The 143869-nt window shown below is 42.6% G+C and overlaps 5 protein-coding genes across 9 annotated transcripts in view; 3 read left to right on the forward strand and 2 right to left on the reverse strand.

Annotated features, from left to right (window-relative positions):
- Nucleotides 1-33935: 33935 nt before the first annotated feature.
- CRYGS (crystallin gamma S) lies at nucleotides 33936-41443 on the reverse strand. Its single transcript, XM_003256607.3, has 3 exons — nucleotides 39796-41443; nucleotides 34848-35090; nucleotides 33936-34461 (listed from the first exon to the last, which is right to left on the reverse strand). The coding sequence occupies exons 1-3, from the start codon at nucleotides 39814-39816 to the stop codon at nucleotides 34189-34191; spliced, it is 537 nt and encodes a 178-aa protein (XP_003256655.1). The 5' UTR covers nucleotides 39817-41443; the 3' UTR covers nucleotides 33936-34188.
- An 89-nt stretch (nucleotides 41444-41532) lies between these two features.
- On the reverse strand, nucleotides 41533-64018 carry TBCCD1 (TBCC domain containing 1). Its single transcript, XM_003256605.3, has 8 exons — nucleotides 63938-64018; nucleotides 60687-61065; nucleotides 55164-55319; nucleotides 53150-53516; nucleotides 51658-51844; nucleotides 51012-51509; nucleotides 46560-46710; nucleotides 41533-42410 (listed from the first exon to the last, which is right to left on the reverse strand). Exons 2-7 carry the CDS (start codon nucleotides 61020-61022, stop codon nucleotides 46581-46583), a joined length of 1674 nt encoding a protein of 557 aa, XP_003256653.2. The 5' UTR covers nucleotides 61023-61065; nucleotides 63938-64018; the 3' UTR covers nucleotides 41533-42410; nucleotides 46560-46580.
- A 3323-nt stretch (nucleotides 64019-67341) lies between these two features.
- On the forward strand, nucleotides 67342-83007 carry DNAJB11 (DnaJ heat shock protein family (Hsp40) member B11). The gene is made up of 10 exons (XM_003256610.3): nucleotides 67342-67636; nucleotides 68766-68922; nucleotides 72725-72822; nucleotides 74567-74699; nucleotides 78589-78731; nucleotides 79214-79296; nucleotides 79934-79991; nucleotides 81083-81194; nucleotides 81648-81807; nucleotides 82550-83007. The coding sequence occupies exons 1-10, from the start codon at nucleotides 67569-67571 to the stop codon at nucleotides 82612-82614; spliced, it is 1077 nt and encodes a 358-aa protein (XP_003256658.1). The 5' UTR covers nucleotides 67342-67568; the 3' UTR covers nucleotides 82615-83007.
- Nucleotides 83008-108955: 25948 nt separating this feature from the next.
- AHSG (alpha 2-HS glycoprotein) lies at nucleotides 108956-117369 on the forward strand. 3 transcript variants are annotated; one of them, XM_012510705.2, is made up of 7 exons: nucleotides 108956-109391; nucleotides 111751-111861; nucleotides 112506-112590; nucleotides 113247-113413; nucleotides 114598-114699; nucleotides 115913-115996; nucleotides 116643-117369. In XM_012510705.2, exons 1-7 carry the CDS (start codon nucleotides 109179-109181, stop codon nucleotides 116985-116987), a joined length of 1107 nt encoding a protein of 368 aa, XP_012366159.1. In that variant the 5' UTR covers nucleotides 108956-109178; the 3' UTR covers nucleotides 116988-117369. The 3 variants fall into 3 exon arrangements, with proteins under 3 accessions (XP_012366159.1, XP_030678811.1, XP_012366161.1); XM_030822951.1 differs by having other exon boundaries at nucleotides 113250-113413; XM_012510707.2 differs by lacking the exon at nucleotides 115913-115996 and having other exon boundaries at nucleotides 113250-113413.
- Nucleotides 117370-138332: 20963 nt separating this feature from the next.
- The window catches only part of FETUB (fetuin B), an 18837-nt gene continuing 13300 nt past the window's right edge, over nucleotides 138333-143869 (forward strand). The window contains exons 1-4 of one of the 3 annotated variants that reach the window (XM_003256612.3): nucleotides 138333-138637; nucleotides 138984-139094; nucleotides 140421-140508; nucleotides 142687-142856. In XM_003256612.3, the coding sequence (XP_003256660.2) occupies nucleotides 138413-138637; nucleotides 138984-139094; nucleotides 140421-140508; nucleotides 142687-142856 (594 nt within the window). In that variant the 5' untranslated portion in view covers nucleotides 138333-138412. Of the gene's footprint in view, nucleotides 138642-138983; nucleotides 139095-140420; nucleotides 140509-142686; nucleotides 142857-143869 lie in introns of all 3 variants that reach the window. The other 2 variants (XM_004089707.3, XM_012510704.2) reach the window with 2 other exon arrangements.

Genomic DNA, 143869 nt, shown 5'->3' on the forward strand with positions numbered 1-143869 from the left:
TCCCACCCCCATGAACAGCGCCAACTCTGGGTTTTCAGAGCTTGCTGAAATGGCCATAGCTCTCAGCTTATAGGCATCTCTGGTCAATGCCTGATAATCTGATGCACTGCCTGGACCCTCCCTAGGCCTGGGAACATGCTACTGGATCACAAGAAGTGCAATCATGACCCAGTCAATGGGGACACAGGCTGACTCGACCAGAAGGAAGGGATGGTGGGTACTAGCACCATGGCAGATCTTCCTTTTTTTTTTTTTTAGACGGAGTCTCACTCTGTCACCAGGCTGGAGTGCGGTGGCGCAATCTCGGCTCACTGCAACTTCCACCTCCCAGGTTCAAGCGATTCTTCTGCCTCAGCCTCCCGAGTAGCTGGGACTACAGGCGCCCGCCACCACGCCTGGCTAATTTTTGTATTTTTAGGAGCTGTGGGGTTTCACCATATTGGCCAGGCTGGTCTCGAACTCCTGACCTCGTGATCCACCCGCCTCAGCCTCCCAAAGTGCTGGGATTACAGGTGTGAGCCACTGCGCCCGGCCACCTTCCTTTTTTGAGTCAGGCCCTAGTTCAGTGGGCCCAGCTGCTTGTCCAACCCACCCTCATCCTGTCTGGATTTATACTGTTTATTGTCTCCTGTTGGAAAGCCTAATAATCTACAAATAGAAGGGAGTCCCACAAAGCAACCAGTCTAAATGGCTGCTACTGCGCACTTCCTCATCATTGCTTTCTCTTGGCTCTTGGCTGGGGCTTGCTCTCATCCTTCAGAAAATTAGCCCTGAACTCAACCCCCAGAACTGTTGTATCTTTCCATAATCCCAAATGAAAACGTATCCTATCAGGTTGGATTTTAGACCAGATATAGGGAGAAAGATGCTGTTTCTACATCAGAAACAACAACTAATAGGAAGAACTAACGATTTATCATACTCAGAGGTCTACATCCTCATCTCATTCATCCCTCACAACAATGCTTTTATGGGAAACATTCCTCTGGCCCTTTGTAGCAGGATATGAAACTTCCATTTGCTTTGTAAGACACCTCAATTTGTTTGCACCTTTTCTTTGCTCCATTGAACGTTATCATCTGGCTTTCCCCAAGATGAGATCAAACATTTTCTGACCCCTCCAGAGAGGAGAGATAAGATAGCTATCCTCTGTGAATACTAACTGTTTGTGCCTTCAAAGATGAAAGATTCTGATGTTTTTCTTTTATTAAATAATTACAAATTATTTGAGCTCCAGTTTTTATGGACGGGGTTTTGTGTGTGTGTGTGTGTGTGTGTATTTTCACTTTGGCTATCCAGCATTCTTTTTTTAATTGAAAATATCCTAGGGCCGGACGTGGTGGCTCACACCTGTAATCCCAGCACTCTGGGAGGCCAAGGTGGGCGGATCACCTGAGGTCAGGAGTTCGAGACCAGCCTGGCCAACATGGTGAAACCCTGTCTCTACTAAAAATACAAAAAAATTAGCTGGGCATGGTGGCACATCCCTGTAATTCCAGCTACAGGGGGAGGCTGAGGCAGGAGAATCACTTGAACCTGGGAGGCAGAGGTTGCAATGAGCTGAAATTACACCACTGTACTCCAGCCTGGGTGACAAAGCAAGACTCCATCTCAAAAAAATAAAAATAAAAATAAGTAAATAACATCCTAGTTTCCTTTTAGGAAATCCTCTCCCCCGTTGTTTGCAGACTGGCGTATGACAGATTGGTGTGTCTTGCCCCCAAATAACAGAAGCAGAAGGGTTACTGTGGGCTCCTTTCACCAGATTCTTTCTCTCTCATTCCAGTACAGCCATGTGGGCATGTGACCTAAGCCCAACTAATAATATTCTCCCCTGGGACTTTGAATGTTGAGCAGAGTAACACAAAGATGCCAAGAGGGGAGAAGCAACACCCTGTCAAGTACATCCTGTCCTGATTTCTTCCTGTTTCCAAGCTGTCTTCCAGACTTCCCAGCACTTCCATGAACTCTCTGATAACTTTCTAATAAATTTCCTTTTCTGCATAGATTATGGTTTAGGACTTGGCCAAAACCAAGGACGACTTCCTTCCCTGGCATTCTTTGAATTGTTTAGAAATAAGCAACAAGATAGAAGAGTCAAGTCACCAAGAGATCAAAAAGTCAAAGGACTTTTCTGCTGTCTCCTTTATTCTCCCTCAAGACATTGCTGCTTAATGATGGGCTAAGAGAAGAACTTCCTCTATGTATTCAAGTAAGTGCTGAGGAATCAGATCAGACAGCTTGCAATCCATCCTCATTATTCCCATGAGTGGTACCTTCATATTGCTTGCAATAGCCCTAAGTATGTTTCCTATGCAGCCTTGAGGTGAGACAAAGTTTCACTCCACATGCCCATGATCCACAACCCTAGGTCATGCTGTGAATCAGTGCTCTGCTCTGCCCTCACTTGGCCTCATCTATGAGGATACCCTTATGGGGCTCTCAGAACAACAGGAAGACCAAAAAGGGCATGTACCCCAAGGGGTGGTGTAGAAGCTCTTGTGCTGAGGCTCAGTTGCTGAACTGAACCCTCTGGAGAGGCAAGAGCTGAGCCAGTGGGACCGTGGAGCCCCCTGACTCATAGCTAAATGCATAAGCACAGGTTGAGGGTCACATGACTCACCATGTTCAACAGAAAATGAGGTTTTAGACAACTCAAGACCCATGGGGTGATGTAACTCCCAATAAGCTCAGTCAATCTGGAGGGTCATTTTGATGATGTTTGGAATATTGGGGCCAGCTCTGTGTCCCCACCAAGGCATTTCAACACCAGGAGATAGAGGGAAATCAGAAACGGAGAAAGAGAAGATTCAGATAGAGAGGAAGAGTCAAGTGGGCAGCTAGCTGAAGCACTAACACATCTAAGAGGGACTAGAATCTTTCTGCATCATAGGGCAAAACTGAAACCGATGGGTAGAAGTTCTAGGGCAGCAGATTAGGATCAGAGTAAGGAAAATCTTTTTTTTTTTTTTTTTTTTGAGATGGAGTCTTGCTGTTTTGCCCAGGCCAGACTTCAGTGGCACTATCTTGGCTCACTGCAAGCTCTGCCTCCCGCATTCATGCCATTCTCCTGCCTCAGCCTCCCAAGTAGCTGGTACTACAGGTGCCTGCCACCGTGCCTGGCTAAATTTTTTTGTATTTTTAGTAGAGACAAGGTTTCACCGTGTTAGCCAGGATGATCTCTATCTCCTGACCTCGTGATCCGCCTGCCTCGGCCTCCCAAAGTGCTGGGATTACAGGCGTGAGCCACTGCACCTGGCCAGGAAAATCTTTTAAGCCAAACAGCATAGCAGCAACGTGGGATACTTCTCAGGGGCTGACAGAATAGTGGACAAGAGTCTGGCGTTAGGAGGCAGCAACCATGGTCAAGTCCCAGCCCTATTGTTTAACAGTCACATGACCTTTGAAAGTTACTGAGTCTTTCTGTTCTCATTTGTAAAGGGAAGGAAATAATAGTACCCCCCTCTGAGGGTATTTGTGAGGGTTAATATTGCTGTACTATGGCACTGACCAATTGCCATAGAAGTGTGGAGAAAAAACATTTTCCAACTGGAAGGCGTCCTAGAAAAGCTCAATATAGCTTCATTGAATAGTGCCTGATATATACATATACTGATTATCAAAGTGCTAGATATTAAGGAGGATTATGCTTGTGAAGTGATCAGCACCTCACTGCTGGAAAAGGTTAAACCATGGCTGCAAGACAAATGTCAGAGATGTTAGAGGCCATTCCCACACTGAGTGGGAGATGGGACCACACCATGGCTCAGAGAACAAAGCAAGAGCTTTGGTGGTAGACAGCTCTGGTCACATCATGCAGCTACCACTGGCACACTGGGCAAACCACAAGATCTCTAGGTCTCAGTTTTCATATCCATAAATGAGGCTGATATGTCTCACTCCACAGCACAGCCACAAGGATGAAATAATTATGTATTCAGATGTGTTGTATTATTTGCACTTGTTTTGTATTTTTAAAACCTCCAAATACAATAATAAAAGGCACTTACAGAGTGATCACCTATGTTTGGTCCCTGGCACCTAAAGGGGAAGCATGTGTATGATGATCATTCTCTGCCCTTCGCCCTGAATGCCCTGCAGGTCCCCGGACACTGGAGCTGGTCCTGGGCTGCCTTCTGGTGGGTCTTTTTGTCCTTTCACAGTGGCTGCCCTCTCCTTCCAGGCGGCTTTGTGTGACTCACCGTTCTTTGCAATGAACTGTGATGTTCTGCTGGAGGCTTCCATTAGAAATGACGAGAACAGCTACTTTGGCCTAAACAGAGTGTGGTGGGCTTGATTGTTTCACCTCACAATTTATTGCTAAAGAGACAGAAGATGGGCCCCTGGGCAGGTCATGGCTGGCCTGGGTCCTTCCCTCTGCACAATTTTGTCCTGTGATCTGGGTCCCCACGGCATATTCAGTCCCGAGGGCTAGGCCTGCACACTCACACAGGCTCAGTGGCACCCGGCTAGACAGCAGGAGCCAGGAAGCAAGGCTGGTTCAAGGAGGTTGGCAAGGAGAGAAATACAGTTTCTTTTCTGGGAGCTTGAATCCCATTTAATTCAGGAAGCTTTAATTGAACACCTACTCTGTGCCAGGCGCACTGGGGGATCAGATGTGAATTAAAGCAATCCTCACTCCCTAGAAACTTAGAATTTAACAGAGATGAAGGCAAATCTATGACCAGTCCTGAGCCTCTAGTATGGCACTGAGCAATTATCGTAGAAATATAGGAAGGATGAGACTTTGCAACCAGAGGGGGCCCTAGAGAGGCTTCATACAGCTGCCATTTGTTGAGTACCTCCTATGTGCAGGATACTCCCCTTGTTTAATCTACACAACTCTGTGAGGAATGGGATTATTGTCACCCCTATGTTGCAAATGAAGAAACTGAGGTTCTGAAAGGTTAAATAACTTGTTCGGAAGTCACATAGCCAGTAAGAGGTACAACCAGGACAAGATTCTGAGTCTGAAACTTGTGCTTTTTCGAGAAGGCCAGGCTATCTACTTCTTAGAGGAGGCTGAATTTGTCCTGGGCCTGAAATAAGGCTGATATTTTGTCACACAGCTCTGGGTGGGGAGGGCCTTCCTTCTGCTTCTGCTTCTAGGCAGGTACAAACGACCTGTTCTGAGACACAGCTAATGTCCTTTCATCTTCTTCCCACAGGGGACCAATAAAGCCTGACAGTAGCCTTGGGAGGGGCCACATTCCTCCCAGGAGGGGCTAGTTCCTCTCTCCAGCCTCCATCTGTGATTCAGCCCTAAATACATAACCTAAATATTGTAACTGTCAATTCAAATAGTACCTGCCCACTGGAACCAACAACCTGGATTCATTTCACACCTGCTGAGAGCCGTTACTGGTACAAACACATTCTTTACATCACCCAAGGCAAGTTTGTTCAGTCATAGCAGTTTAGACTACAGCGCTGGAAGGCAATGGAGTGCTTAGAGACAACCAGGTTCAAGTACCTCTTCTCACAGATCCACACTGAGTTTGAGCGAAGGGAAGGGGCTGGCCGGAGGGCTTCAAGGAGAGACATGAGAAAGGACACCATCTTCTCTGTGCTCCATACCTGTTGGGAGGAGCAGGATGAAGATTCACTGAGCACTATTTCTGAGTCTGCAGGTATTTGTCCTTAGTGTTGTGCTATCTCATTCATCCTCATCATAGCTCTGATTTGAGGTCCCTGCACCCCCTTTCCAGATGGGAAGCCTGATAATCTGAGGGGTCCTGGGAGGTGTCCCAGGTCACATGAGAAGAAGCACAGCCAAGGTGGGAGCACACACCTGCTGGCTCCAAAATCCCACCATGGAATGAAAGGAGGCAGTTGTTCCCCTCTCTTTTTGAGCTTGCAAAACGGGGTTGGGTTTGGTTTGGACCCGGGGAGTCTATGACACAGTTTCTCCAGCTCCGAGGGGCCCAGCCCTGGACTTTCCCATGGTGTGTCTTCTGAGCTGTGTGAAATAATGCCCAGCCCTGGGCAGGCATGAAATGACATGCAGAGGCTGTGGAAAGTGTACCTACATTTCTTGCTTTGTTCCTAGATGACTCATGCAGCCCACAGAACAAAATTAATGTCTTGTCCAGCACCAGCAAATTGCATTTCTTTCTTTGAAAAATCAGTCAGGCTGCGAAGGGCCCTGGTTTATTCTGGGGACATGGAGCCATCCTGTGGCTGCTTCCACTGGACAGGCTGGAAACAGCCATCAGGCCCCTCGGAAGGGGAGGCCTCCCTGGGGCGGTCCAAGCCTTGCGATCTGCTCTGGCCAGACCCTCTGCTCCTGCCAGTGACATGTTGTTACACCCTTGTCTCCTCTGAACTGATGTTCCACATATGATCAAGTGCTCTCCAAGCCCCCGTACCACTCCCCTCACACGGCCCCTCTCCCCTGCAGGTGGCAGACTTACTCATTCTCATGCTTCAGCTCCAGGGGTTCCCCTGTATGAGTCTTCTCTGCCCGCTCCCACACCCCAGGTAGCATTGTCCCTGCTTGCTTTGTGCCCTCACTGTCTCCACATATATACACATCTCTTACAATAATATTAAATACCAGCCAACATTTATATAGTACTTCTTATGTACCAAGTACTGTTTCTATCTATCTATCTATGTATCTATCTATCTATCTATGTACACACACACTCATTTTATCTTCACAATGCTATGAAATAGGTATTATTACTGTCCATTTTACAAATGGGGAAACCAATCTATAATTGGTTTAGTGAGATTTACTGAGCATATCTACAGGTATTTGCCCTTGGTTATAGGAAACCAATCTGTCACTGGATTCCCCTTCTGTAAAAGAAGTTAAATAATTTGCTTAAGCTCACTCAGCTAGTGTGTGGTCAAGCCAGAATCTGAGCTTCTCTCTGGCCCAAATTGCTTATTGTAACCACCACATTATATGGCCACTTCACCAACAGTCATGCCTCATTTTACTTGTTGATGTCTCAGCTTTCCCCCCTATTCTGCAGGCTACTTGAGGAGAAGGCTTCTGTCTTATTCCTCTAGGTATCTCTGTGCTTGACTCAGTATCGAGACCATAGGTATGTGGGTGGGGTTAATCCACACTTGCTGAACACATGTGTCCATGCCCAATGTCCCTGTGCATAGTGGCCACTTCCCGTGGTTCACATGCATCTTCACGGCTCTTGTTTCTTCCATTCACCCATGCCATGTCCCTGGCCCTGTTCTCAGTGCTGAGGATGGAACCCCATTGCTGCAGCTTCCAGCCCTGGCCCTGGCCCTGTTTGGGGCTCAGTGCTTCATCCCATGGAGCTCAGGGGGTGCTGTGGGTACTGACAAACTTGTATCCCATTCCTAGTTCAAATTTTTCTTTGCCTTTCAAAGGCGCTGGGTGTGTGTTCATACATTCAACTAATAATGTTTGGACATCCACCACACATCAGGCACTGTTCTAGGTGCTGAAAACACAGTGCGGGAACAAGAACAAGGTCCCGCCATCGTGGTGTCACATTCTGCTTGGGGAGACAGACAGTAAACCATCAGCAGCTGAGTAATAATACAGTGCCACGTGGTGGTCCGCACCGTGAAGAAGAAAGCCAGGTAATGGCCGAGAGTAAGGGGGTGGTCAGGGAGGGTTGTCTCTGAGGATGCGATATTTCAGCAGAGACCTGATGAAGAAAGGGGGAGAGAGAGGCTGATATCTGGGGAAAAGTGTTCCCTGGCAGAGGGAACAGCAAGAGCCAAGGCTCTGCAGTGGCTCATGTGTGGAGAGATTGAGAAAGAGTGAAGCCCACTAATGCAGGCGCAGAGTGAGACAGGACAATATGGTAGCAGAGCCTGGAAGTCCTCAGGGGGCATGGAGAGCCTGTGCAATTTTATTCCCAATGTATTCGAAACATCTCAGAGGGGCTTGTGCAAGGGGCCGGCACAATCTGCACCATGTTTTAAAAACTCGAAAGCATGAGTTTATGTGCTGTCCCCCTCAGTTACGATATCAATAGTGGTGTTTTTAGTGACGTTTTCTTAGGAGTTCTTTCTGTTGCCGCTGCTATTTCTCAACACCCCCCTCTCTCCAAAGCCCACTTTGTTTCTCTCATGGACTCAACTGGCTTCAACTAGAACTTAAGTTTAATAAGAGACACAGCCAAGTAAACATTGGAGTGCTGGCGATACGAACTGTGATGGGGGCGGCTTTGGGGCCTGTGGAAGCACAGAAAAGGAGCTGCTCAGACACAGAAAGCCAGGGATGGCTTCTGGAGGCCAGAACATCTGACACGAGACCTGAAGGGTGAGGTCAGCCAGATGAGAATGTTCTAGGCAGGGGAAACCACGCATGTGAACGGAGAAACCGTGACGCTGCTGTCGCGGTGGCTTTGCCTGGGTCCTTAGTTCCCTCACCCCCATGTCCTTCAGTCCCCACCTAGGCAACTCCAGTGCTAGCCAGGCTGGGTAAATCCTCTTCCACTGCTGAACATTGCTGTAGAAATTTGCCAACCCTGGTTCCAACACAAACTCACACTCTAATCCCAGCTGGATCTTTGGCCATTTGGTACTCCTTCTTTCCTTGATAATTAACTGCCTGCCACAGTCCCAGCAGCACATATTCCAGGCTTCTGTTTTCTTCCTGCCTACCCCACTCACTGAGGGTGACCTGACCTCCTATTATGATGTACCTCCCACTCCTCCTCCCACTGTGATCTCCACCTCAAAGAATGTTTGTCTTCAACTCCATCTCCTTCAAACGAGCTCAGAAAGAGATACAATTATTCTTTTTGAGATTAACCCCTTGGAAAAAAAATTAAGCATTTATTTTGCCTTGCCTGGGTTGTATTGCAAGGTAAGCAAATAGCCCAGGTTGAGAAGGGGAAGTTCTTTTTCATAAAAGCTTAAAAATTTGAATAGAGTGCAGAAGTAGAAAGTCATCTTTTTGCAATCCCATTTGGTTTAGGCAAAAATCCTAAGCAGATGAAACAATCAGATGGTTTATTAAAGGGGAACTTTCCATGGAGAGATAAAGCTGCCACAGGCTGATCCTGCTGCTCAGTTTTATCACGATCGCTAACAATGGCATCAACAATGCTATGGGTTTGCCGATGACATGAAATATACAATGGGTGGCACTTTGCCTGCACATTGGAATTGCCTGGGGAGCTTTAACTACTGATGTCTGGGATCCATTTCCACTGATTATGATTTTAAATGCCTGGGATGTAGCCTGGGCATAGAGATGGTTAAAAACTGCCTCCAGCTGATTCCAATGAGAGGCCAAGGTTGAGACCACTGCCAAATGAAGCACAAGCCTTCAGTGTGAACTGTGCTAGCTCCCTCAAGAGTTGATTCTCATCAAGCCTTTCAAGTTCATCTGTAGCTGAAAATATTTTGGGGCATAGGGAAACAAGTTAAGGGACAATGTGAGGAAGACAAATCCAGAGTATAGCTCGTTCTGTCTAGCAATGGACTCACTGTATTTTTTCAATAATCCAATACCTTTAAAAAGGGGAGCAGGGGCTGTTACAAATTAAGAGATTCAAAGATATAAGAACCAAATGCAGGATTTTGGATCTTGAATGGAACCAATCATTTTTATACAACTGGGGAACCTTGATTATGAACTGGATATTAGATGCTACCAAAGAGTTAATGCTAATTTATTACGTATGTAATGACATCGTGGTTATGTAAGAAGTGTTTTTTAAATCCATGGTTTTTTAGGTGTAAAGGGGCAAAATAATAGGAGGGCTAGGATTTGCTTTAAAACATTTCAACAGCAACAAAATGAAGCAAGTGTGACAAAATTTTAGGAATTACTAAATCTGAATGATGAGCATATGTGTGTTCATTATTTGAGTTTTTCATTTTTATAATAAAATAAAACAAGTTAACCCCTCTGCATTTCTAGTATGAGATATCATTAGTACTAGTATTATTACATCTGTTCCCTCGCTTCATGATTGCCGCCGTAATCAGCAGCAGCAATAGCACCAGTCAGGTGAGATTGGAACTGTGCTGGCGCTGTAATTCCCCTGCAATCCAGTAGGGTGGATGTTGTTATCCTCGCTGTACAGATGACAAAACTGAAGTTCAGAGGGATTAGGTCACTTGCTCAACATTGCCTGGCTAGCAAGGGGCAATCAGGATTAGAAGGCAGATGTAAGAACCTCTGATCTTCATCATTATGCTCTGCTATTGTCTTCCCTCTTTCTCCCTGGCTCATTTCCTGTCTCTCCCTCTCCACCATCTCCTTCCTCCAGGCTCTTTCCTCCTGCAAGGACACTCCCATTCACCCACCCCTTCTGTGGCACAGTCATTTCTTTCTTCTCTTCCCTCCCCCACACTGCTGGGAACAGTCATCTACATTTACCTGCCTTCTCATCCTCACACCCATTCATTTCTTAGTCTCTCGTAGTCTGACTTCTACTACCCCAAGATCATAAAGACCTCAAGAACACAACCTGGAGAACGCCCTCAGCCTCATCTCACCTCCCTGCAGCACATGGCTCACTTGCCTGCTCCTTCCTTCTTAGTGTCCTCTCTCTGGATGACCTGTCAAAGACGGGATTCTCCTGTTAACGACCCTGACTCCTTGTCACCTTCTACAAAGATAATGCACTGACTTTCCAAATGTACTAACTAGTATGATCATCACTGTCTACTGTTGCATCGAACCACAACTAACCTCAATAAGGAAGGCACCAGGTTCAAGAGGCCAAAGAAGAGACCCAGAGCCAGCAAATGAGACATGGGGCTTTATGAGGGGCTCACACAGAGGGGAGAGAGTCCAGTGGCAGTGGGCTGGGCATGAGAACCATCTTACACATGGTCCAGTGGCAGGAGGCTGGACAAGAGATCTGCCTTGCCTACAGTTCAGTGGTGGAGGGCTGAGCAGGAAAACCACAACGGCCTGCAAACATCCTGCAGTTTACATAACATTGTCACTTAGCAGCCTCCCCTAACGACCTCCACCTGGCAATCTTCATTTAACCCAAAACTCAGGGCCTCAATCCCCTGTACGGACCATGTTTCATGGGACAGGCCAGGGGCTCAGCAGTTTATCATAGATAAGGAATGAATCTCTGGGTTGGCCACTCCTGGATTCCCTAGCTTGGAACACACATTCAAGTGTATCTGCCATTCTGAGGGTATTCTTCAATTATTGCTGTCAGGCGTGTTGACCCTCTATCTGCATAAGTATTTCTCAAACCAGGGCCCTATGATCAGCATCATCATCACCTGGGGTATATGTGAAACATGCAGCTCCTGGACCCACTCCTAACCTTTTGAATCAGACTCTCAACGTTAGGTATGCATTTTTAATAAATTCTCCAGGAGATTCTTCTGTCCCTAGAGTAACAGTGCTTTCCCAGTAGCCCAGCCTTTCCAAGGCCTCCACCTGCCACTGGCAGGCTGATGACTCTGAATGCTGCAGATTCATTACAGCCTTCAGGCTTCTCTCTTGAAACCCTGTCTCCTGTTCTACTCCATCCTCCTCATTCCCACACATGATCCATTGCTCCACCCTGTTAACTTTGTTTCTGAGCCATTTCTTGCTTCCACCATCTCTCATTGTCCCACTGGGCCCACTGCCCTGCCCTTGGTGAAATTCTCACTCTCCCTCCCCAGGTCTGTTGTCTTAGTTTTCTGAGAGGTCCCTTTGTCCCCAGACTCCACCATCTACCAACTGTCCTCCATATCCCTGCAAGCATGCCCTACAGCACTTGTCTAATTATATGGATTTCCCAACCCTGCAACATGCAGTGGTCCCCTACAGCCTGTTGAGGAAAATCCACATTCCTCCATGGCCCCACCCCCCCACCTACCTGCACAATCTTATCTTCACTTTAGATTTAAAATGGTCAAGACTAATACTGCTTTTTATTCTCCACACACACCAGCGCTTTGCTCATGAGGTCTCTTTTTTTTTTTTTTTTTTTTTTTTTTTTTTTTTTTTTTGAGGTAGAGTCTTGCTCTGTTGCCCAAGCTGGAGTGCAGTGGCGTGATCTTGGCTCACTGCAACCTCCGCCTCCCGGGTTCAAGCGATTCTCCTGCCTCAGCCTCCTGAGTAGCTGGGATTACAGGCACCTGCCACCATGCCTGGCTAATTTTTTTTTTTATTTTTAGTAGAGACAGGGTTTTGTGATTTTGGCCAGGCTGGTATCAAACTCCTGACCTCAAAAGATCCACCCTCCTTGCCCTTCCAAAGTGCTGGGATTACAGGCGTGAGCCACTGTGTCCAGCCAAGGTCTCTTCTGCTAAGTATGTTTTTCTCCTCCTATCTTGGATGTGAAAATATTTTCCATCAGTGGCAGCTAGGCTCCAACGAGCCTCCCCAGAGAACCCTGTTTCCTGGTCATGATGCCATCATGGAATCCCCTCCCATTTGAATCTGGCTCCACCAATAGCATGCAGTGGAAGTGATATTGCGTAACATCCCAGGGTGGATCATAAAAAGACTCACAGCTTCTCCCTTGGCCTCTCAGAGTGCATGCTCTGAGGGAAGTTAACTACTATGCAAGAAGCTTGACTACCCTGAATTTGTCATGCTGTGAGGAAGCCCAGTTAGCCAAGTGGAGGGGGGCTATGTAGAGAGAGATACTCTGCCAGTCAACACTGGTCCAGCCATCCCAGAGGAAGTGCCAGACATGGCAGTGGCAAAGCCATTTTGGATGCCCAGCCCAGCTGAGCCTTTGGATGACTCCAGCCCCAGCTGTAACCTGACTGCAACTCCATGGGAGACCTCAAATGAGAATCACCAGTTATCCCACAGAACTATGAGAGAGTATAATCACTGTTTTAAGCCACCATGTTTGGGAGTGGTTTGTGACACAAGAATAGATTTCTGGAACAGCTTCTTTCTAAGTACAGGTCAAATACTCCCTCCACAGTGAAGGGATCCCTGAGCCCTTGGGTGGAATGAATTGCTGTCTTCCCTGTGCCTTCCCAGTTCTTGATGCCTGGCAGAGACTCACTGGGCTGACTCACAACAGTTGGGAAGGGCAAGGATTTTTGTCTTGCTCATCTATGTAGCTCTGGTGCCAATCACGGTTCGTGGCACGGAGTAGATGCTCAGACAATGTGTACTAAATTTAATTGATTTTCTTTCCCTTCTCTAGTCTCTCAAGGCAGATAGGCAGCCACAAGACCCAACAGAGATAATCAAGGAAACCTCAGAGTGCCTAGAATTGACTAGTGAGGCTCAATGTGCCAAATCAGTGCTGGCAAAGCTTTCCATAAGAGAGGAAAGAAAAACCTTTGAGCCAATGTTTAAAAAGCTGAACCAAAGAGGGATGGAGGAGGTTGGAAGTGACCATCACTCTTTGCTCATCAATAGCAGTTCAGTGTTTGTGGACCTGGTGCCTCCTGGCCAGGAGCATACTTCCCAACTCCCTGCACAGCTCCCATAGTTTCTGGGCTGGAGGATTCTAGTCCATCAGGGTGGCCCAGAGACATCTGCCACAGGCTGGCTTAGATGGATGCTGCAAACACTTAGTTTACCAGACAGTGCCAACCCAAGTCTTTTAATTATTGTTGAGCCTCAGCATCAGAAAGCCACCACAAGTGCCTCTTGTGGACCAGAAATAAATCTTCCATGTCATTATCCCCTCTTTTAAAACACTCCAGGTCTCGCTCTAATCACCTCCCTTCCCTGCTCATTAAACAACCCTCCCATCATTCTCAGTCATATTCTGCCAAATAATTTTAAGTGCGTTTTATGCAATTGCAGCTGTCACACTATACAGAGGACAAAAGTCTCTACTTTGTTATAGGAGAAGAGTCTAATTAATGTGCCTTTATCCTAAGTGTGACTGTGGTGAGGCTCTTTCTAAGGAGTTGGCCTGTGAGACAAGTCATTCTCCATCCTGGATGCATAATAGGATCCTGCAAAGCTTTGGAAATAAAACCTATGTCTGTTCTTAGCCCACATGATTAAATCAGAATCCCTGGGCACAGAGTGTAGACATCAATATTTTTTCAAAAGCTCCCCAGGTGATTCCAGTGTGCACCAGAGATGAGAACCATTGTTCTGCAGAACATGAACGCTAGTGATGTCTGCGGTTCCAGGCAAACCCAAACAGTTTTCTGCCCTGTCCTGTTTCTTATCTGGGCTACAAATTAGCTTTTTGTAAAACATGCCTGGCCTTCTAGGACGGGAGGGACACGAGACAGACATGAAGCTGTTGCCAGCCAAGTCTTAACTAAATTCAGGTTCAGTCATATTACACGGGTTCAATTCTGTTTCTTCGAACATTGATTTGCAGTCCAACAATGGGATATAGTGTTTTGTGACAACTCTGAAAACTGTAGCATGAAAAAATATCAAACTATTAAATGAAATAGCAGAATTTTCTCTCCTCTGTGATTGCAGCTACATAAAAATGTACATTTAAAAAGCCTGAAAATAAAAGCACAAAATGATCCTAATTAAGGTATTGGATGATTTTTTTCTTCTCTCAAAACGTCTTTTGTGTTGATCATTATACTTTTAAAACAAAAAAAAAGCAAAATAATGTCTGAATACTTGAATTTATACAGAGAATGACTTTCTCATAGACCAAGAGGAAGACAGGTTACTGTGCAACTTATACAATCCCTTTCCCTTCTCTGGGCCTCAGTTTCCTGGCCTGCAGGTTGCACCAAAAGAGCTGCAAGGCCTCTTGCAGCCCCACACTCTGATTCCTGGCTCACATGACACTGCTTTTATGAGACAAGTTATGCAAATGTTATCCAATATGTTTCTCTTGGTGAGGAGTCAGGGCCAAGCAAGCTCTGAGACAAGCTGTCTCACCTCCTCACCTCCCGAGCACAACTCACCCACAGCTCTGCCCTCGCCTCCACCTACATCATGCCTTCCTGCACGCCAACTTCCCTCTGAGGTTCCCCTCGCCCACTTACAACCACAGCCTCCTTCCGGACCTCCCCTACACGATGAACAGTCTGCCAGCTAATATACATCAAGCTGCCACCATTGAACAGCTTGGAAAGCCCCATCTGTTCTCTGTAGCATTCCAGCTAGAAAGACCATCCACCACCCATGGCCAATGAAGAAGGTCCTCCCCTGAGTGCCAGGCAGGGGGGCTCCTAACTCTGGGCCCCAAGTAGCTCAGCTTGGGGGGAGCAAAGGACAGGAGCACTGTTTACCCAGTTGGACTAAGGGCTCCACACTGTGCCTAATAGGAACCTCCTTCTCACAGGTGGCACCTTTGTGAATCAGGGTCTGTCCTGAGCCACCCTCCCCTGGAGAGATCTGAGCACTGAGAACCACACAGCCTGGGACACCAGCACAGGGTTTGAAAAACTCCACTCCCAGCCAGCTACGGTGGCTCATGCCTGTAATCCCTGCACTTTGGGAGGCTGAGGTGGGTGGATCACAAGGTCAGAAGTTCGAGACAGCCTGGCCAGCATGGTGAAACCCCGTCTCTACTAAAAGTACAAAAATTAGCCGGGCATGGCGTTGGGCACCTATAATCCCAGCTACTCAGGAGGCTGAGGCAGGGGAATTGTTTGAACCTGGGAGCCGGAGGTTGCAGTGAGCCGAGATTGCACCACTGCACTCCAGCCTGGGTGGCCGAGTGAGATTCTGTCTCAAAAAAATAGGAAAAACGTCATTCCCATGTGTGTCCTGGTTACTTGTCCCTTTCAAAGCACTGCATACTAACCGCTACCACCCATTGCTGTTTGTGTGCTGGGAGCTGCTTCAGACTTACTATCCCATTGAATGTTTTCAATAACCGAAATGGTAGGTACTATTATTTATAACCATGTTTTCAGATAAGGAAATTGAAGCTTAGACAAGTTAAATAATTTCCCTCAAACACACAGCTAAGTGGTAGGACAATGTGAAGTATTGGTTCTGAATTCAACCTGCTTGGATTTGAAGTCTGGCTCTGTCACTTACAAAGTGTGTGATTTTGAGTGAATTATTAATCTCTCTGAACATTAGCTTGCTCTTCTATTAAGTGAAGGTATTTATTTCTATTTGTCAAGATGGAAGTGTAAGGATTAAATGACATAATCTATGTGAAATGCTTGGTACGATGTTTGGTACAGAATGTGAGTTCAATAAATGCAAACTATGGTTTTAGCCAGATGCATATCCCTCTTCCAGGCACTCAAAAATGACTTTCTGTAAGTGTTGACTTCATCTGGATGTGCCCCTTCACATGGGCTTCTGGCGTGCTGGGCTCCAGATATCACCATTTGTCTTCAAAAGTCCAGGCTTGAAGAAAGGGAATGACCAAACACATGCACTAAATGCATCTCATTTTAGAGACCACCAGCCCCGTGGACTACCACTTCCAGATATATTACTTCCTTTTGTATTATTAGAAACTTGGTTGCCCCACACCAGCAGGGTGAGGTGGAATGAGGGAAGAGATAGAATATTTGTAAGAGATGAAATGAGATCACCTACCTAGAGACACAGTAGGTGTCGGAGAGTAGGTGTAGGAGAGTAGGATAGTTCTAGAGCTTTGTGGATCAAATAGGCACTCTTTAATCCCTTCTGACACCTCCTTCTCCCCATGCTATCCAGTCCCTTGCTCCAGTCAAACAGAGAAGGGAAACATTTTTTACACAGCCAAAACAAAGCCACTCAGGATGTAAATAAAATAGTCTGAACACCCAGTTGATCCCTCTGCCTTTGAGACTGGAATCATCTGGAGGGTGGATAAACACTTTCCCTGCTCCAGCACTCAGGGAGAAATAAGGGAGCAATAGATTGCAGCAATGGCTGCTGGGAGTGTTCCAAACTCTGTGAACAACATGGAGACTGCTCAGTAGATTATGGAGGGGTAAGGGCTGAAGTGTGTGTGTGTGTGTGTGAGAGAGAGTGTGTGTGTTTGTGTGTGTGATGTTAGTGATGTTAATGGTTTCAGAATCCAGGCCACTGATAAACCAGTTGAGGTGTGGGTGACAAGCAGAAGCGCCCCAGAGGTGTACTGCCCATCACATCCTTCTCCAGGGCACTGCTTGCTGAGTTCATGTCTTTGTCACTCAGCACTGCTGTGCCCACGGTCTGTGGCTTCTTGGAGATTGACTTTGTCTGTGTGGTCCTTGCCTGTGTGGGCAGCCCTGGGGGACTGCTGAGGTAACTCTTACCAGTAACTTTGACTCCAGAGTCCCCGGGGCCTGGGCTTCTGGGAAAACAAGGCTGTGTGAGTGTGAAACTCAAACTGAAAGGACTTTCTTCTTTTTTGGTTGCATAGCACTCTGAACAAAACTCACTGGCTTGTGACGAGCAGGTGCTGTGCAAAGGGAGGCATACCTCCTGCTCCTATTCCTTCTTCTGGTGAAAGGCCACGCCCCCTCACTTGGCTCTCTGGGACGTTTCTTCTGTCAGGAGGCCTCTGCAGCCGGAATGTTCCCCGCTCTTTGAGGTCAGGCATCTTTTCCCTTCCTTTTCCTTTGGAAACCTGTGGTCCTCCCTTTGCTGTGACAAATTGCACTGTGTGGCCAGTCAACTCCATTCTGCCTCCTGGGAAGGCTCACGTGGCCCGTCCTCCATGAGGGCCCAGGGCGAGCGCAGGAGTCCTCGACTTGCAATTCTGCCCTTTTCCATCCAGTCTTTGTCCAGCTCTCCGTTCTGTTCTCCCATCTGGTGTCCCCTCCAGCCCCTTAGCCCCTTTCCAGCACACCATGCTCCTGCTTGAGGACTGAAGAGGAAAGAAAGCCCATCTGGGGAGGCAATTAGGGAAAGAGAGAAACAGAGGCAGAGAGAAGTAGAGACAAAAGATGAAGAGAAGGCTGCTGCCTGGGTACTTTTGCTCCTCAAGGGCCTGATTCTGGAATTTCCCAAATCCAGCTGTAATCCCATTAGTTGAAGTTAACTTTTTTTTTTTTTTTTTTGACTGAGCCTTGCTGTGTCTCCAGGCTGGAGTGCAGTGGTGTGATCTTGGCTCACTGCAAGCTTCGCCTCATCATGGAGAATTCACCTCCTAGGTTCAAGCGATTCTCCTGCCTCAGCCTCCCGAGTAGCTGGGACTACAGTCGTGCACCACCATGCACAGCTAATTTTTTGTATTTTTAGTAGAGACGGGGTTTCACCATGTTGGCCAGGATGGTCTCAATCTCTTGATCTCGTGATCTGCCATCCTCGGCCTCCCAAAGTGTTGGGATTACAGGCATGAGCCACCACGACCGGCGAGTTAACTAATTAAATTTGCTTTCTATTTGTCATCCTCCAAAGAGTCCTAATAAATATCTCAGGCCCCTTCACCCACCTTGCTAAGATTCTGTTGTGTGCACCTCCCCATTCTGAATGAAGTCTTCTCCAGGCAGAGTGAGCTGCTGCTGCCTCTCTTCCCACTGTGCTTTCTGCACAGTTCTGCTGTACATTATCCCATGTGTGGCTATGATCTAAGGAGCCATTTGCCCATTGATTTTCCCCATGCTTTTGTGGCAAGGACTGAGTTTCTTTCCTGACTAGGAGCCAGGTATCTTCAGCAGCCTAGCACAGTGCTCGGCATATCATAGGTGCTTTATTAGTGTTGGATGAATCCATGAGCCAATGAACCAACAAAGCAATAACATGTCAGTGCAGCAAAATGCAAACAAGTTGTATAAACCTGTCAAAAGTGCTTCTGGAAATTTTAATTGTAATTTAAGTTTTAAGCATGCTATTTTGTGCAAGATACATTAGACCAATAGGAATACAGCCCAGAAACACATTAAACAGGGCTTTAATCATTGTTGCTGTCTATTGAGAGGACTTTCCCATCTTCTTTCTCCTAGTAACAGACTCCATCCCACTGGACAAAAAGGTGAGCACGTGACCCTGTCCTGGCCAATAGGAGTGGTTGCCTGATGTGAAGGGCCAATTCCACACAAAATGAAAAGATCAGCTTGCTGGAGGACAGAGCAGCACCCTGCCCACTGAAGCAGAGACAAGCAGAGATGCGAGACAGATGGAGACTTGGGGGGAACCTTGTGCCCTCAAGCCGGTTCCTTTGGCTCCTCTGTCTACCCTGGGGCTGCCCTTGTGTCCACATTGGCTTGGAGAGCCCATGTAGTCTCTTTCTTGCTTAAGCCAGTTTAAGCTGGGTTTCATAAAGAATCCTAACTAATTCAGCATTAAATCTCCTGCTGGAAACTGGACCTGATTACCAAAGCTGTCCCAAAAAGAGATGGCTTTGTAATGCCAGCCCTTTGTTCCCACCTCTGTCTGATCAAGAGTTATTTGTGGACTTTGCCTTCCTTCTGGCTGCCACTGATGTCTGTGAGCCCAGTGACCCAAAAAAAACCTCCGGGCTAGGTTTAAACATGGCCTTTATTAATCTCCTAGATGTGTGAGAAAATGAAAAAAGCAAGATACAGTGTATAATCAGTAATGATTGATGTGCTGAAATAGGGTAGACATGGCCATAAAATGCATATACAAGCCTGTAAGAATGGCAGCACAACTTGAGTGCTTGAATGTAACTCCTGGAGGGTAGACATTCTCAACTTTTCCACTTACTGCTCTATCCCCAATGCCTCGAACAGGCACTCAATAAGTATTTATTGAATGAGTCCATGGAACCAAATAAAAGGAATATCCTTGAAGAAACACATGAGAAAATGGCGTTCCTGGGCACCTGTTAGGGGGCAGGTGGGATGAGGGGTAGAAGAGGGATGAGGAGACTGAGTACCATTCTATATTGTGTGCACTTCTTTAAATTTTTTTTTTTTTTTGAGACAGAGTCTCGCTCTGTCACCTGGCGTGCAGTGGCATGATTTCTGCTCACTGCAACCTCCGCCTCCCGGGTTCCAGCGATTCTCATGCCTCAGCCTCCCAAGTAGCTGGGTTTATAGGTGTGCGCCACCACACCCAGGTAATTTTTGTATCTTTAGTAGAGACGGGGGTTTCACCATGTTGCCCAGGCTGGTCTTGAACTCCTGACCCCAGGTGATCCATCTGCCTTGGCCTTCTAAAGTGCTGGGATTACAGGCGTGAGCCACCGTTCCTGGCCTTGTGTGCATTTTCTATATAGGTATCCTACCTTAAAAAAAGAAAATAAAGCCGGGTGCGGTGGCTCATGACTGTAATCCCAGTACCTTGGGAGGCTGAGATGGGTGGATCACGAGGTCAGGAGTTCGGGACCAGCCTGGCCAACATGGTGAAACCCCGTCTCTACTAAAAATACAAAAATTAGCCAGGCATGGTGGTGCACGCCTGTAATCCCAGCAACTCGGGAGGCTGAGGCAGGAGAATCACTTGAACCCAGGAGGCGGAGGTTGCAGTGAGCCGAGATCATGCTACTGCACTCCAGCTTGGGTGACAGAGCGAGACTCTGTCAAAAGAAAAAGAAAGAAGAAAGAAAGAAAAGAAAGGAAGAAAAAAAGAAAAGAAAGAAAGAAAGAGAAAGAAAGAAAGAAAGAGAGAAAAGAAGAAAGAAGAAAGAAAGAAAGAAAGAAAGAAAGAAAGAAAGAAAGAAAGAAAGAAAGAAAGAAAGGAAGAGAAGGAAAGGAAAAGCAGGACCCCTTGAGTCTAAAAACGGGTTGGAAAGAATCTGAAATCTGGTCAAGGGTATCTTCCTGGTACCGCACTCTTACAACAGAAGGGGAAGGGCTGGACACAGGACTAGTAGTACCTGCTCCCTCACCTTCAAAGGAGGGAAATGAACCCTTCCCTTTACACAGCATCCCTGCCAAGCTAATCTGCTTCTGGTTGTAAATACCGCAAACCTGGAGTATTTTCTTTACATAAATAAATAAGGCTCCCACAAACAGCACAGCTCATTTGCTTTAAATGCTGGAGGAACAGGTTTTCCTTCTGACAGCCTCTTGATACCCTGTCAACCTCATGGGATGTCATTTCTGCTTTTTATGTTTGCTGATTTCACTGACACCTTTTGAAAAAGATAGGCAGGCTTAGAAAAGAAAAGACCCTATGCATTTCATTTGGGCCAATTCTTTTACAATAAACATTCTTCTATTTCCAGAAATACTACCAAATGTCCAATTTCAGTGCCGCCTTCAAAATAATGGGTAGCATATGAAAAAGAGAGATTTTGTACTTTTTGCCAGGAATTTTACATAAAATATCTCATTTATATCCCATAATAACTTCAGGCAGGAGATGGGACCACCTCATTTTGTAGAAACGGGGGCTCAGAGAAGCAGGTGGACAGCAGGGATTCTCACCAGATCTGTCTCTAAAAAGCATACTCCTTCCACTCTGCCCCCCACCTCCCTCCATTCGCATGGCACTTGCAGTTTACAAGGCAACTCATCTAAACTATCTAATTTAATCCTCACAACTCTAAAATCTAGGAATTATTTTAATTCTCATTTTACAGAAGGGGAAAATTGAGGCTCCGAGATAGGAGCACAGAGTCAGCATGACATAAGAGAGAGAGAGAACTGGTCTGTGCGGTGTTTGGGGGGCAAGGGTGGAGGGGGATAGACCTGTGTCCTACTCCTGGCTTTGCACTTTGAACTTTGTGGTCAGTCATGCATTCTCTCTAGCGGTTTCCTATCTCCAAGGCAGGTCAATGGACCAGATGGTCTCATGTGCCCAACAGCTCAAATAGTCAATGATCCTAGCAAACCTCTTGGTGTTCCTTGTAACCAGATTAGAACTTTAGTTACAAGGGGGAGCCCATGGAAACTTAGGTATATAACCGGCTCCGGTGGGATATTTGCATTTGTTCCTATGCTGAAGTTAACATTTCTAAGTTTCTACAGTTACAATGTCTTAATCATAATGACACTACTTCTACAGTGCTAGTAAGATTCCTGTCGGAGCCAAATTGCTAATAGCACCCTGGGGATTTTGCAACTCTTGCTATCATCCGCCTTTGGTGATTTTTTAAAAATCACATTTAAGTGTATTAAAATATCAGCTTTTTATTTAAAAAGACAGAGCTCGATGCCAGTATCTGTACAAATGCAGAAAATGAAACTCTGTCCACCAGAAATAAGCCAGCCACACGGGTACTAACTCTACCGAGCTGATGGAAACATCTGAAGAATCCAGCTCTGCCTGGCTGCCCGCGGTGGTGGGGGGGTTCCCTTTGCTAGTGGGAGTTGTCAGCAGCATTGGCAGGCAAGTGTTGAATTAAAGCAGCAGCTGGAACCAGATGTAGGTGGAAGTGCATGACCCCCATTTGTGGCACAAAACTGGAGAGAAAAGCAAAAGAGTCACACATGGTAAGGCAGTGGGGGCAAAATGGGCAGAGCTTGTTTGAATCTGGGCTCTGTCACTTGTGACTTGTGATCCTGGGCCATTACTTCATCTCTCTGAGCTTACAGGATGTGTTAGGCTGTGTTCCACTAAAACCAGAAACAAGGATTTGAGTAGAGGTAAGGTATTTGGGAGGTGACCCCAGGAAGCCCTGGTCAGAGAGTGGGAAAGTGAGAGAGGAATGAGAAGAAAACCAATGAAAGTTTGTCATGGAGCAGGTGACCACTTTGTGGAGCTCAGCTCCACTGTGGATCTCTGGGAGACAGTGTGGTTCGAACATGCCTCAGGGTTGCCCCACCTGAGGGGTGAAGAAATGGGCATATTATCTTCCAACTTCCACCCATCATTGGTCAGGAATGATCCCAGGAGCATTAACTTCCCAGCATTTCTGGCCATCCCCATGCATTGGCTGAGAATTGCTGCAAAAATTGCGTGGGCTTATGAGTCTTGACAAAAGGAAACAATCAAGAAAGTAAAGAGACAACCCACAGAATGGGAGAATATATCTGCAAACTACCCATCGGACAAGGGATTAATAAACAGAATATATAAGGAACTCAAACAATTCAATAGGAAAAAAAATCTGATAATCTGAATTTAAAGTGGGCGAATGATCTGAGTTCACATTTCAAAAGGCTCACCTAGCCTTGAGTCCAGAAACCAGCTTCTGTCAGCACAGTGAAGATGGGTGGGTGCATCCAAGTTTGTAACTTACAAAGAGTAATAACTATCATAGGAAACGAACCCTTATGACTAATAGCAGTCACATTACTTGAAAGCCAAGTTAGAATCAGAGGTTTGCCTGAGAAACATGGAGCAGGATGAGGGATATTAGAGGACTCAAGTGTCTGACAGCCAGAAGAAGAGTCCACCAGCAGTAGGTGAGTGTCCTGCTTGCTCCTGCCCAAGGGACAGCAACATCTAAAGGCACTAGCCAAGGCTTCCTCTTTTGGGAACAACACCTGAACATACTCATCTACTCATCCAACCTTGGTCACTGGGACTCAACTTTTCTTATATTCTGTGGCTGGCCATGCCCCTCCTGTTTTTTGACTTGTTTCTGCATATAAGACATTTTTTGCTTCCAATCAGGATACAGTAAAACTGGAAGGATGGGGAGCCTATCTGTCTTATTAAGATGACTTTGAGGATCTCTGCTATATCCTTGATAAGGATACTTGATAAATGTAGGTCTTCAAGAGGACTCTTCTTTCTTTAAATTCCCAATATATCAGTACTGGCAACAGTACACAAATAACCTGACACATAGTAAGTGCATCATAAATGCCCATTTAACAACAAACATCTACCCTGGTGATATGTGGGCAAAAGACACAGTCTTTGACCTCAAGGAGTTCACAGTCTAAAGGAGATGAGAAACAACTACTGTGGATACTACAGACTGAGAAACAGTGAAGCTGGAGTGTCACAGGAGCACTGAAGAGAGGTATGTTGTCAGAGAAGCCCCTGAGGGGACATCTAAGCTGTTAAAAATGATAAGGAGAAGACTTACAGAAAAAAAAAAAAATGTAGGGAGGGTTATTCCCAGTGGAAAACAGCATGACACCCTTGGAAAATTACCAGTGATTTACTGCAAGTATATTAGATTGGAGGTGGGAGTCAGGGTACTGGGGGAGTGGAGAGCTATGAACCTTTGTGCCAGGTGGAATTAAGGGGCCCCTCTGCAGGCCTTAGGCTTTCCCAAGCCCCTTCATCCAGTGGCGCTGCAGTCCCTTGCATTAGTCTGTTTTCATGCTGCTGATAATGACATACCCGAGACTGGGCAATTTACAAAAGAAAGAGGTTTAATTGGACTTACAGTTCCATGTGGCTGGGGAAGCCTCACAATCATGGCAGAAGGCAAGGAGGAGCAAGTTATGTCTTACATGGATGGCATCCAGCAAAGAAAGAGAGCTTGTGCGGGAAAACTCTCCCTTATAATAACCATCAGATCTCACGAGACTTACTATCACGAGAACAGCCTGGGAAAGACCCACCCCCATGATTCAATTACCTCCCACCGGCTCCCTCCCACAACACATGGGAATTCAAGATGAGATTTGGGTGGGGACACAGCCAAACCATATCACCCCTCATGCCTTGCTGGATGCCTCTGTGTACTGTGTCATGAAGTATGTATGTCATGGTCCAGGAAGTTGGGATTTTGTTTGGCAAACACTTGGAACCCAGAGGATTAGAAGGGTTTAAATTAAGGATTTGAACACTCATGACTGTGTTGTAGAAAGAATGCTCTGAAGACAGTGAGGTTCTTGATTTTTGAGGAGTGACAGAGAAGGCTGTGAGACCTGTGGGAGGACACGCCAAGGACATGTGCAGAGGCACAAGGCAGAGAGGCAGAGGATGGAGGATGGCTTTGAGAAATCCTCAGAGGGTGGATTGGACAGGATTTTCTAACCAGCTGGATATGACAGAAGAGAGGATAAGGACAGGATGATGGCTGGATCTTGAAGCTAAGAGAGAATGAGTCAGGAGAGGTAGATTTGGAAGTCATATGTAGGATGAGAGGAAAGCTAAATCCATGAGAGAGTCAAGTGTGAAGAGGACCAAGAACAAAATGTCAGGGAACCCTGATATACTCAAGACAGGAAGAAATGTGCTGGAGTGGGGAGGAAGCTGAACAATGTCTTTCTTTTCTCTACTAAGTAGAAGGTGGAGGTATCTGGAGGCCAGGCCATGTGATAGGGGGGACTTGGGGAGAGTGAGGAGGAAGCAGCTGCTGTTGAGAGTGGGTGAGGAAGCTGACTGGGGACACAGAGGAGGACTGCCAAGCACGGGTTGTTTTCTCCTGCCCTGACAGCTGCTGTCAGTCAGGGGACCAGATGGAATAATGAGGTAAGATTCTCCCAGCACAGAAGCTACACCCTGGGAGCAAAGCAGGTACTTCTAGTAAAGAATTTATTCCTCTGAACCACCAGAGGGCCACTGGTGCCTGATGGAGTAATTTGGTTACAGGAGTGTAGGAAGAAACCGCGAGATGTCCTCCCCAGTTACAACCAGGAACAGGTCCTCCCTAACATTTGCAGACCTGGAGCAAGAATACAAATGGAGGCCCACATACGCGATGTCTAAACATTTAGAATCTGTAAATTAAGCTATTTCCAGTGCCAGGCTGCATTCCTAGCTTGCAACCCAGAGGCCAAAGGAGCCAAGCCCTCCCCTAGGCCACCCCTGCTACCTGTGAACCTGGGAGTAGCTCAGATCTGCTGGGACAAGATGGGGCTAAAGCCGGACATGGATTCCAGGACTCCCAGCTGATGACCTTCTGAACCCAGGATAGAAACTAACACAATCAAGATCCCCAGGAAGCCAAGGCAGATAGGTTTCACTTGTCATTTTCTCAACTCAGGATTTCCAGGTATTTCTAAGCACCTGCCAAAACTCCATCACTGGAGTAGAGAGAGGAGAAGGAGCACAGTTATCTTGGGGAAACTAGCCTGGCTATACACCCACTTTGGGTGGTTTGAAGCAACTATAAACAATAGTAGCCTTTCTGGAAACAACTCAATGTCCTTTAACTAGTGAATGGTAAAACATAATGGGACCAGCCTGACCAACAGGGAGAAACCCCGTCTCTACTAAAAATACAAAATTAGCCGGGCATGGTGATGCATGCCTGTAGTCTCAGCTACTCGGGAGGCTGAGGCAGGAGAATTGCTTGAACCCAAGAGGTGGAGGTTGCGGTGAGCCAAGATTGCACCATTGCACTCCAGCCTGGGCAACAACAGCGAAACTCCGTCTCAAAAAAAAAAAAAAAAAAAAAGAAAAGAAAAAACAATGGGATACATCCATACATACAGTAGAATGTCCACATGCAGTAGAATAATACTCTAATAAAAAAGAACAAACCACTATGCATGCAACAACACAGATGTATCTCAAGAGCATTATTCTAAATGAAAGAAGTTAGACACAGAAGTCTACATACTGCATGATTCCATTTACACGACATTAAAGGCAAGCTATGGGGAGAGGAAACAGATCAGTGATTCCACAGCAGGAAGTGAGGGGGCAGGGACAGAGATTAACTGCAAAAGGACATAGGGAGTTTAATTGGGTGATGAAAATGTCCTATGTTTTGATTGTGTTGGTAGTTAGCCGATTGTATGCATTTGTCAAAAGTCAGCAAACCAAACACTTAAAAAGGGTGAATTTTATAGTTTGCAAATGATACCTTAATAAAGCAAACCCCTCAAATAAGTAATTAGTAAGCAACTGATCAATCAGACCCTCTTTCTCTGGTTTCCCAGAGAAGAGGCTGTGATTTTCTCCTTTCACCCACCTCCCTACTTGAGCATTCAGATGCGTATCCCCTAGTCTACAGAGTCTATTCCAGCCCATTGCCCTCTCCCATAATTTCCCTTCACCCAACTGGTTACTAAACCAGACAGAGAGAGACAGAAAGATTTAGACAGGAAAGACAGAAAGTGTTTTTTATTGTAGAGTTTGAGATATGTAGGAACCTCCCCAAGGAAAGGAAGGGCTCCTCTTCCCAGGGCCTAAGGACAGTGTGAGAATGTCACTGACTGAGAGAATCTGCTTTGATAAGTCTGGGCATAGGTCAACTTTTAACATCCTATGGATTTTTCTCTCATTTAACACACAGCTATTTGATAACAGACATTCTATGAACACTGAATTTTTGTTGAAATTTTAAGTGTACATTTTTAAAACAGTCCCATGGTCATTTAAAAGTGAATATTTTCCCCTAATCTACTGGTTGTGCAAATTTGAAATTTTTCCTGATTAGATTTGCTTAAAAGGAAAGGTACCTGAAGAGTATGCCCTGAACCTCCGTTGTGCTCCGCAGATCTGCCAAATTCATCCTTCCACTATGGCAGGACCCAGACAGAAACCAGGGAAATGGAGGGCAGGAGGGCAAAAGATCAGCAAAACCATGGATAAATACATTTATTATTTTTTTAATCTAACTTTAAGTTCTGGGATACACATGCAGAACGTGCAGATTTATTACATAGCTATACATGTGCCATGGTGGTTTGCTGCACCCATCAACCTGTCATCTAGGTTTTAAGCCTCATATGCATTAGGTATTTATCCTAATGCTCTCCCTCCGCTTGCCCCCCACCCCATGACAGGCCCCAGTGTGTGATTTTCCCCTCCATGTGTTCATGTGTTCTCATTGTTCAACTGCCACTTATGAGTGAGAACAGGTGGTGTTTGGTTTTCTGTTTCTGTGTTAGTTTGCTGAGAATGATGGCTTCCAGCTGCATCCGTGTCCCTGCAAAGGACATGAACTCATTCTTTTTTATGGCTGCATAGTATTCCATGGTGTATATGTGCCACATTTTCTGGATAAATACATTTCTATTTGTCTTCCAGGTGCATACTCACAGACATTCACACTTTCCCCCAACTCTAGCACTCCACTTCCCACTTGTATTTCACTAACATTACTTGAAACCATAGGGCCCACTGAAAGCATGCCTTAGACTTGTGTGAGGAAAATGGCTTTCTTGAAATTGTCACATCACAGAGAAGACTTTTGGCATGAACCCCCATCACACCAACAGGCTAGTCTTAAATATGGGGGCCTAGAAAGTCTGTAATCCACCTGAAAGTCACAGAGCCTTTCCTGTGATTCAATTTATTCATGAGTAAGATGGGAATAATGAGAACTATCTCCTGTTTCTCACATAACCATGGTGAGGGTCAAATGAGGTATCATATGTCAAAGAGCCTTACAAACTCTGAAATAGTATGTGCAAATACGAGCTGCTGCTAAGTTGTTGCAAGACACAGTGAGTGTGGCAGGTAAATGTGACTCCCTCACAACTGCTAGGACCTCTGGTCTTTAGGGAGGCCCCAAAAGCTTGTGAGTGGTTCTAATTTATAACTAACTTGCAGGTAACCCTCTTCCCCCTTCTTTCATCCTTTCTTCTCCCCCTGCTCACAGAAACAGTCTAAAGATTCATCTTTCTGTCCTGAGTGCTGGATCCTGGAGTACTAGTCTAGCCAGGGTCACCAGGTTCACTGTGAGCTCAAGCAAACCATCCAGTGTGTACCCAGAAATTGTGGAGGTCAGCACTACAGCCAGGCCCCACCATTGTTCTGGCCCCACGGTTCAATGGACAGGCTAATGTGGCCTGTTCAGCGGGGTGGGGGCATGAACAATAGGAATAAATCTCTGCCTGCTGTGTCCCAGAAGGCAAAGTGCTGGCAGTATTTCCCTGAAAGCTAATCAATTCCAGAACCACTCAACCAGGGTGCTGAGACTCACAAAGGGGCACACTGGTGCTGGGGAAACAGGACCAAAGTGAAAGGAAATGAGATCATTTAGCTGAGATAAGAGAAGACCAAGTGGGCAGCACAAGCCTGGCAGAAATAGAGTGAGGAGATTAACTTCCCCTTTCTGTGCAATCAGCTACCCCCCCTCAGCTGCACAGAGCTCTCTGGCTCTCCTGTACTCCCTACCACTACCTCCCCTCCCCTCCCCAACCTCCTCCCCTCCACTTACTCCCAGAAATGATCTCATAAAATCATTGATTATTAACGCAGAGAGGGGTTGGAGAAACAAACAGCCCTCTAGTTCCCAATCTGTTTACCACAAGGGACTCCTCTTAGGTCTCCTCCTTCCAGAGATTCCATATTTTAAAACAGCTGCCTTTATTCAGGACCTGCTCCTTTGGGTCATTCACTGGGCTAAGAATTTCTCTCTTATTATCTCATCTAATGCTGCGAAGTAGTTATAACTACCTCTATTTTACATATGAGAAATCTAAGACTAAGAGAAGTGTGTTTGCCCAAATCCTGCAACTAGAAAGTGGGAGAGGTAGAATTCGACCTAGGTCTGTACTGGCTTTAAAGCCCTGCATGCTTCCAGCATTTAATAAATAGCTCAGGTGCCCAGCAATTATACTTCTAGGTATATACCCAACAGAAATGAAAATACATGTCCACATAAAAACTTATACACAGTCCGGGCACAGTGGCTCATACCTGTAATCCCAGCACTTTGGGAGGCCAAGGCAGGAAGATTGCTTGAGGCCAGGATTTCAAGGCTGCAGGGTGCCATGATCACGCCACCGCACTCCAGCCTGGGCAAAAGAGTGGGACCCTGTCTCTGTTTAAAAAAAAAAATCAAAAGAGCCAAAAGGTGAAAACAGCACAAATGTCTATCTACTGATAAATGGATAAACAAAATGTGGAATTTCCATACAATGGAATATTATTTGGTCACAAAAAGAAATGAAGCAACAACATAGGCCACAGTATCTGTGAATCTGGAAAACATTTTGCTAAGTGAAAGCAGCCAGTCACAAAAGACCATGTGTTTTATCATTTCATTTACATAAAAGGTCCAGAATAGGCAAATACATACATACAGAAAATAGATTCAGACATCTACAGAAAGTAGTTCTTCAGGACTGAGGGGCTGGGGAGATAGGTAAGGCAGTGATCCCTAAAGGGTACTGGGTTTCTTTTTGAGGTGAGGAATATGTTTTAAAATTGCCTGTGGTCATGATTGCACAAACACAATGGTAAGGATACTAAAAACCACTGTATTATATGCTTTAAACAGGTGGATTTATGACATGTAAATTATATCTCAATAAAGTTATTTAAAAAGAAATAGCTCATTCTATGATAGACAAGTTACTAGGTTCTGTCTTGAAAGTTGAGAAGCAGAAGTTGCATGGTACAGTGGAAAGAATGAGAGCTTTGGAACCAATGACCTCAGACAAGTTGTTTAGCCTCTTTGAGCCCCAGTTCCTCATCTGTAAACTGGGGTTAATAAGCCCCATCTCACTGTTTTTACAGTATATGGGGAAGCCCCAGCCTCTCCTGTTCTAAAATCGCCTGACTTTGAAGTTCGAGGCTTGAAGGAGAGGTAAAGGTGTGAGGTGTCTGTGGACAGAAATGTTTCCCTTGCTCTGAAGTCACACCCATGAGGGATTCTCCTCTCCTGTGTGTGCCAGAAGCTGGTCACCCAAAGCTCAGTGATTAGCTGCCCTCTGTCTCCTGAGGAACCTCAGAAAAGAGAGACAAAAATAAGGGGGACTTGTGTGAACTCTAGGGACAATTCTGCTGGCTATGGAAATTGCTGGGAGCTAGAACCAAGGGAGAAGCTTATGGGAGAGCTAAGAAAAGGCTGAACTCCTATGATAACAAAAATATGGCTCTTTTTCAAGGTAGTAGGATGGGTTGGACCATTCTGATATATTTCTTCCCAATTATGAGGCATCTGCCAAAAATGCAGAAATGCTTTTCTGAAAACAACTGGGGAGTAGAAACAGGGATTTAAAAAGCTAGACAAGTTAAAACACACACACACACACACACAAAACAACTGATAATAGTAGTACTTTAGTACTCAGAAACAACACTAATATGGCAACCATGGTGGTAAAGAACTGGTGACCCTCATTGTAACATAGATTCCATACTTGCAAATTCACCCACTCCCTCCAATTTCATTGTAATCATAAAATCACTAATCGTGGTGCTCTTGTGATCATTTATGTATGTGAGCAGAGCAGTGAAAAATTTCAGTCATCCAATGAGCATATTCCCAGGTCGAACAAATGCTCCCCCTTCTTGTTTCAGCTCCCATACTATAAACAAGTCTCCTTTCAGCCTATTTAGTGCCATGCTTTCTGCATTGCACTGTTCTTGGTTGGTAATTTCACTGTTGAAAACATCCCCAAATGTAGTGCTGAAGGGCTGTCTAGTGTTCCTAAGCATGAGAAGTCTGCGACGTGCCTTACTGAGATACCTGTTAGATCATCTTTCTTCAGGCAACAGTTATAGTGCTGCTGGTCCTGAGTTCCATGTTAATGAATCCACAACATATATTCAAGAGTCTTTAAACAGAAACACATATGAAAAAGTTTATGTATTGATCAGTTGACAAAAATGTGACCAGAGGCTTATAGGAACTTAACCTAGTATTTTATCTAAGAGCAATAATTCAATATTTGCAATTCAGTGTCTGAGGTATTTTTATGGAGTATAATTACAGAATATAATAAGAATTAACTGTATATGCTACGTATTTTTCACATATTATCTCATTTTAATGCCCACAAATTAGGTGTTATGTTAGTTTCACAGAAAATTGAGGATATACATGTTAGATTATGTGACTTAGAGCTAACACATGGAAGTGGCAGAATTTGAACCCATTTCTGTCTAACTACCCAAAGAGGAAGAGAACTCTTTAGCCTTTTGACTGGAGAGTTGGCTCTTAGGGAAAGGTAGCCAGTCATCCATATCAGGGCTGGGCCACAGGGAGAGCTAAGCTTAGTTAAGAACAGTATAAATCAGAGAAAAAAGATGAAAGAACTGAACATAATCCTCCAGCTGTAGTCTGCACTGGTCAAACTACATACAGCTATGACAGTGGGGAGAGTGAAATGACCATTAGCTCAAAGAGAGGCACCAGGATGGTGAGGAGTCTGGGAGCCCACACATCAAGAGAGAAAGGATGAAAGAAATAGGCATTGCTCAGTGTAGAAATGCCAGCATGGAAGCAAACTGGAGGCATCTTTAAATACCTAAAGAGCTATCCTGTGGATGAAAACTAGGATTGTAGGTTGAAAGCTTCAGGGATAAGATTATGGCTCAATCTAAGAAACAATTTCTGATATTCAGAGCTGTCCTACAAGCCAAGATTGGAAACTGGTGGTCCACAAGCCACATTCAGATGCAGATGTATTTTGCTGGTGTGCAGTGATTTAAAAAAAAAATGTATTTAAATGCCCTTCTATTGGGGAATGTGCTCGTTTTCACAGCTTGCACCACTCTCTGCTCTTAGCCCCATGTCACTCTTGTGTAACTTGCCTTGTCCTTGAAGCAGGGTTGTCAAATTTAGCAAATAAAAATATAGAATACAGTTAAATTTGAATTTCAGACAAATGACAATTTCTTAGTATAATTATGTCCCATGTAACATTTGGGACATACTTATATTTATTTTTCTATCCCAATAGACAGTGAGCTCCATATATGGGAATATTCAGAGACTTGTCTTGGAGAAATCCTTGTGATGGAAATAGGGCTAAAATGGTTTAAGGGTGTCCTTGCTTTATTTTATTGAGGACCCCCATTTCAGAGCGATGAAACAATAAAAGGTAGGGGGAGATAACTGAATTATCAGGTGCTGTTCTAGGTGTGGGTGACAGGTAAGACACCAGCTTATTGTCCTAACAGCTGAATGTTCTACCAAAAGAGCTGGGACTGACTGATAGATAAGGATATAAAGTGTTTTTGACCTCTAATATCAATTGTTAGTCAAATTCCTTTTAAGCAGAAAGTTGATTGGTGTGTCTGCAGCTGGAGAAAATGATAGCAATCTCTTTCTGGACCAAGGCATGAACCAGGAGGCATGCAACACTCCAAAATAATAATCCTGCTTTTATCTGCCAAAAGCCATCTTCTACTTCTCTGAAACTGTGGTTAGTCATCCTGACACTTCTCGTTTTCCTATCCTGCTGCCAGAACTGCTTTTCTAGTTGAACAGACTGTGACCAACTCACCAAAGAACATGGCAAGCAGTTGATATGAGAAAAGAGACTGATACTAACTTACTTAACACAGCCTATTTCTTGGGCAAAAAATCAGTGGATCTCTGAGGTCACTTCTGGAAAATGTGCCTCCAAAACTAAGTGTCAGTAGTTCTTGGTCATCAGCTAGTTTTTTAGCATCCTCCTGTTGGTTTCTGGGGAATTAGAATGTTCGTGTTGGATGAGACTCCAGAGAGCATTTGGCTCAACTCCCTTGTTTTGGAGGTAAGGAAAGGTAGCTTCATGGTATGGTGACAAGATCCAGAGCTGATGGCTGCAGTCAGCTCACAGGCCAGAGCTCTTTGCAGCTCAGCAAATGGCTTCCCATTCCTTCTCCATTTGTCATGTTTCCCTCCCTTACTTACACCCACTTTTTTCAGTCTCTCACTTGAAACAGACAAAATGACAAAAGGGAGGGGAAGATAACAACATGAATAAACATATTTTGGGGCGAGTATGCACTGTGCACAATGGAGTATACACAAAGGGAATTTAGCAATTCTCATTTGTCCTTTTGGGGAAGGCTCCTAGACGACAGGGGCTTTGCTATCTCATTTACAGATGGGTGCATTCTGCATATCCCCAGGTTCACTTGAATGCTCACTAAATACTCCTGGTCATACTGTTTGCTCCATCATTCTCCTCTTCAAGATTAAATAAAATCTCAGGGGCTAATCAAAGCAAGTAAAACTTGATAAAATTCCATTTCAACTATTATAATGTATGGACATTTTTAATATGTCCTTTCTTTACACAAAAATAAAGTTAGGGTTGAGAAGTAACTAACATAGCAGTCTTTGGATCTTAAACAAGGACTTCAGATGGCTTATGGCTCCACCATTTTCAAATAATAACCCGGTTTTCACTGGTTGTTCTTGATAGATACTCTGTCCCCTCAATTGGAACATCAGAGGACCCTGTCTTTTCTACTTTTGAAATTTTTCAGGGGCTTCTACAGACACTATATACACAGATCTCCAGCCAATGTGTTGAATGCATGTACTAGAAAGAACAATGACTTTGGGAGCAGAAGTAGCCTGGACTGAATCCTGGCTCCTCCATCCACCAACTGGTGAATTTGGGCAAATTTTAAATTTCTCTCAGTTTCCTTATTTATAAAATACAGACAAACTACCTCTCGCAGGGTTGTAAAGAGAAAATGAAATAATGTAGGCACTCAATAAATGGTAGCAATTATTACTGTGCCTGTTGAATTAATGCAAAACATAAGCAAAAGGAACCACCACATGGCAGTATGACTTTCTAACCTTTTAATGAGATCTCATTTTGTTTGGCACAAAGATCTAGACTGGTGATCTGGTGGATGTGTTGCTTTGTGTAGCTGCCCACTGTGGCAAGCACTATATTGCTGGTCCCTAGAAGCATTTAAGGAGAGGCGTTATAGTCAGCAGTGGGATGCATGCCAACTGTTTTATTGATGATGCCTATTTGGACCACAAGGCCAGCCAGCATTTGGGCCCCAGGAAGAATATGGCCCCATTCATGTCATTACTCCACAATGCGGCGGAAAGACTGGACAGCTGGGGAGGCTGCACCCCAATCGATGGGCTTCCGGTACTCCTTCTTGTCCAGGAGGTACTGCCTGCCACGGTAGTTGGGTAGCTCATAGAAAATCCAGACACCCTCCAGCACCTTACAGGAGTGGATCTCTCGCATGTGAAACTGCTCCATGATGGAAGGGCAATCTTCAGTGGTTTCATACATCTGACCATTAAAATCCCCTTTCTCAAAGATCTGAATCTTATACTGGCCTCCAATAGGCTGAAAAGACACAGGAGAAAATGAACAGAAACCATTATGGAAATCACCAGCAGGTCAAGAACTTAGAGAACAGTATTGCTCAGAACTTATCACCTTGAAAGCTAGATGATCTGAACTCCCATCTCACCGTGTACCTACTAAAACAGCTAACTTTCAATAAGAAAAACTTAATTCTTCAAAACACTCAAGAGGCAGAGACAGCACCCTGGAAATTACTGTAGTCATTCTTGTGATGAGCTGCTCTAAGATGTTACTCAAGCCTCAGCAGCCAACAAGCAACTACTCATTAAGAGGTAGAGAAGACTCAGGAAAATTTTCACCTAAAAGCAAGAGAAAGCGGACAGAGGGCGTGGGAAACAGAGGGAGTTCACAGTCCCCAGACTCACCAGATGAACAGCTCTGCAGGAGCTGAGGCGGTCGTTGAGGCCCATCCAACGCTGGTATTCAGGGTACTCTCCCTGGGGTAAGATGTACATGTACCCAGCAAAGTTGGGCCTTTCATAAACAGCCCAGGTGCCTCCTTCCACTTTAATGGAGTTGCAGCGACTTAGGTATGTGTGGAAATCTGCACAGTCGCAATCACAGTCATAGCGACGGCCTTGAAAATTTTTGTCTTCATAGAAAGTAATCTGAAGTAGAGGGCCAACAGAGAAAGAGCTGAGGAGTTGGGTGGCTTAATTCACAGATAAAAATTAAGAATATAATGCCTACTTTAGAAATTCCTTTCTCCTCAATTTTGAGGAAAAATGTGTAGCTGTACATCACCTTACATTGCTTTCTGACAGACAACTTCAGTTGTCAACAACAGAAATGAGTACTTCCTGAAGGCTGAACATGAAGCAAAACAGAAGAGGGCTCTAATAGAAGCGAGCAGTCTCAGACTTAAGTTCATTTTCCTTCCTTTATGTTCCCACAGCTCTCTGTACTTACCACATTATATTATAAATTATCCATTTATATGTCTACCCCTCCCACCAGAATCCTAGTACAGTTTTTCCAAGGGCAAGTATCAAGCCTTATTTGAGCTATCAATCCTCTGTGCCCATCACTTGACCTCAATAATTGTTTCATGAAGATGACTCCTAGGTGATATGGAGGATACATAGAGAAAAATAAAACATAAACCTTGGCTTTACAGAGCTTATTTTAGATGGATGTAGAGCTTTCATACATGAAAATGTATCACATTATGTTCTTTATTATTAGTTTATTACCAACAGAGTAGTTGCAAAGTGACAAAATGATAAGAATCCTCTTTGCCTCCAACTCTTATCAAGTTTCTACCACAACGCCTGGGGTAAGTCTCTGATGGCACTGAAAAATATGCAGCCCTGTGAAAGCAGAAACAGTAAGTCTGGACTACAGAGCTCCCTCTCCACAATTAGCCTTACTATCTTCATCCAGCCACCTCCCTGAGCTTCAGCTTCCTATTTGAAGACTACAGCAGACTGGAAGTTCTGGCTTTAAAACAACTCTCAGAGCTTTTCTGGCTGAAACAGGAGACAGAGTTCCTAGGAACTCCCAAGGATTCACCAAGCAGTTCCTGAAAACCACGATGAAAACTACAAATGAGCTTCAGAGCTTGTCCCTTGTTATTCAATAATTCCACAATCTTTTCACCTTTTTTTTTTTTTAAGATGGAATTTCAGATCAATGCTAGGCTAGCAACTGAAACCACAGGTGTTATGCTTCTAAGTTAATTACCTGGCATTATGCCGCCACCTTGTGGCTGATTTACTTTATGGATTTCACTGGAGAAAACTATGTGAGTCATTTCAGATGAAAGGAGCAGAGCCGGGTACTGTCTTGAGAGGATCTTTGAGCTGAGCATTGAAAGATAAGTAGGTGTTTTCCAGAGGCAAATGAAAAGGAACAAACATGTTCAAAAGAATAAAGTGAAAGAACATGCCCCATTATAGGGACAAAAAGTTCATTAAGCCCAGTACATATTGAATATGTGGTGAAGTATTAGAAAATAAAGCCAGAAAAATGACACCAGAATCATGCTGGAATCCCTTTGGTGATTATGAGTGAGTTGGACTTAGTAGTGTGTGCCTAGAAACAGATGGCTGCTGTGGGCCAGGTGAGAGATGATGAGGGCCAACCAAAAGGCAACCCCAATGTGAATGATGATGAGAAAACAGTAAAGAACTTCAGGATTTGGTGACTAATTAGATGGAGGGAATGAGAGGAAGAAACCAAGAATCACTCACAAAAAGGTATAAAATCTCATTCTCTTCTACCCTGGGTAGTTCTTTCTACGTAGATACTAATAATTGTTTCCCTCCACCTTAATCTTTCCCTTCCCTTCCCATTTATCTCAATTATTCTCTTTCCTGTTCCCTAAAAGTGTCCTTTTTCCTTCCCACCCCTAAATCATCTACTTCATCTCCTTTATCCCCTGCCCAAATTTCTTTGTGTTTTGGTTCCCTTCCCATCTTAGCACAGTACAGATTTAGATACATGGTACCTTAGTTTATGGATGAAGAAAAAAAAAAAGTCCCAATACTACTGCTTTCTTGCTACGTGACTTTGGACAGGGCAATGAACCTTTCTCTACAGCTCTTCATTGGCAAAACAGGATGACAGTGTCTCTTGCAGACGGTATGCTCTGAGGGTCCAAGGGGATGTTGATAAAGTACTTAGTTTAATAGCTGACTCACAACTGGCAATAAGCTTTTGCTACAGTTTTTACAGATGAAGAAGTTAAGTGATTGGCCTAATGTCACTACCTAGTTACAAGTTAGTTGCAGACAAGCTGGTGGGCTGCAGTGCAAAACTCCTGGTGAGTAATCTATTGTTCACTTTATTTTCCTTTGTTGTCTTTCTGCCTGCACAGTTAGCTTCGTTTAACATGGCAGCACTTACCCTCTTGGACAATGAACAAGGCTGGGCCTAAGCCTGAGGGGCTCTCCCTCGTGACCTGTGGAGATCTTTAGGAAAGTCAAATAACTTCTCTAAGAATGGATAGATTCTAAACTCCTTAATTCATATGTTCTATTTGCCTTTGGTTTTTGACCAAACAGTCACCAAAAAGAGCCTTTGCAAAAGATATCCTATGGGAAATGAAGTTAATAATACCATCTATTTCACTTCATAGTTTCTTACATTTACTGCCTTCTGCACATTTGCGTGACTAATTATCAATATCTGCTAAGTAAAAATATACACGATGCCTGATAAGGTCACCTGATGTCCACCCTCCCAGGAGACCAGCCAACCATCCAAAAGTTGAAACAAAGCCCTCATCCTGTTGCTATGGAATCATTACTGAGCTCCAAGACTAAGCTCTCCTTTCAGTGGGAGACCTTCTATATCTCAGAGCCAGAGAATGTTGCACCTAGCCGTGCTCAATTTCTTTTTGTAGAATAACCATGAAATCCATGCTATTGTCAGCCTAGAGGTTTTGACCCTTGGGCAAAACATTCTTAGCCTTGTAGAGAAGGCTAAGAGATGTGCAGAAAGTTTTCCTAGAAATTATTACAAAATTCCTATCATTATCAGGTTTATTTTTGGAAAAATGGCCTACTAATCCAATGCAGCAGAGAGAAAAATGTCTTGAGTATCCCAGAGGTAATGAAAACATACTTAGTAAAATCTATTCCTTTTGCCAAGCCCATATCTCCTCTGATTAAACTGCTAGCAAGACAGTGGGAAAGGAAGAAGCAATGAGAAAGAGCAAGAAATAATTTACTATCTCCTTTACCCTAGCAAGCAAAAGTTATTTAACTAAATGAATGACTCAGCTATAAATAAAAAAAAGTACACTATTACTACTCTTCAAATCTTTAAAAGCAGATGTTTTCATCTAAGATGGTTGTATAACCGCTTTACCTCAAGACACATGGATATCCCTTCTCTAAGGACCAAAAATTATTTTTTAGTGGGATTTGCATGGTATATTTTCAAGAACCTCAGAGCACTAAAGACACTAATTTTTCTCCCCAAACCTCCTGAATGACAAGCATGATTATTAGTTCTATTTTCCAACGGAAAAAAAAAAATCAAGTACTGATAAATTACAGAACAAGTTAACAGGTACCTTCTGACATGATGCAACAGGAAGTACACAACATTGCCTATGTAGCTTTCTTGCCAAATACATTTATTCTGAATCTAAACATGAGGAAACAATTAGACAAATCTAGATTGCAAGACTTTCTGAAAGACATCTAACCTAGGCTTTGAAAAATGTCAATGTCTCAAGAACAACAACAAAAAGGGTAGGGGGACTTTTTAGAGAGGCTAAAAAAAATTAAAGAGAATAAAGAGACATGACAACCACGTGCAATACATGTTTTTCACGGGATCCTATATTAGGGGAAAAGTCCACCATGAAGCACTTCTCTGGGGACAATCAGGGGAGATTTGAATATGGTCTCAATATTAGCTATTATATTTATGATAAATCTTGGGGACATGCTAATGATACAGTGTTTATAGAGGGAAATGCCCTTGTTTTTAGGAGATACATGCCTAAATACTTCAGGCAAAAGTATAATATAAAGTCTGCTACTAATTTTCAAATGGTTTACTAAAGAGAGATGGAGATAGGAGAGACCAAATATGGCAAAATGTCAACAATTGGAGAATATAAGTGAAAGATATACAAATATTCATTCAACATTCCTTTCCCATTCTTTTGAGGATTCAATGGGTTTGAAAATTTTCAAATAGCTGGGGGTAAAAATCAGGCAGCGGTTTTCTCTCATCAGCGGAAGCGCAAAAAAGAAAATGAAGGCATATTCCCTCATTCCCAAAGCCCTACCTGAGAGAATAATTTCCAAGCCAGTAATTTTGAGTTAAAGGAATATTTTAGAGGCAATTTTCTGACTGTGAGGGAGCACTTTATTTGGGGAACGAGTAAAAATAATTGCTTGAATGGAGGAGAGATGTAGGACTTTATTCACCTGATTGGCCCATCCACTTTGGCCTTTTAGAACACAAATGGTTGAGGCTAAATTTCAGAAAACAAAATTTTAATTGATTAAGTTTTCTGCTCAATACAATCCCCATTAGCATGCCTTATTCCTATGGAGAATATCAGTTGCATAGAATATTAGTTGCTAGAAGGCAGAAATAATAATGATATTTATAAATTATTTACCTGTATAGTATTCAACATAGCACCATACGTAAAGATAAACCCTTAATAAAGTGGTAATTCTGTTAAGGGTAGAAAATACCATAAGCATTTCTTAATCTTCTCTCTCAATCCCAGTTCTCTAACCACTATCATACTCACCTCTAGGCAAAGAAGCAAAAGCTTTTCTGTGTGTTTAATGCATCATTAGGTGAAAAGTGGGTAGGCTAAAAATCAGTATGACTACTTACCTTGGTTCCAGTTTTAGACATTTTTGGTGCATAGACTGGTTTTCCCAGTGCTGAAAGAAATTCAGGAATGGCTACAGAGAGTTAGAGGCACAGTGACATTTATATGGGCTGGTTTCAGTCAAACATTTGCTTAGTCATGAGAATAGGATCCAAAAATTGAGTCAGTCATTTAGACGCTATTGATGGTTTCTAGAAAAAACAATTGGGATTATGAAATAAAGGAAAGCTTCAGTACCGCCTTTAATGCTTACCAAGCAGGGCTGCATTATAGACTTTGCTGAGTCAAGAAACCAAAACCCAGACAAAGTTGTAAAAATTAAGAACAAAAGAGTCCCTTTTTTTTTCTTTTTAATAGCAAGCAGCCTCTTTGAAATTCCTAATGTCCTTTTTCTTCAACAAAGCTTGTGAGAGGTAAGAGTCAGAAGACTAACCTCTGTTTCTGGACAGAAGTGACATGTTCTAAAGGCAACAAAACTTACATGACAACTAAGTGCAATGCATGATCTTGTGTTTGGGGAAAAAAGTCACTATAAAGACACTGCTGGGACAATCAGAAAACATTTTAATACGGACTGTAAATTAGATAATACTATTGTACCAAAGTTTAACTTCTTGAATTTGATCATTGTACCATGACTAGGTAAGAGAATGTCTGTTTCTAGGACATGTATGCTACCATTCAGAAGAAAGGTTCAAGATGTCTACAACCTATTCTCAAATTGTTGAGCAAAAATAAAACAATACTATCATGTCGAGAGTGGTAAAGAGAATGTAGCAAAATGTTAACAACTGGTGAATGGAATCTAGATAAAGGGTATGTTAAGGTTCACTGACTTATTCTTGCAACTATTATTTAATTTTTTTCAAAACACAATTTTTTTTAAAAAAGAGCTCTAATCCATAAGAAGGGTGCCACCGTATGTAGAAAAGTGACTGTGGGACTCCTAAATTTGCCAAGGGTTAGCTACCTAAACACAATTTGCTACTGGCTAGGTGGTCTTCTTTGCCCAAAATACGACATTGGAACATGTTCGGAGAACATTTTTTGGCCCTAATACACCTCTGACTTTAGGAATGAGATTGCATCTTACGTAAATACAAAAAAAACCAACAAATTAATTTTTCTCCATTTTTAACTTTAACTGATCAAGTATATTCTCAAAAGTCCAACTTCCTCATCTTTCTATTAACTAACAAATATTTTAATAAATGGGCTGTATTATGGTCAATTCAGAAAATGGCAAGTGTGCCTTAATATAAAGATTACTGAGAAAATATTAAGCTATATGCTTAGTTTTCTGAATTTTGTAAAATTTTATAAAACTCTAAAACTTTAAAAAAAGTATCTGAGTACCATTTATTTCATTAACAAATAGCAATATCTAAAATATATTTCTATTACTCCAGTGTTTATTTGGTAATGGTCTGCTTCTTGAATTTCATCTTAAAATAAAAACTGTAAACTTCAATTAGAATTAAACATTCTGAGGGTTATTTTTTACTTTAGAAATACAGGAGACTTTTTTGATAGAATTACTAATTAAATGGCCAGAGAGCATATGAACCAATGTTTATCAGCAATCTGATTCGTTTCACTCATTTGGTAATTTCACTCATTTATCTGAAAGAAGGTGTTCCCAAGCAAATGTAAACTTTACTAGATATTTTGAGAAATGACACTAGAAACCTTTTCTAAAATTAAAAGTAAAGCTTTATCTTTTTACAAAAAACAAATTATTCTTTAGAGTTTGTTTATTGAAAATTTGAAGCAGGAAGTAAAAAATAAAGATTTTTTTTACACAATTTCATTAAGCTCCATACTTTGACTAAAATATAGTATAAAACTATTTCTATGTCTATATACCAACAAATCAAACTTTCCAATTATTTTTTAAAAGGAGTAGCAATTTCCTTTTAAATAGTTACAAAGAACTATAAAACTCTTATTTAACTCTAGAAAGAATAAAACTCTTTCATCACACAAATGAAGATACATACTATAGTTGCAAATCTACACTCAGTTGCTTTAATATTAACATACATACAACAGTACTACCTTTACCAACTTTTTCATTTGGGCATCACAATGATGAGTCTTCTGATGTTCTATAAGCAATATGTTTATACGAAAGTCAGAAGGTTAGTGAAAATTCAGCCTAAACAGTAATAAATGAAAATGGAATGGAAATCAAAGTTCTTAAATAGAACAGAAGGCCGGGCGCAGTGGCTCATGCCTGTAATCCCAGCACTTTGGGAGGCCGAGACGGGCGGATCACGAGGCCAGGAAATCGAGACCATCCTGACTAACACGGTGAAACCCCGTCTCTATTAAAAATACAAAAAAAATTAGCCAGACGTGGTGGCGGGCGCCTGTAGTCCCAGCTACTCAGGAGGCTGAGGCAGGAGTGAACCCGGGAGGCGGAGCTTGCTGTGAGCCGAGATTGCGCCACTGCACTCCAGCCTGGGCGACAGAACAAGACTCTGCCTCAAAAAAAAAAAAAAAAAAAAAAAAAAGGGACAGAAAAGTCCCAATGTCTCTTAAGCAGCAAGAGCACCTTCCCAGTCTAGTTTCAAAATGAACACCATTCTCCATTTATCCTTGTATTTCCAGGGCCCTGAAGATCAAAGAAAAAATAATATTAACCACTTAATTTTCTATTGCTTCATGTAAATAATTTTAAAACTCTACGTTTAAAAAAATCACATAAATTATCAAGGTCAAATGATAGATTAGAGTGATAAAATACACAAAGTTTAAAGTTAATAATATTCCTTTTTGCTAGGTGTAATGTTAGATCATAATAAAAGAGAAATTCAAACATGAATATAAAAAATTGTTAAGCAGTTGAGATTAAACAAAAATTTTTACCCGCTTATAGTTCACATTTCCTTTGCATAATCTCCATCAATTTCTAATTTTTTTTTTTTAAGAGATAGGGTCTCGCTCTGTTGCCCAGGCTGGAATACAGCAGCACAATCATAGCTCACTGCAGACTTGAACTTCTGGGCTCAAGGGATCCTCCAGTCTGTGTCCAGCGTAGTTGGGATTACAGGCATGTGCCACCATGCTCAGCTAATTTTTAATTTTTTTGTAGAGACAAGGTCTCATTATATTGCCCAGGCTGGTCTCGAACTCCTGGCCTCAAGTGATCCTCTCACCTCAGCCTCCCAAAGTGCTGGGATTAGAGGCATAGGCCACTGCGCTCAGCCAAATTACTAATTCTTAATTCTCAGCATTTATTAATAAATATCGCTAAATTCTTTTTTTTTTTTTGAGACGGAGTCTCGCTCTGTCACCCAGGCTGGAGTGCAGTGGGGCGCTCTCGGCTCACTGCAAGCTTCGCCTCCCAGGTTCACGCCATTCTCCTGCCTCAGCCTCCTGAGTAGCTGGGACTACAGGTGCCTGCCACCACATCTGGCTAATTTTTTGTATTTTTTAGTACAGACGGGGTTTCACTGTGTTAGCCAGGATCTCGATCTCCTGACCTCGTGATCCACCCGCCTCGGTCTCCCAAAGTGCTGGGATTACAGGTGTGCTAAATTCTTTAAAAAAAAAAATACACCCTTAAGAAATGTAAATATATAAAGTAAAAAATACACTTTAACAGCTTTGGAAAACTGCAATTCCTTTAAAAGTTAAATATATTCCTCACAATTCCACTTCTAGGTATATACCCATGAGAAATAAAAACAAATGTCTACACAAAAACTTGTACACAAATGTACACAGCAGCACTACTCACAACAGCTGAAAAGTAGAAACAAGCCAAATGTCCATCAACTGATGAACAGATAAACAAAATGGTAGATCCACACAATGGAATATTATCTGGCCATGAAAAAGAATGCAGTACTGATACATGGCTACATGGATGAATCTTGAAAACACTACACTAACTGAAAGAACCCAGACACAAGAAGCCACATGTTATATGATTCCATTTACATAAAATGTCCAAAATAGACAAAGTAGATTAGTGGTGCCAAGGACTAAGGGGAAGAGGAAATGTAGGGGGTTGGAGGAATAAGGAGCGGCCTACAATGTGTACAAGCTTTATTTTGAAGGTGATGAAAATGTTCTAGATTTTTTAGTGGTGATAGTTGCACAAACTTGTGAATATACTTAAAAGCTACTGAATTCTTTACTTTAAAAAGGTGAATTTTACTTCCCATAATGTTATGTGGTAATATTTTATCTCAATAAAGTTTTTAAGAAGTTTTCTCTCACCCTAGACATCCAATCTCATTCCTCAAAGACAAACACTGTTTATAATTTCTTTATATTCTTTCAAAGATTGTTAGGCATATAATTAGCATATAAATACACTGCATTTGGGGTGTTTCTAGTCTACAGTTTTTCTAAACAATGCCACATCAAACATCTTCGGTTACAAAATTTGTTAGATAGCAGGAATAAATTGAGGAGATCTAATGTACAACATGGTGACTTGTTAATAACAATACTGTGTGATCTTGAAAAAAACTAAGAGAGTAGATTTTAAGTGTTCTCACTACAAAAATGACAACTATGTGAGGTTCTAATGTTAACTGGCTTGATTTGGCCATTCCACATGCGTATATATTTCAAAACATCATGCTGGAAATGATAAATATATACAATTCATCTGTCAATTTAAAAATTAAATAAATAGGCCAGAAGCAGTCGCTCATGCCTGTAATCCCAGCACTTTGGGAGGCCAAGGTGGGCAGATCACCTGAGGTCAGGAGTTCAAGACCAGCCTGGCCATCATGGTGAAACCTCGTCTCTACTAAAAATACAAAAATTAGCCGGGTGCGGTGGCAGGTTCCTGTAATCCCAGCTACTCAGGAGGCTGAGACAGGAGAATCACTTGAACCTAGGAAGTGACGTTTGCAGTGAGCTGAGACCACGCCACTGCACTCCAGCTTGGGGGACAGAGTGAGACTCCATCTCAAAAATAAATAAATAAATTAATTAATTAATTAATAGATCCCTACATACATGAGTTTATCTGTAAGATAAATTCTATTAATAATAAGTGAAACTGCTAAATCAGGGCAGGTGCAGTAGCTCATGCCTGTAATCCAAGCACTTTGGAAGGCCGAGGCAGGAGGACCACTTTAAGCCAGGAGTTTAAGACCAGCCTGGACAACAAAGTAAGACCCTGTCTCTACAGAAAAATAAAAAGATCAATTGGGTATGACGGCATGCACCTGTAGTCCCAGCTGAAAGAGGACTGCTTGCGCGCAGGAGTTTGAGGCTGCAGTGAGCTATGATTGTGCCACTGCACTTTAGCCTGTAAGAGAATTAGACTTAATCTCTAGAAAAAGAAAAAAGAAATCACCGAGTCAGAGAAAATTTGTATTTTTAATTTTGATTTTGTCAAACTGCCCCCACAGAGGTTACATATACACTTTCCTCAGTGGTAAATGAAATGTTTTGCCAGTATTGTGTACTACCAGCTTTTGCTCTTTGCCAGTCTAATAAAAAATAGTATTTTACATTTCTTTAATTTTAAGTAAGCATTTTTGTGTCTCTAAGTATTTTTCTGTGAACTACCTATTATTGTCCTTTGTCTGTTTTCTATTGCTAGTGTTTAAAAATACTTTAGGCCAGTTGCGGTGGCTCATGTCTGTAATCCCAACACTTTGGGAAGCCGAGGTGGGCAGATGTTCAGTTCAGGAGTTCAAGACCAGCCCAGCCAACATGGTGAAACTACGTTTCTACTAAACATACAAAAATTAGCTGGGCACAGTGGTGTGTGCCTGTAATCCCAGATACTTGGGAGGCTGAGGCAGGAGAATTGCTTGAACCTGGGGGGCGGAGCTTGCAATGAACTGAGATTGTGCCACTGCAACTTCAGCCTGGGTGACAGAGTGAGACTCTGCCTCAAAAAAAAAAACCAAAAAAAAACTTTAACACAGTATACTAATCTCTATTAAAAAAGAATACCATATGTTTGGGGCTGGGTGTGTGGTTTATGCCTGTAATCCCATCACTTTGGGAGGCCAAGGCGAGTGGATCACCTGAGGTCAAGAGTTCCAGACCAGCCTGGCCAACATGGTGAAACCCAGCCTCTACTAAAAATACAAAAATTAGCCAGCTGTGGTGGTGCATGCCTGTTTTCCCAGCTACTCTGGAGACTGAGGTGCGAGAATCACTTGAACCCAGGAGACAGAGGCTGCAGTGAGCTGAGATGGCGCCACTGCACTCCAGCCTGGGCGACAGAGAGAGACTCAGTCTCAAAAAAAAAAAAAAGAATACCATATGTCTGGATTAAATAACTTCCAGTAAATTTGTTTGCATGCATATTCTCTCCTATTTAATCCATGATCTTCTAGTGTTCAGTAATCAAATCTTCATTTGGATTAATTCTGGTAATTTATTACTGCTCATATGTGTAATTAGCAAAGATCAGCTAATTTGTAAATTAGCTTTTGTGAGGGGAATGGAAAAGAGGAAAGGTGTTAGGGAGAATAAAACTTAAAACTATGTATGAGGGAATGTAGTATCTTTGGACAGTACAACTTGTGCCAGGCAAAAAGCAAAATAAGACAAAATTTGGCCATTATATTGGCCCCAAATTCTATAGGCTCCATCTGAATATTTTGGTTGGTTTTCTCACTATAAAATATGGTAAATATGGGTACGTAAAGGTCTGTGTATGCTGGTAGGAGTGGTAGAAAAAATTTGGGCATGTTTAGTATATAATATTTTGTGCCTTTTTTTTAATGCTTGAAAGATTTCCCCAAATGAATGTGTTTTAACTGGTATAAATGCCTACCAGTGTTTGCATGTAAGATCCTTATCCAGCTGCTTGTTTGGAGCCTGCTGCAGGGGGTACAAGGCTGTCCAGCTGTTGGAGATGTCCTGTATTAATCAACCATTCATAAAACTTGTTCTCTACCAGTACCTGGAACTGCTTCCTTTGATCCCTAAAATTGCAATTGAGAGTAAAAAGAATGTAAGAACATGAATTCATATAAATTTTACTCTAAGCAATTATACAATACTTTAATAGGATAATGTTAAATGATTAATTATGTCTTGTTATCCTTTTGTTCTCACTGTTCAGAGTACACTGGACACCCCCATCCCACAAAGGATTGATCAGATACAATGTCCTCTTTCTAAATACTTATTCATTGTCAGATATTTACCAAGGACCAAGTGAACACTGGGTAGTGTTCTGACTGATGGGGATAAATGTATAGAGAAGAGACAAGGCCCCTGTCGAAGCAGGATGACACTTCACGACTCCAGAGGGCACCATTCACATTGTGATCTATGTAATCCATGCTCCTGAGGACTATATATTCTAGTAGGAAAGATAGGTAAAAATAAAATAAATAGGCTGGGCATGGTGACTCATGCCTGTAATCCCAGCACTTTGGGAGGCCAATGGGGGTGGATCGCTTGAGGCCAGGAGTTCGAGACCAATCTGGCTAACATGGTGAAACCCTGTCTCTACAAAAAATATAAAAATTAGCCAGGCATGGTAGCACATGTTTGTAAGTCCCAGCTACTCGGGAGGCTGAGGCAGGAAAATCACTTGAACCCAGGAGGTGGAGGCTGCAGTAAGCTAAGATCACACCACTGCACTCCAGCCTGGGCAATAGAGCAAGAAGCTGTCTCAAAATAAATACAATACAATAAAAATATAATATAAAGTTAAGTAGTTCTAGGTGCCATGGAGAAAAATAGAGCAGGGTAAAGGAATAGCAATTCTGGAAAATGGACAGAGATGGCCTACCTAAGATAACATTTGAGCTTAGGTCTAAATGAAATGATGGACTAAAGAGCTTCTGCACAGCAAAAGAAAATACCATCAGAGTGAACAGGCAACCTACAGAATGGGAGATAATTTTTGCAACCTACTCATCTGACAAAGGGCTAATATCTAGAATCTACAATGAACTCAAACAAATTTACAAGAAAAAAACAAACAACCCCATCAAAAAGTGGGCGAAGGATATAAACAGACACTTCTCAAAAGAAGACATTTATGCAGCCAAAAAACACATGAAAAAATGCTCATCATCACTGGCCATCAGAGAAATGCAAATCAAAACCACAATGAGATACCATCTCACACCAGTTAGGATGGCCATCATTACAAAGTCAGGAAACAACAGGTGCTGGAGAGAATGTGGAGAAATAGGAACACTTTTACACTGTTGGTGGGACTGTAAACTAGTTCAACCATTGTGGAAGTCAGTGTGGCGATTCCTCAGGGATCTAGAACTAGAAATACCATTTGACCCAGCCATCCCATTACTGAGTATATACCCAAAGGATTATAAATCATGCTGCTATAAAGACACATGCACACGTATGTTTATTGCGGCACTATTCACAATAGCAAAGACTTGGAACCAACCCAAATGTCCAACAACGATAGACTGGATTAAGAAAATGTGGCACATATACACCATGGAATACTATGCAGCCATAAAAAATGATGAGTTCATGTCCTTTGTAGGGACATGGATGAAGCTGGAAACCATCATTCTCAGCAAACTATCGCCAAGGACAAAAAACCAAACACCGCATGTTCTCACTCGTAGGTGGGAATTGAACAATGAGAACACATGGACACAGGAAGGGGAACATAACACACTGAGGACTATTGTGGGGTGGGGGCGGGGAGGGATAGCATTAGGAGATATATCTAATGCTAAATGACAAGTTAATGGGTGCAGCACACCAACATGGCACATGTATACACATGTAACAAACCTGCAGGTTGTGCACATGTACCCTAAAACTTAAAGTATAATAATAATAAAACTAAAAAAAAAAGTAACAACAATACCATCATCATACCTAATCAATTAACAATAATTCCTTGGCATCATGTAAGAGTCAGTCCATAATTAATTTCCTTAATTGCTTTCAAAATACCTTTTCTTCATGCTGTTTTTTCACAACAAATTATAAGCATGTATTTTAATAAGATGACTGACTGTATTCCTGTGATTCCAGAAAACAGTAATGATACAGAGATCTCCAGTCTCAACAACTAATGGTTGTTTGCAAACATTAAACCATTATGCAAAGTACGATGTAATGTGCTTAGATGTGTGAATTTCATAGTCCATCAATTAAAAGAAAAAAATCGGCAAAAAAAAAAAAAAATGATGGAATAAGCAGAACAAGTATTGGAGAGGAATATACCAGGCAGAAGAGACCAAAAAAAGTACAAAGGTTCTAAAGTGAGAGCATATTTCACATGTTCATGACAAGAAAGAGAAGAGTAGCTCCTGACAGCCAGGAGCTAGCCTAGCACTGTCAGCTAGGCCTTGATGTAGGATCTGGACTTGCTATTATATTCTTTTGTTGAACATAAACAATACCTTAAACCACCAACATCAGACAAAGCCACTCTGGGATGATGATAGACCAAAGAAAGAACAAGATCACTCCGTAATCGTATCTCAGTTCAGAAACCCCCACACCAACCTCCAAAAAAATGTTGTGACCCAAATGATAAAATCACCAAACATTCCTTTCCTGGAGTAGTGGCTGCTACTTCTTTACAATTATAGTCTTAGCTCTTCCTTCCTTCCTCCTGCCTTAGATATAAAAATTATTAAACCGCCAAATCACAGATTACTGTCACTTCCAGATAGTCCTGCTTCCTAGAACTCTCCCCCAAATCATTAACACAAGCCAAAATCCAATGATAAGTTCCTTTTAACACCTGTTTACTAGAGTTGAAACACAGTTTTCCATGTTCCCCAACCTTTTACTGAGATGAAACACACTTCTCTCCCTCCTTGCCATGAGTCAACACAATCCACCTTTGTTCTATAGATGTGTTCCTGGTGGTCTTTGGTCAGAGGGCAGTGATTAAGTAATAGAAAGATGACTGCTGTATGCTGGAAAGGAGTAAATGAGGAAAAGAATGGCAGAAATTGAGGAAGAGAGAGCCTGGTAAGTATGGTAAAGGCTTTGGATTTTATTCTAAGTATGACGGGAGGCCATTCGAGGGGTCAGAGCAGGGAAATGACATGATGTAATCACTGTTAAAAGGATCACACTGGCAATTTGTTTCAAACTGATTTCTGTCTTCCTATATTCCCAAAGTTAAACTGACTACTTTCATTGTTTCTGGGATCACTGTGGATCTCACCACTTGAAAACACTGACTCAGAGTCAGCATTTATTAAGTGCTTACATCCCACAGTCTGCACATGTACATGTATAAGCTTTTCACATGTAAGAGAATCTAAGCACTTAATCGTTTCTTGGCCTTTTGGCTGAGATCAAGTGTAGAGAATCTAACCATTTAAATACTAGAACCATTCAAACAACAGAATTGCTTTAAAAGAATGTTTTTTCATAATCATCCATTTTTATAACACATTATTATATTATTGTACAGTATGATATGGTATGATAATATTTGAAAGAAAACAATGAAGACACTAGAGGCATTTAAGAACTTCCGGTTACTGAGAAGCCAGAACAGATTAAAAAAAGAACCTCTGGAACCAGGCTGACTAGGTGTGAATCCTGGCTCCTGTGTGACTTTGGGTAAAGTACTTAATTCCTCAGTTCTTCGGTTTCCTCACCTGTAATAAGGTGTTATTACAAAGAATAAATGAGTTAGTACATAGAAGGTGCCTAGAATGGTCCTGGATTATGTGGCATACTCTATGTATGATTTTTTAAATTCATGTAAGTTTTATATTTGCTAACTAAACTTTAGCTTCCCAAGAAAAGGGTGTCTAATACTGGATATTTACCCACTCCCATCCCCAACCTAACACTGTTCGAAATACTAATTTGAAATCCAAACCTTAATTTAAAAACACATTACTTTTTTTTTTTTTTTTTTTTTTGAGACGGAGTTTCACTCTTGTTGCCCAGGCTGGAGTGCAATGGCGCGATCTTGGTTTACTGCAACCTCCACCTCCCAGGTTCAAGCAATTCTCCTGCCTCAGCCTCCCACGTAGATGGAATTACAGGCACACGCCACCACACCCAGCTAATTTTTGTATTTTTAGTTGAGACAGGGTTTCACCATGTTGGCTAGGCTGGTCTCAAACTCCTGACCTCAGGTGATCCACCCGCCTCAGCCTCCCAAAGTGCTGGGTTTATAGGCGTGAGCCACCGTGCCCAGCATTACATTTTTTATTCCTTTAGCACAGCTGTAAAAATGTGCAGACTAATTTGTTTCTCCATGGAGTTTCACAAAAAACACAAACTGTTACTTGTAGAAAATACTCACTTTGTCAAATGAGCCTCCTTCACAGTTTTCTGCCAGATCTGTATCTTCTGTTCTCTTTGACCCAGTGCTTTCTGATATACAGATGGAAGACCCCCGGGTATCTCTGTTGTGTCCCCTTCCATTTCAAAGGGAATAATAAATACATAGAATTCACAAGGTGGTAAAAGCCGGAAGACACTTGTGTCGCTGTTCTCTCTGCACACAACCATTGGATTATCCCAATAGTTAGGCACTGTAGCAAGGCCAGTCCTGGCCATATGGTCCTCTAGCATTGGGTAATGGGTATGAAAAGGGGCAAAAGTTACTGTCTGGTTCCCAGAGAGAATAAGTGGGCGCGTAGGCGTCAGAATGTGAAAGATGCAACCTGTTGTAGAAGAGATGGACAAATGATGGCAAACAGCAATGACTTTAACATTGTCACAACTGTGGAGGTGAAGTGTAGTCCCTACAGGGCCCAAGACAAAGATGCTATTCCTGCACTTCTCAATTGTCACAGATCTGAAAAAAAGGAAAAAAATGAGGTAAATTCTTCTGAATAAGATTTTAAAAATTTGACTAAAATATTATTATCTGATGGCAAAAAAAGAATCAGTCACAGTCCAAAGAAAATGTCGGAACATCAGAACACCACAAAAACTGTGCTTACCGTAAGGGAGAGAGCAGATATATAAAAGATTCGTTGCAACGATGAATCTTTACATGTGCCCCCACCAGAGTATCTGAGCTCTTAGCCAGTGTCTGCTTGTAAACCTGGCTCATCACCACCAGTCGGTGCATCCTAGGGGCCACATGAGTATTACAAGCAATCTTAGCTCTTTTGGTGGTCCCTTCAACTATTTAAGAAAGCATATAAATAGATGAGACAGTATCAAATCAAAGAAAAACAAACAAACATATGAGGTTACACATGTCTACATGTCTCAAATTAGATACCACATGTAGGGAAAAAAATGTTAGATCTGGGCTTTGGATAGAGGTATTTGCTATACTATTCTCTATTCCTTTCTGTATGTTTGGAATTTTCATTTTTGTTGTAAAAAAATTTTTAAACCTATAATGCATTTAAGATTGCCTATAGGTCTAGGATACTTTTTCGTGTCTACCCTTCAAGTTAAGGTCTATGACTAAGGTCATATGGCTAGTAAGTGGCAGAGCTATCCTAACTCAAATATCTTCTCCTCCAAGATGCTTTACTTTATCATCCCAAACATAATTCACCTCTCTAAATTACCATAATATTAATTCTGTACCCTTCCTAACTTACCACATTATCCCATTAATCCTATTTGAGCTCATGCCTTTTTTTCTTCTTTTTTATGAGACGGAGTCTCACTCTGTTGCTCAAGCTGGAGTGCAGTGGTGCAATCTCAGCTCACTGTAACCTCCACCTCCCAGGTTCAAGAGATTCTCCTGCCTCAGCGTCCTGAGGAGATGAGATTACCAGTGCACACCACCACGCCCGGCTAATTTTTGTATTTTTAGTAGAGCTGAGGTTTCTCCATGTTGGCCAGGCTGGTCTCAAACTCCTGACCTTCCGCCCACCTCAGCCTCCCAAATTGCTGGGATTACAGGCATGAGCCACCACGCCCAGCCTGAGTTCATGTCTTTACTCCTAAGATCATTACTACCTGAGAGCACATCTTCCTATCACACACAGTGTGTTGCACAAACTGACACTCAAAAAATATATGCAGGTTCCCCTTCTAACACAGTCACACCATTACGTGACTGCCTTCTCAGACTGTACTTCCCTGCAAGCCACTGGGACACCCTTGTAAACAATACTGGTGAAATGCTGGGAGGTCACATGAGTATGCTATTATTCTTCTTTTAAAACATTTCTTGTTTATTTTTATTACATACATTTACTTTTATTACATAGGTACCAGGTATATAATTATGATTATTTAGAAAACAGTAAAAGAAGATAAAAATAATTTGTAATCCTACTATCACTTTTAATATTTTAGTATAATCCTTGAGAGGTCATGCACAAAAGACAGATATTCCTTTTTCTCTTTTATAGGAGCAGTATTTTTTAGGTCTTCCAGAGAAGACACGTGATCCCTAATATATGAGAAAACACCAGGTTCCTTGTCATTCAATTTAATAATGTAGATTAAAATATTAAAAAATACCTTGATGAGCCCAAGCCAATTTCTTTCCAGACTTGAGGCAAGCTGATGTACCAAATGGATTCCCAGTCAAACAGGACCTCAACCAGGTTTCCAGTTTGTAGAAAGCGAAAGTCTTAGAGATCTTTGAGAAGCCACTATTTGCATGCAGTGGTTGCCACAGTGCAAGTTCATGAAGTGGATAGATCTTCCTGGCTCTACTTATTGTACCTTCAATAAGGAAGCTGAGTGCCACAACAGCTTCTCGAGACACTAGACTACTATGGGTTGAATGAAATGATGCAGTGAGTTGTTCTGGATCTAAAAGCAGTTCGAGGAGATCAGACAGATGATCATAGACAAAAGCTTGGTGACTGTAATCATTCCAGTTCTAAAAAAAAAAAGTTAAAAGAAAGCACTCTTAATAAAGAGATTCTACAAGATCTAAAATTTCTATATTTTAATTATTTTGTATTTATACTCTGCCTCATCCCCCAAAAGGAATTAGGTAAACCTTATAAAGGTGATCCGCCTGCCTTGGCCTCAGAATTTCTAATCCCTTATAACTCCAGTTCATTCATGAGCATGATGGCTGTTCCAGTCCCAATGTCAAATGGGTTTTCAGTTCAAACACCTATCACCAATGCATAATTTCTTCCTGGGGGAACTGACTGGCCCAGGTCGTCACTTTAAATCTGGCCAATTTCAAATGTATAGCAATAAATGGGCCACTCAAGTGTCCACCCCTGGTCCAATCAGTTATTGGGAGAGGTCATGCTGTAGTATAAACCAAAGTCACTATTTACTGGTGCTTACTATGCAACAAGTCCCATGCTAATATATTACTGAAGTCTCATAGCCATTCAGAAATATGCATTATTATCCTCACTTAGAGAAGGGAAGCCAAGGCCTAGAGAAGTTAACTGACTTGACTAAAATTATATGACTAAATGATATTAAATGATAGAGGTAGAAATGAATGGAGGCTACCTTGGCTCAAAACACCATCTCCTTACAGTGCCCATTCTGAAGGAACTACATGTGGACACAGAGGTAGTGACTGGTATCTCTAACACATCTGGGCTTGAACATTCTGAATTTAAGCTATAGCTAGGGCATCTATATAAAGTGGTAAGTATAAAGCAAGAGCTCTGGGAAGGAGACGAAGTTGGGAGTCACTGAGATATATGAAGTCATAGGAATATAAAGAATTATCTTGAATGAATAAGTTAAGAGGTAAGAGAAAATTGCCCCAGACAGAATAGCTGCTTGTAAGGGCCAGGGGAGAGAAATTAACGAAATAAAGTGAGAAGGAAGAGTTAGAAGCAAAACCAAGAGTAACAGCATCATGGAATATAAAGGAGGCGAGATTAAAAGGGAGATTATAAAAGTTCCAAATAGCAAAGAGATATTTTTTTCTTAGCTTTAGAGAGCTTTTCTTAGCTTTTTAAAGAGCTTGTACGTGGCATTAATACTGAGGTCTACATTTTACTTAAAGCTTTTCAAAATACTTACACAAGAACAAGTAAAAATATTTTGGTTTTCTTTACAAAAACAGAAAGAAAAAAAGCAATAAGACATCCTCTAAAATTCACAATGTGAGGCAGTTAAATTTAGTTTCTGGGTTGTCACGTATGTAATTACTTAAACAACATGAGAAGATATTTTTATAATTTTTTTTCAGTAGATTTCAAAAGATTTTGCAAGCACTACATCTTCTTGATGATCCTTAGTCAAATAAGTGGATTCACATTCATTAACATTTTGAAAATGGGAATGCTAATTGAATATAGTGAATGATCTGCCCAAAAATCAGGCAAGTGATTTTTCTATCAGTGAAGGAACTGAAACCATTTCTCTATTTTGATTAAGACTGTACACACTGATTTTGTTTTATAATTAAAAAAAAGTGAAAAACAAAACAAGCCATCAAATCACTAGCTTATGTAAGAAATCCCATCATAATTTTTAATGCAAGTGAACCATCTCCCTCACAAATTGTCCCTTTTAGAGAATGAGATCAAGATATAAGGAGTACCTTATTATGACAATTAGATTTTTCAGTCAGGTCAGGAGACTGAGATCTGTTTCTGGGATTGGGCCATTCTTCGCCAATCAAAGATGTCCTTAGGGAGACCCTGTTCAACTGTTGAATGTATAAGAAGAGCAGAAACTGTAGCGTGTCCACTGAAAGCTATCCGGGAAGAAAATAAAAGATGAACAGACGTTTTAAAACATCAACCACTAGTCTAACAACTAAGTAGCCATAGTAAATTCATAAGTTGGCTGATCCTAAAAAAACCAACTTATAAACATTGCTAGTTTTGATATGTATGTCTCTTGATACCCAGATGTAAGAGTTTCTCTTTTTTTTGAGACAGAGTTTCACTCTCGTTGCCCAGGCTGGAGTGCAATGATGTGATCTCGGCTCACTGCAACCTCCACCTTCCTGGTTCAAGCGATTCTCCTGCCTCAGCCTCCCGAGTAGCAGGGATTACAAGCATATGCCACCATGCCCAACTAATTTTTTGTATTTTTAGTAGAGATAGGTTTTCACCATGTTGGCCAGGCTGGTCTTGAACTCCTGACCTCAGATGATCTGCCCACCTTGGCTTCCCCAAGGGCTGGGATTACAAGAGTTTCTAAAACTAATTAAAGTGGAATAACTTACCTTCACAGAAAGCTGTATAACATCTATGGCTATAGAAATTATCTCTCAAAACTGACGAAAGGATGAAGTACATACTTTAAGTACGTTATTTCAGAAGTTTAAACTTACAGTTAAAAAAAAAAACCAACCTTAGTAATTTGAATAAATAAGTAGACGGAAGTAAGAAAGAAGAAAATTCAGTTAAGACATAGAGGTCTAACTTAAGACTCACAAACCTATCAAGAAAAGTTAAGGATACCAGTGCAATACCTGAAATTGTATGTAATTTTTTGGTATATGTGCCTTTTTCAAGGGAGTAGGCCTCAGATTTTCAGCAAATTCTTAAAGGGGTGTTTCACTTAAAGACAAAAACACTGTTGGTCTGATAGATGTATAGTCATTTCTTATTCAAGGAAGGGTGTGGTTGAAGCTCACGATTTGAAGCTCCTGATTACCCTCATCTACCCACTCCCATACAGGAGAGGCAAAAAAGTAAAGTAATACATCTGGGTCTACAGCTATATTCACCCTGATTCCCAACCTGGCTAAAAACACTATCATCTGAGAAACTTAAAAGCACAGATTCTCAGGATCACCCAGACCTATTTAATCAACTATCAATGTGAAGCCCTATGAATTTGTATATTTTATAAATTTTTACTTTCTTAATTGAACTCCTGAGATAATTGTAGATTGAAATATAGTTGTGAGAATTCACACAGAAAGATCCCATGTACCCTTTACCCGTCTTGCCAAACTATAGGACAATATCACAATCAGGACATTGACACCGATAGTCAAGATACAAGAACATTTCTATCAACAGAAGAATCTCTCATGTTGCCCTTCTACAGCCATACCCACTTCTCTGTCCCCGTCACCCCTTCTTAGGCCCTTAGCAACCACTTACTTGTTCTCTGTCTCTATAATTTTGTTGTTTCAGGAACATTGGGTAAATAGAATCATATGGTATGTAACCTCTTGGGATTGGCTTTTTTCACTAAGTATAATTCCCTGATTTTATATATACTTACATTTTAAACAATTATTTGTTACATTACCATTATTTCTTCATGGAGACTACAGGATCTTTGCCTTTTCATTTTTATACCCCTAGTAACTAGAAAAGCATCTGGTACATAAAAAGCACTCAAAAAATCTGGAACTTCCTGAAGGTATTATTCATCTCTATATGCCCAGCATCCACTACTATACCGAGTACATAGTAGATAATAAATATTTGATTAATGAATAAATGTACTGCCCTTTCCCTCTTCATTGCTTGACAAACTTCTTTTCAATTTCCAAAACATTGTTTAGATATTACCCTATACGGCAGAGACTGCTAGATGCTTACTAAATACTTTTTTTCTTCTTCCTGGGTATGTAATTAGATGGTATTTCCCATCTTCCCTTGGAGTTAGATATGGCATAAATGAATTACAGCAACTGAATGTGAATGAATTTATCTTTATCACTTTCAAGCCTAATCATAAAACTCCCAAAAGAAATGGAAGCAAAAGGACTCTGAGGCCCCAGTGGGCATGGCTGTGGCAAATTGTATTATTATTTGCTATTGTTCACTTTCAAATTCTCTAAGAGGCTTATACAGCCCTATCCATGGCCATGGGATTTTCCTTATCTCCTGAAAGGTGGTTTACCTTCCCATCTTCATGGGAATAATGCCTTGGCCAATGGAATGAAAGTAGTCTTAGTTTATGTCAAATCTGAACAAAAGTTTTAAGAGGCATCATGAGTCCAGAAACAAACTCACACATATACGGTCAACTAATTTTCCACAAGGGTGTCAAGAATACAAAATGGGGAATAGTCTCTTCAATAAATGATGCTGAGAAAACTGGATCTACACATGCAAAAGAATGAAACTGGGACCATAGCTTATACCATATACAATCAACTCAAAATGGATGAAAGACTTAAATGTAAGAGGTGAAATGGTAAAACTCCTAGAGAAAAATAAGGAAAAAGCTCCTTGACATTGGTCTTGGTAATGATTTTTTGGATATGACACCAAAAGCACAGGCAACCAATGTAAAAACAAGTTGAATTATATCAAACTAAAAAGCTTCTGCACGACTAAGGAAACAATCAACAGAAGAAAAGGTAAACCATGTATCTGGTAAGGGGTTAATATCTAAAATATATAATGAACTCCTACAGCTCAATAGCAAGAAAAACCAAATAACCTAATTAAAAAAATGGACTATGGACCTGAATAGACATTTCTCCAATGAAGACATACAAATGGCCAACAGGTATATGAAAAGGTGCTCAACATCACTACTCATTAGGGAAATATAAAGCAAAACCACAATGAGATATCACCTCACACTTGTTAACAAAAGATTAGCAAGTATTAGTAAGGATGTGAAGAGAAGGGAATCACACTGTCGGTGAGAATGTAAACTGGTACAGCCATTATAAAAAATAGGGCTGGGCACGGTGGCTCACGCCTGTAATCCCAGCACTTTGGGAGGCCGAGGCGGGCAGATCACAAGGTCAGGAGATCGAGACCATCTGGCTAATACGGTGAAACCCCATCTCTACTAAAAAATACAAAAAACTAGACGGGCGTTGTGGTGGATGCCCGTAGTCCCAGTTACTCAGGAGGCTGAGGCAGGAGAATGGTGTGAACCTGGGAGGTGGAGCTTGCAGTGAGCTGAGATCACGCCACTGCACTCCAGCCTGGGCGACAGGGCGAGACTCCGTCTCAAAAAAAAAAAGAAAAATAGTATAGAGGCTTCTCAAAAAATAAAAAATAGAACTACCATATGATCTAGCAATCCCACTTCTGGGTATTTATCCAAAGGAATTGAAATCAGGATCCTGGAAATACCTGCACTCCCATGTTCACTGCAGCATTATTGGTAACGGCCAAGATATGGAAGCAGCCTAAATGTCCACAGATGGATGACTAGATAAAGAAAACTTGGCATGCATATATAATGGAGTACCATTTGGCCTTAGAAAAGAAAGAAATCATGTTGGGTACAGTGGCTTACGCCTGTAATCCCAACACTTTGGGAGGCTGAGGTGGGAGGATCACTTGAGGCCAAGAGTTCAAGACCAGCCTGGGCAACACAGTGAGATCCTGACCTCTATGAAAAAAATACAAAAATTTGCCAGGCGTCTGATAGCACACACCTGTAGTCCTAACTACTCAGGAGGCTGAGGTGGAAGGATTGCTTGTGCCCAGAAATTCCAGGCTATAGTGAGCTATGATTACATCCCTGTACTCTAGCTTGAGCAACAGAGTGAGATCCTGTCTCTTAAAAAAAGAAAGAGAAAAATCCTGCCATTTTCAACAACATGGATGGACCTGAGGGACATTATGCTAAGTAAAATAAGCCAGACACAGAAAGACAAAGCTATATAATCTCACTTATATGTGGAATCTAAAATAGTCAAACTCATAAAAACAGACAGAAGGGTGACTGACAAGGGCTAGGAGGAGGGGGAAATGGGGAGGTGACGGTTGAAGGCTACAGTTTCCGTTATGCAAGAAAATTAAGTTCAGAAGATCTACTCTACAGCATACTGCCTAGAGGTAACAATTATATGTTGTACACTTAAAATTCTCTAAGACAGTAGATCTTATGTTAAGTGTTCTTAACACATACACACACAAAATAACAAGAATAAAAGAGGAGGGGGAAACTATGGGGGGTGATGGGTATGTCTATGTCCTTGATGGTCATGATGGTTTCACAGCATATACTTATCCCCAAACTGATTGAGCTGTATACACAAAATAAGAATTTAAAAAGAGACATCATGAGTTTCCTCCATTCTGTTGTTCTTCCCTTCTGTTATAAGAATGGGAATGATCTACACAGAAGCTATTTCTTTAGGCTGTGTCCCTAAATGGGGAAACACAGAGCCTGGACAAATGCCATAGCAAAAATGAAGCCCACGTGTAAAATGGGCAAGAAATAAACCTTTTCCCCTGTAAGCCACTGGAATTTCATTTGTTTGTTCTTAACAAATGAAATCAGCTTTTAACAAAGCTGATTAATAGTGACTCCAAGTGATAGAAGCATGGATCCCTGGTCATTGCTTGGATGACAGCAGCCCAGAGACTTGTCCAACCAGGAGCACCTGTGTTAGATTGCTGCCTGAATGAGAAATAAACTCCTACTGTTCTAAGCCACTGAAATACTGGGTTGTCTATTACTATAATCAGCCTACTCGATTAATATACTTTCTCTGTGAAGTCTTTCCTGATCACCGAAATAAATCACTTTATTCAATTTCTGTACTTTGTGTATTCTTTTATTATACATATCACACTATTAAACAGCATCTTTTTTTTAATACCAGCTTCCTCTACTAGTCCATAAACTCCATGAGGGCTGAGATGCTATCCTAATCATCTTTGAATCCCATCATTAGCAGATGTTCATTTTAAAACAGTCAGGTGCTCTGACTAACATATCAGTTGTTCATAACACTCATTCACCCCAAAAGCTTTTTAAAGTCAGTAAAATAACAGGGTTCCTGTAACATTACTGCTTTGGGAGTAGGTGAGTAAGGTCTGGTAAGTAAGGACTAATTCACTGAATACATGAAATACTGCCAAACTGGAACTACTAAAACTCAAATGATAACTTGAGATTACAATGGCCATTAGCCTAAAATCTAAAATTTTATAGCTAATACAAAAATTAAGAATGGTTTATTGGGCCAGACATGGTGGCTCATGCCTGTAATCCTAACATTTTATGGGAAGCCGAGGCAGGAAGACTGCTTGAAGCCGGGAGTTCAAGACCAGCCTGGGCAACAAAGTGAGACTCTGTCTCTATTTAACAATTATAATAAACAAAAAAATTTTTAATTTAAAAAAGGTTTCTTTCCAAAAGTAATTAAGCATACACACATATCAATCCATACCTGATTTCTCTGCTTTTCAACTTCCTCCTCAGACATGCAGTTGGACAGAACTTCAGACCATTCCAGGCGCTCCTCAGGTGTCTTCAATGAAAGACTATCAAATATTTCGAAGTAAAGCCATGCCAGGTCCTTGGCCAACTGCAGCTTCCCACAAGCGATATGCCTCCATGTAGACCAGTATAGGCGTGGGTAAGCTCCTTCTGTGGCCCGGATTTGCACATAGGTGGATATCTTCCTGAGATAGTGAAGACTAAACTTGGATGGAGGGGGGACCTGCAAGGCACCCACTATAAAGGGTTCTGCTTTCACCCAGAGGAGAACTCTGGACTGATCCATATTATCTCTAAGGACATCTGGGTGAAAAGGCTTCTTTGCATACCTAGGAAACAAAGTTTCTTCATAAACTGATTTGAAAGGAGTCTCATTTATGCATTTTTTTCTTGGAAGGTGACCCCTCTCTCTCAATTGTGTCACATGTACTACAACATCAGCTTAAAAGGCAGCTCTAGTTCACCAACCAAGAGCAGAACAGTTTTTTAAATCAGATCTCATTATAATCTGGGAAAAAAATTGTGATAAAACAAAACTATCTTACCTGAATTGTTAGAAATCCTTGTTTTAGGAAGTGTATGTAGATGCATGAAGTCTGAGTGAGATGCCAGGAAGAAAAGGATTAAGGGGAAAAAAGTCATCCTATCACAGGAAACCTTTTTCTACTCTGAGGGAGAACACTGTTCAAAATAAGGGAAATCCATTTCACAGAGTTAAATCACTTACACAGAAGACAGTTGGTTAAAGATCTGGACATGTTAGCTGAGCATATAAACTCAATATGAAGTGCTAATGTGAGGCAGCAGGCAAGAATGCTAATGTAAACGTAGACTGCATGAATAGATCAGGAGAAGTTACAGCATCTTTATTCTCCGTAACAGTGAACCCACTGTGGCATATTTGATCCTGCTCAGTTCAGGTGTGATTTTTTAGATTTTTTTTTGTTGTAACAATGATACATGATTTTTATGGAATGTTTATAAAATACGAAAACAGGAATCATCCACAATCCCACAAGTAAAGGGCAACAAATTAATATTTTATTGTATTTCTTTTTTTTTTTTTTTTGAGATGCAGTTTCCCTCTGTTGCCCAGCCTGGAGTGCAGTGGCGTGATCTCAGCTCACTGCAACCTCCACCTCCCAGGTTCAAGCGATTCTCATGCCTCAGCCTCCGCAGTAGCTGGGAATACAGGCGCCCACCACCACACCTGGCTAATTTTTGTATTTTTAGTCGAGATGCGGTTTAACTGTGTTGGCCAGGCTGATCTCAAATTCCTGACCTCAAGTGATCCCTCGCCTCAGCTTCCCAAAGTGCTAGGATTACAGGCTTGAGCCACCATGCCTGGCCTCTTGTCTTTTTTCTACACATAAATTAGATGTTAGTTTTTGAATTTTCACAGTTGTGATGTTATATACACAATTCTGCACTGTTTCAAAAGCTTTATAGTATTCTAAATAAATGTATCCTATTTTATTCAATTCTTCTCCCATTTTTAGACACCTTACTAGGTTTCAGATTTTTCACAAAAACAACATAGGCAAAATACTGATCATTATTGAAGTGGGGTGATGGGCACATGGGGGGCTCATTGATTCTATTTTTGTGTATGTTAAAAAATTTCATTACAAAAGTTCAAATGTTGTCACCAGTGTAAATAATGCTATCACTACCATCTTTCTTCATATTTTCTGCATTACGAATTATTTCTGTGTGAAAATTTTCAGATGTACTTTTGTGAAATGAACTGACATTTCTAAAGCTTGTGAAATATATTTTTGTTGCTTTCAAATGATTTTATCAAATTGTACCATCCTTTATGACTATGGTCCCCACTTCACTGTGCACTCCTCAACATTAGCAACATCATTTTTTTAAAAATCTAAAAACTAATTTAAAAAATCAATTATATGACTGATGAAAATTCTTTATTGCTATTATTATATTTTGCATTTGATTCTAAGAAAACTGTGCCTCTCTCTTTTTTTTTTTGAGACGGAGTCTCCCTCTGTTGCCCAGGCTGGAGTGCAATAGCTCGATCTCGGCTCATTGCAACCTCCACCTCCCAGGTTCAAACGATTCTCCTGCCTCAGCCTCCCGAGTAGCTGGGATTACAGGCTCCCGCCACCACGCCAGGCTAATTTTTGTATTTTTTTAGTAGGGACAGGGTTTCACCATGTTGGCCAGGCTGGTCTTGAATTCCCTGACCTCAGGTGATCCGCCTGCCTTGGCCTCCCAAAATGCTGGGATTACAGGCGTGAGCCACCGCACCCGGCCTGCCAATTGTGCTTCTCTCAAGAATCATCTGTTCGGAAAAATAACTGACATCAATCGAGTGCTTACTATGTACCAGGTAGCATGCTAATGATTTTGCATATTTCACCTCCTTTCATCCTCACAACCACCTGGAGATACAGTACTTAAGACTGCACATATTTTCGATGAAAAAAAAATGAGGCTTAGCGAAGTTAAGAGATTTCCCTAAGGACACCTACTTAGCTGGCACAGCCCTAGATTAGGATTCAGGTCGGACCTGAGAACTGCATTACTATAAATGTATTCTAGGAATCCAGTTTTGGGAGAATCTCTTAAAAACGGGAGTGGATCCAAAGAGAATTTCCAGAATAAAGAGCCTTAGACAGGAAGCCAGGTGAAAGAACCAGGGAGAGTAAACTCAGAAGGGCGTGGAAGGGCAAAAGGCGGCTGTCTTCCAATGTGGAGAGACTGGCGTCGTTTTGATAAAACCAGACGATAAAAGCAAGGCGAGGAAGACCTCGGTTCTCTCTAAAATGTAAAGAGGCTGCTCTGTGAGGTACTGAGCCCCTGTCAAAAACTGCCAGATCTCAGGCATGAGCTCTCCATTCTAACTCCGAGAATCGAGAGGGCTCAATCCGTAAACAAACATAAACTGGGGCTCTGACCCTGGCGGTGCCCTGAGGTTAAGGTTTTTCAGGTCGGGAGATCGGCGTGGGTCCAAGGCGGTTGTCCTGGGGCTTCGCCGCCACCTTGGACGCGATACGGGGTGGGACTCTGCGTGGGCCGCCCCAGCGTCGCGACCGGACTTCAGGAACACAGACACTCACGCTGACAGGGTCAGTAGCTGACCCGAGACGCGGCGAGCGCGAAGGCAGCCTCCCCGGCCCAAGCCTGAAGCATAACTAACCCACACCGCCCTCCCCGGCGCACCCCGTGCGCGGTTACCTGCTAACGCAGGCGCCGCTCCGCCGCACTTCTCCGCGCGCCGCCGCGCCCCACGTCCGCTCGCTGGGCCCGCCCCTCACCCTCCTCAACGCGCCGCCGCTGTGCCCACTGCGCAAGCGCGAGGCCCCGCACCACCGAGAACTGGCGGACCCCGTTGCTAGAGTGGCAGATTGCGGCTTAAGCGTCTGAGAAAACTTAGGCTGGAGTCGAGAGTCCGCAGCATTGGCACCTGGAGCCAGACCCACCACTTTCTGGTGTCGCGCCTTTCAACCCAGGGGGGTAGGAAGCTTTCTGTTGCTCCGCATAACTGTGGTCAGCTAATAGCTGCTGGTAAGATCAGCACGCTTTCATCAGAAATGCTACTAATACTAATGGCAGTTTGCATTTATAGAGCACTTACTATGGTCTTAGCACTGTGTAAAGCAACTTTATGTATATTTCCTCAGTCTTCTCAAGAGCCCTTTAAGTACATTCGTTTTACTGATGAAGAAACTAGGGCGTAGAAAGGTGAAAATAACACAGCCCTAAGGTCACACAAGAGATGGAGCCAAGATTCAAACCCAGGACGTCTGAAGCAAGACTGGCACTCCCTGCAGCCCCTCAGTGTCAGCTCCTTAACTCTGTTAGCTTTCCTGCCGTGTTTCCACTTTCATGAAGCTTTTTCAGATTACCGGGCAGAAGCCATCACTCCTTCCTTTAAACTTCCATTTCAGGATTTCTGGACATTTCCTGCTTTTTTTTAGTTCATTTATGGCCTCTCTAGGTGTGGAAGATACAAAGGTAAATTAGACCATAAAATGCAATTTAGTTCCTCTTTTGTGTGGCCATTGTCCCTACTGGGTATCTTCCCGAAAGCAGGGGCTTCAAATTTACACATACCCGGGTTAGGATCCAGGCTGCACCACTTACTAACTCAGTGACCCTGCTGTTATTTGTTGAGTACCACTGTGTGTCTGGCACAGTGGTACGCAAGAGAATGACAGGAGTGAACAAAACAGACAAGGTCCTTGCTTTCATGGAGTGTATAACAGGGAGAATAGACAATACATATTAAGGAATAAAATAAGATAATTTCAGATAGTGATAAATGCTATGAAAATTGGGGCGGGGGGTCAGGGAAGGCCACTTTGTGGTGCCAAATTTGAGCTGAGGCCTGAAGAGTAAGAAGCCAGCCATACAATGATCACCATCCAAGTAACTTTTACTCAAAAGTACTTCAGCACCTACTCCATGCCAGGCACTGTTCTAAGGTGCTCTTTCATACAGCTGTGAACAGAACAATATAGATTCATGCTCTCATGAAACTGGCATTTCAGTGTGTAAGTCTAGGGACCAGGGATGAAAAGAATAAAATAGGAGGCCGGGCATGGTGGCTCATGCCTATAATCCCAGCAATTTGGGAGGCCGAGGCGGGTGGATCACTTGAGGTCAGGAGTTCGAGACCAGCCTGGCCAACATGGTTAAACCCAGTCTTCACTAAAAATACAAAAAAATTAGACGGACATGGTGGTGTGCACATGTAGTCCCAGCTACTCGGGAGGCTGAGGCAGAAGAATCGCTTGAACCCGGGAGACGGAGGTTGCAGTGAGCCAAGATCACGCTACTGCACTGCAGCCTGGGTGACAGAGCGAGACTCCGTCTCAGGGAAAAAAAAAAAAAATGAGAAAAGAAAACAGGGCGGTGTAAGAGTAAGGAACTCAGTACGGGCTAATTTTGATTGGTTGGTCAGGGAAGTCTTCTCTGAGGTGGCGACCTTTAAGTTGATATATGAGTTAAAGAAGGAATCACCCATGTTAGGACATAAAGGAGAGTACAGTGTTTCAGGCAAAGGGAATAGCTAGCACAAAGGCCCTCGGCAGGAATGAGCTGGGTGTATACAAAAAACAAAGGAAGTAAGTTTTGCTGGAGCATGGTTAGGAGAATAATAGGTGAGGGTACAAAGCATAAACGGCTTTGTAAACTAGCATGGAGTTGGGATTTTATTCTAAGTGCAAATGAAGAGCCATTCCAGGCTTTTAAGCAGGGGAGTGGCATGATTTGACTTTTATTTTTTATTTATTTATTTATTTTTGAAACGGTGTGTCACTCTGTCGCCCAGGCTGGAGTGCAGTGGCAGGAACTCGGCTCACTGCAACCTCCACCTCCCAGGTTCAAGCAGTTCTCCTGCCTCAGACTCCCGAGTAGCTGGGATTACAGGCGCTCGCCACCACACCGGGCTAATTTTTGTAGTTTTAGTAGAGACAGGGTTTCATCATGTTGGCCAGGCTGGTCTCAAGCTCCTGACCTCAGGTGATCCGCCCGTCTCGGCCTCCCAAAGTGCTGGGATTACAGGCGTGAGCCACCGTGCCCGGGCTTTTTTTTTTTTAATTATGGAGTGAGAGACAGGGATGAGCAACATATATTAAGGTATTAAGGAAGATATTAAGAGTGGGGGCAAGGAGGCCAGTTAGGAGGCCCTGGCCAGGTGAGAGATACACTGTGACCCAGAGACCTAGTAATAGAGATGTAGTGAACAGATTCAAATATAGTTCAGAGGTAAAGATTTGGATAGCTTATGCATGAAAGGAATAAAAACACCTAGAGTTTTGTCCTGATCAACTAGGTGTTGTGTAACTGTGATGAGCAAAATCGGGGGGAAGACGGGGAATCAGAGTTCTGCTCGAACTGTAATAATGGTTTTTACTCGTTGCCTGCTTATTATACGCCCGACGATTTACAGATTTTTTTTCCCTGTTAAAATTGACAGAACTGCCAATAAGTGCTTTGCCTTAGTTTTGTTGATAAAGAAACTTAGGCTCAGACTTGGGAGGAGGGGAGGGGTAGGGGGTCTCACCACTAAGAAGCGGTGGAAGCCGAAGCCGAACTTAAGCCGGTCTGTCATCACTGTCGCCTTTCCGAGACAGTTGTCTTATGGAGTTGCTTGGAGAACGTAAAATAAGAGTCCTAAGCAATGCGTCCGATGTACAGTTGTCGTGGAATAACTGTCCCCGCTCATTCGGCCGCTGTACCTCTGCTCCCTCATTCGGCGCGTAGCTAGGTATGAATGAAATTCCAGGCTTGTAGCACAGAGAAAACTTCTTCCCCACAATTGGTTGGTGCTGGGGAGGAGCCTCCTGATTGGTGGAAAGTCCGAGGAAGTGGGCAAGCCGGGGGCGGATTTCGTGTACCTCAGGTGCCCTCACTCGGACCAGCCCCCTATCATTACGTAATTTTCTACGACTCTCGGTAGCTCAAGCAGAGCGGGTTCCTGCATCGGCGCGACCCTCTGACGTCTCCTCTTCTAATTGGTCAAGAGCTGCGACTGCAGTTCTGAAGCCTAACTGGCTGCCCGTGCCGCCTCGGAGGTGAAGTGTACTGCGCTGATTGGCTTCCAGGCGCCGGCCGCGTGTGATGTCCCGGGCAACGATTGGCTCTCGCCTACCGGGGGCTTCTCTCACCGGGACTCGGGACTCCCGGGAAGTGGACTGGCAGAGGAGGGGGCTAGCTAGCTGTCTCTGCGGACCAAGGAGGAGACCCCCGCGCCTCCCTGTGTGAGGCGGCCTCACAGGGCCGGGTGGGCTGGCTAGCCGACGCGGCGGCGGCGGAGGAGGCTGTGAGGAGTGTGTGGGACAGGACCCGGGACAGAGGAACCATGGCTCCGCAAAACCTGAGCACCTTTTGCCTGTTGCTGCTGTACCTCATCGGGGCGGTGATTGCCGGGTGAGGAACAGACACTCGCAGACGACGGGGCCCGTGGGTCAGCCTTTGCTGGGGGTGGGAGGGGGTGGGGGAAGTGGCATTGCCAGACTGACGGAGTGGAGAGGGGCATCTCTGTGGGTTGGCGGGGTGGCGGAGGAAGGGGTAGTATGGGCCAGGCTAGTGGGGTGAGAGGAGAACCGTGGGTGACACCAGTGAGAGGGCCTTAGGTCCAGAGAGGGTCTTAGGTAGAGCTAGATTTGCCCAGAGAAGTGGGAGTTGGATGCATTGCCAAACGGCGTTTGGGGGATGAGGGAAAGAAGGTGGTTGTGAGCTGAAGCAGTGTCACGTAGAGCTGGGGAAGAAAGAGGGATGCCTGACTGTAAGGAAAGGTAGTGACAGTGCCAGGCTGAGGTTGAGGGAATGGACGTTTGTTTGATCAACGAGGTGAGTTGCTGTGCCCCGCTGAGGTGGAGAAGCGGACGATGCTCTATGCCAAGCCTGCGAAGAGCCATTGGGGGGCTGACATTAAAGTGGGTGGATGATGCCAAGCCGAGTTGGGACTGAACGAAATTGGATGCGGGAGGGGAGCAGGAAGACTCTTTGGACAGCCCTTGTACTTCCCAGCTTCTTGAGCTATTTATTATCTTAAGTTGCTTCATCTTTAACATTCTGGCAGTGCTACTGTTAGGACATTTATGTGGCATAATCTTTTTAAATAAGGAAAATCATCCTTTGAGAGTGTTGTTTGACTTTTAGAAAAGTCAAAATCATTTGGAGCCAGTATAGGGAAAGGGGAGAAGAGTTAATTTGATTATATGGTTATTGCCTGAAGATAACATGAGACCATAAAATAAGGAAGTGGTTTTCTTGACTGAAGGTGATTCTGAAAGAAAAGTGCCACAGATGTTTTGAATAATCTAAAAAGAAGTATATAGCCTCTTACTGTGATTACTTCAATATATAAGATTCATTACAAATTCTGATGTTCTCTTTTTAGTCATTCTTCGTGTGTGTATGTGTCACATAAACCTTTATTTTTGTACCTCTTTGCTGACATACAAACCTAAATATAGAGGAAAAATAAATCTTTTACTTTGAAGAATATAACATGTAACTCTTTAATGAAGTATTCTCTCCCTCTACTTCCCAGACGAGATTTCTATAAGATCTTGGGGGTGCCTCGAAGTGCCTCTATAAAGGATATTAAAAAGGCCTATAGGAAACTAGCCCTGCAGCTTCATCCCGACCGGAACCCTGATGATCCACAAGCCCAGGAGAAATTCCAGGATCTGGGTGCTGCTTATGAGGTGAGTCGGGAAAAGTGATAAAGTACGAATAAAATCTGTAGCTCTAGAAGAAACATACAATACAGAGAAACACTCCTTTCAGCTCACATTTATTTATTTATTTATTTATTTATTTATTTATTTTGAGACTGAGTCTCACTCTATTGACTAGGCTGGAGTGCAGTGGTGCAATCTCCACTCACTGCAACCTCCACCTCCTGGGTTCAAGCAGTTCTCCTACCTCAGCCTCCCAAGTAGCTGGGATTACAGGTGCATGCAACCATGCCTGGCTAATTTTTGTATTTTTAGTGGAGACAGGGTTTCACCATTTTGGCCAGGCTAGTCTCGAACTCCTGACCTCAAGTGATCCACCCACCTTGGCCTCCCAAAGTGTTGGGATTACAGGCGTGAGCCACTACGCCCAGCCCAAGTCACTTTTATTTAAAAATAGACAGTAGATAAAAGTAAAAGTAGTACTTGATGCTGTATTGTACTAGATATTACATTCATGTTAGTAGATGCCATTTGCTGCCTTTTGATATTAATGTTTATTTTAATAAGAATAATGCTGAAAAAGAATAAATGGAAGATTGATAGATTAATAAGTAGATCAACTGATTGGTCTGTCAGTCAATCAGTTTGGGAGCTAGAACCAAAAATAAAAAGAAAGCCTTCATGAGAGTTGCAAACCTACATGTTCATATGAACTAGACAAATAACATGCAGGGCAGGTATAAGTTAAAACGTGGCAGCGGATATTCTGCCTCCATATTGGGAAGCAATAAGGATTGTTGAGGACTTTCACAAACTGAAGCCTTCTGGCCCCATTTCAAGGGAGCAGCTGTTACTCAACCCCAGCCAGTTTTTGTCATACAAATGCAAACAGTATGTTCCTAGATTATTTAATTTTTCAAGAAAAGTTGAAAATCTAGATTTTTTATATAAGTTCTGCTTGTAAAAATGTTGGTAACTAATTCAGTTAAATTTCTTTTTTACGTAGATCAAACAAAGCACAGTTTTAATTTGATTTTGCAACCTCTAATCTGGGGATCAAAACACTCTCATGTGTATCATCTCATTTAATCTTCACTAGGACACCAGGAAATATATTAGAGCTAGGCATATTTTTATTCTCATTTTCTAAATGGACACAGAAAAAAATTAATTGAACTAAAAGTCATAGAGCTAAAACTCCGGAATTTAAGTTTAAATTCTTGTATATTGAGAAGGCTAAAAACAAATTGAAAAATATTTTAGGAAGACACAAACCTTGAAAGGAAGGAATCCCAAGATCTCTTAGATTAAAGAAGCAATGGAACTGAAACAGTGTGTTATACCCAGGTGAACCCAAGAGCTGTTGGGATCCTTTCTTCTTTCAACACCTTCAGGGATCCTATGGGACAGAAATTCTTTTTTTTGAGACAGAGTCTCACTCTGTCTGCCAGGCTGGAGTAGAATGGCACGATCTTGGCTCACTGCAAGCTCCGCCTCCCGGCTTTTACGCCATTCTCCTGCCTCAGCCTCCCAAGTAGCTGGGACTACAGGCGTGCACCACCACGCCCGGCTAATTTTTTGTATTTTTAGTAGAGACAGGGTTTCACCGTGTTAGCCAGGATGGTCTCAATCTCCTGACCTTGTGATCCACCCGCCTCGGCTTCCCAAAGTGCCGAGATTACAGGCGTGAGCCACCGTGCCCCGTCAAGGGACAGAAATTCTTAACCTGAGGCACATTGATAAACTTGAGAAGGTTGATGGCCCATCCTAAATTATATGTAATATTTTGTTTCTTGTTGATAATATGCATTCCATATTTTGCACTGTATTTTCCATGAATAGTCCGCTTGTTTGCTAGAAACCCAATACTCAAAAACATTTTCTAGGGAAGCTGAATTTACCATGCTCTCTAAAGAATCTTCATGTTCTTTATCCATGACCTAGGCAGGCTATACAAAGGTCAGTCATGAAATCGCGGTTTATTTAACTTTAACAATCCTTTTAGCCACTAGTTCAAATTTCTTTTTTCTTTTTATCATTCAAGCTTGATTGCCTTTAGTCTTAGGTAAATTAGTGTTCACAAATTAGAATCCGAGTACAGTTATGAAGAATCTTTTGTGAATACAAATTTGTTTTCTCTACAGAACTAGGATTCCCGCTGGCATTTTAATTACTTGAGAATCTGTGTGTTGGTTGGCCAATCAACTAAAAACCTTTTTTCTTTTAAAATAGTTTCCAAGACCATGGGATAAAATTGCATTCCTTGATGGAAGAAAAGTGAGGAGGAAGTAAATGATAATGACTTCAAGAGTAGTTTTTAGGGGGTTATTACAGAAGCCTCTTTCTTTAAAAAGAAACTGACTTAAAACTTGTCTTTGGGGATTTTGAAATGATGTTTTTTATAGTCTCAAATGCAGGGTTCATTTATTTGCCAAGATCAGATCAGAGAAGTAGCCTAAAAGTGAAAATATTGGAGATCCAGATAATAAGGGTTTTTTTTTTTTTTAATTAACTGTGCCCATTTCTGCTTCCCCAAGGTACCTATTTTCTAAAGATATTTGTGAAAACATTCTTTCTTCTCCCTTTTTCTATCATAGTGGCTTTAATCAAGTACTGTGGTGACTTCTGGAATAACCCATTTGCCTTTGCTTTTAAGAATGTTCACTCTCTTGTATACTCAATTTCTATTTATCCTTTCAAGGATATCTTAAATGTTAATACATTTTTGCCATGACTCCTTACACCTCATTTGGGCCCTAAGCCAAAAGTGTGTCCTGTGTGAATATGCCTTTCTTTTAAGTCAACAAGCCCCATCTACTTTGAACCTCTCTTTTTCTGGGCCACCATGAGTATGGTTTTGAAATAATTCTCTCCTTCAGCCTCTTGTCTAAGTAGGAGTTTATAAATATCAAAGGACGATTTTAAGGCCATTTAATTTTCACAAGTATATATGTGCATATATATCAGATTGCTCTAAATAAAAGAGAAAGTTTTTTTTGCATGTTGAAGGCAAATTTTGAAAAGGATGGAAGCTTATTTTGTTATTACATTCTTTAATATGCAGAGAGAAAGCATATAGTCATGATTGTGTATGTAGTTCTCTGAAACTTAAAACTTCAAGAATTATTTCAAGCAATGAAATTGACCTTGAATAACCTTCATAGAGTATTTTCACTTATTACTCTTTCTGCATTTCAAACTCAGGACATTACAAACTTAAACATATATATATATATGGCAGGCAGCATTCTTCCACAAATGGATTTCTACATATACCAAAAAATGAAAAAAGGAGGGTGAAAAGATATCAGTGTAGGCCTCTCTGGAGGGCCTGTCATTTGATTTCCTTGACTTGACAATCTCCTAATACATGCGTGTCTGTGTGTGTGTGTGTGTATTAGGTAGGGGGTGTTGTAGACCTGTGGGGCCAAGTTGTTTTGAAGGCAGTATAGTGGTTAACAGCATAAGCACCAGAGTCAAACTGCATGGGAAGTAAACCTGAGGAATCCGTCTTACCTCTTTCCTGTTACCACCCCGACCTTCACAGCTGCATTGCTAATCTCAGGTATTATTTTTTAGTGACTAGGCAAGTTTTGACAACTTTAAATTAAAAACATGAATGGAGCAATATGGAATGAACAATGCATCAAAGAATTTAGTCATATGGAAAATAACTTTGTAAATATGCCTTAATACAGTACATAATGGAAACTACATTCTATTAAAATTTTAGACCCACTGTCAAAGTAAAAACAAACATAAATATGACTATGCCTTAACTGGATATTACCAACTCATGATCTTTTCCTCCACTGGCTTGTATCCCCAGGTTCTGTCAGATAGTGAGAAACGGAAACAGTACGATACTTATGGTGAAGAAGGATTAAAAGATGGTCATCAGAGCTCCCATGGAGATATTTTTTCACAGTGAGTAATTTACCCATCTGCAAAGTGTTAGTGTCTGAGAGAGGGTCACTTAGCGATTAAATAATTATTCTCATTCCCTAGTTCAGAAGCTTTTGATGAACAGTACAATTTAGCTGATGCAAAGATCAATTATTGTCCTCCCTGTGGGAAGATAGTCTTCTATTTTCACAAAGCTTCAGAAAAGACGGATGGCACTGTAAGGATATTCCATCTAGCCAACCATATCAGTTAAATCAGTGCTGACAATTTGCGGTGGGGACATGTGTTGGAAATCAATTCATCCTTGCCTACTTGCTATCTTGGAATCTGCAAACCACTTAATGAGCAAAATTATTGTTAGCAGAGACAGAAAAATTCCTACTCCCATACCCAGAGCTGCCTCTCTCTCATGCTATCAACAAGTGAGGGTGATTATAATAACCAGCATTAGGGGAAGGAATTAGGGTAGAGGACCTTTATCTCTTGCTTTCTGAGAGTGCTGGGTGGTTGGAATAATAAACACCTTTCCTCCTCACTCTGTGAACCTCTCTTTATTGAGTATTTGAATTTCCACATTCCCTGATGATTACATATACTAAGAGACCTTAATCTGGGGTTTCAGGTCTGAAATTACAAACAAAAAGATGTTCAAATCTGCATTTTTTATGGGGAGAGTTCATTGTTTTCTTCAGATTCTCAAAGGGTTCTGTGAACCCTTCCCCAAAAGAAGGAAGAATCACTGTTGCATATAGTAGTTACCACCATTTAGTGCTTGGTTGGAGGGCCTGGGGTAGGGGAGTAGATTTTTAGGGCATGTAAAGATGTGTGAGTAACATGATTAGGACATCTTCGCCCTCCCCACCCCCCGCCCCCCGCCAGGATCAATTTGGCTGTCTGAAGTGATCCCTAAGGGATACCAGAAAGAGAAACGGCTTCCCCAGCCCCCACCCTGTTCTCTCCCCTTGCCTTTATTTAAGATTCAGGGAATTCATTCACCTGAGTCGGTTGGTGGGAGAGGGAGTTAGTTATCATCATCACTATGCTAATATATGAGGCTTCTTAATAAAACTAAAAATTAACATTAGATTAAACCACCTGTAGGATTGAAGGTCACCTTTTTTGTTAATCTCAAGTTACTGTTGTTACTTACAAAAATTAGTTTGGGTCTTGTAGAGGCTAGAACTACCTTCTCCTTAAGCACTAGGATTCTACTAAGGCTGATGCTTTTTTAGCTTATTTAATTACATACTCAAGATTTTTGTGCAGAGCAGTAGCTTCTTTCAGCAAGTTAGCTTCTAAAAAGCATGTAAAGGGAACACTACATATGTTAAAATTACCAATAAAAATTTCTAAAATTAACCATTACATTTAGCATTACACAAGTTTATGTATACTGTACTCTTTCTCAATAAGTCCACCATATTCAGATTTTTCCCAATATTGAAAGATTATTATTTCATTGGTTGGGTCCAACATTGAATTCACTGGCATACTGTGTGTGTATGTACTGTACTATATGTGTGGGCTATATTTTGTTAAAAAGTGAATTTTTTTGTAGTAAGGGACCATATAGTTACAATACGGTTGATAGTATATAAATTTAAAATTATGTATGATAGATGACTCCATTGTATTAAAAAATACCTTGTAGTTTTGCACAATGCATTGGTAGAAACAGTAGTTTATCAATGTAAAGAAAATGAGTTAATTGTGAAACATGGAGTCTTGATTTTTTTTTTCCTGATGATTTTGCACTTATCTTTAGCTTCTTTGGGGATTTTGGTTTCATGTTTGGAGGAACCCCTCGTCAGCAAGACAGAAATATTCCAAGAGGAAGTGATATTATTGTAGATCTAGAAGTCACTTTGGAAGAAGTATATGCAGGAAATTTTGTGGAAGTAAGTTCAAACAATATAGCTGTTCATATTGACTCCCAGAACTTGTACTTTTGACTAAAAATAAGAGGTTTATATGTACCTTCTCTGTCTTTTTGAGGGTAAGAGGGAGTGATCAAATGCACAAAATTGAATTAATTATAAACCTTGGTTCATGATACAGTGATGTCATTGTTTTATCACCCAGCTTAAGAACTAAGTAAAACATTACCATGACTTAATCTACCTACATGCTACTTCCCTGTTCCATTACCCTGCCTCCCTTCAAAGGTAACTACTGTATTGAATTATGTCTTTATTGTTCTTTTGCCATTCTTATTTTATCATGTATATATGAATACCTGAATAATGTTTATTATATTGTTTTTGATTTTTTAGAAATGGTATTTTATTCATTATTTTCTGGGGCTGGTTATTTTCACTCACTATTATGTTACTAGGATTCACCCTTGTTGCTTATTGCTGTATTGTGACCATAGTTTATTAATAGGCATTTTTGTTTCTTCCAGTTTTATTCAATTCCAAACAGTGCTTTTATGAACATTTTAATCCATATATCCAGATTCAGATGAACAAGAATATCTCTTGGGTGGATATGCTTGAGAGTAGAATTGCTGGGTAATATGAACCAATGTTCATTTTTACAAGTTAATACTGTATTGCTTTTGAAATTGATTGTACTGATGCTTTTCTACATGCAATTTATGAGATCCTATAGATTCACTGCCTCACTAATACGTGAAATTATTAGATTTCTTAATTTTTGCTCATCAAATGGGTATAAAATATTATCTCATTATGGTCTTGTTTTACATTTTTTTAAAATTACCAATTAGGATCAGCATCTCTTCCTGTGTATATTGGCCATATTTGTTTCCTCTCTTGTGAAATGCCTGTTCTTTCTTTTGCCTCTTTCTTATTGATTTCTAAGAGTACTTCACTCTTGCTGCTAATTCTTTGTTGGCCGTATGTAATGCAGATATAGCCTATCTGTTTGTAACTTGTCTTTTCATTATGTTTAAGATTTATTTCAATTTTCAGCAAACAGAACTACTTAATTTTAATGTAATTAAATCTATCAGTCTTTAATGGTTAGTTTTTGTGTCTTTTTAAAGAAATTCCTTTTTGTTCTAAAATAAGAAAGCAGCCATGTGCAGTGGAGCACACTTGTAATCTCAGCTACTCTGGAGGCTGAGGTAGGAGGATTGCTTGAGGCCAGGAGTTTGAGGCTATCATGTCCTGTGATTTCATCTGTGAATAGCCACTGCACTCTAGCCTGGACAACATAACTGAAACTCACCTCTGGAAAAAAATTTTAAAATAAAATAAAGCTGTTCACCTATATTTTCTGCTAAAACTCTGGGATCTTTTAATATGAGGTTATTCATCTTTTTTAAATTCTGGAAAATATGCCTCATTATTTTTTACAATTCTTTTTTTTTTTTTGAGACGGAGTCTTGCTCTGTCCCCCAGGCTGGAGTGCAGTGGCGCGATCTCTGCTCACTGCAAGCTCCGCCTCCTGGGTTCACGCCATTCTCCTGCCTCAGCCTCCCGAGCAGCTGGGACTACAGGCGCCCGCCACCACGCCCGGCTAATTTTTTGTATTTTTAGTAGAGACGGGGTTTCACCGTGTTAGCCAGGATGGTCTCAATCTCCTGACCTCGTGATCCGCCCGCCTCGGCCTCCCAAAGTGCTGGGATTACAGGCTTGAGCCACCACGCCCGGCCAATATTTTTTACAATTCTTTTATCACTCCTACTTCTGTCTGCTCTTAACTTTCTTTTAAATACGAAAAATAAATTTTGTTTCTTTATCCTTCACTGCTTCCTTCTGGGAGGTACCTCATTTTGATCTCCCAGCTTACTACTTCAGTCTTCAGCTATATCCATTCTAATAATAACCCATCTGGTGTGTTTTAATTTCAACTCATATTTTTATGCATAATATTTCTACTTGATTCTTGCATTATTTCTTACTCTATATCATTTTACTAATGCCTTCCCTCCTTAAGTATTATCATGCTTGTTTTAAGTTCCTGGTCTGTCTAATCTTTTTTTAAGCAAAGTACAGTTGCTTAAAATATGTTATTCAGTTTGTTGTCTTTTGCGGGGCAGATGATAGACCTTCTCAGGTATCTAGCTGTCTTGGCCTTTGAGCTGATCTTCCCTTACAGGTACCAGCAACTATCTTTCCCTGCAGAGCATCGTGGGCTGAGCCCTGACCTGCTGGTTTTAACTGTGTTTTGTTTGGTGTCTTGGGGTGTTTTTTGTTTTGTTTGCTGTCTGGAGTCTTTTGTTTTCTGCAGTCAGGGGAAACAGTTCAAAACAGCCCTCTATCTGTGGGATTTTCTCATATATTCTGTGTTGTAGTTACTGTTTCCTGGAATCCATGTTTTCTTGTAGTTTTTCCAGGATACTGGAGGAGACAGCCGGTAGCCTGTGCATATGTGCCATCTTGACAAGAAGTGTATTCTTCTTACTTGTAGCTGCTTCTCTGAATAATTGAAAGAAGAGATATAGACAATCATAGAAGATGCAACTTACTTGTAATATTGTTCAGGCTGCAGGAAAAAAGGGCATTAAAAATATTCATAAACCAGTGAGGTTGTTTAGATGGGAGGAAAGAGGTGAACCTAATTAGTGCCCATGTCCCCTTACAAGCCTGTTCTGCAGTTGTCACTAATACACAGTAGACATCACCTTTTGCTGTTAGTGTGTTCCCGAACAAACTCTTTTTCAATCCAACCATTGTAAAGGCTGTAAATGGCTTTGCTGGTTCAGTAACCCCATGTTAAATTCTTTTTTTCTTTTTTTTCAATGCTGCTCCTTCTGTGTGTAAATTCTTTTTTAAAGAAAAAAAAATACCTTGAGAAATAGGATAGCACAATGGTTAAGAAGCATGGACTTTGCAGCTAGACTGCCTAGTTTAGAATCCTGGCTCTGCCATGTATTAGTCATGTGGCCTTGGTCATGTTACTTAACCTTTCTATACTTCTGTTACCTCATCTGTAAAATGGGGATAATAACAGTACCTATCTCATACAGTTGTGAGGGTTAAATGAATATGTAAAAGTGTTTGGCACATTGCTTGGCATGTAGTAAGTGCTATAAAGTGTTTGCTCTGATTACTATTATTGTTGCTATAATTTACTCTGTTGACCTGGGCCTTTCATATGTTGGTAGGCTTTAAGGGATTTTTCTCCAAGCATTCGTCATTCTGCTGCGTGAGCACATACCTTGCGATTAGATGTTTGACTATTTAAACAGGCAAAACTAGGAATACATTTCTGCATATATATCAATTTTACATTCTTAGAGGGATCAGAATGTTTGATTGCAGTCAACTACAAAGAGATGGTCATTGTTTCTCTTCCTACGTGTTAAAGTATCTGAATGGAGATAGCTCCAGAAAATAGTCCTGGATTGAGTTTCCTGAAATAAGGAGACATTTTCATTAGGTTAATCAGAAGATTGGATAGTAGCCACATACCAGGTTTTGAAGGCGGTGATTGTTCCTCAGGGGTCATGCTTTACACAGCTCGGATTTCCTAAAAGATAATCATTACATGAACTACTTTAACTCAGTAGCATTTAGTTGTGGCTTAGAAATGCTGATACCATACACTTTATTTTTCAGTTCTCTTGTTTCTTACTCCCGTCTCTACTTCTCCAGCTTTAGAATTTGAGTCATTTAAGTATGTGTTTGCTTCATTCCTGTTTGGGGGCTGATTTGTACTCTTCAAAGAGTTTTGTCAGCTTTAGATCTCTGAGGGATAGATTGCCAGAGAAGGGGAAGTTTCAGTCCAGGCATATGTGCAGAGCCTTGATCAAGTGAGGAAAGGAAAGGCTATTTTATACAAGAGAGAAGCTGATGTTGTTTATGCACTTCCTAGGTAGTTAGAAACAAACCCGTGGCAAGGCAGGCTCCTGGCAAACGGAAGTGCAATTGTCGGCAAGAGATGCGGACCACCCAGCTGGGCCCTGGGCGCTTCCAAATGACCCAGGAGGTGGTCTGCGACGAATGCCCTAATGTCAAGTAAGTGAAAACACCTTCTTTGTTCTACCAAGAAACACTTGTTAATTTTGTTCATCTAGTCAAACGCCAATGGTCCATACTAGATCTTTCTCTGTCCTCTCCCCACTGCCATGTTCTGCAAAAGGATAGAGCAAAACAATGTACATTTTTTTCTGAAGTATTTCTAAATATCTCCTTTTATGTTTCTGAACTAACAAGCAGTGCCCTTCATTTCTGATATATTTTCAACAAGTATTAATGCTTCATTTTCTTCCTTCTTGTACTATTAGAGCAGCCTTATATGTTTATATAATGTATAGTAGCTTCACCCTGGATTTTAGCATATAGAAGATGTAAATGATTATCAGATAGTTTTGTCAAGTGGAGGCACACTACAGTCTTCCAAGAAAAAGCTCTGATAAAATAGATAAAACTTTATCTATATCTGATGTTTTGTTTATATTTTCATTATTTTTCTCCTCTTTTAATTATCTTTACCTCAGACTAGTAAATGAAGAACGAACGCTGGAAGTAGAAATAGAGCCTGGGGTGAGAGACGGCATGGAGTACCCCTTTATTGGAGAAGGTGAAATATTGATATTTGATTTTTTTATTGTGATAACTTTCTGCTCTCTTCTTGTTTGTGAATACCTCTCACCCCTGCCTTACTCCATCTTAATGTTCACATAGTAAATGCATATATAATTTCCAACACTCTTTGGCCAATTTTAGGATATACAAAGCCTTTTGTTTACCTGAAGCAGTAGCATTACCGTTTATCCTTTGAATGTCATGGCCAAAAGTTATTATGAAGTAGCCTAAGTTTCATCAAAATTTAGGGTGTTCAGACCTTAATGAATTTTAACTCAGCAATGAAAGAAGATACATAACTCTAGTTGGCATTAATAAGATGCTCTCAGGACCTCACCTTTAGACTTAAGTTTAAAACTCTAAAAATAAAAAAAGCTTTAAGACTTAGGTTCAGGAGACCGGTGAATCATTCTTTGTTTAGGAAATGGGTCAAGTTATGTACTGCCGTATCTGAGGCAAAGGTGATGATTTCTAATAGTCTGAAACTTGATATAACCAGGCAGAGACACTGCCGTCACAGATTTGACAGGTCAATGCCCAAAGTAGTGGATTAAAAAAATGTATCAGTTGCCAGATAGATTTGTGGTATCCAATTTGTATGATTTACAATATGTGTAATCTGCTCTGAGTAGGTGAGCCTCACGTGGATGGGGAGCCTGGAGATTTACGGTTCCGAATCAAAGTTGTCAAGTAAGTAATCTAATTTTAGAGGTCTTCTCAGATGAGTCAGATTATAGAGACGTGGGTGGCCACCAGAGCAGTTAGAGACTTTTTTCTCTGTTTCTTACCCTTATTACCCTAAACAATGATTTGTAGCTCCTCTACAAGGCTGAAAACTTGGGGTTGGGCCCTAGGATTGAGTCCCAGTTATTTATTTACTTAGGACTTAAAAATGCAAAAGATGTTGAAAGGAAAGAATTGATAAGTAAGAAGTTATAAAAGAGAAACAAGAGAGGGAGTCAAAGCTGAGATTTTAGCTGAAGAAGTATGGCACCATACAAGAATAGGAGACTTTTCCATAGACAGAACCTTCTACGTAATATGCAGCTTCTGTGAAGAGAGAGCTCTTCTTTTGTGAGCTTCTCTTCAGCATGAAGTGCTGCTTAGACAGTTTTGCCTGGGACTCTGGCTTTCTTGATTACTGTTTCTCTCTTGTTACCACTTTGGAAACCAGTAATATCTCTGCCTCTGTAAGGAGTCATCAAAACAGGGTTCCTACCAGAATATGGAGAAATGGCCCCCCACTGTCTGGGACTTTGCCTTCCTGCACTCTTTAATCTCAGTGTTGTTTTCCCCAGCTTCTTTACCTACCTTGTCTTTATCATCACTTCTTAGAGAAACTGGAACATGTGTTGTTTCCTGAATAAACCTGACACCTTCCTTGTCTTTGCCAGAATTCCTTCTCACTCTATTTCCCCTTCCCTCCACCCATTTTATCTGCATTTCCACAGCCAACTTAGTCTCGTGAGCCCAGCTCAGGAAAACTTCTATAGACCTATTTCTGAAGATGATCTCCCCAGAAGCTGTCTTTCTCTCTTTTCCATAATCTAATGATTATAGTTTTACTTATACTCTGGCTTTTGCTGATTGTGTGTTCCTTAACAGTAGCATTTAATAAGACTTAAACAGCTTTATATTCTCGATTAATACTACACACAAGGGTATGTCTAAGAAATGTTTATTGTTTGAAAGAGTGGTGTTCACCTTTTTCCAAGATTTTTCTAACAACTGTTTGAACTTAAAGTTGGAAATTAATGATTTTTACCTTATTCTGTTTTTAGGCACCCAATATTTGAAAGGAGAGGAGATGATTTGTACACAAATGTGACAATCTCATTAGTTGAGTCGCTGGTTGGCTTTGAGATGGATATTACTCACTTGGATGGTCATAAGGTAAACAAACCAATTTACTTGTTCTCCATCCTTTTGAAGCCTTTATATGGGTAGTTTTGAGATGTATCAGCTGTTTCAGTCATTGAGAACCAGATGGACTCCTTTCTCAGTCGTATTGTGCTGTCTGTACTTACTCTGCTGCTGAGCATACTGCAGTAACAGTGCCAGACCTTTCAGCTACTCAGAATGGATTGCACAGCCTTTGACAATCTCGTCCGTATAGTTTCTATTGACGAAAACCTTTCTTTGTTCACTTGTTTTTGTGTTTGATTTTTCTTCTTTAAAATCCTTTGTTCTTAACTCACTTTGTCCTAGTGGTATTTCCTTTGCTCCTTCATTCTTTCTTTTTGCTGAGCTGTGACATTAGCTTTGTGTACCAGTGCTCACTAGAAGCTGTGTGATGTACTTCAGATGTACCACTCCTGCTGCAGTACATTCCCTTTGGTTTTCTAGGTACATATTTCCCGGGATAAGATCACCAGGCCGGGAGCGAAGCTATGGAAGAAGGGGGAAGGGCTCCCCAACTTTGACAACAACAATATCAAGGGCTCTTTGATAATCACTTTTGATGTGGATTTTCCAAAAGAACAGTTAACAGAGGAAGCAAGAGAAGGTATGGCGTATTATTGTGTGTGTGTGTGTGTGTGTGTGTGTGATGAGAAAAAGGTGGCAATAGAAGAACTCTCCAGTGACATGAGACATCAATCATTAATGCTAGTAGAACACTAAGATAGGAATGAACTCATCTTTCTTTGTAAAGGCGATGTATTAAAAATCCTGCATCTTTGTGTTACAAAAGTCTGTGTAAGCTGTGCTTTGAAACCTAGGGAGTGATAGAGTATATGGGAGTGAAACAGAATCACTTAAAACAAATGAACTGGACCACACTGTAAAAGGGAAGATGAGGTAGACAGTAGAAAGATTAGAAGCTTATGGGTGCATGTCTAGGATGACTGGTTGAGAAGAGGGCCCCACTGGGGGTCCTAAACAGTAAGAGAAAGGAGAGCAATGAAGGAGGTAAAAACTGAAAAGAGGATACAGAAGAAGGAATGGAAGACTGAGCTGAAGAGTTTTCTTTCCTTTTTGATTGCCTCTTCTCATTCCTCATTTCATAGAGCTTTGTGGGACATGTATGTAGTATGTGGGCCTAAAAGAAAGAGACAAGGGATCATCCTGGACACACGTGCATGTGTGGGGTTACCTACATGTGATTACATTGGAGATTGGTAGTTCTTTAATTCACATCCATGTTTGTCATAAGGCCTTTTATGAGCCTTTTCTTGAAATATGCTCTTTAAACGCTAGGAAAGTAACATTTTTTTGTTAATGGAGTCATTTGTTCATTCTTTCTTCAGGTATCAAACAGCTACTGAAACAAGGGTCAGTGCAGAAGGTATACAATGGACTGCAAGGATATTAAGAGTGAATAAAATTGGACTTTGTTTAAAATAAGTGAATCAGCGATATTTATTACCTGCAGGGTTTTTTTGTGTGTGTTTTTGTTTTTATTTTCAATATGCAAGTTTGGCTTAATTATTTTTGTCTAATGATCATCATGAAATGAATAAGAGGGCTTAAGAATTTGTCCATTTGCATTCAGAAAAGAATGACCAGCAAAAGGTTTACTAATACCTCTCCCTTTGGGGATTTAATGTCTGGTGCTGCCGCCTGAGTTTCAAGAATCAAAGCTGCAAGAGGACTCCAGGAGCAAAAGAAACACAACATAGAGGGTTGGAGTTGTTAGCAATTTTATTCAAAATGCCAACTGGAGAAGTCTGTTTTTAAATACATTTTGTTGTTATTTTTTTCATGACTCCTGTTTCTTCTGTGAGCTATTTGGGTTGTCCTCCCATCAAGCAAGATGGATGCACACGCATGCAAAAGAGTGATATAGATCCAGTCCCCATGCCCAATTACACACACGGCATCTGCTAGAAAGGAGCGTAGAAGAAACCGAATGGTTGATTGGGGTCCATGAATGAAGCTTACACAAAGATCTAATTGTCCTTGAGGAAGTATATTTTCTCTCATTTAATTTGGGAATAATAATCTGATATGGACACTTTACTGTTTAGAAAGCACCTTTCATGTATATAATTTCAGTTGACCAAATGTAGAAAGCCTTTGGTTTGTTTAGGAACAAGGACTACCACTGGTTCTAGAAAAGGAATTTAGAGTTGCAAATTATGTTTGCTCATCTCATGGCACCCAGTTCAGATGCTATGTGACGAGTACATTTGACTTTTGAATCTCCCTCATTTTCATATATATAGTCACATCACACTCTACTTTTCATGTACTTTGGACTTTTTGTCTCTGCTAGTGAGTATTTCAATTCTGTTTAACAACTGCTGTTGTGTGTTGTGTGTGGAGCTGCCTTCTAGCCATCAGCATAGTTCTGGCAGCATCCCTGCCTTTGGGCTATACATATCTTAGAAATCACCAGGCGTGGTGACTCACACCTAGAATCCCAGCACTTTGGGAGGCGGAGGCGGGTAGATCACGAGGTCAGGAGTTCGAGATCAGCCTGGCCAACATGGTGAAACCCCATCTCTACTAAAAATACAAAAATTAGCCGGCCACGGTGGTGGGCGCCTGCAATTCCAGCTACTCAGGAGGCTGAGGCAGGAGAATTGCTTGAACCCGGGAGGTGGAGGTTGCAGTGAGCCGAGATCGTGCTGCTGCACTCCAGACTGGGTGACAGAGCAAGACTCCATCTCTAAAAAACAAAAAACAAAAATCAAGTGAAACCACACAAATATGTATGTAAGTTTAGTGGACTTTTTATACCTATAAGATTCATTATGTACTGAATTGCCTCTAGTTGAGCATTTCTCAGGAGTGATAGTCATTTCCTTTATATATCTTAGCCCAGGAGAAGTCTTGATCATTATTTGCACTTACTAATCCCCATTTTTCCAAGACGTATGCAAGGGTCAGTCATGATACTAAGAGCTAGAGCTGCTAGTCTTGGTAAGAAAGACCCCATAGGGATAATGTGTTTCCTACAAAGAAGAATGTTAATGGGGCTTTGTCACTCCTGGGCTTTGCCCCCCACCCCCTTATCCATTGTCTAGATTGTTGTGATTTAATGAGTTAAAGAATATTCTTTCATTATTGGACTCGGCTTCAGGTAGCTTTAAGTGCTTTATCTGAGGCACATTGTAATTTGGAAAGATTTATATTAAAGTTCCATAGATTTTCTTAAGAAGGGAAAATAAACACTGTAGAGGAAGGATGCTAGGTAATTAATATGGAAGAACAGATAATAGTGTCTTCAGTTCTGCAAGGAAAAAAGCCATTCCAGGGAGCTATGCAATGAGGCTGAAAGGATGCTTGGCCTGGAATCAGACTTAATCGCTATGACACTGAGGAAGCCTGTTAACCTCAGTTTTCTCATCTGCAAAATGGAGATAATGAAGGGGAATATTTTTGTGCTTAGTCTTTCATGCATCGTAAACATCTTTGTGGGCTATTCAGAGATTTATTCACTTACATATACTTCTGCCCCTCAGCTGCATTCACTATCGGTTAGGTGCTGGATTGCCAAATCCTAGATGGATGTTAGTGCTCAGAAATCACTGAAAAGGGAACAGGATTTGGAAACTTAAAACCTGTTTGAAAAGTTCCAATGGGTGTTACTAGAAATGGGAATGGAAAGATAATTTTATTCTATTCCTTGAAAAAAAGCTGCTATTGGCTCCAGCAGCAACCTTTACCATGAACAAAAGATATCCAAGGGCTCTGAAAAATAAGCAAGAGAAGAAGACACCACTTGGTAAGTGTTCACTTTTTAAAATTCTAGTATTTTAGTCACTGAAATTGCTCCAGGACTCACAGTGAAGGGTTGGACACAGGTCACAGGCAGTGGGCACCAGTACAGTTTCCATCATAAGTTTAGATGTCTAAGAGCTCCGACCCTTTCTTACTCCATTAAGAGAAATGAAATATTTCTGAGTGGTATAACTTTAAGCACAGTACCTCTAATAATGCAGCCAGGCTGAGAATGACATAATTTGGAGGCAGTCTCATCACACTGAGTGTCAGTGAAAACCGTCTAGAGCTGCAGAGTCCAATCTGGTAGCCACATGTGGCAACTGAGCACTTGAAATGTGGCTCATCCAAACAAGTGCTATGAAGCATAAAATACACACTGGATTTTGAAGACTTAGTATAAAAAAAAGTAAAATGTCTTAATTTTATATTGATTACATGTTTAAATGGTAGTATTTTGAATATAACTGGTGAAATAAAATAGATTATTGAAAAGAAAATATATTACTAAAATTCACCTGAGTTTTTTTTTCACTTTTTAGAATTTGGCTAATAGGAAATTTTAATTACGTATGTAGTTCACATTATATTTCTGTGGATTGCACTGCTCTAAAGAGTCTTGCTCAGGCTGTGCCAGGTCACTCAACAGAAGTTGACTAGTACTTTGGGATAAAGGGCCTCATATTCACTCCTATTCAGTTACCTCCCCCTCACTCAATCTGCCCAGTGGTCCAGTCTGTTACCATGTTTTGGGATCCTCCAATTCAGTCATTCAGTATGAGCCTCTCCACCTGATGTTATCTGTGCACTGTATTGACTGAGACATAAGATTTTCATCTAAACAGTGAATAAAAGTGCTAGCCAACGAATTGAAGTCAACTCTTAGTTAGATTTTGCCACTGAAAGCTTGCTCCAGGTTGACAATCATCTGAACATCAGGGTAAAGTCATATCAACCTCCATAAAAATAATTGATTTTGCATCTAGCCATATTTCTTTATCTTGTCCACAGGGGTATGCTGAGAGATCTTGTTGAAATCCAGTTAGACAACAGCCTGTTAGGAAATTAGGTGTGTCTGATATGACTCACTCTTTGTGAACCCATACTGGGGCCTAGGGATCTTCACTTTCACATTTAGGTGATTTTCTCAGTATTCTGGAATTGTCTCCAGTCCAGAAGACAGGATTTCCTTCAAAGAAAGTGTTTCTTATAATCAATCACCTCTTCCCTCTTGGGCTTCCATTTCCTTTTACTGATGTCCACTTTACCCTTTTATATTGAAAACATCAGTTTTTGACAGAATATAGAAACAAAGCGGGAGGTTTTATATACCATAGTGGTTACCGTGTGCATGCTCTAGAATCACACTGATCAGATTCAATTCCAGTTCTACCATTTACTAGTTGTGCCTTAATTTCTCCCTCTGTAAAATGGTGATAATAACAGTACATGTTTCATAGAGTTGTTGGTTGATTTGACATTTACAACTGGAATGCCTCTCTTGGGACAGGCAGGTAAAAAAGAACAAGTTAATAATATATGTTGCACAACTGAAGTTTGGGAGGCTTATGATTTTTTAACATTTTCCTTCCCTCTGCAATGCATGATGTTTGTGTGAAGGTGGCGCTAAAATAATGCTGTGAGAGCTATCAGCTCTGGAGCCCCAGATTTTTTTTTTTTTTCCTTAAGCCATTTTCTAGCTATTGCCACTAAAAATCAGGATACTAAGTAAAACAATAATAATTACAATTTTCAATGCAAACTCAAACAATAATGCATTTAACTACCCTCCTCTTTTAGCCTCCCTTAATCTTAATGTAGACAAGGCAGATTCCCTACAGGCTGGATTTTGATTTGGAGCCTGATTCTGCCAAATAATAATAAATTAAAGGATGGTTTCTGAGAATTAGCAACAGTTATGGAAGCCACTGCAAGGGGCCAAACTAGGTGATTAAGAACAAGGCCGAGCACAGTGGTTCATGCCTGTAATCCCAACACTTTGGAAGGCCGAGGCAGGTGGATCCCCTGAGGTCAGGAGTTCGAGACCAGCCTGGCCAACATGATGAAACCCTGTCTGTACTAAAAATACAAAAATTAGCCAGGCGTGGTGGCACGTGCCTGTAATCTCAGATACTCGAGAGGCTGAGGCAAGAGAATCACTTGAACCCGGGAGGTAGAGGTTGCAGTGGGCCAAGATTGCGCCACCACTGCATTCCAGCCTGGGTAACAGACTGAGACGGAAAAAAAAAGCAATCATGAAATTAAGTCTTCTGTGTTTTCTACCAGTTAGGTAACATTAAACCAGAACAGGAAATGTGATAATGTTTTCAGCAAGGTGTTTGATGATTCATCTTGTGATGTCCCCTGGAGATAAAATAGAGGCACATAGTTGGATTCATAACTCACTAATTACTGTTGATTAATGGCTCAATGTCAACCTGGAAAGGAGAGAAGAGAGTATTTGCTGGCACAAAACAAAGCTATGTTTTCAGTCCTGATCCATTCAATACTTTTATTGTCAGTGAGCATTTCAGGAAGAGAGCTTAAAACACCAGGTGCCTACTGTGTGTAAGTCACAGAGTTTTCACTGCTTTTATATATTTGTCTTTGCAATAAGTCCTAGGAGGGGGCAGGACACATTAAAACTGACCAGATAAGCTTTTGGCTGTTGTACAATGTTTCAAGTGGGAAAAAGCAACTTAACCTGTAAGAACAGTGTTGGGGTGCACCAGCTTCATCAATAGCATTGAGAGGGAAGCATGATTTGACAGTAATGCTATCACGGTGTCATTTGAATTGATGTCCCCCAACATAATCACAAAGGGTCTTGCACTTTGTGAGCAGAGTAACTATAACAAAATAGAGTCAGTTGAACAAAAAGTATAACCACCAGAGCATTATAAGAAGCTGTAAGTCTTCGAAATATGAGTTAAATGCCTCCGTGTTTTCTGGTAAAGAAATGTTGACATTGGTGGGAGCAAGGGTCTTCCTCTAATTCTCAGCAACTGGTATAGAAGAAAACCAAGGGTCTCACAAGAAGCAAGGTGAGAACGTAATGATAACATAAGGGTGATGTCCTGGTTACTCTTGTCATATAACAAATTATCCTAGCATTTACTGGCTTAACGCAGCAACATTTGTTTTTTTGTCACAAATCTGCAATATGAGCTAGACTGATGGAGACAACTCCTTTGCTCTACTTGGTGTCAGCTGGGACAACAGCTTGAAGGCTGGGTCTGGAGTCATTTCTACTCACATGTCTGACAGTTAATTCTGGGAGGTGGGAGGACTCAAGCAGCTGGGAACTGGAAATGGGGAGACTCCTCACAAATCTTTATCTCTGTGTGGTTTCTGCAGCATGGTGGCTATACATAGCTGGACTTCTTACATATTGGCTCAGGGCTCCCAAGACACGTTTCCCAAAAGGAAGTGGAAACGGGTAGAAGCTTTAGTTCTTCTTATGACTTAGCCTCATAAGTCATGCAGCATCCTTTCCATCGCATTTTCATTCATGGAGGCAGCCACAAAGGCTCATCCCTCTTCCTGGGGAGGGGAATTAGACTCGACCTTTCAATAAAAGAATCTTTAAGGTTCTGAAGGGTATGTAGACCTGCAAATATTGCTGTGGCCATTTTTGGAAAATACAGTTTGCCCCAGGTGATCAAATGAGACAGCCATACAATTAGCAGCTGAGACTGTGGAACATCAGAACAGCCATGGAGGGGCCACACAGTGCTCACAAAAGTCAAGTGAATTCAGAAAGAATGAGGTGACCATTTGCAAGTCCATGAGTACCAACCCCTATCCCTGCCATCAAGGAAGGAAAGCATTCTCGCAGCTGGAGTTTCAGGGATGAGATCTGAGCAAATGTCACATCATTCTGGCCCCTAGGATTATCCCTTTCTCTGCTGGAGGGCCTGGGAAATGTGGATTACACATCAGTGATATTAATGACAACATGAGAGATGCCGATCAAAGCTATGGACACTTAAAACTGAGAGGAATGTCAAATGACAGATCTGGTTTCTCACTATAGCTGCCAACACCTCTCAGATCCCAGTTCCAGAAAAAGAGGACAACTATCTGTTTTTTTAAACCTAATAGTACGAGAAAAGTCTCTTCAAGTAAATCGTATCTTCTACTACTCTACAGGACTCAACATAATCATCACTGAATTTATTTCTTCTGATTGCCAGGCACTGTGCTAGGTGCTGGGATATAGAAGAGAGCTTTTTAACATAAAATGCACACACCTAATTAGCCAGCAAGCAAGACTAACAAAGGCTGAATCACTGGCCAGTAAGAAATCTTAAATATGTTAGTTAAATATGGAAAGTTGAGTTCATTTACCACAGAAGGAGCACTTACAATTAAATTATGACAGTGGCCGGGCGTGGTGGCTCATGCCTGTAATCTCAGCACTTTGGGAGGCCGAGATGGGTGGATCATGAGGTCAGGAGTTTGAGACCAGCCCAACCAACATGGTGAAACCCTGTCTCTACTAAGACTACAAAAATTAGCTGGGCATGGTGGTGCACGCCTGTAATCCCAGCTACGCAGGAGGCTGAGGCAGGGGAATCACTTGAACCCAGGAGGCTGAGGTTTCACTGAGCCGAGATCACGAGATCACGCCACTGCACTCCAGCCTGGGCGAGAGAGCGGGACTCCGTCTCAAAAAAAAAAAAAAGATGACAGTAAAACATGTTTCAACAGTCTATCCAATAAACAGAGAAGGAGGCCACACTCTGCATTGCCTGCATTATCCATCACAGGATTTGTGCCCTGGGCCTCGCAAGCCCAGTCTGTTGATGAGCAAGTGGTTAAAACTGTGTCCCCTTCATGTGTGGCCATTGCCTTTGTAGGGGGCATTTTGAAGACTTTGAAGAAGAATGTAAAGGATTCCTCGATTTTTGATCCACTTAGATGGTAAAACTTTAGATAATGAAAGAGATTTTAGAACGCAGAACAAGACCTTTGAGAAATTCTCTGTGAAGCCCGAAATTCTCTGTGAAGCCCATAAGAATAACCTAAAAATAGGCATTTCTACTTGCTATGGTTTGAATTTTAGCCCCCTCCAAAACTCATATTGAAAATCCCCGATGTGGCAGTATTGAGAGGGGGAGCTTTTAAGAGGTGATTGGACCATGAGGTGATTGCCTTTGTGAATGGATTAATCTACTCATAGATTAGTGAATCAATAGGGTTGTTGGCTTTTATGAAGAGAAAGAGAGGCCTGAACTAGCATGCTCAGCCCCCCACCGTGTGGTGCCCTGCACCATCTGGGGAGTCTGCAGTGTCCTCACCAACAGGAAGGCCCTCGCCAGATTTGGCCTCTTGAACTTGCACTTCTCAGCCTCCGTAACTGTAAGAAATACGTTTTTTTATTTATAAATTACTCAGTTCCAGATATTCTGTTACAAGCAATAGAAAACAGACCAAGACAATTTTTTTTTTTTTTCTCAGCTGATTGCAACCTCTGCCTCCTAAGTTCAAGGGATTCTCCTGCCTCAGGCTCCTGAGTAGCTGGGATTACAGGCACCCACCACCATGCCCGCCTAATTTTTGTATTTTTAGTAGAGGCAGGGTTTTGCTATGTTGGCCAGGCTGGTCTTGAACTCCTGACCTCAGGTGATCTGCCTGCCTCGGCCTCCCAAAGTGCTGGGATTACAGGTGTGAGCCACCATGCCCAGCCCCAAGACACTATTGATGTGATATTTGAATGCACTGAACTTGAAACTCTAGGGAAGAACTCAAACCAGCTCATCTGAGCATGTGAGTGCATACAGAGAATTCGATCAAGGAAGGGAATGCAAAACTGAGCTGTCACAAACTATCACAGTATGCGGTTTCTAAAATTTATTTCTATGGTGGCCTTTGAAGCAAAAACCTTAGGAATTTTCAAGCCCAGACTTTTATCAGCACGGCTCACTTCTGAGAGGAACTGGCTGAGCTGAGAAATAGCCATAGGCTACCAGCCCTGAGTGTGGTGTCTCTGGAATTCTGGTGATATGAATCCCACATGAATGTGAATCCCAGAATGATAATAAAATTTTGGACACTGTGGCCAAACCGTGGATAATTCCTGGATCCACTTAGTGCACAGATATCATGTTGTCTTTTTTTTAATTCTTGCTATACAAACTGAGAGCCCCCTCACTTACATAGACTCAGGTTCAGGAAGGAGACACACCTAACTGATACACTCCACAGTTGTCCAGAAAGCAATATGTGAAACTGCAGTGTTCTCACTGGTTTGCTCAAACATGATTGTGCTTAGCTCCGAGTCTACAGTTCTACGTCCAAGTGCTGGCTCTGCAGTGAGACTGGATTTAAATCCCTTCTCTTCCAATTATTAGCTCCATGACCTTGAACAAGTATGACAACCTCTCTGAGCCTCAGTCTCCTCACCCAACTCATATTGTGAAGATTAAACAATATGATATATTTAAAGTACCTGGTATGTAACAAGCACTCATTAAATATTAGGTATTATTACTGTTATGTAATAAATGTGACTAAACTTTTTGAACCAATTTGCATCTCTGTTAAGACATATTTTTGAAACACTAACAAATTTCCCCTATGTCAAACAGTACAAAACATCCATTGACCTGCACAGGTGTGGATTTCTGACCCCGTGACACCCTTTCCTTGGGAAAAAAACAAGAATGTCTCTGCTGAAGAATATCTGCAGAAAATACATGGAAACCAATCCTACATTCTCAGGCTGCTCTGGGTCCAGAAAAACAGAAACTGCTATGAGGGCTATTACTAAACATGAGAAGAGGGAAAGATAAAACAGCCACAGAGCCTCAGGAGAAATGAGAGCAGATGTCTCAGGAGCTGGCCTGAGACACGCCACCTGGCAGAGTGTTTGTATAACAGGAAGCCTCAGACCTCTGACCTTCACTGCTGGAGATCTGGCAGTCCAGAGTTACAGCACTTGGTGTGACCCACTGCCTTTCCCCACCAGCACTAGGGTAACCAGATCATCTCTGTTTGCCTGGGACTTTTTCTGTTTTAGCACTGAAAGTCCCATGTCCCAGAAACTTCTCAGTCACAGGCAAACCTGGACAGTTGATCCTTCTAAGCCCCAGCATGAAAGGTGCTGCTTGCATGGGAGCCCCTGCAGCTCACGTCATTCAGAACTGTTATGAGCAAGTGCAGAGTGATGGCTGAAGGCACAGGAAGGGCTAGAGCCAGGCTGAGTTCTGAAACTGTCTCATGAAGGAGAAACTCATGAGAGCTGTGCATGGAGACCAGGTTGGGCTGCACCATAGCACAACTGTCACCGGGTGAACACGTGCCAGGGGAGGGCCAGACCAAGGCAGAGCCTTCCCAAGCTGGTTCACAGATTGGCACACACTGAAAACAACATTCTACATTGCACATTTACGCAGGGGACAGGGAGAAAATAATTTTCTTTGGTACAGGTTGTATATGCACCCTCTTCCTTTATATTAAAAATAAATAAATTGTTGTATGTACTGACTATATGATAAAAACATAAGCATAATTATAATTGGCTTTCATTTCAGTTTTCTGTTGATTTTAATGAATAATGTTAAACACTTATACATACTAAGAAGATACGTTACTTATATGGTTATGGGCTTAAAGTCCTCTGGGGAAAAATATATAAATATATATTATATATAAAATATAAATATATAATATAAAATTTATATATAAATATATATAATATAAACATTTTATATTATATATAAATATATATTATATACATTTTTTGACAGGGTCTCACTCTGTCACCTAGGCTGGACTGCAGTGGCACGGTCATGGCTTACTGCAGCTTTGACCTCTTGAGCTCAAGCCATCCACCCATCTCAGCCTCCCAAGTAGTTGGGACCACAGGTGCATGCCACCATGCCTGACTAATTTTCATATTTTTTGTAGAGATGAGGTTGAAAATTATCTTTAAAATTGTTTTTTTCTAATCGTATGTTGGCAAAATTCTCCCACTTTTGTTTGTTTGCTGTATTCTTTAAAAATTTATTATTATTTTAAAAATGCTGTTTATTAATTTTTTGGTATGGAGATGTGGATCTCACTATGTTGCCCAGGCTGGTATTGAACACCTGGGCTGAGGTGATCCTCCTGCCTTGGCCTCCCAAAGGGCTGGGATTATAGGCAGGAGCCACCATGCTCAGCCTGTTTGCTCTAGCATTATTATTATTATTTTTTTTTGAGACGGAGTTTCACTCTGTCACCCAGGCTGGAGTGCAGTGGTGCAATCTCGGCTCACTGCAAGCTCTGCCTCCTGGGTTCACGCCATTCTCCTGCCTCAGCCTCTCTGAGTAGCTGGGACTACAGGTGCCCGCCACTATGCCCGGCTAATTTTTTTTTGTATTTTTAGTAGAGACGGGGTTTCACTGTGGTCTGGATCTCCTGACCTCGTGATCCGCCCACCTCAGCCTCCCAAAGTGCTGGGATTACTGGCCTCCCAAAGTGCCGGGATTACTGGCATGAGCCACCGCGCCCGGCCCTATTTGCTCTATTATTTTTAAAATTTTTGTTTGTCTCTTTTTGTTTGTTGCATAGTTATTAATTTTATGAATCTCATTAAGGTAAATATTAAGGGATTTTTACAATTTAGATAATAAAATATATTAGTTGTTTGCTATAAACAGTGATATTTCAGATTTTTTACCGACTTGGACTCCTGACAGCTGGCAACAGCCCACTGACTGGTCTGAGAGTCCCTGTCACAGTCTGAGCTTGAAGGCACAGTTTGCAAAAACCCTCAAGAAGGAAAGCCCAGAACCAGCAAAAAACATTTTTTTTTTCTTTTTGAGACGAAGTCTCGCTCTGTTGCCCAGGCTGGAGTGCAGTGGTGCGATCTCAGCTCACTGCAACCTCCGCCTCCCAGGTTCAAATGATTCTCTTGCCTCAGCCTCCCAAGTAGCTGGGATTACAGGGGTGCACCACCATGCCTGGTTAATTTTTTGTATTTTTAGTAGAGACGGGGTTTCACCATGTTGGCCAGGCTGGTCTCAAACTCCTGACCTTCAGTGATCCGCCCACCTCGGCCTCCCAAAGTGCTGAGATTACAGGTGTGAGCCACTGTGCCCCGGCCTGGTTTTCTTTTTCTTTTGAGAAAGAGTTTCCCTTCTGTCACCCAAGCTGGAGTGCAATGGCGCGATCTCGGCTCACTGCAATCTCTGCCTCCTGTAATCCCAGCTACTTAGGAGGCTGAGGCATGAGAATCACTCAGTTGCTGGGATTCCAGGCACACGCCACCACGCCCGGCTAATTTTTGTATTTTTAGTAGAGATGGGGGGGTTTCATCATGTTGGCCAGGCTGGTTTCGAACTCCTGACCTCAAGTCATCCGCCCGCCTTGGCCTCCCAAAGTGCTGGGATTACGGGCATGAGCCACAGCGCCTACCCCGGTTCTGGTTTTCTCCACTTCTGCAGCATGGTTTTCATCACCTTCTCCCACCGCCCCTTCCTCCTCCTTCACACACATTCTTCTTTGAAAATGTCATCACCACCTCCTTTATGTATGGCATGGAACCAGACCCTGGCCAGCGCTGTTTACAGCAAGAGAAGTGGGCCATAGTAGAGGAGCTGTGCCAAGCAGGCCCTGTGCTGTCAGGACAGCAGTAAGTTGTAGCTGCTCCAGACCTGACACGTGTGCTCTGACAGGTGACTTCTTTTCTTGTTGATGAATGCATCTGAATGGAAAGTGTTAGAATGATAAGAACTTTAAATCACACTTATTTTAATATTTAACAAAATGCCTTGGCTAAGGAAAAAACTAAGCAATTGGGGCAATTGCAAAAAATCAAAGTCTGACAACCTCATGGTTATAGCCCTGTTTCCAGAGTAGTAGGCTCCCTGGCTCTGCCTTTGTGCACCCCAAAACAGCCTGGCCTGTAAGTGGAAAAGTACATGTGGCATGAGTGTGTGTGTGTGTGTGTGTGTGTGGTGTGTGTGTGTTAGAGACAGCATCAGAGAGTGGCAGGGCAGAGACAGAACTTAGGCTCGTAGCTGCTGGTGGGTTAGAATTTCTACTCAGGGGTGGAGCTCAGGTAACCTGGCTGGGGGTGAGGTGGAAGTGGGGAGGCAGCTGACATGTCACAAAGTGGTGCTCACATAGCATTTTATGTTCGACTGAGAAAACACCAATCATTCATAGCAAAAGAAGGGAAGTGCTGACGGAAATTAGGGTGCCCTAGGCCCCATCCCCATCCACTCCAGGTCCCCTGTATGCCCCGATTCCCTGCTCGGGTTCTCTGGTCAATAATTTTTCCCTGGACACTGAATAACAAAAGGACTTTGAACTTACACTTCATTACATCAGAAAGTCACTGAACCTTGACCTGTTAGTTTTGGATTTTCTACAAAGAGATAATGCTGCCGCCCCTCTTTACAATCTCCTCTTTACATGTAGTCTCTGTTGGTTTAAACTGTCCTTGGTAACCATTTCCTATCCCTTCTTAAACGTGATGTTCCCAAATTTCTTTTGGTTAAGTGTTGTATTCTCTGTTCACTTCTCAGAATATGCTGTGTTTTAGTATACAGTGAGTGGACATTGTTTTTTAGCAGTGATCAAATGACATAAGAACTATGAGAGGACCACTCCCTTCTTCAGGGCGTGACTGCCTGCCCTGGGCACTGCTGCCTTCTCCTAGACACTGCAGCCTGCTGCTGGGCACTGCTTCCTCAACCTGGGCACTGCCCGGCTACTGGACCCTGCCCTCTCCTGCCCCAGCTGAGGCCATGGAGCACCCAGGGCCATCCAGAGCTCTGTGCAGACTGTAGAAGAAGGCCTCTTTTCTCTGCTGTGTTACAAGCTGTCAACAGGCATCAAAACAGAGATACCTGAACTTCCTGGAGTCCTCTAGGGACAGTCTCTTCAGTTCTTATTTGTAACAGAACTTGGATATGAGTTCAAAGTAGGGCTGAGCCAGAAGCCAAATCTAAGCGACACTCTTGTTGTTCCCATTGATCACGGAGGCTCTGTCACCAGGCCAGGCCTGTTGGTCCCGACTCGCCAGCCCTACTGCAGGTGGTCTGTCCCATTAGTCCCCAGAGAGCAGCAGCACAGCTTGGAGGAGGCTGAGGCTCTGGGACTGCACAAAACATACTAGCTATCTATGCAACTCTGTCCTGTTTAATTCAGGAGTGGGAGCTCAAACTTTTAGAAGCTATGGGACACATATTGGAAAAGAAAAATCAAAGCTTGGGCGGGCGTGGTGGCTCACGCCTGTAATCCCACCAGTTTGGGAGGCGGAGGTGGGTGGATCACTTGAGGTCAGGAGATCGAGACAAGCCTGGCCAACACGGTGAAACCCCATCTGTACTAAAAATACAAAAAATTAGCCGGGCATGCTGGTGGGCACCTGTAATCCCAGCTACTTGGGAGGCTGAGGCAGGAGAATCGCTTGAACCCGGGAGGCGGAGGTTGCAGTGAGACAAGATTGCGCCACTGCACTCCAGCCTTCCACTCCAACAAGAGTGAAACTCCATCTCAAAAAAGAAAGAAAGAAAAAAGAAAAATCAAAGCTTGTTGAGCAAGTGGCAAAGCTCAATATATATGCAAATCTAAGGAATACAACAAAATGTACATTGGCATGTCATTCACGATATGCTGAGTTAACATAAATAATGACAGTCATATGTTCATAGACATACAATTTCAAATGCAAATTTTAGGATAGCCAGTTGAGGGTAGAAATTGTGAGATTTTTAATAGGAAAATGCCTTTTTCTTTTTATGTTGTTTCTCATCTGTGTCACTATGGTATGACTCTAGGTGATTTTATAAGTGCCAACACTTGCACTGTTTTCTGAGCCACTCCATGCTTCTGTTTGGGGAAACCCACGGTGAGGGAGTGAAGCAGGAGTTGTCGCACTGTGGGGCACAGGACACAGGGCAGGATTTGGATCATGGTCAGAATTCTGCCTCTACCTCTTGCCAGCTGTGCAAATCCCTACATAGAAGTAACGATATAAAAGACCAAGAGAGCAAGTTAGATGATGAGAATTGTATATTTTTTTCCTTTCTCTTCCTTCCTTCCTTTCTTTCTCCTTCCTTCCTTCCTTCCTTCCCTTCCTCCTTTCTCCCTCCTTCCCTTCCTTCCTTCCTTCCTTCCTTTTTCTTTCTTTTCTTTCTCTCTCTCTCTCCCTTCCCTTCCCTTTTCTTTTCTTTTCTTTCCATGATGTTTTGCTACATTGCACAGGCTGGACTCAAACTCCTGGGCTCCTAGTAGTCTCATCAGCTACTAGATACTCCCAGAAGCTAGTGATACTACAGGCACATGCCATGACACCCAGCTTGATAGGGATTCGTAATTGATTTTTCCCTTGGTCTGTATTTGATCTATTATTTGACCTGTTTTAAGTATTTTTCTTTTATTTAAATAACAATTTTTTCCCCTTTTTTCGAGTCAGGGTCTCACTCTGTCACCCAGGCTGGAGTACAGTGGTACGATCATAGCTCACTGCAGCCTCAGCCTCCTGGGCTGAAGCAGTCCTTCCACCTTAGCCTCCAGTGTAGCTGGGACTGCAGGTGCATGCCACCGTAACAGTTTTTTTTGGTTGTTTTTTTCTAGAGAGGGCATCTCACCATATTGGCGGGCTGTTCTCAAACTTCTAGGCTTAAGTGGTCCTCCCAACTTGGCTTCCCAAAGTGCTGGGATTATAGGTGTGAGCCACCACGCCCAGCCTCAATTACCATATATATATATATATATAGTGTGTGAGATGGAGTCTCACTTTGTCACCCAGGCTGGAGTGCAGTGGCACAATCTCGGCTCACCACAACCTCTGCCTACCAGGTTCAAGTGATTCTCCTGCCTCAGCCTCCCGAGTAGCTGGGATTACAGGCGCCCACCACCACTCCCAGCTAATTTTTGTTTTTAGTAAAGACTGAGTTTCACCAGGTTGGCCAGACTGGTCTCAAACTCCTGACCTCAGGTGATCCGCCTGCCTCGGCCTCCCAGAGTGCTGGGATTACAGGCGTGAGCCACCGCGCCTGGCAGTGACCATATTTTCAATTAAAAATTTCTGATTCTTTAAAAAATCTGCTTTTCTCCACCTGTGCTTTGAGGTTTTGATGAATAACATGGCTGGATTTAATTTCTTACTTGGGTAGGCACCTAGCAGTGTGGTATTTGGAAGAAAGGATTTAAAAGCCCGTGAAAAAGGCTCCCCATGGAAAGGCCAGCTGAGCATGGCCTTCCTGTGGAAGGGCCCAGATGTGAGCAGCTCAAGAGCAGACTCCAGGTTCACAATGGTTTCTGCCATTCCCTAAGCAAAGTCCATACTCCTACACCTCAACTTTGCCAACATATTTCTTCCAACCAATAGCCGTACTCCCATTTCTATCTATCCAAATCCTGCCCATTCTTCAGGGTCAAATTCAAAGTGTCCCCTGTCCACAACACCTTCTTTCCTCTCCCCCTGTCCACCCTCAGCTGGAAATGATCCACTCCCCCACCCCACCCCCACTCTCCCACAAATGCCTACAGCACTTGGTTCCTCTAATGTACTAGTTATGATTAGTGACTGGCTATATGATTTACACGGCCCAATGCAAGATGAAAACCCAGGGCCCTTGCTAAAAATTCAGGCTGGTCAACATGGTGAACCCCTGTCTCTACTAAAAATACAAAAATTAGCCGGGTGGGGTGGTACGTGCCTTTAGTCCCAGCTACTCAGGAGGCTGAGGCAGGAGAATCGTTTGAACCTGGGAGGCGGAGATTGCAGTGAGCCGAGATCGCGCCATTGCACTCTAGCCTGAGTAAAAGATTGAGACTCTGTCTCGAAAAAAAAAAAAAAAAAATTTCAAGAGAGCCACAGTAGAGCATTCCACAAGCACAGGGACCTTTTAAGTGCAGGGCCCCGCACAGGACACACACCTGGAAAGCCAGCCCTGGTGATTATACTTGCAGACTCCAGTGGGAAGCTGAAAGTCCATCCGGCAAACACAATCTTTTAAATGCCTACGGAATCCCCTCCCAGGGAAGCTTCTGAGCTGCTCGCCTCTCCTTCCTCAGCCCTGTTTCAGTGTCCCAGCACCTCTGTGCCTGCTTCCCCACCTTGCTGGAAACTTAGCTGTGTACTCCACATCCCGAGACCCCACCAGCCACTCTGACCTATGCCTACTGCCGCCTTCTCTTTGAGTCCTGTCTCATTGGGTTCCCTGAGTTGGCCACTGTTCCTTGTAGCACAAAGAATGGGGAAAGATTGATCGGTTATTTTCGTACAATACCACTATCCCCCTTTTTTTTCTGGTTCCTCTTGTTACAGGAAGTTGCCGACACACAACCCTCTCTTTGCCAGCATGTTGATGCAAAAAGATGTGGCCCCTAGCACTGTTTTACCTGTTATATTTCTACCGTCTGAGTAAGTGGTAATATAGCCGCTTACCTGATGCCAGGAATGCTAAGCATACCGTATTATTTAATGCTCTCATTAGTCCTTTGAAGTATGCATTGCTGCTATTCCTTTTACAGAAGGATAAAATGAGATGCAGTGAGTTAAGTAACTTGCCCCAGGTGATAAAGCTAAGGAGCCCTTACTCTTAGCCACTAGGATGTATCGCTTCTAGAGATAGGCCACTTGAAGGCAAAGACTGTATCTTGGTCTTTAGTGTTTCCTATATTGCTTCTTTGTGCTGTCAGTCCTAGTGTATTATTAGAGCTATTAAGAACTCTCATTTATCGGCCAGGCGCGGTGGCTCATGCCTGTAATCCCAGCACTTTGGGAGGCCAAAGCGGGTGGATCACCTGAGGTCAGGAGTTCGAGAGCAGCCCGGACAACATGGTGAAACTCCATCTCTACTAAAAATACAAAAATTAGCTGGGTGTGGTGGGCACCTGTAATCCCAGGTTCTCGGGAGCCTGAGGCAGGAGAATCGCTTGAACCCAGAAGGTGGCGGTTATAGCCAGCCAAGATCGCGCCACTGCACTCCAGCCTGGGCGACAGAGTGAAACTCCATCCCCCCCCCAAAAAAAAGGACCCCCATTTTTTGATAGCTTACCATGTGCCAGGCCCTATGCTGAGCATTTTGCAAATGTTATCTCACTAAATTTTCAGCTCATCTCTACTAGCCAGGTTTTACTGCCCGTATTTAACAGATGAAGAAACAAAGGCATAGCCAGATTTAATCTCTAGTTAGGTCACATAGCAAGTAAATAGTGGCACCAGGGTTTGGACTAGGGTCTATCCTGATTCTCCATGTAAGCTCCCTAATCAGGTTGCTCTCACACCCCTGCCTCCCACCCATCCAGCCTCTCTCCATCTTACCCTTACCTTCCTGCAAGTATCCATCCTCCCACACCTCAGTCTCCAGTAGAATCTGAATTCTGGCTGGGCGTGGTGGCTCACGCCTGTAATCCCAGCACTTTGGGAGGTCAAGGCAGGCAGATCACCTGACGTTAGGAGTTCGAGACCAGTCTGGCCAACATGGTGAAACCCCATCTCTACTAAAAATACCAAAAATCAGCCAAGCGTAGTGGTGGGCGCCTGTACTGTAATCCCAGCTACTCTGGAGGCTGAGACACGAGAATCTCTTGAACCCAGGAGGTGGTGAGATTGTGCCACTGTACTCCAGCCTGGGTGACAAGAGCAAAATTCCGTCTCAAAAAAACAAAAACAAAAGAACCTAAATTCTGGAGGGTCAATCTGTTGCTTAACCCACCAAATGATCTCACTGCCTGTTGCATAATCCCAGCACAGACAGAAAACTGCCCACATTAGCTGCCCTGGCACTGTGATCTGCACCCTCTCAATTTCAATTTGTCTCCTTTTACTATTCTAACAAGAACGTGACAGGCAACGACAGCCCATATCCTCAAGTGTATTCAAGAGATCAGACAACAAAGAGTGAAGAAATGCTACAGCCAAGAGCCATGCCAGATCCAAGCAGAGTAGGAGGCTTAGTCCCCTCTTACGGGTCTTCCATTAGCCTCGTACATTTTCCCTCTCAACATTCAAGAAGCCTCATCAAGGTGGTCTATGGAGAAGAAGGGCTTGTTTGTTGGTTTCACTGTTAATCCTTCTGAGGGTCCAGATAAGCCTCGGAAAACCAAGAAAACTCCTCCTGTCCTGCCAGTAGCAGCTGGCTAATCTTCATCCTGTGATTGTTGAATTGTCCACGTGTACACACATGTGCATGCACCAGATCACACCCACTCAGAGAGCTAAGAATTCATTTCACTCCTAATCACAGGATGATTCATCCTATTATTTAATCATTGGTGCTAGTCTTGCCTGGTCAATAGGATGATGATGTAGTCTCAAAACTAATTCACCTGAGAAGTATCTAAAGGAATAGGGATACTGGAGGCCAGAGAAGGAAAACAAGACACAGCACAGATGTCTCTAAATACCTGTACTGTAATCCCAGCTACTCTGGAGCCTGAAACAGGAGAATCGCTTGAACCCAGGAGGTGGCGGGCGAGATCGTGCCACTGCACTCCAGCCTGGGTGACAAGAGCAAAACTCCGTCTCAAAAAAAAAAAAAAAAAAAAAAGAATCTGAAGCATAATATAGAGACCAGGGATGTAGTCTGTATAGTGTTTTAGTTCATGTAGCTCCTGAGGGCCCAATCTGGGTTTGTTGGTGAGGTTACAAGGCAGGCAGGGAAATCTCTTAGTAGTCAGTGTGAAGCAACAATGGAATGGGCTGCGGGAGTGGGAGAGAGGCCCTCATATCTCCACAACCTCAAGCAGACACCAAACACTGGAGGGAAGCTCTGCAGTGAGTGATGGGCTGGTCCAGAGCAACCCCGTCAGTGATCAGGTTTGGGGCCCAACTGTGCTGGGCAGGAGGCAGGTGCTGGAAATCAAGAGTAAGTAAGGCATGGACACTGCTGTTGTCTGGAGATCCTTCCACCTCAGGGACCGTGCTCCTCAGGCTGAGGGCAAGAACCACAGCTTACACTTCCCTCGTGTGTTCACAATAGTTGTATGGCATCAGACCCAAGAGTGAGTACCCGGCAGACAAGAATTATACCTTCCATTTGTGTTTCCTTAGCACCGAGCACAATGTCCAAGAAACAGTTTTGAAGTTAATGAATGTGTCCAGAGAATACTCAATATGTGTCAATAAATGGATCCGCAGAATCTTCAACATTGACTCATTGTTGAAAGGACCCTTTCCAATCCCAGTAATCTGCATGATGGATAAAGAAGTGCCTAAATGTAATAAGGTACAATGAGTTACTTGACTCCAGTGGCCTCTGTGTAACCTTCACTGGTAAGGCCATGGCTCTTCTGAAAATCTCCGTGACCAAGGACATCAGCAAGCACAGCACGGGGCTCATTAGAAGAAGATGATTTCACCTGCCATCTTCCTTCTCGCCTGAAGAGTGCCACTCACTCGCCTTGCTTTGAAGACATCAAAGTCTGGCGACAGAAATCAGCAGGAAAAATGGATGTGACTATCTGCATCGACTAGCATTTTCCCTGAAAAACATCTGACTAGAAACAGTGTAATCATTTACCCTTTATTTACCTTCTAAACCTGAAATAGAGATAACTTTAATACTGGCTGAGTCATCACTAAAGTAAACAAGTCAAAGTATTTTTTGGAAAAACTAAGATCCAGATATTTTCTACTGACTGAATTTTTGGGCACAAACTAACTTTTAAATTATTTAATTGTTGACTAAACTCAATACATTTTTCTATTCCTTTCTTTTTTATATTTTACATTTTTATTTTCATATCAACAAGAATGAGTTTGAATCAGTTTTCTTTTCTAATATAGCAACATGCAGCCATGTTTTCTTTTTTTTATTATACTTTAAGTTCTAGGGTACATGTGCACAACGTGCAGGTTAGTTACATATGTATACATGTGCCATGTTGGTGTGCTGCACCCATTAACTCATCATCTACTTTAGGTATTTCTCCTAATGCTATCCCTTCCCCCTCCCCGCACCCTTCGACAGGCCCCGGTGTGTGATGTTCCCCACCCTGTGTCCAAGTTCATTGTTCAATTGTTCAATTCCCACCTAGGAGTGAGAACATGCAGTGTTTGGTTTTCTGTCCTAGCAATAGTTTGCTCAGAATGATGGTTTCCAGCTTCATCCATATCCCTACAAAGGACATGAAGTCATCCTTTTTTAATGCAGCCATGTTTTCTATTGTCAAGAATAATGATTTGCTCAATTTAGTGTCTAGCAGGAGACTGGTGTCTAGCAGCCAACCTCCCCAGCTTTTTTTGGGCCCCTTATACTTTTGGTTTAGGGTTAATACAGAAATAAAGTGATTGGGCTAAATCCAGGCCCTTCCATTTTCTTGGCATGTGATGTGGTCAAGTTCCAGAACCTCTCAGCCTTTTTTCCCTCTGTAGAGGAGGAAGGATAAGACTAGTTCAGCTCTCATGACTTTTATGAATAAGTCAGTAACAGGAGCTATGATGATGCTGTTTTCCTGAGCAGGTACTGTTCCAGGCCTGGAAAGCTCAAATCTTTTCATGATTTCTTTAACCGTGAAGTGATTCTCTCATAAGACAGAATGTTTAAGTGAGTGTCAAGGCCACACTAAATAATATGTAGTAGTAAGTCTCCTTCCTATTGTACAAAAGAGAATGGAAGGTTTCCCATTGTTTCTTATGTGATGATGAAAAGTTTACTGCAAGGATTGCTGTGTTTTGGGGCCCATTGCACACATAGGATCACCAGCCCAAATGTTAAAAGAACTTCCCTTGAAAGAGAAAAAATATTTGATGAAGTAGAAACATTTTTTCTTTTTTGGAGACGGGGTCTTACTCTGTCACCCAGGCTGGAGTGCAATGGCGCGATCTCGGCTCACTGCAACCTCCACCTCCCGGATTCAAGCAATTCTCCTACCTCAGCCTCCCGAGTAGCTGGGATTACAGGTGTGCACCACTATGCCTGGCTAATTTTTGTATTTTTAGTAGAGATGAGGTTTCTTCATGTTGGCCAGGCTGGTCTCAAACTCCTGACCTCAGGTGATCCATGCGCCTCGGCCTCCCAAAGCGCAGAGATTACAGGTGTGAGTCACCGTGTCCGGCCCGAAACATTTTTTCTATCCTGGGTTTAGATTATGCCTCTTCCACAGGGCAGGACAAAGGTGCAGCAAGAGAGGCCTAGAGCACAACATTTAAGAAGCAGCAACCCCAAGGGAGAGGCCTCCTTGAAATTTGCACCTTTACCCACTCCCTTGCCCTACTCTAGTCCAGGCCTTACTCTTCCCTGTATATGTTCTCAAATGCAATTTCCTTTCCGGGGTTCGGATTTGCAGAGCTAGTTCCTGCTTATCAGGGCAGAGTTGGAGGAAGGCTTGCAGAGCCCTTTTTCCACCCCAAAAGACGGAGCCATTACTTATGGTCATTTTTGCCACGCTGTGGTTGGGCCCACATCTCCCAACTTTGGCGCTGAGTACAAGGGGCTCTTCCTAATTATGGGTTGATGACTTCCAGGGCACTTGGTGCTAAGTCACTTTCACAAGAAACCATATGGGTCCTTGGACAAGGGTAATTTGCTTTCATTCACTGTTGCTTTACATTGGCGAAGTAAATCCCAATCTGTCCTCACAGGAAATTATGATCATTTGTATAATAATATTATGATAATTTCATATATTAACATAAAGTTCTTTGCTGATCAGGCATTGCCGAACTAAATGAGTCAAGATAAGCTCCTCCAGAGCATGTGGTTCTCATTACTCTGTGTCCAGGCATCTGATAACACAGATAGTAGGTGCTCAATAAATGTTTGTTCATTGAACATATGAATGAAGAAACACCCAGTCTCTGAGTGATATTAATACCCAGTCTATCAGGGCCTAGGCCCTTTAAGTACCAGAAAGGGCAGAGCCATGAACCTGACCTAATGATTTAAAAACCAACCACTGCTATTTCCTCCGTACAGAAACCAGTTGTCCTTCTGGCTTTTGCTGACAGGCACTTTTTCATCTTCTGTTTTGTGAGAGGCTGATTTCTAGCTATCACCTTAGCTCTTGCTGCCTGACTGGATATTTCACATCTTTCTATATCTATCCTCTGCCTCCTATACCCACATCCACTAATGGAACCAACCTCTGAGAAACTCTGACCCTGAGCTTATGGTAATCTTTCTTGTTGTGGCTCCTGGCCTGCAACTATAAACACTGAATTCTGCCTTGGAATAGTTTAAATACAACACCTGCCCTAGTGGCTCCCTGGCAAAGAGTCCTTTGGACAAATTCAGGAACCCTGGTGCCATCCTTAGCTGCTGCTCTAGTTTGGATGTTTGTCCCCAAACATGTTGAAATTTAATCCCCAATGTTGGAGGTGGGGCCTAATGGGAGGTGTTTGGGTCATGGAGACAGATCCCTCATGAAGGGCTTGGTGCCATCCTGGTGGTAATGAGTGAATTCCCGCTATATTATTTTCCATGAGAGCTGATTGTTAAAAAAAAAAAAAAAAAAAAAAAGCCAGGCATCTCTCCTCTCTCTCACCATGTGCTTGCACACGCCAGCTCTTCTTTGCCTTCCGCCATGAGTGGAAGCAGCCTATAGCCCTCACCAGAAGCAGATGCTGGTGTCATGCTTCTTGTACAGCCTGCAGAACCATGAGCCAAATAAACCTCTTTTCTTTATAAATTGCCCAGCCTCAGGTTTTCCTTTATAGAAACACAGATGGACTAAGACAGCTGCCATCTTGAGGCTTCTGCCATCAGCCGCACAAGGGTTGCACCCAGCAAGCACTTCCCGGCGCCCTGCTGCCATCTCCTGGAGATTGTTGATCCTCTCCTGCTCCTTAGACTGTTGGGCCTGCTCTCCTTGACCAGTTCTAACAAGCCCTTGATATCCTCAATACACTATCAGCCATCATAGTGTGAATGGAATGAGGATTATTTTATTGCTGTGATGTGAGCCTCACAGAAAAATGCACAGAAATGTAACTAAAATAATGCAGCAAAGGACCAGAAAACAGAGGAAATGCCTATCTCCTACTGATATGCAAAGAAGCTGGAGCCAGTTGGATCAAACTGACCCAAGATTACTCCTGAGTAGATGTATTCAGCATGTGAAGATCACTTATGAGTCCCACATACATTTGGCAAGTGAGAATCTTTTGAAGTTTAAAACTGGTGTCATCAGGCACAGGGAACTACCCATCAGCACTAATGCTACAGCCATCTTGGAAAACATACCAAAATATCATCTATTTTCTTCCTCATTTCCAGTAAGTAAATGGCAACATTTCTTTCTAAGGAAACTGAAAAAATCTAAGGGATCATTTTATTCAGCTTGATACCAAAGTTATTTTAGTTTATAAGTATTAGACATATGGAGTAGTTGAGATAAAAGCAAAGATATTCATAAATTACATTTAAAAAAAGAGTTCTGATAGTGTTCACATATCTAAGTTCCCACAAAAGTCAGCATGAAAGCAGTAGCAGAGGAAAAGAGAAAACAGCTGAGCTGACATCACACAACAGCGAAATGGAAGGGGGATAAATTGGCATAGCCAAATAGACGATTTGACTATAGAAATTAAGAGCTTTAAAAATGTGCAAATCATTAGAATCAATAATTTTACTTCTAAAAATCTATCCTGAAAAAAAGAATCAAAAGCCAAAGATTCCTAAATAAAAAAGTGGTTTTTTTTGTTTGTTTTTGTTTTTTGTTTGTTTTGTTTTTTGAGACAGAGTCTCACTCTGTTGCCCAAGCTGGAGTGCAGTGGCACAATCTCCCCTCACTGCAACCTCTGCCTCCCGGGTTCACGCGATTCTCCTGCCTCAGCCTCCCAAGTAGCTGAGATTACAGGCATCCAGCACCACGCCCGGCTAATTTTTTGTATTTTTAGTAGAGATGGGGTTTCACCATGTTGGCCAGGATACTCTCTATCTCTTGACCTCATGATCCACCTGCCTTGGCCTCCCAAAGTGCTGGGATTACAGGTGTAAGCCACCGCACCTGGCCTGTAAACATGTTTTTAAGTCAACTTAATGACATAGGAAAATATTCAAGTTAAAATGATAGGTGAAAAAAATTTAAAAGCTGTATATGCAGTATAATCAAAATTATATTAAAATATTATTTTACATAGAAAAAAAGAAAAGATATAAATGCACCAAAGCATTAACACTGTTTATCTCTGCATGATGAGATTGTGAATGATTTCTTTTTTGAGACAGAGTCTCATTCTGTCGGCTGGGCTGGAGTGCAGTGGCATGATCACAGCTCACTGCAGCTGTAGCCCACTCCAGGGCTTATGCTATCATTCTGCCTTCATAGTTGGGATTACAGGTGTGTGCCACCACACCACACTTTATTCCAATTTTTTTTTTTCTTTTGAGTCGGAGTCCCACTCTGTTGCCAGGCTGGAGTGCAGTGGCACAATCTCGGCTCACTGCAACCTCCACCTCCTGGGTTCAATTGATTCTCCTGCCTCGGCCTCCCGAGTAGGTGGGACTACAGGCGCACACCACCATGCCCAGCTAATTTTTGTATTTTTAGAAGAGAGGGGGTTTCACTGTGTTGGCCAGGATGGGCTCAATCTCTTGGCCTCATGATCTGCCCGTCTCAGCCTCCCAAAGTGCTGGGATTACAGGTGTGAGCCACCGTGCCCAGCCCTTCAATATTTTTAAAGATTATATAAAGAAAAGCATAGCTTCCACACACAGTTCAGGAGTCAGGGCCCTGAGTGAAATGGAGTATAAGGTGATGGAAGTTTGCCCCTGGCTTTGAGGATCATCTTGCTAGATGACCAGAGTTTGTTTTGCATCTGGAAAAGTCACGTTCCCCCTCTTGGACAGAACATGGAGTCCTGGCCACACCTTCTGAGCCTCTGTCATTAAGATTCTGTGCGGTGTGTGAGCAGCTGGGAGTAAATTTGAAAACAGTCCTGCCAACTACCTTCTCTGTCCCATCACCACTCACTTCACCTCCCTCACCCCGATCCTCACCCCAGAAAATCAATATTAAGCTTCCCTTTAGAGGGGCCCCTCTTCTTCCTTTTTTTTAACCAGTTTTTTTTTTCTCTGAAGCAAACATTAGAACAAATTCACCCATACACAATGATGGCCTCTAAATATTTGAAGACCATGTTGGTCTCCATGAGAGGGCTTCTTTGCTTCAGACTAAACCAAACCAGGTCCTTGTATGATATTTCCCAAGCCTCTCTTTATCCTGCCAACCCTCCTTGGATGTCACACTTGGAATTGTCAAGGGTCACTTAATAGGCAGTGCCTGGAGTCAACACTGGCCCTCTGTTCTGGCCAGAAAGACACGCTGTAATTCTCCTGAGTCTGCAAAGAATGTTCAAGGGGCATTTGTGTCCTTAGCTCCTCGTGCAGCATCTCAGCCTGCAGTGTCGGACTCAAACCCAGAGCTGTGTCAAATGAGCAGCTGTTAGATCAGGACTCCCCTCTGCTGCCCTTGTGCACTGGCAAGGGCACCAGGTTACTAGTGCTAGGAGACTCTGGTCAGTGCCCATCTGTGCTGTCACATGCAGGGCCCTGGCAGTGAGGTCTGGAGAAGGAAGAGAAGGGGCAGGGAACCCCACACGTTTTGCTGGTCATTTCCCACCCTGGTCCTGCCACGGGAACCCCCTCCTTCCACCTCCATTCCCCACTTTAGGCAGAAACATCTCTCATCCTTTCTTCTTTTCTCCAAGAATCTTCCCCCAAAATCTTGGCATCTCCTATACACATCTCTACCTTTGCTATATCTGTGGGCCTTGTTCTCCCTGTAGGACTCCTCTTGGAAAGCTAATTCCCCCTGACATTAGAGAATTTTATCAAATTGCTGAGTATCCCCCCTTCCCTCTCACAGACCCCATGGCATGCTCAGATCACAGTAGAAGACATTTGCTCTGCTGCCAAACCCATGGCACTCTGAGGCTGACCATGTCCACCTCATTCCCTCAGCTGTCTTCTCTTTGCTTCTCTTCTCTTTGCTGCTATTACCATGTTCCAAGCAGACTTTGGAGCATCTCCCCCACAGCAGCATGGACTTTGGCAGATTTCTTGGGGACCAGCGATGTCCTAACCTGTTTGCTTTTCCAGGGCTGATGTTTGCAGGGTGTTTTTTTTTTTTTTTTTTTTTTTTTTGAACCAAAGCAGAAATCATCCTGTATCCTTATGCAATTCTTCCGGCAGGCTCCAACAGATAAATAAAGCCCACCACGCTCCATGGGTCTACCTTTCCCAGCAGAGCACCTGGATTGGTCCCAAAGCCTCCAACCACCTGCACGCCTGCCAGGGCCTCTCTGGGGCAGCCATGAAGTCCCTTGTCCTGCTGCTTTGTCTTGCTCAGCTCTGGGGCTGCCACTCAGCCCCACATGGCCCAGGGCTGATTTATACACAACCGAACTGCGATGATCCAGAAACCGAGGAAGCAGCTCTGGCGGCTATAGACTACATCAATCAAAACCTTCCTTGGGGATACAAACACACCTTGAACCAGATTGATGAAGTAAAGGTGTGGCCTCGGGTAAGTGGACCTGCTGTGTATGAGCTGAAATAATGTGTATGTGGAGCTCAACCAGGTGCCTCAAAAGATCACCATCACCCAGTGCAAGTGAAACCACGGAGGAGTAAATTCTCTGATTTCTTCCCAGGAGTGAGGGAAGGGGCAGGCAGAGGGCAAGAGAGGAGACATTCTGTACGGCATCATGGGTGTCAGGAGGGAGCTGGGTGGGGTGTGGGGTGGTGTGCAGAAGAAAAAGTGCTTCAAATGGTCGTTTGCAGATCACAGATGGAAAGTGTAACTTGCTGGAAAAAGTAGGACCCAAGAGACCAGCTCCTAGTTGCCAAGTTACCACTGGCTGAAAATCACCTAACTGCCTTTGGTTTGGTTTCTCTCTAACAAAGACTAAGAATGAATAAAACTAGCATCTAGCAGATGCCTACTATATGCCAGGCCCATTCACATAGAATATCTCATTTACTCTTTCCCGATTCTGCCTCCTGGTGCTGTGTGGTACATATATTGTTCTTGTCTTACCCAAGAGGAGACCAAGGCTCTGTTGTGTGTGTGTGTGCGTGTGTGTGGTTTTTTTTTTTTTTGGTCCAAGATCATATAATTGCTAAGTCTTCAGGTTGGGATTTGATTCCAGATCTGTGTTCCTTCTTCTACACAAACTGCCTCCCAAAGAGAGTTACCCACATCCCACAGAGAAGTCTTGGCATAAACACAATTCACCTCCTCACACGCTAGACAGGAAACCAATGCAGCTTGAAGCCAGTGATAAGAAAAATCAAGCTAGAAATATGCCTCGGGGATCAGTCAAGAGATTTGGAGAGGTGGGAAGAAGCTGTCTGTCTACTGCCTGTTTTGAAATTAAATTTATTTCTGATTAAGGACAATTCTTTCAGCAAATATGTATTACAAGCCTTCCTTGGACAAGAACCAGAGATATTAGGTTGAACCATACAAAACTGCCATTTTTCTATATCAAAAGCAACCAAATATTGGCTGTTTTAATGGTTCAACCTAATACAATGGTGAAAAAGGCATAATATGTGCCCACAAGAGTTTACAATCTAGGTTGGAAAATAAGATCAACAACAGGAAGCCTGGACCGACTGACGGCTGCCATCCGTCTCACAAAGAGACAAAGTATTTGAAACCAGGATTGCTCCGGATGGATTTTAGGAGTGCTGCAGCCATATTAAAGCGCAATGGTGGTTAGGAGGAAACGCTGATCAATTCAGGGGAAATGAACACGCAACATGCACATCTGAGGGAAAAGGTAATCATGAATGGGCATTGTGACTTTCACTAAAGGCAGAGCTTCAGAGTTGGGTTCCTTGAGAAACCCAGGCGTACCTGGTTCCTGTTCTCCAGAGCTGTGAACGCTTTCAGGCAGTCACTCTGGGCACACCTGGACATCATAAAATGCAGAGCTCCTCCCAGGGGAGGGGATGTTGAGGCTTCAGGTACTAGTGAGTCAGGCAGAACCAATGAGAGGCAAGCAGAGCTGGGCTGAGAGGAGAAAAGGCATACTTGTACCTTCTGGATTTTTCAGGCTTCGAAGACAAGATACAGAAACAGGTGAACTGACAAGAATATCTCCAAGGATTGTTGCAAGCTCCCTCATGTCTACACCAGTGACATCCAGTTTCCTGTCAGAGGGAGACAGGCCCTTCCCCATTATCGCCAGCAGAGGGAAGTAGAGAGCAGCATAGTTGCATGCCGGCACCTGCTGCACAAGCCAAGACAAAGGAAAAGCCAAGGACAACAGCAGCAAAAACCTCTAGGAGGGAAAAGAAAATGGAGGAAGGAAGGAAAGTAAATAATGAAAAGGAAGAAAGAAAGAAGGAGAGGGAGGGATAGAGGAGATTAAAAAAAGACAGTAAGATATTACCCTACACCACCTTATTTTGCAGCTTGTCTGAGAAAAATCCAAACCTGCATTTTCCAAAGCACTGCTTGAAGAGTGAAATCTTAAAAATAATAAATACACATAAGTGTTAATACCCATTTGTAGTTTTCAAATAGAGCTCAGAGTGAGGGCTGTGGCTCCATCGACTTGTTCAAGCCCAGGACCCCGTCTGCTTTGCGAGCATCATCTGGTGCTTCCTTAATCAACAGACGAAGACCAGACAAGCCCTGGTCATTGTCCTGCCCACAGGCCAGTTCAGAGCTAGACGGAGTTGCAGACTGACAGTAAGAATGACCACTCCACTGCAAGCATCTCTCAAAAAAAAAAAAAAAAAAAAAAAAAATGACATTTCCCTCACCTCTCCAAAAGGGGGCTGCGCTCAAGCCCAATGAGGGCGCACACCGTGCCCTGCACCACAGGATCAGGGGAATAGGCTGCTCACGGCTTCACTCTTTGTCTCCACAGCGGCCCTTCGGAGAGCTATTTGAGATTGAAATAGATACCCTGGAGACCACCTGCCATGTGCTGGACCCCACCCCTGTGGCAAGATGCAGCGTGAGGCAGCTGAAGGAGCATGTGAGTACCCTTCTTAGGATGACTGTGGGTGGCCCTTTGGCCAGCTCCACCGATTCGCCCAGCTTCTCAGCCTGCCTTCTTGGCTAGCCAGGGTGCAGTTTCTAAAATCGCCCTTTGTGGCCGAGCGCAGTGGCTCATGCCTATAATCTCAGCACTTTGGGAGGCTGAGGCAGGTGGATCACCTAAGGTCAGGAGTTCGAGACCAGCCTGGCCAGCATGGTGAAACCCCATCTCTACTAAAAATACAAAAATTAGCTGGGCATGGTGACGGGCACCTGTAAATCCCAGCTCCTTGGGAGGCTGAGGCAGGAGAATCGCTTGAACCCGGGAGGCGGAGTTTGCAGTGAGCCAAGATCCTGCCATTGAACTCCAGCCTGGGCAACAACAGCGAATCTCTATCTCGAAATAATCGTCATCATCATCATCATAAATAAAATTGCCATTTGATGCCACTTGCCCTGGGGCTGATTTTTACAAGCGTTTAACTATATCATTGTATCCCTGAAAGCAGAGCGTCCCATGTTTCAGTATTACCCAGCGAAGGCGATTTTGCAAGGGTCACCTTCGACAGCCATGCCTGGAGGGAGACTTCCCGGGGTGCGAAGGGGAAGGGCAGCCATCCTCACGTGGGTTTCTTTCTCCAGGCTGTCGAAGGAGACTGTGATTTCCGGTTGTTGAAACTAGATGGCAAGTTTTCCGTGGAATACGCAAAATGTGATTCCAGTCCAGGTACAGATGACTATTCTTATTCTTATTTTTTCCTTGTAGAGAAAGTGGAGAAGGGATCTGAATAATTTTCAACTTAAGTAGTTCTAGCTGCTTTGTCGGTGAGGAAAAGGAGAAGCCAAATTTCCTGGGTTCTGGGATTTTTAAAATTGTGTTTTAAGAAGCTACTCTTGGCCTGGTGCTGTGGCTCACGCCTGTAATCCACCCACCCGAGGCAGGTGGATCACCTGAGATCAGGAGTTCGAGACCAGTCTGGCCAACATGATGAAACCCCCATCTCTACTACAAATACAAAAATGTGGTGGTGGGCGCCTGTAGTCCCAGCTACTAGGGAGGCTGAGGCAGGAGAATCACTTGAACCCGGGAGGCAGAGGTGGCAGTGGGCCGAGATCGCGCCACTGCACTCCAGCCTGGGTGACACAGAGTGAGACCCTGTCTCAAAAAAATAAGAAGTTATTCTTACTGGAGGTGAAAATTGCCTCGCGATGATAAGAGCTCCTGCAGAAATGTCAGCATAGCACGAGCCGTTTGAAGGTTTAGTAAGAAGCAGACAAAGTGCCTGAAGCTATTTGGGGAATGCCTTAGCCCTTGCTAACGCAGCAGAGTTGGGGCCATGCCAGGGAGAATGGCTGCTTACATCCTGGTTTCCTCTCCCCGAGCAGACTCGGCCGAGGACGTGCGCAAGGTGTGCCGAGACTGCCCCCTGCTGGCCCCGCTGAACGACACCAGGGTGGTGCACGCCGCGGAAGCTGCCCTGGCAGCCTTCAACGCTCAAAACAACGGCTCCAATTTCCAGCTGGAGGACATTTCCCGGGCTCAGCTTGTGGTAAAGACTGAGACTCTTTTGACAGGTTGGGCAGTTCGGTGGCACTTCGGGAATGTACTGTACGTGGTGGAGCGGGAGGGAGGGAAGAACAGGCGCAGGGGCAGCGATGAGAAAGCAAGGAGAGGGTTGTTTGGAAAGGGAAGAAAGCATCCTAAGGGGTATGAGGTTCCTGAGTGTCATGAGGACCCCAACACCCTCAGCGCCTCCCCCATGCTGAGCCACTGTAACGTCCAGCAGCCACAGCTGCCGGCAGGTACATCCCCACTCCCTCTGTTCCAGCTAAAACCAAAGCTCGGTGTCAGCCCGTAGAGGTTCCCACGTCGGCCAGAAGCACTCACTATAAATTTGCTGGGCTCCATTATCACCCATCTCCGCTGAACATCTGCCACAGACTCGTAATTAATACTCACTTGTGCTGACAAGCTTATAATGGCAAGATCCTAAAATGCCTTTCGAGTCACTGGAGAAAACATCTTATTGTACTGTGGGTGGTTTAGCACATTGGAATGCAACAGAATTCAAATGTTTAAGAAAATGTATTCTGGATATCAGCCATGGCCATACTTGGAAATACACTAGTATAGACGGCAATTCTATTAATCAGAATATGTGATTCTCAGAACATCCCCACCCCAGACTACACCAAATAACAGATATTTTATTGTGTCCATATGCTCCAACTACTATAAGAAAGAAAAGCTCAAGTGATATCTTCCATACTTTCATCTAAATCTTTTCATTTGATCCTGCTCTACGAAACAGGTGGAAGAGGTATTAATCTCTTCACTTTCCCACCCTATCTTGGAGTAACCTGAACCTTGGGTCTCAAGTGCAGCCCAAGAGTGAGGGCTGGGGGGAGGCGGGGTTCCCACTCTTATCAGTCTAAGGCTGGCCTTCTGATTCCTGTTTCCTATCTGCAAACTCACCTCCACCCTGAAGGACCAGTGATGGATACTTGCCCCTCCTACAAGGAAGACACAACCCCTACCTCTAAAGTACAAGCACTTGAGAACACAACCCCATAGCAACTGCCCTGTGTAAGCCATTAAGGGACATGTCTTCCGGGCCGACGCATGGTCTGCATGAATGGTGCCCCCCGAAGGAGGCTACTTCCCGCTCTCCTTCTCTGCCCTTTTCACTGTAAGTCATCTTTCCTCAAGAGCATTTTCATGTACTCTTCTCAGCCCCTCCCACCTTCTACCTATGTGGAGTTTACAATGTCTGGCACTGACTGTGTTGCTAAAGAGGCCACAGAGGCAGCCGAGTGCAACCTGCTGGCAGAAAAGGTGAGTGGGCCGGGACCTTGGGGTGTTACCACTCGGACAGAGCTGTTTGTGGAACAGAACATCCTTGGATAGTTTGTATCTTGGGGCTGCAGACAGAGAATAACAGTGCAAATGCCCGCTCCCTGTGGATCACAGCAAGCCTTCCTTTAGGGTGTCGCCTCATCCCTTTAAGAGCTGTCATCAAATCATCTCACCCACTGGAGGCACATGGAGTTAGGAGAAAGACAGAGGCTATTTGCTAATGAAGCCAAGTCACGCCCACCCACTGGGAATGTGAAGTGCACATTTTCTAGACATATAACTCTGATATGAAAGCTTTCAAGTCCTTGAGCCGATAATGTACACTTCTAGGATTTTAGTCTAAAGAAGTCATCAGTGGCCGGGCATGATGGCTCATGCCTGTAATTCCAGCACTTTGGGAGGCCAAGACGGGCGGATCGCGAGGTCAGGAGATCAAGACCATCCTAGCTAACATGGTGAAACCCCGTCTCTACTAAAAATACAAAAAGATTAGCCGGGCGTGGTGGTGAGCACCTGTAGTCCCAGCTAGTCGGGAGGCTGAGGCAGGAGAATGGTGTGAACCTGGGAGGCAGAGGTTGCAGTAAACTAAGATCGTGCTGCTGCACTCCAGCCTGGGCAACAGAGTGAGACTCTGTCTCAAAAAAAAAAAAAAAAAAGAATTCATCAGTGACATTTGACAGAATATATCTATAAAAATGATTTATTATAGATATAAAGAGACAAAAAAGAGAGATCTGTATGTCCAACAGGAAGGTGTCATTGAATAATGCATGCACATCAGTAAATAGAAAATTGTGCAGACACTAAAAATTGTGTTTTCAGGGAATAATGCATGATATGAGAAAATGCTATTATGGCAAGTGAAAACACACAAGATACAACATCGTATAGTCACAATGATCTTAATTTTCAATCATATTTAATAGTATTTTAAAATAAGAAAGAAATGCATCAATGTTAACAGTCCTTCTTTCTAGGCCACCACCAGAAAGGGATTATGGGTAATCTCTCTCACTCTCAAAGTATTTCTGTATTTCCATGTTATATATAGAATCACATACCTCCCACAAGCAGAAACGATAACTTTAAGAAAAATGGTTTTTCAAACCAATTTAAGGTTGGAGTGTCAATGAAATTGGGGGGGATCCATTTTTTAAATTAGTTAAAATAACTCCTCTTTCTCTGTGGGCAGCAATATGGCTTTTGTAAGGCAACACTCAGTGAGAAGCTTGGTGGGGAAGAAGTTGCAGTGACCTGCACGGTGTTCCAAACACAGGTAACAGCTCCGTGAATATTCTTGCCTACACCTTCAGAATACAATGAACCCTTCACATTTATGCAGTGCAGTAGTGATGACAGGACATTTGCTCTCCTGTGCTTCTGAACCTCACGGTATGAAATAACACTGGGGTATGTGGAATCATCAACAAATGGAAGGATGTTTTAGCTATGCCTTTCCCTCCCGTGAACTAGTGACTACAGGGAAGAACCATCTTACTGTGTAGTTGACAAAGCCACCTTTTTATTTGTGGGAGGTGGGAGTAGTTTTCTGAGTTGCAGAGACCAGGTGGCCAGATCTACCTGTTAGCTCCCAGTGGCTGCAGCTTCAGATGACAAAGAGGGTGGCACTGCTGGGCAAGGGTGAGCCATAGGTGGGGTGCTTTTACTCATTGGACATGTGTGTGTAAGTCCACCATCACCAAGACAATCCTGGTGAGGCCGGGGCCACCATAGGCCAGTCACCCCTCCTTGTAACCTTGATGACAATCCCTTGTACTTAGGTAGGTCCTTTCTTGCTAGACTCTTTGCAAATAAAAAATGTATAATGTGAGGAAATTGGATACCAGTTCCACCTGGGCCTGTGGGTGGTCTTGCCTGGGAGGAGGAAGCAAACTAACTGAAGGAAATGGTCCTTTTTCCAGCCCGTGACCTCACAGCCCCAACCAGAAGGTGCCGATGAAGCAGTCCCCACCCCCGTGGTGGACCCAGATGCACGTCCGTCCCCTCCACTTGGCGCACCTGGACCCCCTCCAGCTGGCTTACCCCCACACTCCCATGTGTTAGCGGCAGCTCCCCAAGCACTCCCATCGCACCGGGCGCACTACGACCTGCGCCACGTCTTCATGGGTGTGGTCCGATTGGGGTCACCCTTAGGAGAAGCGTTGCACCCCCAGAAAACACACCCAGTGGTGCAGCCTAGTGTTGGTGCTGCTGCTGGGCCAGTGGTTCCTCCATGTCCGGGGAGGATCAGACACTTCAAGGTCTAGGTTAGACATGGCAGAGATGAGGAGGTTTGGCACAGAAAACATAGCCACCATTTTGTCCAAGCCTGGGCGTGGGTGGGGGGCCTTGTCTGCTGGCCACACAAGTGTCACATGTGATCTACATTAAGTCTTGAATCCCTATCTCCCGTCATTCCTCACAGGACAGAAGCAGAGTGGGTGGCGGTTATGTTTGACAGAAGGCATTAGGTTGACAACTTGTCATGATTTTGATGGTAAGCCACCATGATTGCGTTCTCTGCCTCTGGTTGACTTTACAAAAACCACTGGAACTGTGACTTTGAAAGGTGCTTTTGCTAAGCTTATATGTGCCTGTTAATAAAAGTGCCTGAAAGACCTTCCTTAATAAAGAAGGTTCTAAGCTGAATGTGGTCATGCTTATTGCCGACTTCATCCCAGTTCCCCTCACATGCATAGCCCTTTATCCCAACAACCACACAGTGCCCCTAATCAAAATCAAAGTCAAAATAGAACCAAAAGAGAACAAAAACCTGCTGTATTGCCAGATACAGGAAAAAGTGAGACTAGGATCTTTCCACAACCCATAAGATATGACCATTTCTTTCTTTTTTTTTTTTTCTGAGACAGAGTCTCACTCTGTCACCCAGGCTGGAGTGCAGTGGCACGATCTTGGCTCACTGCAAGCTCTGCCTCTCAAGTTCAAACGATTCCCCTGCCTCAGCCTCCCGAATAGCTGGGACTACAGGTGCGCACCACCACACCCGGCTAATTTTTTTGTATTTTAGTAGAGACAGGGTTTCACCATGTTGGCCAGGATGGTCTTGATCTCCTGACCTCATGATCCACTCACCTCGGCCTCCCAAAGTACTGGGATTACAGGCGTGAGCCACTGCACCTGGCCAAGATATGACCATTTCTTTATGAGAAAATAATTCTTCTCATTTCATAAGAGAGAGAAAATATTGCTAAAGGTGGGCCAAGCTCCTGAACTTTGTACAGAATAAACTATCCTTTGGTTTTCTCCAGTACCGAGGTAAGGAGGGATTGGTGATTAAAACAAGATCCTCACTTTACATCTGTTGTTAATTATGTTTAAGATGTATGTTGAGTGTACTGTATACACTTCATTTTATAATACAAGATTGGTCTTCCTAGCCAATCTATTTTAAGGACCCAAGTCAAAGCTGTGATTTGTAGTATCATTAGATAAAGATACCTGGACAGGTGAATCCCGTGGACATTTGTAGACACCGTCCAAGTGCTCAGATAGCATATGTGAATAAACGCTCCCCATTTTAGCATGGTGCCTGGACAATTTCAATTTTTGTTCATCAGCATTCAGTTTTTCTGATCTACCTCAGTGATGGGCCCTTTCAGATGGAATTTTAGAGGGTAGGACTGACACCCAGTTGAGTGACTTCACTTTAAACCAAGGAGAATGAATCAAGTGTTGACACTCACTTTATCACTTGTGCCTAGAGGTTTTGCCAATATTCCAGTAACCAAAAGGAAAGGCCAGAAAGGTAAGAAAACCACTAGGTGTCACAGAAGCCAGAGAAGAAGGTATGGGCAGCTATGCTAAATGCTGTAGAAAGAGCAGTAAGGACGACTGACTCTGAGGTCATGGTGACTACTGGCAAATGCAGTTGCTCTAGGGGCACCCTGGTTGTCAAGAGTTTACTGGTGTTGTTGCTGTAGGGAGAGTGGAGAGTGGGCTGTAGCCGGGCAAGAGTAGCCACAGGATAGAAAGTCACTAGAGCTTCCTAGAGAAAAGATTAACATGAGTTGGTCTAAGGTGGTGGGCGGCGGACATGATAAAAAGAGGATATAATTTGGAGTTAGAACTCCCAAGACCTGCTGATGAATTTGATGTGGGAGTGAGAAAGACATGAAGGATGATGATTCCTGGATTTGTGGCTTTGTGAGCTGGATAGATGAGTGAGGAGGCCATTTACTGAGGCAGTGAATTCTAGTTTATTTCATTTGCATTACCTCAGTTTCCCTCCTCTCCAACTTAAAATTTGTGCAGATGATTTTTCTATGTCTAGTTTTCTATGTCTGGCTAATGCATGCCTTGATCTCATGTCTCTCAAGGGAGCAGTGAAGTCCCATAGACCTGCAAAACCTGAGCCAAGCCGCTTCACCTTTCACTTCTTGCTGCCCACATTATACAACCAGACATAGATAACAGCTGATGTACTGGTGTTGGGAGGATTAAATGAGATGCTACAAGTTTATGTATGACACCTTCTTGACACATTCTAGGTTCTCAGTAAGTGCCCTCCCTTTCTGCTGCTGCTCCTCATCCTCTGAATTTGGTGGCCTCAGAAGATTATGTTGTTGATGTTCTCTTAAACATGTACTCTGCTTGGCAAGTTTATCCTGTCTCATGATTTAAACTATCATTGTTACCCAGATAACTGCAACTTAATAGCTCCAGATTGGACCTCTTTCTTGAATTCTAACATTGCATTTCCAAATATCTTCAGGATTTCCTCACTAGAATTACCTAAAACAGTTTCCTATGTGACTTGTCTCCTCTAAATGATGCATACCTGGAGACAGCATTATTCAAAATGTGCATTATTTTAGAATTACTTATTCCCAATAATGACAGAGAGAATGAGTTATAGAGCTGTTAAATCTACCACCCTTCTAGCACATTTTTTGTATTAATGCTGCTCTGTACTTTCTTAATGTTATTATTTTACAGAGTGTTCTCTCCTAAATTAATAGCATTACATATGTCTCATTTATTTGCCTTCTTAGTGGATTTTAATCATGTCTAACACATGTTTCAAAGTTATTGGATTTCAGGTGCATTTTTCCATACTTGTGTCACTACTACCAATTAAGAATATTTGGTGGATGTTAAGATAATACAAAAACTGTCCAGGTGCGGTGGCTCATGCCTGTAATCCCAGCACTTTGGGAGGCCAAGGCAGGTGGATCGCCTGAGGTTAGGAGTTGGAGACCAGCTTGATCAACATGGTGAAACACTGTCCCTACTAAAAATACAAAATTAGCCGGGCATGGTGGTTGTGGTGAGCTGAGATCATGCCATTGCACTCCAACCTGGGCAACAAGAGCAAAACTCCATCTCAAAAAAAAAAAAAAATTTCTGTACTAGTAGGCTGACTAGTGAAATGATGTTATCTTCACTCCATGGACTACTTTGCAAAAATTTAAAATCATGTTTATAAAAAAGTAACAATTAAATGTTATAAAAAAGTAACAATTCATATAGAAAAACATTGATAATATATTTTGAAATGAAAAGAGTGGGTTATAAAGTGGTATAATCCTGAATTTCTAAAATTAATTTATATATATGTAGACATATTAATGTATACATACAGACATAAAAAATTACCAAGTAACAGGAAGAAAAACTAAAATACTAACAGTGATTATATCTGAATGATGGAATAATGGGGAGCTGCTTTTCTTTGTTGTATTAATGCTTTGTCTTATTTCCTAAACTTTCTATAATGCTCAAGTTTTACTTTCGTGGAAAGATATTTTTATTTTGTTTGTCTAGAATAGGGGTTAGAAAACGTTTTAGTGAAGGACCAGATAGTAAATATCTTTGGTGTTATGGACCATGTGGTCTCTATTTCAATGCAACTCTGCTATTTTAGGAAGACAGCAACCATAGCCAATACATAAATGAATAGGCATGGCTGTGTTCCAATAAAACTTTTATTACAAAATTAGCAGTGAGCTGAATTTGGCCTTTGGCTATAGTTTGCCAGGGTGGCCTAGAACAGTGGAAACAAGGAGAAATCGAGTTGGGGGGGGAAATGGCAGTCAAAGAGTAGATCAGTTTCACGTGGAGTTAGATGCTGGTCTCTGGTGTCAAGCTGGTCAAGCGAGAAATAAGTAAGGGTGTTGTCTGTACAGAAGATGAATCCATGTGAATAATGACAAGGTGAAGGTGGAGGGCAGGAGTATAAGCCCCAACTAGGAAAACCTCAGCTTTTTCTGGACCTATTTTATGGTACAGAGGTCCTTCTGATCTGTTTTGCATTTTTTGATATACATGTGGCAGCTTGTCTGATCCATTTCAATTCTCTCCTCCCCTGCCCCAGCCACCTTAACGACCCTGCTGATGGTCCACCCATCCAACATCTGCATCTCTTTCCATCTTGCCTTCTCGACCTCCACAGCGTTTCTGCCACCCCCTCGTTCCCTCAGTCACACCCTCATGGATTAGTGGCCCTCTTCCTGGATGGCAGACCTCACGTCCCCCTCACTCTGCCCTCAGCCACCTTTTGTCCACCTTTGATTCACTCTTTATCAGCTTCACTGAGAGCATCAATCCCTCTTTCCTATGTATTGTTCAAGGTGTCAGACACTTCCTGGCTTCACTTCCTTGTCTTCTGGCCCCAACCCCACATTGGTCATTTCAAAGATATTCATGTAAATACCCTCTGTGGATCTTAACCTTCTGTCCTCCAGACCACATGCCTTATCAGGGCCCAGCTCCAGCTGGCCTTTCTCTCTGTTCCTGTTCCCATCCTGCGGTTCTCACTGAAGGGTTCTCCGGAACGTGGCTCTTGATGCTCTGACAAAGGTTGTGCTCCATCCTCAGGCGGGATCCCCTCAGAGCCCCACCGTTATTCTTGTCTCTTCATGGCTTCATTTCCCACTCCCCACAATATCAGCTACATATTTTCCTCTCTCAAATCCTAACCACACCCCCACATCTCAACCCTCAACAGTTGAATCTCCCAGCTTCCAAAGAAAATAAAAGCTATTAGGTAAGAGTTCCCTCCAATACATCTCTGAAGTCACCCACTCTCACCTCCCTCTCTCTGGCTCAGAGGAAGTATCTTTCTCCTCTGTTACGTTGGCTACTCCTCCCACCCTCACCTTCCCTGACCACTTCGCCCTTCCCAGCATCCCTTCCACTTACACCAGTGTCACCCTTTCCACTGACCACACTCTCAGATGACACCCATGCTAAATGATCACTCTCCTCTGATTCTACGTTCCTCTCAAGCCATTTCCCTATTTCCCCCTTTGTTTTACTACCAAGCCTCCTTTTAAAAAATATTTATTTCTAAAAATTTCTAAATGCTACATGTTTACTAAAAAAATTATGGAAAACACTGAGAAGTTGAAGGAATGAAAATATATGCCTCCCACAATCCCATATCTCAAATACAAACACCATTAACATTTTCCTGTATTGCGTTACCTTCCTTCTGCCTGCCACCTGCACCGCTGTGCAGGAGTGCTTTATAAAACACAGCGCTGTGTCACGGCAGTGTAGTTTCAATTGTCTGTCCTGCTTTGCAAGTTAACATTATAACATAAACATTTTCTGTATCACTAAACACCACAAACATCATTTGTGATGGCTAATTGGTATTCATCAAATGTAGCCAAATTCAAGCTGGTACCACTTGCTGCACAACAGCCAGTAGGTCAAGAGACAAGGCACTGGGGCAAGGAAAGCAACTTTATTCTTACAGCAATATTTATTCTTTCTTTATTCTTCTCAGCAAACTGAGAAGATGGGCAGACTCATGTCCTAAAAAGCCATCTTAAGTTAATATGCATTTCAGGCTCCTTTTATGTTAGGGTAAGGGAGAATAGGGAGGCGGTTGAGGTAAAGAATAACCAATGACAGGCACCTGGGCGGCAGCAAGGGTCTGAGGAGGTGAAACTTCTTTGTCCTTGGCCGGGTCACAGTGCTCTTATAAATCTTTAATGTAACATTGTTACTTGTGTGTACACCCTTCTTTTCTCCTTGGGAGTTAGTTTTGGGAAGAGATTATCATCATCCTTGCTTTAAACTGTAGGCTGGGCGTGGTGGTTCACGCCTATAATCCCAGCACTTTGGGAAGTCGAGGCTGGTGGGTCACCTGAGGCCAGGAGTTCGAGACCAGCCTGGCCAACATGGTGAAACCCCGTCTCTACTGAAAACACAAAAATTAGCCGGGGGTGGTGGCAGGTGCCTGTAATCCCAGCAACTTAGGAGGCTGAGGCAGGAGAATCGCTTGAACCCAGGAGGTGGAGGTTGCAGTGAACCGAGATCATGCCATTGCACTCCAGCCAGGGCAACAAGAGTGAAATTCAGTCTAAAAAAAAACAAAAAAAAAACAAAAAAAAAAACCTTAAACTGCGAACTAAATGCCTCCCATAGTTAGGTTGGCCTGTGTGCAGAGATAAGCAAAAGCAGTTAATCTAAAAGATATCATTTTGGATGGAGTTGCAGGGAGATTGGGAGAAAAATGGAGTTAGTCATGTTAAGCCTCCTTTTCGCTGTTACCTAAATGGAAGTTTACTTAACCATTCTCCTGTTGTTGGACATTTAGACGGACACTTTTTCATGCTTGTAAATGGCATATCAATACATATTATTATGCATAAAAGCTTTCCTATATGTGTGAATACTTTCAAAGGTAGAGTCTCAGAAATATAACTAATATTCCAAAATAATGTGAATATCTTACAACTCTTGACATGTATTGTCGAAGTGCTTTACAAACAGATTTTGCCAATCTACACTTCCAAAACCTGAGTATGCCCATCTCACTGAACCTTTGCTATCACTTGGCCTTATCATTTCTCTCCCCCCAAAATACCAACGTATAACTCTCTTAGTTAAGAGACAACTTATTATCTCTTCGTCACATCTCAATCCATTATACTTTGGTTCATATTCACACCAGTGTAGTAAGACTATTCTGGCAAAGATCATTGTTGACCTTCTTATTGTCAAAACCATTGACCCAGTAATTTGTTTCTCCTTCTTATGCTATTTGGTCTCTCTCCAATGTTTGATATTATTGCTTACCTCCTACTTGGAACTCTTCCTGCCTCCATCTCCTCCAGTTGCCTCTAAAATGTTAGGGTTCCTGAGATTTTCATCTTTATTTTTCTCACTTTATATGCTCCCATTGGTAATCTTATCCACTCTTGTAACTTCAGTGTATTCTGTCTAGACTCCATCTCAAAAAAAAATATTTTATTTTATTTTATTTTTTGAGAGTCTCGCTCTGTCACCCAGGCTGGAGTACAATGGCGTGATCTCGGCTCACTGCAGCCTCTATCTCCCTGGTTCAAGCAATTCTCCTGCCTCAGCCTCCCTAGTAGCTGGAATTACAGGTACGCACCACCACGCCCAGCTGTTTTTTTGTGTTTTAGCAGAAATGGAGCTTCACCATGTTGCCCAGGCTGGTCTCGAACTCCTGAGCTCAGCGAATCCACCCACCGCAGCCTCCCAAAGTGCTAGGATTACAGGCGTGAGCCACCACACCTGGCTTATTTTTTATTTTGAGACAGAGTTTCACTCTGTCGCCCAGGCTGGAGTGCAGTGGTGCCATCTCAGCTCACTGCAACCTCTGTCTCCTGGGTTCAAGTGATTCTCCTGTCTCAGCCTCCCAAGTAGCTTGGATTACAGGTGTGCACCACCACACCCAGCTAATTTTTGTGGGTTTTTTTGTATTTTTAGTAGAGATGGGGTTTAGCCATGTTGGCCAGGCTGGTCTTCAACTCCTGACCTCAAATGATCTGCCTGCCTTGGCCTCCCAAACTGCTGGGATTACAGGCATGAGCCACTGCTCCTGGCCTTCTATTTATTTTTTTAAAGGTCTTTCCTCAACCTTGTGTTCTTCTCTTTAATGTTTGTTTTCCTTCTATTTATAAATAAGCTTTTATAAACAATGGTCTATACTTGCTTGTCTCCACTTCCTGAACTCCTCCTATTCATTTTTTTTTTTTTTTCCACGGTAATCTGGCTTCTATCCTCACCACTCCTCTGAAACTGCTACCAACAAAGATCACAGGAGAACTTCTGGATCAAATGGATACATGTTTAGCCCTTTTTTATTCAAGCTCTCCATGGCATCTGACCCTCTGACCACGCCTTTCCTTTTTGAATGCAATTTTCCTGGGCTATGGAGCCTGTCTTTCTTCTCTGCAGCCTTTCAATCTCAGACTCTTTTTCTTTTAGCTCATCTTCCTCTGCTTCCTCCTTAAATATTAGCTTTCTCAGAGCTCCACCTCATTCTCATCTCATTGCCTTACCTGCCCTCCCAGAATGAGCTCACCCACTCCCAAGATTTTAGCCTCCACCTCTGGCTAATGATGATCTTGCTCATCCCCTTTAAACCTTGAGTCTGTACATCCAACACATATTATGAGTCTCCACTTAGAGATCGCTCAGATTCTTCAAATTTAACAGCCTCAAACTCAGGTCCCCATACCCTCCCCCTTCCAAATCTGCTCTATTCCTGTAATGGTAGCTCAACTGTTTGACTCGGTCAAATAACCTGAAAACTCTGGAGTCATTCTTGATTCCTCACCCTTTCTTGCTGCCATATTTTATGAGTCACCAGGTCTTGATTTCCTACATCCTCATTAGATCTCGGATCCAGTCTTTCCTCTCTGTTCCCACTGTCATTTCCACCTTTTCAGCAGTGTCTCCTCTGACAGGTTTTTCTCATTCACAACTGTATCACTCAGGGTTCAACCAGGTTTAGCATAACCAGGGAGGTATTATAGGGAACTGGCTTATGCAATTGTGGGGGCTGGATAAACAGTCCCTGTAAGGCTGTCTTTGTATCCGAAGCTGGAGCCTGAAGTCCACAGGGCAGGTGTTCAGAAAGAGAAGATGGATATGAAGTAGGGGGAATTGACAGCAGATTGGAACCCACAAGCATGAGCTGAGACCCTACAAGGATGGACCGTCACCCACGTCTGTTTTTGTTGCCTATGGCCTTGGTGATAAGGGTATCCTGCAGAAGCTGGGGCCTTTCATCGCTGCTAGCTGGAATGATCTTTCTGAGAATCTAGTTCTTAAAACCTTCAGTGATTCCCCAGTACTTTTAGTATGCTATGCAAATCATTACAGCACAGACGACTTTCTCAGGCTTTTGCCTGACTGCTACTCCACCCTTATATCTTGTCATTCCCTTGCCATGCCTCTTCTCACCTCTTCCCTTCCACTTTCTAGTTCTCTCTCTCTCTCTCTCTCTCACACACACACACACTCACGCACGCACACACGTGCACACACACACACATAATCTCAAGCTATAAAGAATTACAATAGAAAAAAATTTACCCATAATATTTGGGGCCTGGTTTACTCAAAATTAAGTATTTTAACTCCAGAAAAGAACACTTGAACAATTATGTTGTTACCTGCTAAAGCATACAGAAGGCAAGAATTGTCACAAATTTTACATTACAAGCCAGATATCTCAAATATCATGTGAGATTTCATTTCAAAGAGTGTTGCCCTCTTCTCATCAGGGTGGCTGTCCTCCCTGTTGTCACTGACCGGTTCTTGGCAGCCCTGTGGTGTCTGTTGTCTTACACTCGAGCAAAGGATTCTTCAATTGTTACAATGCAGAGGATTGAAAACTAGGCACTTATTTATTTATTTATTTATTATCTTTTTGAGACAAGGTCTCGCTCTGTCACCAGGCTGGAGTGCAGTGGCACAATCACGGCCCACTGCAGCTTTGACATCCTGTGCTCAAGTGATACTCCTGCCTCAGCCTCCCGAGTAGCTGGGTCTACAGGTGCATGCCATCATGCCTGGCCAATTTTTAAATTTTTTTTAAGAGATGGGGTCTTGCTATTTTGCCCAGGCTGACCTTGAACTCCTGGGTTAAAACAATCCTCCCAACTCAGCCCCACAAAGTGCTGGGATTACAAGCATGAGCCACTGTTCCCAGCTAGCTTTTAATTTTTTATCCCCAACATCTAGCATAGTGCCTATCACAGAGCAGTTACTTCACTCACTGGAGAAGAACTTACGACATTACTTGAATGAAGGAACTTTCTTCTTACCCTCTAAACTCCTGATCCACTGGTCCATGGAGGATCCCAGAAAGTCAAGCTTCACAGCCTCTCTCTGCCTTTTTTTTTTTTTTTTTTTTTGAGATGGACTCTCACTCTGTTGCCCAGGCTGGAGGGCAGTGGCATGATCTCGGTTCACTGCAATCTCCGCCCTGCAGGTTCAAGCAATTCTCCTGCCTCAGCCTACCGAGTAGCTGGGACTACAGGCACGCACCACCACACATGGCTAATTTTTGTATTTTTAGTAGGGACGTGGTTTCACCATATTGGCCAGACTGGTCTCAAACTCCTGACCTCATGATCCGCCCACCTTGGCCTCCCAAAGTGCTGGGATTACAGGCGTGAGCCACCTCTCCTGGCCTCTCTACTCTTTCAAGATAAGTTTTTGTTTACTGTGCTTGGAACATTCAAATGAAGATCATTTCCTAATGCTTTATCCACTGCTGGTGTGAAGGCTATTGTTATAATATTTCTGGAGAGCAATATGGCAAATTATTATAATTATTAATTTTTTTTTTTGAGACAGAATCTTGCTCTGTCACCCAGGCTGGAGCTCAGTGGTGCAATGATAGATCATTAAGTGCTCAAACTCCTGGGCTCAAGTGATCCTACTGCCTCAGCCTCTGAGTAGCTGGGACCATAGATACGTGCTGTCAAGCCCAGCTAATTTTTAAAACACTTTTTATAGAAATGAGGCATTGCTGTGGTGCCCAGGCTGGTCTTAAACTCCTGGCCTCAAGTGATCCACCCACCTTGGGCTCCCAAAGCACTGGCATGAACCATTGTACCAGGCCTAATATGGCAAATTATATCAGAAGCTTTAACATCAAGAATTGCCCTTGACCCAGTCATTCCATTTGAGGCATTTGTACTAAGCAAATTATTAAGGATATGAACAAAGATCTACTCACAAGAACGTTAATTGCAACATCGTTTATAATAGCAGAGAATTGGAAACAATCTACCCGTCTATCAAAGAGAGTTGGCTTGAAGAACTGACTTACCTGTCAACAGACTATTGTGCAATAATTAAAAATTAAATTGCAGAAGCGGGTTATTTTATATGTCAAGATGCTCAGGGTCTATTGTTGGATTTTAAAAGAAAGTTACCATATAGTATGCATACTACTACAGTATTTTGGTATAAAAATGCATGTGATATATGCATAGAGGAAAGTCTGGAAGGACATCCATCAACTATTAACAGTGCGGTCAAATATTTTTGTCTTTTTATTTACGTTTTGGTTTTCTATAAGGCACGTATCACTTTGGTAATATTCTTCTAATGAGAAAAAAAGTTTAAATAACTTGTAGTGAGTTCTCCAAGCCCTCCACCCAGCTCCATTCATAGTATTCATAGTATGAATACTTTTGGACCAAAAGAAAGAAGAAAACAATGACCAATTACTAAGACTTCCTGTTGGGTGGGCATATATCACATACATGATCTCATTTAGTCCCGTAAATATGCATGTTGTCTCCATTTTTACTGATGAGAAAACTGAGTGCCGGAGAAAATAAATGGTAGCTGTGCCTGAAGTCACACGGCTAGTAACAGAGCTCATCTAGCGGGTCTACCCAACTATAAGCTCTAGCCCTTTCCACTACAGCACACAGCAGAGGGCTCTCCTGAGAGCACCCACCTCTGAGGCCATGGTCAGCACCGAGAAGGGTGAAAATAAATCAGTTCCCAGGGTCATTGTCCTCTGATGTAAGCCCACCAGAGGTCAGGGACCTTTGCATTAGCAGAAGCTGGGTCAAAGCTGTGGGGGTGTATATTGGCTTGTAGTTAATAGATAACAATGTATTTGTCTGAGTATTGACCCATGATGAACAACAACCACCAATATCATGCACTCACTGTAAACACCTGGCCAGAGAGTCTTGGGCTCAACTCCTGGCTGGATGTGTGGTCTTAGGCAGGTAATTCAGTTTCTCAGGATTTTGGTTACATCATTTCAAGAAAGTAGGGTTTGGCCTACTGACTCTCTAGGGACCCTTCAACCTCTAACACTTTATGATTCTTTGATGAGTTGCAGATATCATTCACTTTTCTCTTTATCCCTAAGTATCTCAGGGTCTAACTTTCTCTTACATAATCACTGTATAGTTATCAAATTCACAGAATTTAACATGTATACATTATTACATAATTTGCATTCCATATACAAAATCTGCCAACTGTCCCATGATGTTCGTTAGTGGAATTTTTCCTTCTTATCTCAAGATCCAATCCAGGATCAAACTGATCACATGTTGCATTTAGTTATGTAGTCTCTTTAGTCTCCTTTAATCTAGAACATTTCTCGAGCCTTTCTCTCTCATGAATTGACATTTTGGAAGAGTACAAGCTAGTTGTCTTGCAGAATGCCCTTCTACTGGGTTTGTCTCGTCTTTCCTCATGATTGGTGTAGGCTACCTGTCTCCTCTGGACTACCATAAAAGTGATGTTGTGTCCTTCTCAGTGCATCGCATCAGGAAACATATGGTGTCTGTCTCGCTTGTTATTGGTGATGTTGATTTTGATTATTTGGTTAAGGTGATGTCTTCCAGGTTCCTTTGGTACATAATTATAATTTATCCCTTTACAGTTATTAAGTAATCTGTGGGGAGATACTCAGAGACTATGTAGATAACCTCTCTCATTTCAAATTTTTACTCCCTAGTTTTAACATATATTGATGATTCTTGCCTGGATTTGTTAGTACAATGATGATTGCAAAATGGTGATTTGTCTAACTATCATCACTTCTATATTTAGCAATTGGCATTTTATCGTAAGCAGTTTTCCTTCTTTCTTATTCAGTTGGTATCAGTATGGACCCATGGTTTGCTATTTTGTTCAGTGGACTGTAATTCACTACTATCATTATTTGTTTTGATGCTCAGCTTGTCCTAGATTTCACAATGGATTCTCTTCAAGTGGTTTCTTTTTACATGGACTTATCATTCTTTGAGTCCTTCCTCACTTTCTGCACAGGATCAACTTATACTCTCCCTTTTCCTGGAATCAGCCATTTCTTCAAGGAGTTTTGGTTGCTTTTAATGGGGAATCAGATTTAGAAACCAAGTTCTGATACTGGGTGGGCTTATTGGTACTGAAACATTCTTGCTTCTAGGCCTTCTCAGCAGACAAAGTTGGAAAGAACAGTAATTTCATATGGGTTCATGTAAAATTATGACTTCATTCTGCTGCCTCTAGTACCAGTCCAAGATCCCAGAGTTTCTTGTCTTCTCTCATTCTCTCTCTCACAGCGAGAATCCTGGTTTTCAAACAACAGTATTAATTTGCTCAAGATTACAATACACATAAATAGTTTTAGGAATTGCTACATCCATTCCACTATGGAAAAACAAACCTACTAAGTAGATTCCAAGATTTGGTTCCATTTCTTTTTGTCATTGTTGTATTTTTTTTTTTTTTTTTTTTTTTTTTTTTTTTTGAGATGGAGTCTCGCTCTGTCACCCAGGCTGGAGTGCAGTGGCGCGATCTCGGCTCACTGCAAGCTCCGCCTCCCGGGTTCATGCCATTCTCCCGCCTCAGCCTCTCCGAGTAGCTGGGACTACAGGCGCCCGCCACCACGCCCGGCTAATTTTTTGTATTTTTAGTAGAGACGGGGTTTCACCGTGGTCTCGATCTCCTGACCTCGTGATCCGCCCGCCTCGGCCTCCCAAAGTGCTGGGATTACAAGCGTGAGCCACCGCGCCCGGCCGTCATTGTTGTATTTTTGACTGGTGATATATACAATTGTCCCATGGTATCTGTGGGGGATTGGTTCCAGGACCCCAAAGGATACCAAAATCCAGGAATGCTCAAGTCCCTTATATAAAATGGCATGGTATTTGCATATAACCTATGACATCCTTCCATATACTTTAAATCATCTCTAGATTACTTATAATATCCAATACAATGTGAATGCTATATAAGTAGTTGTTACACTATATTGCTTTTTAATTATTTGTATTGTTATATATATTTTTTGTTTTTTTCAAGTATTTTCATTGGTTGAATCCAAGGATGTGGAACTTGCAAACATGGAGGGCGACTGTAATCAAAGAACTGTGTCCAAAAGTTACTTGGATTAGTTTTCTTTTTTCCCCTTTCATTGTGTCTAGTATTCATTTGAAACACAGCTAGGCTCATTCGTTTCTGTTTGTCTTTTAGTTTCCATTCCCCTATCTTTGCCCAACTGATTTTGTTTTAAATATATAAAAAGCTAACATGATTCCAAACGTCAAAATTAAAGAAATACTCTGAGCATAGTATTGGAAATTTTGAGTAATTTTTTCTTTTACTCATATTTAGAATTCTCTTTTAATTATTACCGGATATACCTTCCTTCAATAGGATTTGATGAGATCACCATTGAATATACTTCCTCCTTGCTCCATTTAATTTTGGCTGTCCCCGTATACTTCTTTTGTTGTTGAGACAGAGTCTCGCTCTATCACCCAGCCTGGAGAGCAGTGGTATGATCTTGGCTCTCTGTAACTTCTGCCTCCTGGACTTAAGCAATCCTCCCACCTCAGCCTCCCGAGTAGTTGGGACCACAGGCACAGGCCACCACATCTGGTAATCTTAAAATTATTGTAGAGATGGGTTCTCCCTATATTTCCCAGGCCAGCCTCAAACTCCTGGGCTCAAGCAATCCTCTTGCCTCGGCCTCCCAAAGTGCTGGGATTACAGGTGTGAGCCACTTTGCCCAGCCCCCACATACATTTAAAAAAAAAATTATTGATGTTTTTATTGAGTTTTATTTTTAAAACATTTATTTATTTTAGATACAGGAGGTACCTGTGCAGGTTTGGCACATGGGTATACTCTACCTAGGTAATAAGCGTAGTACCCAGTAGGTAGTTTTTCAACCCATACCCTCTCCATCCTCCCCACTCTAGTAGTTCACAGTGTCTACTGTTCCCGTGTTTATGTCCACATGGGCTCAATGTTTAGTTCCCACTTGTAAATGAGAACATGTGGCATTTGGTCTTCTGTTCCTGTGTTAATTCACTTAGAATTATGGCCCTCAGCTGCAGCCATGTTGCTGCAAAGGATAAGATTTCATTCTTTTTTATGGCTGTGTAATATTCCATGGTGTATATGCACCAGATTTTCTTTATCCAAATCCACCATTGATGGGCACCGGGGTTGTTTCCATGTCTTTGCTACTGTGAACAGTGTGATGAACATACAAATGCATATGTCTTTTTGGTACAATGATTTATTTTCGTTTAGGTACATACCCAGTAAAGGGATTGCTGGGTCAAATGACAGTTCTGTCTTAAGTTCTTTGCCAATTATCCAAGCTGCTTTCCACAGTGGCTGAACTAATTTACATTCCCACCAATAGTGTATAAGCATTCCCTTTTCTCCGCAGCCTCACCAGCATTTGTTGTTTTTTGACTTTTTTTTTTTTTTTTTTTTTTTCTTGAGACAGAGTCTTGCTCTGTGGCCCAGGCTGGAGTGCAATGGAGCAATCTCGGCTCACTGCAACCTCTGTCTCCCGGGTTCAAGCAATTCTCCTGCCTCAGCCTCCTGACTAGCTGGGATTACAGGCACGTACCACCATGCCCGGATAATGTTTGTAGTTTTAGTAGAAATGGGGTTTCACCATGTTGATCAGGCTGGTCTCGAACTCCTGACCTCGTGATCTGCCCTCCTCGGCCTCCCAAAGTGCTGGGATTACAGGCATGAGCCACTGCTCCTGGCCTTGACTTTTTAATAATAGTCGTTGTGACTGGTGGGAGATGGTATCTCAATGTGGTTTTGATTTGCATTTCTCTGATGATTAGTAGTGATGAGTACTTTTTCATGTTTTCTTGGCTGCTTGTATGTCTTCTTTTGAGAAGAGTCTGCTCATATACTTTGCCCACTTTTTAATGGGGTTGTTCACTTTTGTTTGTTGATTTACATTCCCTGCAGATTCTGGATATTAGAATATGCATAACTTGTGAATATTTTCTCACTATCTTTAGGTTGTCTGTTTACTCTGTTGGTAGTTTCTTTTGCTGTGCAGAATCTCTTTACTTTAATTAGGTTCCACTTATCAATTTTTGTTTTTGTTGTAATTGCTTTTGGGGACAGCCAAAAATCCTTTACCAAGGCTGACATTTAAAAGGGTATTTCCTAAGTTTTCTTTTAAGATTTTTATAGTTTGAGGTCTTACATTTAAATCTTTCATCCATCTTGAGTTAATTTTTGTACCCATATACTTTTATTTCTTCATCAGAACTTTAAACATCTCCAATATTCAAGACAAATCCAGGAAAGAAGCAACTGAATCATAGCTGAGTTTCCACTGAGAGAAAAAGTGCCAGAGCTGTGACCTCTCCATGAGGATATGGTTTGCCATTAGATCCTGGCTCTGTTAATCTGGCAGATGTTATCACTATGGGGTATTTGAAAGGACACATGCTTTGAGGTGACATGATTGTCAAATGGGATGAAGATACCTCCCAACAAAGCCTCACAGGATGAAATGTATGCACCTCACACTTAGCAAGTACCTGGCATACAGCAGGCAGGTGGTAGTGTTAATTCCCCTTTCCTTCTTTGGTCAGGGTATGGGTAGTACTGGTTATGATGGAATTTGGCAATAAAACTGCCCACTGGGAGTGACACCCATAAGAACCAGCAGCACTGGGTGAAGCAGTCCATCTACAGTGTGGCTGCACTCTCTGAGTTGGCTTGTGAAGATGTTGATGAGGTAATCTGGGAAGAGCCCAGGTCTGTGCAAAGTGTAGGGCAGCTCTTGAGAAAAAAAGACTGCACCTAATTAAAGCTTAGCCTTCTGCCTATCACCCTGCCTTCAATTCAGAATTCAGGGTGTATGCCTGGCACTGGAATCCAGCTAACCACCTGTATTGTTACCAGGTGTTCTGAAGTGACGATGCAATCTGTTTGCAAGATATAAAAGGACAATCAGAGAGGAAGAACTTGTCAGCATTTGTCCAGCCCTGCTGGAGAGCCACTAGGAGAGGCATCGGTCTCCAGTACAAATTAACAAACCGGCTTCCGGCTTATACATCAGTTGCCTGTATGTAGGGTCAGTGTACTCACCCCCAGGCCTGAGCAACTCTGGGTCCTCAGGAACCCTGAAGGAGTGACTGGCAAAGCTGAGGCCCTGGCTCGGGGGCTGCTTCCCTGAAAGGACTGTGCCTACAGCATCCTTGACATCTTTTCATAAACCAGCACAACTGTGAATATGAGATATGGCTTGAAGATCCTACCTGCCCCCTTCTTATCTTTCAGAATTCCTTTGGTGAGGTACTAAGGGCAAACTGCATGCCAGGCACTTAGTGTATAAAATGCCCCCTGGTCTTCATGTCCATCCTGTGGATTACCTGTATCCTCAGAGAATGTGAGAAACCCATCCTTGGACACAGCTGATGAGTGGTGGAGCTGGGATTTGAACCCCTGTGCTCTTAGCCATACCACCATAGGGATTCGTGGAGGAAATCCCACTTTTGATGCTATAAGGCAGATCTGCCCTAAGAATATTTTTGATTCCGAAAAGTGTCCTCTAAACATTTTGATTTTTTTGCACACATTGTCTAAATATGGCTGATAAAAGTAAGAGGGAGAGGGAGATTGCAAACATAGGATACTTCAGGAAGGAGTCAAGGACAAACTGCCACAAGGTAGCCCTGAGGCTAGCAGGTGGTTTGGGAGCAGCAAATACTATCCCAATGACAGAGGAGACAGCTGCGAAAGTTGCAAGGACATAGAAAGTAAGCAATGTGATTTACAGTTTTCGCCTTTACAGCTCCTGCAGGAAAAGTGAACACTGTTAAATACGCTCTCTGCCTTATGCCTCAGGCATACTCTGTTCTTCCTTCAAGCTCCAGAGGGAATGTTACCCCCTCTAGGAAGCCTGTCTTGACTTCCCCAGTAGAACTAGTTTCTCCCCCTGGTGCGTTCCTAGCATCCACTCCTTGAGGGCAAGAACCATGCCTTCTTCTCTGAAGCCATATAGGTTGGTTGCAAACCTTGGCTATAAGACCTCAGGCAGGCAATGTAACCTTTCTCTTCCTCAGTCTCCTTATCCGTACAATGGGAGTAATAGTGGTATCTACAGGCCTCGGTTGGTCATGGGCTTACATGAGAGAAGAAACACAGAGTGTTTAGCACGGGGCTGGGCACACACTGAGACACATCAGTGTCATATATAGTGCTGGGCCTTGGCAGTGGATCGAGTAGATACTCATTCAGTGTTTGTGGAACGAAGAAAAGATAAAGGGAGGAAAGGGGAGAGAGAGAGAAACACAGCAACTAGCTGCAGACACCACCATGAACCAGGCAGCACCCACCTGGTATTTTGGAGCCATGGCTGCTGTCCAATTTTGCTAAGTACACACCCCATCCTCTTAGGTGAAGACTTGGTACCTAGATTTCTAATTCCCCAGATGCCTAATCACGTGTGCTATGTCTCTCTCAGCTCTGCAGCCAACAATGTCTCACCTGTCTGATCTCTCCCTGTTCTCAAATCAATAATCCTAAGTCACTGCCCTGGATCACACCTGTGTCAGGAGGTGGGCAGGCCAGGAAGCCGCTGCCTCTCCCTCCTCACTCAAGGAAAATCAGCCTTGTTTCTCCCAATCTGGTTCACCTGGCGATGCATCCATTCAAGTGTAACCAGAAAAAGGCCACTGGCAGAGTCACATAAGAATCTGCACTGTGGGAGACAAAGTGAGGACCACAGGGTACAGTCACAGCACTGACAGCTGTCCTTGGATGTTGTCTCTGGACATCCTGTGCACCAGGGCTGTGTTAATCACCTTTGCTTACTTCCTCTGTGATAAGTCCGTATTGCAACCTCAGGAGATGGAGACTCCTGCTACCTTCCTTTTTACACGGGAGGAGCCTGAGGCTCCCAAAAGCTAGACCTGGGTTGTCTGATAAGGTACCCACATGCAACTCTTGAGCACCTTAAATGTGGCTAGTCCAAATTGGGGTATGCCATACTGTGAAACAAAGAATGTAAACTGTGCCTTTCATAATTTTTATGTTAATCACATATTGAAATTATAATATTTTGGATTGATAGGTTAAGCAAAATATTGTTAAAATTAATATCATCTGTTTCTTTTTACTTTTTGAATGCAGATACCAGAAATTTTAAAATTATATATGTAACTTGCATTGTATTTCTATTAGACAGCACTGGATTCGACAAAGCCTAGATTGATCTATCTCCACAGCCTTGTTCTTCACTCCTGTGCTGAAATTTAACTTCCATGCTGATACTAAAGTTGTTCCCATATGTGATGGGAACCAAACACAAGTGTACCTGGGTTGGGCTTCTAGGGAAAGAGGAACTCTATTCTCTTTCTATAGGCAGGTGCAACTGTGCATGTATACATATGCTGGGAGTGCCATTGTTTTATGAATAAGGAAACAAAATGCTGTGTGGCACACCCAGTGTCACAGGCCCTTTTACCGTGCAGTGGAAGAGGTGGAATTTAAACTCAAGACTGCCTGATGCCAAAGGCTGGACTCTTCCCCTGCTTCCTCTCCCAGGGCTCCCATACTCCACAGCGTAGGAGGAAGTCAGCTCAGGTTGTTTGAGACTGGGTTGAAACCGAGGTGCATAAGTGGTGGTGCACAAGTTCCATGTTATTGGATCTTTTTATCTGTTTGAGTCCTGCATTTTATTTTAGTTGCACTCATGGCCTTCATCTATAGAAGTCTAATATATTCCTCAGGTCCCAGACCATTCTCCTTCTCTTTGTTCTGTGTCCTCAGGCCCCACATCCTTCTCAACCTCTTTCTGTATATAGCTCAAGCTCAATGAATGTTTGTCTCCTCACTGGCTGAAACTAAACCTTTGTTGTGCCCCAGAATCTGAATGTCTGGTTTCTGTACCCATTTTCCTAGGATCGTTCGTATTTGAAAACAATGCCTACAGCCCATATCCATGGAGCTGGGATCTTTAGATTTGGGTTTTTTAATCAATCCTCAAAAACTATTTGTCTCCAGAAATTAATTAGGGCTGTGCCTTGGTTAGTTTTGTGTAGTTATAACAGAATATCAGAGACCAGGGAATTTATAATGAACAGAACTTGCTTTGGCTCATGGTTTTGGGGGCTGGGAAGTCTAAGATCGAGGGGCTGTACCTGGTGAGAGCCTTCATGCTACATCATAACATGGTGGAAGGCATCACATAGGTGAAGGGAAGAGAGAAGGGGACCAAACACATCCTTTTATCAGGAACTCACTTCTGAGATAATGGCATATTCCATTCATGAGTGTGGAGCCCTCATGAACTAATCACCTCTTAAGGGCCCCAACTCTCAACACTGTTACACTGGGGTGAAGTTTCCAACATGCGAACTTTGGGGACATATTCAAACTATAATAGACTGTATCTTATTAATCTTAAAAGTTTTATTAACCCTTGATTCCCCCAGAATCTTATCTCAGTTCCTGGCTTTTGTGGAGTTGCTCAGTAAGTGCTTGTTGAGTTACAAGTAACTATCAGGATTACACAATAGCCACCACTGTGTACCAGCAAGCACACAGAAGGATTCAGCAGTTCCTAAACTTATTTGAATGCAGAATCCTTGGACAGGGACAGGAAGAGAGAGAAGGGCTAGGAGTAGGGAGAGAGTTAGGGGGTGGTTACTCACCTCATGGACTAGGGCTTTATAGAATGCCCTTCATGATAACCTCATCTAGAGGCTTCTTTCCCATGTCATCTCTTTTCTCTCATGACAAACTACTGCTGATATGTGTTTTTTGTTGAAATATAAAGTTTTTAAAAGATAATTGTCTTTTGTATGGTCCCAATAAGTAGAACCTTTCTGAACCACAAATAGAAGCTAAAAAAAAAAAAAAAAAAAAAAAAGGCAAGAGTCCCAACCAATCTGTTGCCACCCACCTGCCCTTCAGTATCTTTCTTTTAGCAAGAGTATGGGGTTTTAGTCTCTTAATGAGTTTGCTTCCATACATATGCATAAAAGGAAGAATAGGCTTGAAATATGATGTGAGAACTTTTTATATCTCTTTGACTTTTTCCCCTTAAGTAAAGTCATTGTTTAAAAATAACTTAAATGATGATAAGTAGAACATTTTCCACCCAGATGGCCAAAGTGCTTAAGGAATCTCAACTGTGCTTCTGGCAGATGACTGTGGGGTTCAACCACCTCCCTGATCTAACAAGGGCTTTGCACACAGTGTCAGCCAGGAAGTCTAAATTCACCAAGCACTACTGGGATGTGAGATAACTATTAGAGTGGCCAAGGAGACTCCACAGCAAAGGTGCTAGGGGAGAGGGGGAGAATGGGACAGTCCTCCATATTCCTATTCAGGAGGGGACCTGCAAATCAGAATCTACTCATAAGAGCCTTGAACAAATGTTATGATTTCTTGGGAAACAGTTGGGAAACTTAAATTCGTTTGTATGTACAGGTGGATATGAGGTTGCTCAAGGGTCTAAGGTTAGAATCATTGGCAAATGCTATCCAAAGTACTGACTTAGGAAAATCCAAGTTCAGAATGCAAGGTGAACTTGGTTAGCCCTTCCAATTATAACAGAACTGCTCAAGTCTGCCTTAAAGAGCCTCACAAGCCAGCCAGTCCCTGCAGCTCCACAAACTGACCCATCCTGGGCCTTTTTCTCCGCAGAATGGGTCTGCTCCTTCCCCTGGCACTCTGCACCCTAGTCCTGTGCTGCAGAGCAATGTCTCCGTCCCAGCTGGCCCTCAACCCCTTGGCTCTGCTCTCCCGGGGCTGCAATGACTCAGATGTGCTGGCAGTTGCAGGCTTTGCCCTGAGGGACATTAACAAAGACAGAAAGGACGGCTATGTGCTGAGACTCAACCGAGTGAACGATGCCCAGGAATACAGACAGGCAAGTAGTGATGGTCCCCACTCTGGGGCAGGGATGTGGGCAAGCTGGAGAGACTGGCCAGGGTGAGGGAACCCAGAGACACATGTTGGCAGGTGTTTTCCATATTGGAAGCCCTGCCGAGAACTCTCCGTTCTCCTCTGCCAGGGTCAGCGACGATGCACTTATTGTTAGTAAAAACAAGTGTTAACAGTGATCCTACTCTGACACTTGTGTCAGATTTAATGGTTTACGGGGCATCTTCACAAGCATTCTTTGGCTTTCCCATGAAGCAGGGGTTTCTTCGTGCTGTCTTTCTGGGTTTTTGCTTCCTGTGAAATGTGTTGCATTTCTCTACCCCTTCCCACAGGATGGCCTGGGATCTCTGTTCTATCTCACACTGGATGTGCTAGAGACTGACTGCCATGTGCTCAGTAAGAAGGCATGGCAAGACTGTGGAATGAGGATATTTTCTGAATCGGTGAGTGCTTGTTTTTATAAACCAGTAAGGGCCCTAGGGAAAGCAAGTAGGTGTCCTCTTTCTACAGGGTCAAGGGTGCTCAATATCTGCCATCTTTTAAATGGCCCACTTTATAATCTCCTGGCAGGTGCCCATGAGCTTATTCTAATCCTCTAGACAGAACAAAGTTTAACTCATGAGAGGGGTTTCTGAGAAGTCCCACTGGGGTCATGCAGAACAGAATGAAAAAGTTGCCCCAAGTTGCGTTTTTACCTCCAAGACCTTCCGTTAGGCTCTGAACCGGTGTTTAAATTGTGAGAAAAAGACCTGAGGTGTGAATATTCTGGACGTGGGGTTAATGTAGCCTGCAGAAGTGATGGAGGTAGAGCTTTGTCTATTTGTTTTATTTTGCTTTGTTTTAATAAACACCGATGCCAGGTTTAAGGGGAGGAAAATGGATGACTTGCGGTATGAAAGCTCTCAGGGGTGCCGTGTAAGGATTTCCTGAAACCACAGAGCATAATAAAGGGCCTCAGAATTAATCTTCTAAAGATGATCATAGAAGAGACTTGAAAATAGATAATCCATTTCATTTCATTCTTAGTTATCCTGGGATGATTTTCATTAATTGATATAAAACTTTACAATGTAAGTGCAGAATAGTGATATAAGTGTTTAGAAGAAAACTATTTGATCAAGATATTTTTCCTAATCATGTAGCCAATTGGTCAAACTGTACCCAACTTGATTTTGAAAAGTGAATATCCTATTGTGAATTATATTTGTTATGGTGACACTAGCTACTAAAACACAGACACAAAAAGTGTATACTCACTCTAACATGATAGAATTTCATTTCTCACGCATGTAAAGTTGAAAGTAAAAGTTCCTGATTAGATGGGGGCTTTGCTCCAGGGGTGATTTGAGACCCAAGTTTATTCCATGCTCTGGCTCTAGACTCTGCAGCCTCAGCTCACGACTTCCATGGTTACCTGCTCATCTGCATCAAGCTGTGCACAGAGAAAGAGCACAGAGTACAGTGAGAACGTGGGAGACCCTTATGAGCCAGATCTGGAAATGGTTACACCTCACTTCTGCTCACCTTCCTGTGGTTAGAACTCCATTATACACAGTCACATCTGTTGGGGAGGCTGGGAAACATATTCTAGCTGTGTCCTAGGAAAAGGTTAAACAGTTTGATCATCAACTGCAGTTCCTCCCAGCCAAAACCACAGAATTTGATCTTAAGTTTCTAATTACTTTAAAATGTCTGACTTTAATTTTGGAGGTATTTTAAAAGCTCATAGTTGCATTCGCTATGTCATAAAATGTATTTGTTGGTTTCAGGTTTATGGTCAATGCAAAGCAATATTTTATATGAACAACCCAAGTAGAGTTCTCTATTTAGCTGCTTATAACTGTACTCTTCGCCCAGGTAAGAAATCACTATGATTTTGTTAGTTTTAATAAAGGATGGAAAAGAGTACTTAACCAGGGCTTTGCCAAGAATGTATAGGGTATCTCTCATTTTTATTTTCTGCTTATTCTTCATGCCAGTTTCTTAATATTTCCAGTACTTACCTCCTTACTGAAATTCATCCTATACTGCTCCTCTTCCCACAATTAATCTTACTAAATTACCTCTACATTTATATGCTGCATCAGATCTTACATTTTCAGTCTGACATAAATGGTATAATTTCTATGACTGTTCCCTCAGGCTTCCTTTCTTGCTATTGCTGCCATTATTTCCCAGACTACACCAACTCTTCACTCCATTCTACTGGATGCCACACTGTTTTCTGAACATGCACTGCACTTTCCAGTCTCTGCGTCTTGCTTGTACCTCTCCCTCTGCTGATCATGCCCTCCCCTGATGACCTCTGACCTTGGAACACACCTCTTCTTTAAGGACCACCACCACTTCTTCCACAGTGTTCTCTATTCTAGAAAGGAATGGTGCTTTTGTAATCTGCATTCCTATAAAACTTTGTCTAGACTACTCAGGGAACACATAATGCACTGCCTTGATTTGAGGATCGCATATCTTATATCATGTAGAATAGTTTCTCCTTTCTTCCTCCTGCTGCACCCTTCCTCAGTTCCCACCAAGTAGAAGGTGTCAATAATGCTGTTAAGTAAATAATTGGACTAGAAATGAGGCTGAAACTTAATGACACTTGAAATATGCACATGCATTCATTTGGGACCTTCCTTTTCTCAAGGGAAAGTCTTTGGAAAGAGAGCATCCACAGTGCGGGAAAACAGAATTTGGTCCCCTGTCGATCAACTACATGTGTGTCGCCCCCTGGTGGATCCTGTGCAAGTGTAGATTCTGATTCCATAGGTCTTGGTCAGGGCCTGAGATCCTACATCTCTAATAAGCTCCAGGAGATAAGAATGCTGCTGGTTGCTTTGGATAACAAGGCAAACGAGCAAACATTTTGTTAGGCACAGTTTAAGGTTCCTGGTTGTGAAGGCAAGATTCACAAAACAGCAAGTAGCAAACAGTCTCAGGACTTAAATGGAAGTCATAGGTATCAGAGCTACGGAAGGTCAGGAAGTGACAGGTGGTGATGATTCAGGAGTGACAAGCTGTGGCTGGAAGTCCTCCATTATCTCCACCAGTCCCCAAGTGCATGCAGATAAACACAGAATTTCTAAAAACAATGTGTTTGCTCTGCAAAAGCAGCTTCAAGATAAATTCTGTACCCTGACTTTCACACTAGGCTTACCGCCCTCAGCTCCTCCCAAACAGAAATCTGGCTGTACTTAATGTGATCATTCTACCCAGTCACACAGTGACTTGACCCTTTTTGTTTTCTGGCTCACTTGCATTTTTCTTCTTAAAAAATATTTAGTCTATTTTTTATTGATAAATAAGTTGTACCTATTTATGGCATATATAGTGATATTTCCATATATATACTGTATTGTGATCGGATTAAGTTATTAGTATATCCATCATCTCAAACCTTTATCACTTCCTTGTGTTGGGAACATTCAATATCCTTCTTCTAGCTATTTGAAATTTTATCTTATTGTTAACTATAGTCATCCTACAGTGGTCTAGAACACTAGAATTTATCCCCCTATCTAGCTGTAATTTTGTATCCTTTGACAGATCTCACTTGTATTTCTAACCAAACAGGGTGCACTTCCGCCTTCTACTATGCCATTCACTTATCCATTCATTCTACAAGCATTTACTAAGCACTTCCTATGTATCAAATATGATGTTCGGTGTTAGGAACTGAAAGATAAATAAGATATTGCAGTAATAAAATCCCAACCTCTGAAGACAGTCTACTTTATAGAGTCAATAATGAGAAAAGATAGTGAACTAGTTGGAGGAAAAGGTCCTATTTTAATATACTATATTACATGTCTTTGAACAAAATTCTCAGAGTAAATGTGTGTGAGGTAAAAACTTTGCTTTGCTTTGGTCTCTTTTTTAATTGTGAAAGTAATACATGGGCATTACAGAAAACACTGCTGACAGCTAACTTCTATTCCAGAAAGTGTCTTCCTCGCCCCATCCTTGCCTATTTACAGTCATATGATTTATTGAAAATTAATAATATTTAAAAACTTATGTTATTGGCATCAACAGTTTCAAAAGAAAAGATTTACATGATGTGCCCTGACTGCCCAAGCTCCACACCCACTGACTCTTCCAATCACCAAGTGCTGGAGGCTGCCACCGAGTCTCTTGCGAAATACAACAATGAGAACACATCCAAGCAGTATTCTCTCTTCAAAGTCACCAGGGCTTCTAGCCAGGTAAGGCTAAACTGCTCAAGCCAGTTACACAGTGTGTCTCATAACTGTTGCTGTAGGTTCCTAAGCTGGGAGGAGAATGTCAAGGCACTCATTTTGATTAGAACCAAAATACCTTTCTCTACTTTCCCCTCTTTGATAGACCTGATGCCCATTCTATCATGTTTCAGTTTCTAAGTGATTCCATGGCATTTCTACAAGAGGCAGGTGGCTTGATTTTGCTTCCCTAACCTTAAGGCAAGAAGAAAAATGAACTCTTAGTCTCCTTGGGGGATTGTCCATAGGTTCACCACTTACTGCTGTATTCTCAAATGTGACTGATCATGGACCATTTTACAACATAACTTTTACTCTATTTTAAGGCCTAGAGTGGGTGTTGAATTGTATGGATTAGGGAAAATGAAGGCTCATTTGTATTCAGATTATGTTGATTTCTTTCCTTCTTTCTATTTCTTTCTTTCCTTTTATTTTTTGAGACAGAGACACTCCTTTCTTTCTCTCTCTCTTTTTATTTTTGAGACAGAGACACTCCTTTCTTTCTTTCTCTCTTTCTCTCTCTCTTTCTTTCTATTTTTTGAGACAGAGACACTCTGTCACCCAGTGTGAACTCAAGCAGTCCTCCTACCTCAGCCTCTCAAGTAGCTGAGACTCCAGGTGCATACCACCACACCTGGCTAATTTTTTATATTTTGTAGAGACTGGGTCTCACTGTGTTGCACAGGCTGGTCTCGAACTCCTGAACTCAAAACAATCCACCCGTCTCGGCCTCCCAAAGTGCCGGGATTACAGGCATGAACCACTGTACCTGGCCTGATATTTCTTTCATAAGCAGAAAAATCTAAAAGTCAATTCTACATAAGGAAAAATAAACAAATCAAAAGAAGGTGTTTAGGGCCCATTCAAATCTTAAAGAAGGGAAGAAAGGTGTGAGATTGTTTTCTTAATAACTAAATCATGGTACATAGTTTGATCAGTGTGGGGATTTGCGGAACAACAGATATGTGCCTTGACAATGC

This window comes from Nomascus leucogenys, chromosome 11, assembly GCF_006542625.1.
Source record: "Nomascus leucogenys isolate Asia chromosome 11, Asia_NLE_v1, whole genome shotgun sequence".
NCBI lineage: Eukaryota > Metazoa > Chordata > Mammalia > Primates > Hylobatidae > Nomascus > Nomascus leucogenys.

Excerpts from the sequence above, each read along its gene's own strand:
- TBCCD1 (XM_003256605.3), bottom strand. The coding sequence starts at position 61,022 with ATGGATCAGTCCAGAGTTCTCCTCTGGGTGAAAGCAGAACCCTTTATA. Across the intron at positions 51,845-53,149 it reads ATTGGCTTGGGCTCATCAAG|TTGAAGGGACCACCAAAAGA; the intron begins GTATTTTTTAAT and ends TTTCTTAAATAG. Across the intron at positions 46,711-51,011 it reads AAGGAGGCTCATTTGACAAA|GGATCAAAGGAAGCAGTTCC; the intron begins GTGAGTATTTTC and ends TTGCAATTTTAG.
- AHSG (XM_012510705.2), top strand. The coding sequence starts at position 109,179 with ATGAAGTCCCTTGTCCTGCTGCTTTGTCTTGCTCAGCTCTGGGGCTGC. Across the intron at positions 114,700-115,912 it reads GCAACCTGCTGGCAGAAAAG|CAATATGGCTTTTGTAAGGC; the intron begins GTGAGTGGGCCG and ends CTCTGTGGGCAG. Across the intron at positions 115,997-116,642 it reads GCACGGTGTTCCAAACACAG|CCCGTGACCTCACAGCCCCA; the intron begins GTAACAGCTCCG and ends TCCTTTTTCCAG.
- CRYGS (XM_003256607.3), bottom strand. The coding sequence starts at position 39,816 with ATGTCTAAAACTGGAACCAAG. Across the intron at positions 35,091-39,795 it reads TGTCTAAAACTGGAACCAAG|ATTACTTTCTATGAAGACAA; the intron begins GTAAGTAGTCAT and ends CCTCTACTTCAG. Across the intron at positions 34,462-34,847 it reads CCTGCAGAGCTGTTCATCTG|CCTATTGGAGGCCAGTATAA; the intron begins GTGAGTCTGGGG and ends GTGTCTTTTCAG.
- DNAJB11 (XM_003256610.3), top strand. The coding sequence starts at position 67,569 with ATGGCTCCGCAAAACCTGAGCACCTTTTGCCTGTTGCTGCTGTACCTC. Across the intron at positions 67,637-68,765 it reads ATCGGGGCGGTGATTGCCGG|ACGAGATTTCTATAAGATCT; the intron begins GTGAGGAACAGA and ends TCTACTTCCCAG. Across the intron at positions 81,195-81,647 it reads CTCACTTGGATGGTCATAAG|GTACATATTTCCCGGGATAA; the intron begins GTAAACAAACCA and ends TTGGTTTTCTAG.